This window comes from Cetorhinus maximus, chromosome 30, assembly GCF_964194155.1.
Source record: "Cetorhinus maximus chromosome 30, sCetMax3.hap1.1, whole genome shotgun sequence".
Taxonomy (NCBI): domain Eukaryota; kingdom Metazoa; phylum Chordata; class Chondrichthyes; order Lamniformes; family Cetorhinidae; genus Cetorhinus; species Cetorhinus maximus.
Window position 1 is genome coordinate 4,889,758 of NC_135908.1, and position 121,896 is coordinate 5,011,653.

General features: G+C 44.7%; 1 protein-coding gene across 1 annotated transcript; it reads left to right on the top strand.

Moving 5' to 3' along the window:
- Positions 1-35,586: 35,586 nt before the first annotated feature.
- tmem266 (transmembrane protein 266) lies at positions 35,587-112,645 on the top strand. Its single transcript, XM_078532216.1, has 10 exons — positions 35,587-35,597; positions 42,278-42,466; positions 58,446-58,600; positions 58,709-58,782; positions 60,822-60,878; positions 67,739-67,877; positions 77,915-78,030; positions 88,531-88,723; positions 103,688-103,750; positions 108,429-112,645. Exons 1-10 carry the CDS (start codon positions 35,587-35,589, stop codon positions 109,049-109,051), a joined length of 1,620 nt encoding a protein of 539 aa, XP_078388342.1. The 3' UTR covers positions 109,052-112,645.
- Positions 112,646-121,896: the final 9,251 nt, after the last annotated feature.

A 121,896-nucleotide genomic window follows, 5' to 3' on the forward strand; every position in this document is an offset into this window, starting at 1 on the left:
TATGCAGAAAGAGGGATTTTCAGGATGTATTTCGAACTCAGGAGGGGAAACAGTGGGAAGACCAGGGAAGTAATGGCCACATTAACACCGGTAAAATAAAGATAAAGCAGTTTATCGGAGTGAGTGAGAGAGAGGAAGAGGAGGTTTAGAGGGGAGTGCCGAAGGATTGCCTATCAGATGACAATCTTTCTTCTGTTGGAGTTGAAGCTAGTTTGTCAAAGCAATGGACTGTTTCACAGACTGAACGAAAGGTGCTAATGATATGGCTGCTAAGCATTTTTGCTTGCACTTAGTTGTTGCCAAGCCGTATATGTGATTTTTGTTTTCAACCCCGTGAGATTTCCGCTTGACTGGTCAGTATTTTCAGTCTCCAGCCTCACTGCCTAATCCCACACAGTGTGCAATTTCCTACAACACACATTCATGTTGAGTCTCTGGGTTATTTTTGTCTAATTTCCACTCCACTTCCCTTTTGTTTCTTTTTTCCCTGGCTCCCATCCTGAAAGCTCCAGTCAACAGCTTCAGAGGTGGCCAGAGCAGATGGATAACTTCTCTGAAGTTGGTGCCAAGAGGGGCGCAGTCAATAGGACGCGTGCTCCTTGAGCCAATATTACCTATCCTGAATTAGAAAAGGAGAAACTTGAATAGACATTTGGGCAGAGGTAGAGTGAGGGAAATGGGGAAGGCAAAAAGATCAAGCAGAACATTAAACCAGCAAAATGTTTAATTTGAAAATGTTGTGCTTCGGTTATCATTTAAGTAAATGCTCACGATGAATGTGACAATCATAAAGCCACCCCTTGTGGACAAGTTACTGTAATATTAGTAATAAAAATAGAAAATGCTGGAAATACTCAGCAGGTCAGGCAGCATCTTTGGAGAGAGAATCAAAAATAACGTTTCAGGCCGATGACCTTGGACTAGAAAGGTCATCAACCAAAGGTCACCGACCTGAACCGTTAACTTTGGTTCTCTCGCCACAGATGTCGCCTGACCCGCTGAGCTTTTATTTCAGATTTCCAGCGGCTGCAGTATTTTGTTATTGTAATATTAGCGCTAGTTTCAAAGTCATGCTGAGAACAAGAGAAACTAGCGGGTCTGAGATGAATGTGAGGATTAACTGAAATTGCCTCCAAACTATTTGTGTCTACTAGCTCCTTCGGGAATGGTTTTGCCCAGCCCGCGTTCCTGGCAAGCACTTTGCAAACGTCACTCCTGATGTAAGCTGCCCAATATCCCCACTGAATGACACAGGCTAATTCTGGAGAAGGGATTTTTTTTTTCCCCTCTCATTGCACTTTCTGTCTCAGTAATAATAAGCTGACAATTCAGGTTCTACAGGAGTAGCCAGGAATATCATGTTGCATTAAGTCTTGAAAAAAAAAACACTTCCTGCTCCACGATACAATTGAAGTCTCAGACATTCAGATTGGCAATCACCTAGCCCAGCAAAGCATTCTCGTGCTACATGTTGGAGATATTAATAGTGAACAGCACCATATGGAAACTGTTGAAAAACTATCAACACAACAACTTGTATTTATATAGCACCATTAACTTAGCGAAACATCCCAAGGCTCTTCACAATGTTCTCAGGCAAAATTTAACATTGAACCACATACGGAACAAGTGGCCAAAAGCTTGGTAAGAGAACTAGGTTTTAAGGAATGCCTTAAAGGAGGTAGAAAGGTGGAGAGGTTTAGGACGGGAATTCTGACCTTGAGGCCTATGCAGATGAAGGCATGTGGAATGATGAAAATCCAGGATGCCCAAGAAGCCGGAATTAGAGGAATGGAGAAAACTTGGAGAGTTGTGGGGCTGAAGGAAGTTACAGAGGTGGTTGGGGGGGGTGGGGGGGGAGGGGGGTGAGTCCATGAAGGGATTCGAGTGCAGAATGTGATTTTTTTATCTTTTTTTTTAAATCAGTTACCAATTCATTTTTCCTAGCCCCAAGTAATTGCAGATTACGATGGAATCCTTTCCTGGTCTGTGCAGCTCAGTAACATCTCAGGGAAAGCATTTACTCGCTAAGCTGTCAAGGAAGCTAATAATTTATTTCACACAGAATGTTTGCGTTGTTGGACGTATGGCAGACTCACAATGGTAGATGGATGGAGTGGGACACCTTAACATTGAGTTCCTCTACAATCCAGCAAAGGGGAAGGAGAGTTAAAAGGAGCATTTTATTCCATATACTCAACCATATATATATATATATATATATTTAAAAAATTGCTTGCATAGCTGATCACCCATTCCAATTCAGAGATTGTGTAATTACAAGGGCACTCAGGTGTAGGAAAGGGTGAGCGATGCACGTGCAGGACTGAATTTTGTGAGCCTTTCCACTGAGCCTACTTTCAGCAGAGAGGTGGGTAAAATATGATGGGTGGCTAGCCCACTGCCTTCCCAACCACCCCCGACCCAGCCTCATAATGTGGTAGGCAGGCAGGTGCCGAAATTGGCGGCCAACCTGCTATTTTTAAATAAATAATTAATAGGCAATTGAGTTTGTTGCCAAGCCAACTGACCCAAATATTACACCCCCCCACGCCATAAGATGGTTGGCGTGGGCAGGTAGGCAGGAATGAGAAGGCCATATTTTAAAACAACTTTGTAAGAAAGGTGGGAAGGAAGGTGGAGTATATCATTCAGGGGATGCCCTGTGCGTATTGGGGGAACCCCCCTCCCCAAGATGTTACTCCCCCTTTGTTCCTCCCCATCTGAAATCCAAAACCCACCCCACTCGCCCTGCCCAATCCCCCACCCCCCCACCCACCCTCCCCCCCCCACCCACCCCTACCCACCCCATCCCATCCAAAATCCAGGACATGCCTGGGTCCGGACACCATGGCTGTCTTCTGTCTTCGTCCCAGGACCTGCCTGCAGTCCCAGCAGTGCCCACTACTCAGTTCTGGCGCTGCTGGGACAGCTAGAGCTGCGTGCCAAACTGATTGGCCGGCAGCTCTCAAGGGCGGGACTTCCTCTCACTGTTTAGCCTACCAGCAGTGCTTTATCGCTGCGGTTGGTTGACACCCAACTTCTGTAACTGGGGTGGCGAGCAATATGCCCTCACCCCACCATGAAATTCAGCCCATAGACTGAAAAGATTTGGAAAAAAAAACACTTGCATTTATATAGCACTTTTCATGGCCCAAGGACATCCAAAAGCACTTTACAGCCAATGAAATAGTTTTGAACGACAACGATGAAGAGGGAAATGCGGTAGCCAATTTGCGCACAGCAAGCTCCTACAAACATCAATCTGTTTTTAGCTGTTGATTGAGGGATAAATATTGGCCCAGGACATGGGGAAAACTTGCCCGCTCTTCTTCAAAATAGTGCTGTGGCTTTTACATCCAATGAAAGGGCAGACAGCGTCTCAGTTTAATGTCCCATTGGAAAGGTGGCACCTACAACAGTGCTGCACTCCCTCAGGAGAGTCAGCTTAAAGCCTCTGGTGGACATTTTGAACCCACAATCTTCTGATTCAGAGGCAAGAGTGCTATAAACTGAGCCATGACTGACAAGACTTGTACTTGGTGACAATTTTTTTTCACTGGTTCTAAGGTAGTGTTCTCCTTATGTGAAACCCATAAAATATGGAAGATTAAATTGATTTGATTTTTAAAAATTCCTTTAATTAATACTACTGCCACTGCAATTAGTGTCACTAAAAGGTTCTGCCTAAATAAACTTGTTGAGATTCAAGACTTTAAATCATAACTTTCCTACATTCTTTCCAAAGATTTTTAATCATTTTAAATGCTGTAGAGTTTACTCAAACACATCTAAATAAATAAAACGCAGAGCTATACGCATTAAGAATATACCTAGACTATAATTTGTTTAAAAATGACAATATTTCAAAGTCCAAAGTTTGACTTGGTGCTAATGTTTATATTTGTTCAATAAATGAGTGAGTTGTTTTCCCCCTGTTTTCAGTTACGCAGTGACACAGAAATTTATTTTAGCCAAAAAAATCAGGTGAAAGCAATCTCCAACCAATTTCCACCATTAGTTATTTTCGGTTACCCCCCATTACTAGCAGTGATTTCCAGAATCCCCAGATATAGTTTATTCCTCTTTTTTTGTAAGCATCACTTTGGTCCTTCATTTCTTTTAACTGTGTGGAACAGCAGCAATCCGCACAAAGTCATTGTGATTCCAATCCACCATAACAGCTCATGAGCTTCTCTGAAGAGCAATTTCCCAAGAAAAGCTGATGAGAGAAAATGGGAAGCAGTGGTGGTCACAGACGCTTGTGCTGAAGAAGAATATTGCAGCGCTTTTGCAAAAAATGTCCACATCAAAGGGGAATGCCATTGCACCACAGCCTACCCGAAGTAGTGTGTGCAGCCACTTGGCCACCCCCAGGTTCACCGCTGCCTCTCAGGGAGAGTTTGGCCACAGCAGAGGCCAGACCCCCAAGAGAGCCGGTGGCCAGGGCCAGGGCCAAGCCACCTCTCCACATCCTTTGTACCCTTTGATCGTTCTGTAATAACGCCACCATTATATGGAGGAGGAGACCTCATCAAATTCCCAGATTTTAAATTTGAGGAACTGAAATTTGATGAAATCAGCAAATGACTAGGATCTTCAGAAAGGAAGGGGCTGCCTACTCTTCGTTCATGTTCCCTGGGACTGTAAAGTCGTAATTTAAGAAATTCCATTGGATGAAAAAAATACTTCACACCCAGAATGGAGATGGTTGGCTAATTTCCCTGTCAGTCACACGTAGAGTCTACCCTGTAAGTAACTGCAATTGATTTTATGCACATAATTTGTATTGCGTGACTATCCTCCACGCATTGCATTTTTCTAGAGAAATCATCCAGCTTTAATGGGGAGACTTTGCTGTGGTTTCCATCATGAGTTCTCAATGCTGTAGTTTGTAGAGACTCTTTTTAAGTAGGCTCTGTAAATAAACTTTTTTGCTCCAAGCCAAAAGTCCCATCCCACCTCTCCAACTCATTGGCTGAAACAGTGGTGTCATCAGGCGCTCTGGTGACCTGCCTGGCCAATCCCAACTGACTTTATTTGCATAAGTCAAAGTGAAGGCCAATGACATTGCAGCAGCCACTTCCTAGTTTTAAAGTCTTAATGTTCCTTCTGATTCAGAGAGAAGAGTGCCACCCACTGAGTTGACACAGGAAAGTAATCTGAGCAGATTATGGTTCAGGCAGTGAGGACTAAACTTGATCCCAATGTATTACTTTTTAAAATGCAATGCTGTTAAGTAAACATTGGGTGACCCTTCATCAACGACCCAGGTCATCGACCTGATACATGAGCGCTGTTTCTGCTCTCTTTCCACAGATGCTGGGTGAACTGCTGTCCAGCATTTTCTCACTTTATTTCAGATTTCCAGCATCCAAAGTGCTTGACTTTTGCATTAAGTAACTCTTACTTACATTGGACATTATGCTGCCTTTTATCTTTAAGCATATACTTCGCATAAACTGCACCGCGCCCCCCCCGCCCCCAATTTTTGGGGAATAATGGGAAGGTGGCGGAAGGATTCCCGGGCTGATTCACCGCATCATGAATGTGCCTTGTGTGGCTAACAAGTCCTGGCAGTGGGACCTGAACCCAGAGCTTCTGGCCCTGAAGTAGGGACACCGCCACTGTGTCACAAGACCTCCCATTATGCTGCCTTAAAATGAAAAGAGCCAAAGAGGGGTGACAGACACCAGAGCAGGATTGGGAGTTAGGAGAGATAATGAGAGGCATGGTCAAAGAGATGGATTCCAGGAGATCTCCTGACATTGGGGAGCAATGCAACAAAGAGAGAAGGATTTAGGTAAGGAGCTCCGGAATGGAGGGTCATGACAGCTGGAAGTTCTACCATTGGTGGAGCAGAGTGGCATGGTGAAAGACTTGAATCAAAGGAGCAAGATAGTATGTGGTGGGACTAAACCCTTGAAGAGAAGTGTGAATGTGGGCAAGGGTTTTGAAGTAAAGAGTGAGACAGATACAGGGAAAAATAACTGCGTTACAGACTTGATGGGCTGAATGGCCTGATAGCGTATTGTAACATTATTCTCTAATGAACTGTAGAATTCATACAGTTAAAGAAGGTCCCATACGAGATAAAAAATCTGTAACTAAAGAATCATTTTCCTGAAAATTCACTTTGTTAATTCCACTCACAGAATGCATAAAGAAAATGTATGTTTGAAGCTCTTCTGATCTCCGTGGGAGAAATTTGACTATTGATTATTTTAAACTGTAGCCACATCATTTAATAAGAACCACTAACTGCTATAAATACATTTGGATTATGCGAATTAATGGCCAATAGGTATGTTGGATAGTACCGAATGCTCCTATGGGATTAACCATCAGGATATTTGACTTGCAGTAATGAGCATTAAATAAAATTGAAATCAGGTCCAATAAGATCATTTTTCCTCAAGCACAAAGCATCACTGGCAAGGCCAGCATTTATTCTCCATATTTAGTTTCGTTAAAAACCTGGTGATACAACTGGGTGGTCGCCTACGCCATTTCAGAGGGTAGTTAAGGATCAAGCATATTGGTGTGGGACTGGAGTCACATGTAGAGTGAGGACAGCAGATTTCCTTCCCTAAAGGACATTTAAGGAACCAGTTGGGTGTTCATGGCAATCTGACGGCTTCACTTTTACTGATAGAAGATTTTTTTTTGAAAGTGAATTCAAAATTCTCAAACTGGCCACAGTGGGATTTGAGCTCATGGAACCTGGCATTCAAGGGGAAGGAATGGGGTGGGCAGGAGAGGCCAATGGTGGGTGATGAGCCAGGCAAGACTGGGGGAATTGGAGTTCCTGTCAATCTCATCAGGCCCTCTGGTTATTAGTATACTCTCATGGTATACTGTCCCAGCAACATAACGAGCACACCACTATACCCCCAATGACTTGTCATTGGAGCACAGGGTGAAGGCAGCTGAAGGCTCTGTCACCACTGGTGGTAAGGAGAGGCTAGACAGCAGGTCCATGCTGGAGAACCTGGGTTACAAGGCGGGAGAAGATTACAATAGATTTGAATCCAAATCCTGTTGCACACCAAGCTGCCTTTCAACACATTATCTTACAAATTGTTCCCAAATCAGATGTGATGTCCTCCAGGGTGAAATACACATTTTGGTACTTATTCTCCGTCTCGGCACATACACGGAGAATGGTGTTTTTTGGGGGGCGCTGCAAGAGTGTTTTGATATCTTGGGAGGAGGGAAAGCGCCTTCAGGGAAGAAAATCGACAAAACCCAAAGAAAACCATTGTCAGGTAAGTGGAGCATTGAGCCAGCAAATCAGTGACTTCAGGTAGTTTCAGTTGCCGCTCTGTACCCTGTTTATGAAGCTCTTTGCACTCTGCTGTCACAGCTATTAACAAGTAACAACTATTCCCAATTAAATGAGAGCCACTTAGGTTCAATGTACTTATCAGAACGAGAAGTGATACATCATGAGTGATTGTCATCTGTGGGGATTGGTACTAAATAATCAGGCTATAGCAGGGGGTCGAGGAACGAAAGGCTAACATAAAGGCTGCAAGCCAAATAGAAGTGACTGGAATCTTCGTCCTGTATGTCCCCGTGTGTCAATGAATGTTTATTTAACCCCCATCTCAGCATTCGAAGATTATTCCATTAGTCCCGGAGTCATGGTGCCCTCTCCCCTACTTGCTTGGGGACAACAATTGCTCCCCCACCACCCCCTATCAAGTTATCTTCCTTCAACTGGCCATTATTCATGTGTGAGCCTCCTCAGTGAATATCAGTGAGCTGGTCAACTGCAGAAAGCATCACATGATCGCCCTCCAGCAGTAGTGTGCGCAATCTTCCAGGGGCAAGTACCCAGGCTATGAGTGATGCTGGAGCCTGGTACAAAAGCCTCACCTTAACGAAGATCCACCAGTTGAGGAAGAGGAGAGAACAGTCGTTTGGTAGTACAGAACTTGAGTATTGCTGAAAAAAAATAGATGTTTTTTGTTGAAGCTTTTCATCTGGCACTTGTCAGGACAAATGGCAAGAAAATACCAATGTCAGGGGAACAGCACATTTATATTGTTTGAGAAGAGAGTGCTGATTGGTTGGCAAGTGGACTCTGATTGGTAGAGGCATTGCCATGGAGAATGCACCAGTTAATGACAGTTAACTGCTGAGCATTGTTTGAAATTTAAACCAGGTAGCTTGAGTTTGACTGGTCTGGACATTGGCCTGGGGGATGAATCAATGAATGTCTGTCACTTATTTTGTTTAGCTGAAACAGGCACAATGTGTGTACAGGTTCTTTCCGTCTGTAAAGAACAGGGCCCTGTGTATTAATATATGTAGCTTCCAGTACACGCAAATGAGCCACACTGCAAGCCCAACTGAAATCTTAAATTGGTTGCCAGCGTAATTCTTAGTACATAGAGGATTATTTAACAAATGTTGTCCGATAGCAGAATCACATCGAATGTTGGACACTGTATTTGAGTTTTACAAGCACGGGCTGGTTGGGTATGGTCTGTACCTTGCCTGTTGTGAACAGCGGAAGGGTCATGCTGTTTAATATAATCCACTGGTCTTTGGGATGTACAGCCTACATTCCCAGCATCACACTGGCACTGAAGTTGATATACCACATGACTCATTTGTGAGATAGACAGAACGTCTTTTTGGCTTGACGGCAGCATCCTGTTAGTAGTGAATACCACTCGCGTAGCTCCTGCAGGGAGGCAGCGTGAAACAGCTAGCTCCATCTGCTGCTCAAATTTTTGACAGACCTTGCCCTCCCAGGGTAATCCAAGGTAGACTGGGCACTTTTCAGGGCCGGAAGCGATGTCCTTAGGCCCAATCGTGAGTTTGTGTGATATGCGGCGCAAAATGATCTGATCAGGGTAGCCATCTCCTGCAGGATGCCTCTGATGCGCCCTATTTCGGCATCAAGCTTGCATAGTGAGCAAATGGCTCGGGCCTTATTTACAAAGCTTCCGATCCAATCAGAGTCCCCTTGCCAACCAATCAGCACTCTCTTCTCATACAATGTTCCCCTGACATTGGTATTTTCTTGGGAATTGTCCTGATGAGTGCCAGATGAAAAACTTCGACAAAACATGTCTCTTTTTTTCAGTAATGCTCAAGAGGAGAGAACTTGCGTTTACACAGCTTGTCTCACAGTCTCTCAGAAAGTACTTCCCAGCATTAAGTATAGCGACTGCTGTACTGTAGGGAAAGGCAGCAGCTAATTGATATGCACCCCAAGGTCCCACATGCAGCAATGAATTGTATCACCATATATTCTGTATTTCTGTTGCTTCCCTTGATATTGGTATTTTCTTGCGATTGTCCTGATGGGTGCAAGATGAAAAGCTCCTACAAAATGTCTTTTTTCAGCAATGCTTATGCTCTGTATTACCAAACGACTATTTATTCTGTATTTGGTGATGTTGGTTGAGATATAAATATTAACCAGAGACACTGAGACAGCTTCCCCTGTTCTTCATCAAAAAAAAATCATTGGATCTTTTATTGGATCACTTAAGGAGACAGATTAAAGGGAGAGATGGTGGTGTAGTGGTAATGTCAGTGGCATAATAATCTAGAAATGCAGGCTAATGTTTTGGGGGCATGGGTTCAAATCCCACCATAACAGCTGGTGAAATTTAAATTCAGTTAACAAATCTGGAATACAAAGCTAGCCTCAGCTATCATTGATTGTTGTGAAAATCTATCTGATTCTCTCATGCCCTTCAGGGAAGGAAATCTGCTGGCCTACATGTGACTCCAGACTCACATGAATGTGGTTGACTCTTAACTGCCCTCTGAAATTGCCTAGCAAGCCATTCAGCTTAAAGGCAGATGCCCACATCCCATGAAAGAATAAATGGGAAAAGAAAACAGTCATGTTTTAGTGATGCATCTGAAAGATGGCACCTCTGACAGTGCAGTATTCCCTCAGTGCTTCAAGCCCACATTATGTGCCCAAGTCAATGGGACTTAAACGCACAACCTTCTGGCTCAGCAGTGACTTTTTCTTTATTCATTCACGGGATGTGGGTTTCGCTAGCTGGGCCAGCATTTATTGCCCATTCCTAGTTGCCCTTGCTCAGGGGCATTTAAGAGTCAACCACATTGCTGTGGGTCTGGAGTCATATGTAGAGCCAGACCAGGTAAGGACAGCAGATTTCCTTCCCTAAAGGACATTGGTGAACCGGATGGGTTTTTACAACAATCAACAATGGTTTCATGGTCATCATTAGACTTTTAATTCCAGATTTTTATTGAATTCCAATTTCATCAACATAAGAATTACATGTGGTTCCTCTGGCCTATCCCTCTGGTGACACTGAGCCATGCAAAATGGAAAGATCTAGGTTGATCCCCAAATCTGTGCTGAATTAGGAGACCTCAACCATTGAGGGTGGCAGGAAATTTTGGATGAGATATTGAACTGACATCTCTTCCGCTCTCTGGGGTGGGTGTGAAAGATCGCACAACACTATTTTGAAGAAAGGCAGGGGAGTTCTCTCCGATGTCCTGCCCAAGACTTTCCTTCTTATTTTTAACAAGAATAAAGTCTAACGGAATAAACTCACCACTTTTCTTCACTTATAGGAGTGAGAAGTCGAAAGCGATGAGATGAGACTCCGATATACCCTGCTGGAGGTTTAAGACGCTACTGCTGAGGCTGCAACTCTCCACATGGCGAACAATCAGTAAGTGTGACCAATAATCATCTTGACCTTGATAACATGTGGCTGCACATCTTCCTCCAGAATGCTGAGTAATTATCAGAAAGTCATTAACTTCCATTACCTTGTGCACAGGTTCCCGAAGGAGTAATTGGCAATTGGGTTACCTGCACAGGATAGCTCTAACCTCATCATTTTCGATTGAGCAAGGTGTCCAAATGAGATTGATTGATTGAGGGCAATTGAATTCAGCAAAGCGAAGGGGTGGCACTGGCAGTGTTGCCCCAATCAGCTCTGAATTGGACCAGTTTAAATGTCCATCAGTGCCTATTAGATGCCAAAAAGCACTTTTAGTTTCAGGCTGGGTGTAACTACTGGCTCACTTATAAAATGTTCGGGTGGTCAATAGTTGGAGAGGGACTAAATGATAGGTTATAAAAGAAAGCATTGCATTGAAATATTATCCATTGCTCATGGTGAGTCAGATGATATAACAACAACTTGTATTTATATAGTGCTTCCAATGTAGTAAAACACCTCCAAGGTGCTTCACAGGGACACTTCATTGACGCCGAGCCACATAAGGAGATATTAGGGCTGGTGACAAAAAGCTTGGTTCAAGAGTTAGGTCTTAAGGAACATCTTAAAGGAGGAGAGACTTAGAAGGAAGGAGATGTTTAGTGAGGGAATTGCAGAGTTTTAAAAATCCTTTCATGGTGGTGTTCCCGTGTGCCTGCTGCCCTTGTCCTTCTAGGTGGTAGAGGTCACAGATTTGGAAGGTGCTGTCGAAGAAGCCTTAGCAAGCTGCTGCAGGGCACCTTAAAGACAGTGATGGAGTGAGTGAATGTGGAAGCTGTCCAGAGGGTAGGTCCTAGGAGGCTGAAGGCACAGCCACTGATGGTGGAGCAATGAAAATGAGGGATGCCCAAGGTGCCAAAATTGGAGAATACTTGTTCATAACAATTGCTATACATTTGATGTACAAATGTATTATATAATGGGGAAGAAAGTTGTTATAGAGATTTCCTAACAGCCTAAATGGATCTTCTTAAGGAAAATCACCTGTTGCTGAGATTGATCTGTAGTTTAGCTAGCCCTTTCCTTTAAAGGCACAAAGTGTACTGCCTCAGGTCAATTGGAAGTTGTTGCTGAGATTGTCTCACAATTGGTTTATCAATCCTGGAATACTAATGTTGGGGGTGAGGGTGAGGGTGGGAGAGGAGGCCAGGTTATTGAGGCCCTCAGAAACTACCAGAAGTAGTTTTTTAAAAAATCACTGAAATAAATTCTGTCATAAACTGTTGCTGTTTTGTAAATCTGGTATTTTAGCTAACCACGTTTAAATGTGACCTGCACTCTGGGTGTATCACACTTTCAAGTGTGAGGTGAGATGGACATCTAACACGTTTAGGTGTGACCTGCACTCTGGGTGTATCACACTTTCAAGTGTGAGGTGAGATGGATGTCTATTAAACAGCAGAAACTGTGCAGCACCATTGTTGGTGTGAAGCCTCCATAGACATGAGCAATATTTTAGCCTTATCTCCGACCTGTGCTTGCAATTTCTGCCCTTGTATGAACAGGTAACCTACTGCGCATATGCCATCTTGAGCATCCTCAAGAATATGAAAGATAAAGCAATGGTCGATGAAACTTACCATGGACAATTGCAAAGTACTTTCCTATAACAGCAAGGTTCTCAATGACTGAGTCTCACTGCAACCCAATATTATGTTTGCCAGATGTCATTAAGACCAGTAGCTGAAGAAACTGACCAGTATGGCCTTCATGAAACTTGGCAAGTTGTTTTTAAAAAAGAGAAAAAACTTAAAACATTCATTTGGTTGTACACAACTTGAGTATTGCTGAAAAAAGAGACATGCTCTCTAAGCTTGCAAACAGGAGGAGCATGTCCACAAAATGCACCTTTTTCAACTAAACAAAAGCTTGGGAGATAGCCATTCCCTGGTTCATTCCCCATGGCAATGCCTAGACCAATCAGAGTTGACCTGCTTGGTTTGAATTTGGACAAAAACTTGGCAGTTAACTGTTCCTTGCTGCATTCTCCACGGCAACACCTCTACCAATCAGAGTCCACTTGCCAACCAATCAATGCTGTCTTCTCATGCAGTATAAATTGTTGTTCCCTTTATTGTCAGTTAAAAAAAAACTTACATTTATGCAGCGCTTTTCATAACCTCAGGAGATCCCAGAGCATTTTGTAGGCTTGTGAAGTGTAATCACTGCTGTAAAAAAGGAAAACATAGGAGCTAATTTGCGCACAGCAAATTCCCACAAACAGCAATGCGATGATGACCAGATAATCTGTTTTAGTGATGTTGATTGAAGAATAATTATTGGCCACGACACTAGGGGTAACTCCCCTGCTCTTGTTCGAAATAGTGGCCATGGGATCTTTTACACCCACCCGAGAGGGCAGACGAAGCCTCGGTTTAACGTCTCACCTGAAAGATGGTACCACCGACAGTGCAGCACTTCTTCAATACTGCACTGGGAGTGTCAGCCTGGATTATGCGCCGAAGTCTCTGTGGAGTGTGACTCAAGCCCTCCACCTTCTGACTTGGAGGTGAACTTGCTACCCACTGTACCCGGCTGACACCTACTTTTGGATTGAAGCTGGATAAGCGAGGTCTGAATGTTGACACTACTAAGATAGGTCTTAGAATGATTAAATGTATCCCACGATTACAGTTCGAAAAAACGAGCCATTCTGTCTGTGATAGTTAACTTTGAGAAACCAGGATCAGATTCCACCTCAAACATCTCTTCTAATGAGAAGCAACCCAGTTCCACTAGTTTATCTCAGTAACTGAGACTTTTTAATCCTGGAATATCATGGTGACAATTTGGTTATAGCCCTGGGAATAAATTTTAACCAGCAGATGGGAATGCCAAGCGATTGGGTAAATTGCTGGTTTTACACCAACGGAGAGTAAAAGCTGGATGTGAAATTGGACTGGCATTCAATTCTGTCAGTTTACTGACAGTAGGTTAGGTTGTAATCAACCTCCCTTTCGCACGCCTCCCTGTCCCCTGCTATCTCTGTGTCCAACCCAACCCCGTTAGCCATTCTTCCCCACTGGATGCACAGATTCACACTTGCTACTTACAGCAGTCAGGTAGAAAATACCTGTTTGAAGAAAAGTGCAGAATCCCTATCTAGCCGTGTAATTAAAGGGGGGGAGTTTTCTGTAACGTAGGAGAATGTTCACTTTTTAATCGCAATTAAGAAAACCACAACAGGAAAGCCTGGGGACCAAGGGATTCTTAAGAATGCACTTTCATGAGGAGGGGAATCCCTGCAGTGGATGGATAAGCTGAGGCAATGCATAGAATTGTAAAATTGTACCATTTGGCCCATCATTCCTCTACTAGCCCTTTGGTAGAACTGTCCAAATAGTACCACTCCTCTTTCCCCATTTGGCCTTGGAAATCTCTCCTTTTCAAATATTTATGCAATTCTTTTTTGAAAGTCATATTGAATCTGCTTCCATCACTGTCACTGCAAAGAAAATTTTTTTAAAAAGCTTTCCTCATGTTCCTTTTGGCTGTTTTGCAAATTATCTTAAATCTTTGTGCTCTGGTTGCCGACCCTCTTGCCAGTCAAAACAATTTCACCCCACGTGCCCTTTCAATGCCCCTCATGATTTTGAACACCTCTATTAATCTTCCTTTGCTGCTCTGGGCTTGTATCTCAGCCATGGATTTCTTGTCCTGAAGTAATTGGATAGCGTTTGGGACATTGTTTACTTTGCGGTAAATTTGTACCCAGGAGAGTTTTGCCTGCTGTGCAGTAATTGTACACCCTAGCAACAGTCCTTCCTACAGTAACCGTGTGTCCCAGAGAGATTGCTTACCTTGGATGGATTCCCTGGCCTGTGATAGTCTTTGAGCAGATGATAAGAAGGCCATGGAGTGTTTATGCCATCCTATTAGCTCAGCTGGTAGTGTGTGTTGTCATATGCCTCAGGCTGTTCTTCAGAGCAGATGGCCAGATGGAGTCACTGGAGTATGGAGTGGGCAGGTGTTGATGTGCTCATCAGGATACCCAGTTCCAGCCTGATGTACACCACTAATGAGGGCAATGATTATGTTGGATGGATGCTACTGTGTTCCCTGACTCCAGGCAAAGTGCTGCACGTCATAAATGTACACATCAAAGTTGTGTTCAAGACATTCCTGCATTCACAATCTGACATTTCTGCAATACACCATTCTTCTATTCTGCACTACCCCATCCCTGTACTACACCATCCCTGCATTACACCATTCCTGTATTACACCATCCCTGTATTACACCATCCCTGCATTACACCATTCCTGTATTACACCATCCCTGCATTACACCATCACTGCATTACACCATTCCTGTATTACACCATCCCTGTATTACACCATCCCTGCATTACACCATCCCTGTATTACACCATCCCTGCATTACACCATTCCTGTATTACACTATCCCTGTATTACTCCATCCCTGTACTACACCATCCCTGCATTACACCATCCCTGCAGTACACCATCCCTGCAGTACACCATCCCTGCATTACGCCATCCCTGCATTACACCATCCCTGCAGTACACCATCCCTGCAGTACACCATCCCTGCAGTACACCATCCCTGTAGTGCATCATTCCTGCAGTACACCATTACACCATTCCTGCAGTACTGCAATCCTGCATTACACCATCCCTGCATTCCTGAATTGTACCAACCTTGCATTTTAATATTTCTCCATTACTCCATTCCAACAGTGACTGTATTACAAAGGCACTGCGTGAGCAGTACAGTGCTTCGGGACATGACAGGCACTATATAAATGCAAGTTCTTTCTTCTTGGCTGATTCTTATTAAACTGGCACGTTTGGATGAATATGATGGTGGCCTACGATAGTGACATTTCTCAACTTTATTGAGCCTAGCACCACTTTGCCACACACAACTACTGGGGAAGTGAAATCAGACAAGGACAATAACCCAAAAACCAGGCAGAATTGTGTTTGCTGTCCATTATCTGACATGCCTGATATTCAGTTATATTGAAGTCAGTGTGTTGTATAACAGGCAAAGGATGTGTTACCACCTATAGTGATTCCGCCAACATCTGCTGAGCTCTTGGGGGACCTTATAGCAACAACACTATGAATGGGTGTGATCAATGTAGGAGGGATGGATCATCAGCAGACTAACTACCTTGCATTTCTTAATGACTTGTTCAAAGTACACAGAACGCTGATAGTAAGCCACCTCAGCTGCCTTAGTACTGCCCTCTCGGACTCCCTCTTTAGATCAGGAGGCCTGTCCATTTTATTCTCCACCTTTACAAAGCCCCTCAAAACTCAAATATTGCAGATGTTGGAAACCTGACGCAAAAATGGAAAATTCTGGAAAACTCAGCAGGTCTGGCAGCATCTGTGAAGAGAGAAACAGAGTTAACTTTTCAAGTCCTATGTGACTCTTCTTCAGTTGTTCCAAGCTTTCCCTCCTATCCCCTAAGGTTGCTTTTCAGCTGGCTCTGATTCCAATATGAAGCCCTTATTGGCATCATTCTCCAGCAAAGACCCCAGTGCAAACTCAAGTTTTTATTGGCCTTGCCAAAGGGAGTCCTTGTGAAAAAGAGACGGATGAATGGAAGAAGGAAAAAGGGCTTTTTTCTTTAGCCCTGTGAAGTTGGAGTCACAATGACTGGATAAATCGAATCCCACCTGGAATTCTTTTCATGCAAGGTCCCATATGCCTCCCAGGAATCGCCTCCCAGTTCCACAGGCCATCCCAAATTGGAAATGTATCGGTCCTTCCTTTATGGCCACCGGGTAAAAAGCCTGTAACTCCCTCCCCAACTGTAATGCAGAGGCACCTTCACCACCTGGGACTGTAGCGGTTTAAGAAGGTGGCTCCCTTCGACCTCCTCACGGGTAACCGTCAATAAATGCCAGCCTTGCCAGCAACTCCCCATTTTCCAAAGATGAATTTTTAAGAAGGTGCAGAGGTCCACACACAGAGCCCTTCAATCTTGAAGGTTTCAGGAAATTACTTTGGGCAGCGACTTTCTGGTTCTGTACAGCAATTAATTCTGCTCTTCCCTGAAATATGCAGTGAAAGAAGGCAGCAGCCGATCCCAGTTCCACACCTGTCTCCCAGCCAAGCTTCCTCCTGACTGCCAGGATCCTTGATCACATCCTTTGCTTTTGCCAAACTAAAGCCATGATGAGCACTGAAAGATCCCACGGGACCAAATTACTGACCCCATGTGAGATTTACCCATCCCTCTGCCTCTCCATCCCTACTTTTAACTTGGTCTAGCAAAAACTGGAAATGATTGAATCAAAATCTCAAATAAGCACAGGCCCAAGAGAAGTCACTGACAAGTACCAGCCTGAGCTGAAGAGACCTCAAGACTTTTTTCCCCCCCAAATCTTTCCCTAGAAATTCACAACTGCTTTCGGAGACTGTCTTACCCTATCCAAAAGCTCCATGTACTTCACCCAACAAGTTGTCTTGGATTTCAGTAATCTCTTTTTCCTACAATGGTGGTAGCCATTTTGTACCAGTGAATCGCACAATCAACAATGATCAAGGAATTTGGGCTTTTTTTTTTGCGGTTATTTGGTTACAGGTGGACTGTTGGCCAAGACGCAAGTAGACAACCTCTGCTGTTCTGCAAAAGTGCGACGTGATCTTTAACATCTACCCGGACTGACCGATACAATCTCAGCTCAGCATCGAAGGTCAATGCCTCCCACAGTGCAGCATTCCCTCAGCAATGCGTTGGAATGTTGGCCTAAATTACAAGGGTCATTTTCTGCATGTGCGCCATCTGCAACTTTATAGAGGGTTTGGATCTACTGTGCTACATTACAGAGTGTCCATCCATAGCCAAAATAAGCAACTGATCAGATTATTTTATGCCACTTATGTAGAAAAAACTATATTAAGGTTATTAAGCGGTTGTTCTGATTAGACTCTTTTGGCTTTTACTAAACCCTGAGGCTTTAATCACTTTGCTTGTTCATATGAAAACAAACTGGGCCATCTGTTAGCACTAACCAAAGACCACGTAGGAAGCAGCCAGGACTGCATCCTGCTCACAATTTGATCTCGGCCATTAAAAGGAAGCAGTACAGCGTCCGATGGTTTTCTGTTTGCTCCACAACCCTCTGTGGTCGAGCTGTTGTGCAACATGCTCCCTCCACCAGCGTCCCACTGAAAGGACTGAGCACCACCCGGGGGTGGTGGGGGGTGTGTGTGGGATGGTGTTAGGGGGCTCCCACTCTTAAGTATTGGGCGCCATGGCTGACTTGAACTTTTCACTTTCGAATGTAGCCCACCCAAAAAACCCGACAGAAATCAATGTTCAGGTTGTGTAGCACTTGCTATCCCTGAAGTTTGAAGGCGCAACCTGTGCTGTGGAATTGATCCATGGGTGCCTGCTTCCCCACGGTATCTCACCCAATGAAGCATGTATTGACCTTAACAATATGGTGTTGGTGGGTTAGTTAAGCAAAGGAGCCAATTCTGCCCTTGACTGAGGTCCACACGAAACAACTTTCCACTAGGAGGTCACCGATGGTTCAATTGTAGGGGAGGCTGGCCTGTAAATGGGAGACTGTGGTGTAGTGGTAATATTGCTGGTCTAGTAATCCAGTGGGTCATAGTAATGCTCTGGAGGCATCTGTTCAAATCCCACCACAGCAGCTGCTGGAATTTAAATTCACTTTATTCAAAAAATCTAGAATTGAAAGCTCGACTCAGTGGTGGTAACTGTGTCTATCGTTATTTGTTGTAAAAAAAATCCGATTCAATAATGCCCTTTAAGGGAAAGAAATCCGCTTATATGTGACTCCATAATTAACCAGCAACGCGGTCAATTTTTAACTGCCCTCTGAAATAGCCTAGCAAGCTACTCAGTTCAAGGGCAATTAGGGATGGGCAACAAATGCTGGCCTTGCCAGTGACACCCACATCCCACGAAAGAATTTTTAAAATGCCACATACTCCTTAAACTAAGACCAACTGACTCAGCGCAGAACAGTGGCCGAACCTGGTCTGTATACCTCAGACCTACAGTAGCTGGGCCTTCAATATCATTGGCATGCCATTTCATGCAAAGCATGTCACAGGGTTCTCTGGTGGTAGTGATTAATAAAGAACACCTCAATCTTACCAGCTATTACGTTTCCCCTGAATCGTTTTGAACTTCTCTCATCCATAACTGTAATGTCTCCAGTATTTATAAAGCAAGCTTTTGCCTCTCCGAAACCAATATTGTCCAACCCCTCCAAATGACTATTTACTTCCCTGAGGGAGGTCTTGTGGTGCAGTGGGTAGTGTCCCTATTGCTGAGCTAGAAGCACTAAGTTCAAGTCCGGCTTCTGGAATTGATGGCCAAGTTGCCAAGCAGTTTGATCTTTCAACTTGTAAATGCTTATGGTAGGTAGTAAGAGCAGGAGAGATTCCTGGTTAATCAGAACCACGTGGTAGCTACAGTGCAACAGCCTCCCCACATTAAAAGACTCAAGTACTGTTACCACTGACTGTACTCTGTAACAAGCTTCAAAGCATTGCAAGAGAGACTTCCCTGAGGGATCCTGAAGAATAAAGCTTAACTTTTCATTAATCTACACTTTCACTAACATCTATATTTATTTCAAAACACAATAAGGGTGAAGAATACGCAAAACAAGGGGAGGTCAATCTCACTTGCCTTCTCACTAAATCCTTCAGCCTTTCATCTCTGGTGAAAAGCATCTAATTGGTTCTTCAACTCAGTTGCACCATCTTAAGATAAGAATATAAAAAATAGGGGCTGGAGTAGGCCATTTGGCCCTGCAAGCCTGCTGTACCATTCAATGAGATTGCTGTCTTAACTCTACTTTCCTGCCTGCACACCCCCACACCCTATCCTTGACTTTCTTGTCAGTCAAAAATCTGTCTAATTTAGCCTTGAATATATTTAATGACCCAGCCTCCACAGCTCACTGGGGAAGAGAATTCTAAAGATTAACAAGCCTCTGAGAAAAGGGACTCCCCCTCATCTCTGTCTTAAATGGGAGACCCTTTATTGTGAAACTGTGTCTGCTGTGCATTCTCTCAGCAATTACCTTTCAACCCCCTCAGAATATTCTATGTTTCAATAAGATCACCTCTCATTCTTCTAAACCACAATGAAAATACCCCAGCTTGCTGTTTTAATGACCTTCCCCATGAAGTTATCCAACAATTCCACTGAGCTATAGGGTCCTGACTTCCCGGATGCTTTACTTGTGTCTCCTGGTATGAGAAGCTTTCGCCATTGTGAACAATTTGCCCTTCAGAATCCTGATAACTTAACAGGTTTCTTTACACAGCGCCTGACTTGAAAGGGTGCAGAGGAGATTTGCCAGGATGTCTCCAGGAATGGGGGTGATTTTAGCTACAAGGTTGGGTTGGAGAAGCTGGGGTTGTTCTCCTTGGAGCAAAGGAGATTGAGGGGAGACCTGATAGAGGTGGACAAGATTATGTCAGGTTTGGATCAGGTAGACAAAGAGACGCTGTTCCCCTAGTTGATACAAGGACTGGGGGACACAGATTTAAGGTTTTGGGCAAGAGACACAGGGGAGATTGCGAAGAATTTTTTTTTACACACTGAGTGGCAGTGACCTGGAACTCGTTGCCCACGAAGGTGATGGTAGCGGAAATGATTAATGATTTCAAAAGGAAATTGGATGGGTACTTGAGGGAAATAAACTTGCTGGGCTACAGGGATAGGGCAGAGAACTGCAACTGATTGGATTGCCCTACAGAAAGCTAGCATGGACTTGATGGGCCTATCAGCCTCCTCCTGTGCCATTATGATGTTATGACTTCAGGGTGTCTCAAAATGCTTTACAGCCACTGTCGTACTTTCCTGAATTGTCGTTGCTGTTGTAAAGTAGGGAATGCGGCACCCAAATTGCACACAGTAAGATCCCACAACAACGATGTGATTATGACCAGTTTTAGTGATTAATTGAGAGATAAATATTGGTCAGAACACCATGAGATCTTCCTTACCTGTCTTTGAAATGGCGCCACGGGGTCTTTTATATATCAACCTGAGAGGACAGACGGGAACTCGGTTTAACATCGCATCTGAACCGGCACCTCAGGCAGTGTAGCACTCCCTCAATACTGCACCGGAGGGGGGGGGGGGGGGGGGGGGGGGTTGTCAACCCAGATTTTTCTGTTCAAGTCTCCAGAATGGGACTTGAACCCCAAGCCTTTCTGACTTATGGGCAGGAGGGCTACCCACTGAGTCACGGCTGTCTCACAGGCTCCTCTTTCCATGACGAGAGAAAGCCCAGTTTCCTTTCTAATCCTGCTCAAACGCTACCCAAAACGAAAGCTTTGAAAAACAATTGTCTCAGTTCTTAGTTGAAACCTCCTTCATGTCATGAACGCAACACGATGGTAAGTGTCTGTTAATGGAGAAAGAAAAATCATCATCCAGAGCCAAAGCAAGTGACAAGGACCAGGAATTTACATAATTGTGAATATAACGATGAATTAATTATGCTGACAGTTCTTTCCCTTTGTGTGTATTTGTGAAATTTTTCTGTCACCAGTGGGTGATGTTGTAATTGGTATTCGTTTAAGGAACGATCCCGCATAAATAGGCTTTTTGTTCTTTTTTTATATTCATTCACGGGATGTAGGTGTCGCTGGCTGGGCCAGCATTTATTGCCCATCCCTAATTGCCCTTGAGAAGGTGGTGGTGAGCTGCCTTCTTGAACCACTGCAGTCCATGCGGTGTAGGTACACCCACAGTGCTGTTAGGGAGGGAGTTCCAGGCCATTGACCCAGCGACAGTGAAGGAACGGCCGATACATTTCCAAGTCAGGATGGGACATCCATCCATCCCTCAAACTGAAACACTACAGAGTTACTGGTGGTGCAGTTCAATTGTCTTTGTTCATGATGAGAAACCAAGGTGATGGGTCAAGACCTATGATGCAAGTGATTGCTGAAGCTAAAAATAGACACAGTAACCTAGAAATCCGATCGCGTCCACAAACAGGCACTGCCTCGCCGCATTTAGAAGCCGATAAGTCAAGAACTACTTGTCACCTAACTTCAACTTGAAAACCTGTGGGGTTTTGGAAGAAAAAAAGACGAGTGGAGTGGGGCTGGTGGAGGAGGGGCTGGGTCAGACTGGCACATCACACCAGAGAATGGTTCCACGTCACTTTATTCCATATCATTGGCATCTCCACCTCACCTTCCCCCGCCCCGACCTTTCTGGGGAAATCAGACATTCCACCCATCCCCAGGTGAGGCAGTACGTCATAAGGATGGGCGTGTTTGCTGACTCATGGCTGGAATGGGGGTGGGGGTGGGGGTGGGGTAGGGTGGGAAGTGGGAGGGGCAAGTCACATGATGAAAACTCCAGCAATACATACAGTTGCCAACCCTACTGCCAAGACAGCAGTGTAGCCTTCTGCCTACTCTGGTGTTTTTCCTCCTTGGTGCACCCCCTCCTTTACCCCTCTCATCTCTCCTCTCAAATCCTCATTGTCTACCGCACCCACAATACTTACTCCACATCTCTCACTGAGATGTCTCTGTCCTTTCCTGTGGATTGAGCAATGACTCATCACCTTCAGCTACCCTTCCCTCCGAAACCATTGAGCTCCCCAAACCTTTCCCTCCATGTAAACGCTCCTACCGACCCTTCGACCTTGCCAACTCCCCTGGCCTTGCTAATCCTATGGACCCTACCACAGACAAGCCATCAAGGACCACCCACCTGCTCTGAACCCCTTTCAAACCCAATTCCGTCTATGCCTGTCCCTGAGGAAGAAAATAAAAATCTTTCCCTCACCCCTAAATTGCTTACTGTCTGTCTAAATCCCAACTGTCTAGCCTTTCGCACTTATACCACTCTGCCATAACTACCTTTGATGTGAAAGGAATGCAGGATGTAAAGATTCTTAGGGGACTTGACAGGGTAGAAGCTGAGAGGTTGTTTCCCCTTGTAGGAGAGTCTAGGACCAGAGGGCATAATCTCAGAGTAAGGGGGCGCACATTTAAAACAGAGATGAGGAGGAGTTCATTCTCTGAGAGGGTAGTAAATTGATGAAATTCTTTACCGCAGAGGGCTGTAGAGGCTGGGTCGTTGAGTACATTCAAGGCTGAGATAGACAGACTTTTAATCAGTGAGGGAATCAAGGGTTTGCGGAAAAATCAGGAAAGTGGAATTAAGGTTTATCAGATCAGCCATGATCTCATTGAATGGGATTCGATGGGCTGAATGGCCTACTTCTGCTCCTACGTCTTATGGTCGTATGGACATTGTGTGTCATTCAGTTGGGCTCCTCGATTAGGTGAACATCACATCCGGAAGATACCAAGATGTCCCCATGAGCTATCGTGTAGCTGGTGCCAAACTGATGCTATCTGGTGCTTGCTTGCATCTCCACAACAGGCTTTGCTTCCGTTGGACCTTAATGGGAGGCAGAGGTTTATCAGTTTTTGGGCACACACCGTGCGTGATGGCACAGATAGAACGCCAACGTCAAGCTCCAGACTCCACAGTCACAGCTTTTCCTCTCACTGTAGTCTTATTATGAAGTCTGATAGGGTTCAGCAGTTACACTTTCACAGCTGCTGCAAGTGTTTTAAGACACTTAATGCTAATCAGTTTTCTCACACACACACACAAAAATAAATTCTAATTTAGCTGATTTTACTAGATGAGTCATTCTGGCTATTTACAAGACACCAACACAAGTGAGTATTGAACAATATCACAATATTAATGATATGTGTTAAAGAACAGACAGTGAATGATGTAAGTTTTCAAATTGGGAATCCCAGATGCTAGCGAGTCCACAGGTGATCCCAGTAGTGCTGCAAGATCTTGTTCCTAGATTTCTCCACTTCTTGACTTACTGGCATGTCAGTCTCTGAGGCTCCACAATAATGAAGCAAACATTTTCTTCAATGAAAGCCTTTCGTCTTTCACAGGTTGGGGCAAATGATTCTCCCTGAGGTGTGTCAAAGTAAGGGGGGGTTGCTGCTGGATGTGCCTCAGTAATTGCAGGGGAATCCCTGGCAGTGTTTCAATTTTGTAAGGGTTTTCCCCACACAGAATAGGGGCCCCAACTAAAAGGGGTCTGCAAACCATTGATGTGCCCCTCCTCCAGATACCATGCCCTAAGAGTGCATTGGTGACCATGGACTTCCATTGGATTGGCCCATGATTATGCTTGGCAAAGTACTGCAGTGGTTTGCCGTTGCCTTCTGTAGTATGGCTAACCAGGAAACTGCCCCACTCTCACCATCTAACATATTGGAAGGATTTACAGGCTGATAATCAGCCTGTTTAGTTATGTTATAGTTCTATAGTCATTGAGTCCTGAAGTGGTACTTGAACCTGGTGCTTTTGGCCTAGAGGTAGGGACACTACCACTGCACCACAAGGCCACTGCATTCATTCATTTGAGTGGTTAATTCATTTTGCAAGCACTATGCATTTAAGCCATTCCTTAGTGGGTAGCACTCTTGCCTCTGAGTCACAGGGTTCTGCATTCAATTCTCACTCCAGGCTTTAAAAATTGGGGCTAGCGCTCTGGTGCACCACTGAGGGAGTGCTGCACTGCCAGAGGTGCTGTCCTTCAGAGGAGCTTTAAAACCTAGGTCCCATTTGCTGGTTTGGTGGATGTAAATGATCCCTTGGCACTATCTTGCAGAGGAGTTATCCCTGGTGTCCTGCCCAATTTTTAATCCCTTAATCAACATCTTTAAAAAACAGGTTATTTAGCCATTATCACATATCTATTTGTGAGGGTTTACCGTGTGAAAATTGCCTCAATTCCATATTGGGACTCCCTTTTCTACCAGATATTCATAAATATTATTTATATTTTTATTTAAAAATATTCATTTTTATTTCAGATTCTCTATAGATTATCTAACATTGAGGAGTGCTTCTGTAAATACAAAATGTCACTATGGTACCAATAATACCAGCCAGAGAAAGAATCAAAGAAAGAACTGGCATTTATATAGCGCCTTTCATGACCTCAAGATACTCCAAAGTGCTTTACAGCCAATGACATACTTTAGAAGTACAGTCACTGTTGTAATATAGGAAACGCGATTGCCAATTTGCACACAGCAAGCTCCCACAAGCAAGTAAATGACTGGCTAATCATGTTTTACTGGTGCTGTTAAAACTCGGCCAGGGCACTGGAGAGAATGTCCCCACTCTTCTTCAGTGCCAAGCCATCCTTATGTCCACCTGAGAAGGCAGATGGGGCTTCAGTTTAATACCTTCAAGGCCAGCAGCCCCCAACAGTGCAACATTCTCCCAGTACTGCACTGCAGTGTCAGCCTAGGTTTATGAGCTCAAGGCTGTGGAGGGAGACTCGAAACCATGGCCTTTGACTCAGGAGGCAAGGCTGCTCCGAACTGAGCGGCAGTTAATGCTGGTAGGAAGGCAGTCAATTTAATTAGCAAATATCTACTTGTACATTCCATTATCGATTGCTGGTGAGCCACTGACCAAAGTAGTGCATTCCAACCACATCAAAGAAACCTAGATTTAAAATTTCAGCACCTCTCCCTTGAGAGAGACTTAAACACAGAACAAAATACTGTTAAACTGGAGTGCTGGGCCATTTGTTACTGGCAGATCTCCTGTGGTATTGCTGACGGTATAACGGATGAAATGCTGTTTTAGAACGGCGGAAGAGTTGCGCCATATGATGTTCTATGTATTATTTGACTGCCGATGAGAAATCTGTCAGAGAACGTCGGCCTTGGTGAGCACTCTTGCCTCTGAACCAGAAGCAGTGCAAGAAACACAGTTTGCTCATTCACAATCACACGCCTGAGAAGGAGGCCATTCAGCCCATCGTGTCTGTCCTGTCCCTTTGAAAAAAACTATCCAATTGCCCCACTCCCCCATTTCTTTCCCAATTGCCCTGCAGTAAACCCCTCCATGTCTATATATGCAATATATATTTTGAAAGTTCCTATTGAATCTGCATCCATCATCCCTTCAGGCAGCGCATTCCAGATCACAACAACTTGCTGCATCAAACAAAATTATCCTTACCCCACCCCCATCCGGTTTTTTTGCCAATTACCTTAAATCTGGTATCCTCTGGTTACCACCTTCCTGCGGTTTCCCTTCATTTACTGTATTAAAACCATTGGAGTTTAGAAGATTGAGAGGTGATCTTATTGAAACATATAAAATCCTGAGAGGACTTGACAGGGTGGATGCTGAGAGGGTGTTTCCCCTCGTGGGAGAGACTAGAACTAAGGGGCACAGTTTAAAAATAAGGGGTTTCCCATTTAAGACGGGGATGAGGAGAAATTTTTTCTCTCAGAGGGTCGTGAATCTTTGGAACTCTCCTCCCCATAGAGCAGCGGAGGCTGGGTCATTGAATATTTTTACTTTAGAGGTAGAAGCTATTAAAATGATTGGCAATCAAGGCAGACTCGGTTTGCATGTAAAATAATCCACGTGAAATAATCTGGGGACAGTGACTGTTGGATTCTAGTGGTTGGATTTATGGACCCAGGTTGCTTGTTTCAGGTTGGCCGAGTTTGTACCATAGACAGAGTAGATCAGCAGATGGTTCTTAGGTAGAATACATCCTACTTATTTACAAAGGAACTCAGCGGCTACACTTGTATGCTTACAACTCAAACCCTATCTCTACATTACAGACTCTAACTATAGACAACTGACTACTGAGGTAGCCCGCGCTACTCTGCTATTGGATACTAAGATCATGTGATCTTCCATTATCACATTCTTCTTAAAGGTATATTACACATCAGATTACCACATCCCTCTCCCTTTACTCAGAAATATATTTTACAGTTACAAGTACAATTTTTCTCAAAATATCAAATTATTTACACAGATAAGTAATTTACAAATTCAGTCTATCTGGGGGTTTCTTTTGGCGTGTAGAATGTCTCAACTCTACAGCTTCAGATGCTTTGTCAGGAACCTGCTTTTCTGAAGTTGTCTGAACATCAGGTTCTTCGGTGGGCACCTGCAAATCTGTTTCCTCAAGTCTTGCAGATACAGCCGACCCTTCAGATATATCTGTACGTGGTTGAGTTCTGTCAACAGGAGACGTTGACTCAGTCGTGAACACTGGTGGTATCATTTCTTGGTATTTTGTTTTTCTCCTCCTGATACGATCTGCACGTCTCCGTATAACTTGGCCTTCCACTTTCACATGGTAAGAAAGAAGTCCACTCACTGCACTTATTTCACCTGATAACCACTTGGGTCCTTCACCAAAATTCTTCACAGTTACCGTCGCTCCTACGGTAAACTTTCTGTCATGACTATGCCAGCCATGTCCAGTTTTCTGACTTCCCTGGCTCCTTTCCATCTTCCCCCTTAAATTTGGCATCATTAAGCTCAATCTCGTCCTGAGATGATGTTTCATCAACAACTCCATGACGCCTGTTGTTGTGTGAGGGGTGGTCCTCACAAGTTAATGGGTTAGCTTGGTCGCTGTGGAATCTCCAGTTAATTTCTTCATGCCAGTCTTGAACGTTTGAACCGCTCTCTTGGCCAGTCCATTTGAGGAAGGGTGGTACGGTGAAGTTTTTACGAGTGATACCGTTGAGGCTGATAAACGGTTGAAACTCAGCACAAGTAAATGCCGTGCCATTATCTGATACGACCACTTCTGGTAGTCCGTTGATGGTGAAACTTTGACGCAGCTTGTCAATTGTAGCAGAAGATGTCGGTGACCTCACCTCACATATGCCCATCCATTTTAAGTGGGCAACAACCATAAGAAAAAACATTGTTCCCATAAAAGGTCCCACATAGTCAATGTGTAACCGCACCCATGGCCTTCCTGGCCACTCCCATGGGTGTAACGGAACTGTTGGAGGTAACTTTTGCACTTGCTGACACTGCATATAACTCCTCACTAAGCTCTCTATTTCTCCATCCACCCATCCCAGGCCACTATAGCTGTGAGCTATAAGTCTTCATTTGAGAAATTCCTGGATGTGCACTATGTAGTTCAGTTAACAATGGCTTTCGTCCTTTTGGAGAAACAATCACTCTAGCTCCCCACAATAAGATACCCTCCTGGTTGGTTATTTCATATCTTCTGTGAAAATACAGTTTCATTTTGTTGGATTCCTGCTCTTGTGACCAGCAGTGAAGAACTTGTTCATGTACTTTGGATAAGAATGGGTCTCGACTTGTCCAATCTCTGATCTGTCTAGCACATTCTGGTGATGAATCTAAGACATTCAATAATAAAATGAGTTCTTGAGAAACTGGAACATCCTCATCATTGCAAGGGCAAACGACTAAATGCATCAGTGTTTGCAATCTGATTTCCAGGCCTGTGGATGAAAGTATACTCATATGCTGCCAGGATCAACACCCATCTTTGTATTCGTACTAAGGCTATGGGTGATATACCTTGTCCTCGCTGAACAATCCTAGCAATGGTTTGCAGTCCGAAATGATAATAAAATGATGGCCGTGTATGTACTGGTGAAATTTCTTAACACCAAAGATAATTGGCAGGCCTTCTTTTTCCATCTGTGAGTATCCCTTTTCTGCTGCATTGAGCGTTCTTAATAAAAATCCTGCAGGCCGTTCCGAGCCATCTCGATTCGATGGGAGAGCACTGCTCCCACTCCATAGGGAGATGAGTCACATGTCAGCACCAACTCTTTTCCCTGGTAGAAATGTACTAATAGGGTGGATGAGTGCAATAATTGTTTCACCTTTGTGAAAGCTTCTTCCTGTGGTGTTTGCCAAGACCAACATTGGTATTTCTTGTTCTGATGAAGAGTCATACGGACTCAAAACATTAACTGTCTTCCTCTCCGCAGATTCTGTCAGACCTGCTGAGTTTTTCCAGCTATTTTTGTTTTTGTTTCAGATTTCCAGCATCCGCAGTATTTTTTTGCTTTTATTATATTGGTGTTTCTTGAGTAGGTAATACAGGGGTGGCAGACCTGTCGACAGATTAGTAAGAAGTGCCCATAGTAATTGATTTGGGGTTACTGTACAATATGGAAGAATGATTGGAGCTCGGAGGTGTTCTTTGGCGCTAGTGCCTCTCTAATGACTCTCATTTTTTCCTCAACCAGGTGGAGGCCCTGCGAATCTACCCTGTGACCTAAATAGATTAACTCCCTCGCTTGGAACGTGCACTTTTCTTTTTTTTTTAAATGCACTCCAACCTGCGGGAAATGTTTTAAAACTCCTTCTAAGTTCGCCAAATGCTGCTTTTCAGCGAGTCCTGTCACCTAAATAAACTACGACATGAGGTAATCCCTGCAGTAAACTTTCCATTGTTCTCTGCAATATGGCGCGAGCTGAGGAGACACCGAAAAGCAAACGGGTATATTGGGTACAACCCTTTGTGTGCATTAATTGTGACAAGTTTCCGGGAGGCCTTCTCTAAACCTAATTGTTGATGAGCATGACTCATATCCAGCTTCGTGTAGGTGGTTCCACCTGCCAGCTTATCAAACAGGTCTTCAATTTTTGGGATAGGGTGTCCAACTTAGCCACTTTATTAACTGTCAATTTGTAGTCTCCACAAATTCAAACGCTTTGGTCAGGTTTAAGGGTGGGGACAATTGGTCCTGCCCATTCTGAGAGCTGCACAGGTTGTATAACTCCCAGTTTCTCTAAATCTGTCCAGTTCAGCATCAACCTTATCCTGCAGTGCATAAGGTACTGGTCTTGCCTTCATGAATCGGAGGGTTGCCCCTGGATCCACATGGATTTTAGCTAGCAGCCCCTGGATCTTCCCGAGTCCGCTCTTGAAGACTGAGGTGTATTTTTGTAGTAGCTCAGGTAGCCCACTGACTCTCAGCTGGAAGATTTCAGCCCATTCCAATTTAATTTCCTTCAGCCAGTTTCGTCCAAGGAGACTTGGCCCCTGGCCTGCTACCACCATCAAGGGTAGTTTTACCGATTGGCTTCCATACTGTACAGTAACCTTGCTTATGCCTTTGACTTTGATGTCTTCTCCCGTGTAAGTTATCAAATTGGCATCTGTTTCTTCCAAATTTAATTTACATTCCCCATAATTCAAATATTTGAAAGTATGTTCACCAATTACCATAGTGGAAGCTCCTGTGTCCGCCTCCATTCTAATAGGTCTATCGTTCACTCTCACTGTTACATAGATTGGTTCTGTTCTTCCCACCTTCAAATTATACAACAAATAAATATCTGAATCTGTTACTTCAGGCTGTTCTACGTTGTGGATCTCACAGGGTTTTTTCTTTTGATTGAAGGTTGCCTGATTCTATCCTTGCAATGTCTCATTGGCGTCATTTTCGATGACAGTAAAAGCATTCCATTTTTTAAACTTACATTCATTACAAGGTTGTCTGCTTCCACCTCTGTTACCATTATTCCATGCTTTTGCTGCTATGTCATTTCTTTTTATTTGACTGCTAGTGGTGGCTGCTTCCCACTTCTCAGCTGGGCCTCGCATTTTCACACCCTTTTTGGCTGGGGCTTCCCACCTAATGTGGAGGACGGCGCCATTTTGTGCTCCCTGTATGGTTTCCAAATCCCTTAATGTGCTTTCCATGGCCAGTGCTCTCTCTAGCGCCTTCTTAAAATCCATTTTGTTTCGGACAGTAATCTCTTCTGAATCGAATCTTCATTTACACCTCGCACCAACCAATCTCTAGGCATATCATTTATAGATGTACCAAACTCGCAATTTTCTGTTAACTGTTTCAGAATTGCCACATAACACACAACTGTCTCCCCCGGGGCTCTATTTCTTGATTTAAATTTGAACCGTTGCATCTTTACCGAGGGCTTTGGCTGGTAATGACTCTTTACGAGCTTCACTAAGCCATCAAAACATTTCAAATCTGGGGCACTGGGTGCCGTCAAACTTCAAATCAATCCATAGGTCTTACTCCCACACGTGGATAAGAGGATCGCTCACCTCTTCTCCTCCCCCACAATGCCAATCGCTTGGAAAAAGAACGCGTTCAATATAATGAGTCCAATCGTCCGTGGCTGGGTCAAAAGGATAAATTCTTCCAAATTGCGGCATGCTCTGAGGGGATTGCTTTGACAAATTAGGATGGAAATTCTACTTACAATTACCGTGCGAGGTATGGCCCGATTTCGTTACCCTTGATTTCCTTCATTAACTTGTTTTATTCTCGAAGCCAGCTTATTGTATCTTCGCTTTTTCCTCACTTTTTCTCGTCCTTCCTTTCTTTTTCTTGCTTTTTCCTCGTCGCCAGTTTGTTGGTTCCTAGTCACCAGTTTGGTTGGACTTACATACCCAGGTTGCATGCTTGTTTCAGGATGGCCAAGTTGGTACCATAGACAAAGTAGATCAGCAAATGGTTCTCAGGTAGAACACATTCTGTTTATTTACGAAGGAACTCAGCGGCTACACTTGTGTGCTTACAACTCAAACCCTGTCTCTACATTACAGAATCTAACTATAGACAACTGACTACCGAGGTAGCCCACGCTACTCTGCTATTGGATACTAAGATCATGTGATCTTCCATTATTACATTCTTCTTAAAGGTATATTACACATCAGATTACCACCGTGTAATGTTACCGTAAACCAGTGGCCCAAACTAATGCTTTGAAGGTATGGGTTCAAATCCTACCCCATAGCACCTGGGGGAATTTAAATTCAATTAATTAATAAATCTGGAATAAAGTGCTAGTCTCATTAACAGTGATCATAAAACTACCAGATTATCATAAAAACCCATCTGGTTCACTAATGTCCTTCATGGAGGAAATCTGCCACCCTTACCCAGTCTGGCCTACATGTGACTCCAAATCCACAGCAATGTGGTTGGCTCTTAGCTGTCCTCTGAAGTGGCCTAGCGAGATTTTCAGTTGTACCAAACCGCTACAGAGTAAAGCGCTGTGAGTACCACAGGCTCACCACCTTCTCAAGGGCAGTTTGGAGTTGGCAATATATGCTGGCCTAGCCAGTGAGGCTCAGATCCCAAGAACAAATGTAAAAAAAAACTGCAATCAGGTGTGACAGGACACACACTCTTCCCACAGGCCTCATACTGAGGTACAACCGGAGCAGGTTTTCAAAATTATTTTGGTAAAGAATATATTTATGGTGAATTTTGAATAATTGAATATTTTTCACAAAATCCCCTCACTTCCTCCTGCAGTCTCACCATGCCTAAACTAGAAACTTGGTGTCAATTTAGAGCTACTTCTCTCTAGATCATTTCACCCTTATTGTTGCCCTAAGATACAAGACTAGGGCTTCTTAATAATAGAAAAACAGAAGGAAAGACCTTGTGCTTACATAACGTTCTTCATGACCTCAACCATTCTTGAGCTCCCGAAATATAGTTACTGTTGTAGTACTGTCACTTTGCGCACAGCAAGCTCCCACAAATTGCTGGGCAATAATGGCCAGATAACCTGTCTTGCTGATCTGACCCTGAGCAAGGGATAAATATTGACCAGAGAGCACCAGAGAGAACTCACCTACCGCTCTTCCAATGAGTGCCGTGGGATATTTTACCTCTTCCTGTGAACGCAGACATGCCATTAGTTTAACATTTCATCCGAATATTAGCACCTCCAATAGTGCAGTGCTCCCTCAGTACTGCACTGGAATGTCAGTTTAATTAATATGCGTTTGATGATAATCTTTATGGTGGTCAACATCAGTGTCAAGCAGCCCTTGATCAGAACGTAGAATGTTCTCCTCGACCCTAACCATAATCTCAAAAGAGCATCAATGGGGCATTTCCACCTCCCTCGTTGGACGTTGTTGTGGATTTTGGGGAACGGGCAGGTTTAGTTATGAAGGAAGTTCCAAATTTGGGTCACTTCTCACTGCACCAGAGACTGTTAGAAGGGTTGAAGGTTTGAGGTTTTTAATCATCATTCTGAGGGGGAAAAACAGCTGCTTCCACTGGTTGGAGAATAAGGGAGGGCTGGTTTTGGGGTTATCAAATGGACAAATTCTTTCATCCCGAGAACATGGGATCCTTAAACATGAATGATTATTGAATCAGGGACAATTACATCATTTGAAAGCGAATTGGGTGAGTCCCTGAATACGAACATGAAAAGAAACGGAGAGAAGTGGAGAGAAATGGGGATTAGAATAGACATCCCCAGTTCAAATCTCACGCCAGCCCACATCTGATAGACTAAATGGCCCCCTTATGGGCAGTAATTTCCACAGGTCTGTGAAAGTACTGCTTTAGCCCCAAGTCAGGGGCAATGCTCGGCTACAGGTTCCTAATCCGTTGGACCCATGCCGGGACTGCCAAAAACAACTCACTTATAGTCTTTGGCAAGAGGAGTCTTTCAAATCCTGATTTGAACCCAGGTCCCACCACCCTATCTGATTAGAGGACAGATCTGTAAGATGAATTTCAAAGTGACAGAGGGAAAGATCAATTTTAAGGGGAATTTCATCCTAATTAATATGATTGTATTGATTATGGAAAGAATGGGTCATGTAATACTGACTTTCTGCCTTGAGGTGAAGCTAATGACTTTATCAATATTAGGCTCGGAAGTATTTATATTGCATGCTTGTGACCTCTAGTGGTAGGATAAAGCTATTGATGAATTCCCTCCATTCCTTAGGACACCATAGTAATTGATCTACCCATACCCTTGTGTGCTATTGTAGCACAGTCATTAACCCGTTCAGAGCAAAGTACCTGCATTCATATAGCACCTTTAATAACCCTCAGGATGTCACAAAGGGCCTTACAGCTAATGACATACTTTTTGAAATGCAGCCATTGCTCTGGAGATCTTGTGGTGCAGTGGGTAGTGTCCCTACCTCTTAAACCAGAAGCCCTGGGTTCAAATCCCACTCCAGGACTTGATGGTTATGGAAGGTATGTTTGTAATGTGGCCAAACAGGTTGATTATCAGCCTGTAAATCCTTTGAATGTGGTAAGAGTGAAAGAGTTCCCTGGTCAGCCAGACTGCAGTATTTTGCCAAGCATAATCATAGACCAATCCAATAGGAAGTCCATGGTTTCCAAGAACCTATAGTACCTGAAAGAGGAGTCATTGTCCTGAAGTAGGAAATTCAGTAGCCAATTTGTGCACAGCAAGCTCCCACAAACAGTGATGAGATAATGATCTAATTTAGGGATATTGGTTGAGGGGAAAATATTGGCCAGGACACTGGGGAGATCTCCCTTGCTTGTCTTTGAAATAGTGGAATCTTTTACATCATCTGAGAGAACAGACTCTTAGCCAGAAGGTTATAGTTCAAGACCCATTCCAGAGGCTTTGAACACATATTAAGGCTGACGCTCCAATGCAGTACTGAGGGAGTGCTGCACTGTTGGAGGTGCTGTTTGTCAGGTGAGATGGTGAGGCCCTGTCTGCCTCTTAGTTGGCCTATAAAAGATCCTGCGACACTATTCGAAGAAGCGCACTAGGAGTTTCACCCTCCCCAGTGTGCTAGCCAATGTTTATTCCTCTACCAACATCACTAAAATAGATGATGTGGTCATTATCACATTGCTGCTGTGGGAGCTTGCTGTGTGCAAGTTGACTGCCGTGTTTCACCCATTATAATAGTGATTACACTTCAAAAATTCATTGAGTGTAAAGTGGTTTCAGACATCCTGAGGGTTGTGAAAGGTGCTATAGAAATGCAAGTCTTTTTTTTCCTTAATTTCCTTCATGTGGCGGTGACCAGGAAGAACCGGCCCAGTCAGCAGATGAGTTTGCAATCGTAACTCTATACAGTGAAGTTGAAAACTACCTTGCCCCTGATTTGTAGTTGCTGATACGAAAAGACCTCAGTATTCTGATATTGATTTAGCCACCACCCCCCTCCCCCACCCCTACCCCCATCCCCCACCCACCCCCACCGCCAATTGGAAAACAGCACTGAGAACAGCTCTCTCCAAACCTCTGTGCACCTTGAAATCCAAACTGGGCAAAGCAGCACGTTAGCGACACGAGTGTGAGTGAAGGCCAGATGCCTGGGGCTTCAACAGGTGAACCTGTGGCTCACGGGCCCTTCACAATAAGTCTGATGAACTGAAACCTCCTTCAGGTGCCTGCTCAGAGGGGAAGGGAGAGGATTTGTATTTATATATAGCCTTTTGCAACAACAGAGCATCCCAGAACGTTTCACAGCCAGTAAAGTACTGCTTATTTGAAGTGTAGTCACCGTTGTGATACAGAGAAACCAGCTAATGTGTGCACAGCAGGATCCCACAAACAACATTGAGATATATATTTAACATAATATATATGTTGGTATTCAGCGAGACCCGTGTGTCCTTGAACAGAATCACTAAAAGTCAACATGTGGGTACAGTAAGTAATTTGGAAAAGCAAATGACATGTTAGCCTTTATTGTGAAGGGCTTGGAGTACAAGAATATAGAAGCCTTACTGCAATTATATAGGGCCTTGGTGAGACCACACCTGGAATAACGTGTACAATTTTGGTCTCCTAACCTAAGGAAGGATTTTCTTGCCTTAGGGGGGAGTGAAGACTGATTCCTGGGATCAGGGGATTTTCCTAGGAGGAGAGATTAAGTAGACTAGGCCTATAAACCCCTGGGTTTAGAAGAATGAGAGGTGATCTCATTGAAAACATAACAGGGGAGGGGTTTGACAGGGTAAATGCTGGGATGATATTTCCCTTGGCAGGGGGAACAGTGGGAGTTGGGGGAATCACAGTTTCAGGATAAGAGGTTGGTCATTTAGGACTGAGGTGAGGAGAAATTGGGTTGTGAATCTTTGGAACTCTCTACACCCACCACGATTGAGCCTTACATTTCCACGCTAGGGAGCTGAGGATGCTCAGCCGCTGAGTACATTCAAGACAGGGATCGATAGATTTTCGGACACCAAGAGAATCAAGGAGAGTGGGAATTGTGCGGGAAGATGGAGGTGAGGTAGGAGATCAGCCTCAATCTTATTGAGTGACAGGGCAAACTTGAAGGGCCAAATGACTCCTGCTGCTATTTCTTTATGTTCTGAGATACAGAAGCAGGCAATCCGTGTTTGTCTTTTAGTGATGTTTGTTAGTGATATTGGTCCAAATTCTGGGCCCATTGCCGGAACAGGCATCCCAGAGACTGGGAACAGTCCCATCACTGAACAGGAGGTGAGGCCTGCACAGCAAGGGACATTCAGAGCTACAGATGGTGCGATATGGCCCTGGTTTGGAACATTTGTCGCTAACTTTGTGAGGTTGCCTTAGCCAAATGAAATGTTCAATGATTGCTAAATTTAAACCTTCAGGATCCCAGCCACAGACTTTAGTATTTGTGCTGCGTTCAGGAGCTGAGGAACTTCAGCTGCTCCACAATAATAACAAACTGCATTCACATAGCGCTTTTAACAGAGTAAAACATCCCAAGGTGCTCCACAAGGAGTGATCATCAAACAAAATTTGATACGTGCGCTACATAAGAAGATATTAGGATAGCTGAGCTGAAAGCTTTGTCAAGTCGGCAGGTTTTAAGGAGCATCTTAAAAGAGGAGAGAGGGTGATTTGGGGCCCAGGCAGCTGAAGGCATGGCTGCCAACAGTGGAGCGATGAAAATCGGGAATGTTCAAGACAACAGAATTGGAGGAGCGCAGAGGTCCCGGAGGGTCACGGGGCTGGAGGAGGTTACAGAGATGCAGATGCAGGAGGTTGGGGGAGGGGGCGGCACAGAAGGAACTGAAAACCAGGAGGAGCATTTTAAATCTGTTAATGTTACTGGACTGGGAGTCAGTGTAGGTCAGGGAGCACAAGGGTGATGGGTGAATGGGACTTGGTGCAAGTTAGGATACAGGCAACAGAGTTTTCGATGAACTGAAGATTCTGAAAAGGGTGAAAGACGGGAGACCAGCCAGGAGAACATTGACGTAGTCAATTCTGGAGGGAACAAAATCATGGCTAACAGATCTGCTGCTTGATAGATGAGCCATAGAAGAAGGGTGACGAGTCTTCCCTAAAGGTTCAGTGAGTTTGCATTGTGATTGTGAGTTGGGGCACACAGGTTCGACCTCCAGTCTGTGCTGAGGTTATTGACCTTTACTGGGGTAATAACAAACTTAGAGGCTTTCCCATGTCTAGTGATGCATGAGGCAGACAAAGCATGTGCTTGCATCTGTTTCCATAGCTAGTTTTTCCTGGACCAGGTCACTACCCTGTCAACAGAGGCTTTAACTTAAGAGATGCCACTCTATATCAAGTATGGCTGACCAGGAGACTCTTCTGTTCTTACTGCCTACCATTGGCATATTGGAAGGATTTACAGGTTGATAATCAATTTGGCCACATTATGAACACGCTTTCTGTGGCCATCAAGTCCTAGAGTGGGACTCAAATCCAGAGCTTCTGGCTCAGAGGCAGGGACACTAGCCACTGCACCACAAGACCTCCAGCGTAATAATAGGCTTGCTAAATTGTCCTCAGTGCCCTCCCTTTAAAGAGTTGCAAATTAACCCATGCTCCTGTTCCCACTATTGGAAATTTCACTCACTTTCTCAATCATTCTCACTTTCTATATCACTGTTGTGCTTTATCTCATTTACACTGCACAACACTCACTCATTCTCTCTCTTTCCCCCTCTCTCACTTACACTCACTCATTCTCTCTCTTTCCCCCTCTCTCACTTACATTCTCTCATTCTCCCTCTTGCCCCCTCTCTCACTTAGACACTCTCATTCTCCGTCTTGCCCCCTCTCTCATTTAGACTCTCTTGTTCTCTCTCTTGCCTCCCACTCTCGCTTACACTCTCTCATTGTCTCTTGTCCCCTCTCTCACTGACACACTGTCTCCCACTCTTTCTCTCTCACCTTTCCGCTACAGTTAGGGCTAAGAGAACTTGTGTCCTTTGGAGACAATGACCAACTTACCTATTCTTTTCATTATTTCCAAATAGACCCTGGAGCACATTATTCTGGAGTTTCTGGCATGCTTCCAGGAGCCAGGTCCAGAGAGTGTTTCAACAGCAAGAACAAATCAACTGTTTGAATAATAATTAGCCAAACAATTTCTAATTTATAAGCCATAATGAGAGAAATTAGAGACACTCAGTATGCCATGCGAGGATTGCTGATAATAAGACAGTCTAGTGGAGAGCCTCACCGCTATAAAAACCACTTTGGGGCTTTGTTGCAGGCTCAGTTTGGAAATGTGCCGCCCAATGTGATGCTGAGCCATGAAGATCCTGGGGAGTCCCAAGTGTGATTCCCATTCTGGCCAAGTTAGTTGGTCTCATTCAAGATGGCAGCAATGCTCCAGTTGACTTCACTGAGCTATGAAGGGGCTAAATCACTGCGTATGGTGCTGTAATGGTTCTGTTGTTTGGTTAATAAACCAGAAATTGAGAGTTCAAACCCAACCAAGGCATTTTGAGAGTTTGAATTTGGTTTAAAAACAAATCTATAAATAAAAGGCTAGTATAATAAACCATGAAGTTAAAAACTCGCCAATTTTTTTTTAAAGAAGGAAACCTGCTGTCCCTATCGACTCCACACCCACAACAATCGGGTTGACACTTAGCTGCCTGCTGAAGTGGTCTATCAGGTTGCTAAAAGGAGACCCCATCACTGCCTTCTCAAGGAAACACAGGGTGGGCAATAAGTGCCAGCGGATACCACCCCCTGAGAATGAATATTTTTTTTTTTAAATCAGTCAGGGAGTCAGTATTTCAGCTTTTTAATCAGTGGATGTTGGATGAGTTGATTCATAGGCACTTGGTCACTGTTTGAGCTCATGCTTGAGGATTAGGAACAGGAGGAGGCCATTTGGCCCCACGATCCTTTTCCACCATTCAATGAGATCTTGGTTGATCTGTGGACTAACTTCATCGACCCACCTTGTTTCTGTGATCCCTGGTCTAACAAAAAGCTATCAATCTAGGATTTAAAGTGATTAGTTGAGCCAGCATCCACAGCTTTTTGCGGGAGAGAAGTTCCACACTCCTTTATGTGAAGAAGTGTTTCCTAACTTCTCTCCTGGAGGGCCACGCTCTGAGGCTGCGTTCCCTTGTCCTACACACTCTCACCAGTGGAAATCGGTGGAGCTTCACTCCTGGGAGAGAGGGTGAGATGGGGAGGGGCACATTTTTGAAAAGAAAACCTCAACTTTATTCCTCTCAGTTAAAGGAAGCTGAGTTGAGTCCATCAAGAAAGGTGCAAATATCTTCCGCGTCCTGCAAGATAAGATCCTGTGTAAGTAAACCCAATGGTTCAGAAGCAGCTTTTATATTTGTCCACAGTGCTGCTCGGTAGGGAGTTTGAAGATTCTCACCTAGCAGCGATGATAAAAAGACCGATATATGTCAAAGTCAGGACCGTGTGTGCTTGGAGGTGGAAGTGTTGACTTGCATCTGCTGCCCCTTGTCCTTCTAGATAATGGAGGTTTGTGAGTTCAAGATTTGCTGTTAGTGCAGCCTTAGGGAGGTGGCACAGTGCATCTTGTAAATTTTTAAAAATTCTTTCACGGGATGTGGGCTTCGCTGGCTGGCCCAGCATTTACCGCCCATCCCTAGTTGCCCCTTGAGAAGGTGGTGGTGAGCCCCCTTCTTGAACCGCTGTAGTCCCTGTGGTGTAGGTACATCCACAGTGCTGTTAGAGAGGGAGTTTCAGGATTTTGACCCAGCGACAGTGAAGGAACGGCCGATATATTTTCAAGTCAGGATGGTGAGTGGCTTGGAGGAGAACTTCCGGGTGGTGGTGTTCCCATGTGTCTGCTGCCCTTGTCCTTCTAGATGCTAGTGGTGGGTTTGAAAGGTGCTGTCGAAAGAGCCTTGGTGAGTTGCTGCAGTGCATCCTGTAGATGGTACACACTGCTGCTACTGTGCGTTGGTGGTGGAGGGAGTGAATGATTAAGGTGGTGGATGTTTTGTCTTGAATGGCATTGTGCTACTTGAGCGTTGTTGCAACTGCATCCGCCCAAACACGTGGAGAGCATTGCATCACACTCTGGACTTGAGCCTTTCAGGTGCAGGACCGGCTTTGAGAATGCAGAAGGTGAGCCACTCACCACAGAGTATTCAGCATCTGAAAATGCTTTAGTAGACGTGACATTTATGTGGCTGGTCCATTGCATTTCTTGGCAGCGACAACACTCAGAATGTTGGTGGTGGGGGAGCTGGTGATGGTAATGTATTGAATGCCAGAGACAATCAAGTCAGAAACAGTTAGCACAGGTAATTCAGGGATAGTGAACCTGGGATGATCAGTAGCAGTTAGCACAGGCTAGTTAGGGACAGATAACCCAGGCTATTCAGAGTCAAGCAAACTGGACTAAGCAGAGACAGCACAGATTTAGAAAGGACAGGTTGTCTTTAACAATCTGAATTTTCTGAGTAGTGTGCGTAGATAAAGAGAATACGATGGATTATGTAATATATTGATTTTCAGAAGACATTAATAAGACACAAAATTGGTAATTTAAATTATAACAGCCCCACAGGGAATCTCATTCAACCACATGCTGATTAATTCAACTCTTGAGTCCCATAACTTTCAGACAATTTCTAAATTAAAATATAAACTGTCCACTTTAGGCCACTGAGGTCTGGGCAGTGATGAAGCCACTTGGCCCTTGTACACTGCTTCCAGGCTGGACTCACTGAGAGAACCCAGAATCCCAGCAATAGCGAACCTAAAGGAAGCTATGTCACAAAAGCAGGGTGTGGCCAAGGGGTACTTAGGGGCAAGTGGAACACTCCTAAGGCAGTGGGTTCAAGCCCCACTCCAGAGACTTCAGCACAAAGTCAAGGTTGACACTCCCAGCGAGTGCTGCACTGTTGGAGGTGCTGTCTTTCGGATGGGTTATTAAACCCAGCTCTCTCATAAGATTTCCTGTGACATTATTCTGATGAAGAGCAGGGGCGTTCTCCCTAGTTTCCTTGCAAATATTTATCCCTCAGTGAACATCACTTAACATAGGGTTGTCTGGTTGTTGGGGAACTTGCTATGCACAAATTTGCCTGTCGCATTCCCTGCATTATAACAGTGACTGCATTTCAAAAGTACAGCATTGGCTGTAAACAGCCCTCAGATCGTGAAAGGTGCACTAGAAATGCAAGTCTTGTTTTGTTTCACTCTTTTCTTTCCCTGTAACTTGTTTGGAGTAGGGGAGAGGTGCCAGGGGAGACTCCACCAATCCCCATCACACCCCACCCAACCCCATCCCCATCCCCAACCCCAACCCATTCAAGACCCAGACAGAATTGGAACTTGCCTAATGAAGAGTTGTTGGAGGAGTGGGAATTAGGAATCGTGCTTTGTGATGGTGGAGAGCTGCTGAGCGTACCACGACAGTCAGCTCCCTGCTGGTAGGGCTGGCCTCTAACAGCTGCTGGGTACATCTCGGGTTGAGCCAAACGATTAATTTTATAATTAAATATTTCACTAAGTGTGGAAATGATGTTAAGCAATAAGGGACAAGCAGGAGTGCAGCAGGTTGTAATTGATTTCGTGCTGTCTGCCATCAATTATAACCCACTACACCATTGCAAGTCTGTTGCTGCTATTGAATCAGATCTTCTAAACTTGCTCCCTTTCGGTCACTTGGAGTGGTTAGGCTAGCAATTCTCAAACTTTTACAGCAAGGGACCATTTAACAAATGTTGTTATGTAGAGAGAAGGAAGGAGTTTGTATTTCTAAAGCACCTTTTAAGGCCTCGGTTTGTCCCAAAGCACTTTACAGGCATGCGGACGGAATTGGAGTGACTGTGTAGGAGGAGTCAGGCAGTTTGTGCACAGCAAGCTCCCACAATCAGCAAGCTGTTACTGACCAGATAATCTCCTTTCTCCAGTGATGTTGGTTGAAGGATAAATATTGCCCTCGGCACCAGGGGGCAGTCTCGTGTTCTTCATCAGATAGTGCTGTGGAATCTTTTACGTTGGTCCGAGAGGCAGGCAGGGCCTCATTTTAACATGTCACCTGAAAGGCAAGCCCTCCAACCATGCAGCACTCCCTCAGTAATGCACTGTTGATGCTGGAGAAACAATACAGAATGAGAACCCTGAACATTTTTGTATTAGTGTTTTATTTATTCTTTCATGGGATGTGGGTACCATTGGTGAGGCCAGCATTTGTTGCCCATCCCTAATTGTCCTTGAATTGTGTGGCTTGCTAAGAGTCAACCACATTGCTGAGGGTCTGGAGTCACATGGAGGCCAGACCGGGTAAGGATGGCAGATTTCCCTCCCATTAGCGAGCCAGATGGGTTTTTACAACATTTGACAACAACTTCATGGTCACCATTACTGAGACTAGCTTTAAATTCCAGATTTATTAATTGAATTCAAATTCCATCGGCTACTGTAGTGGGATTTGAGCACACGTCTCTGGAGGATTAGCCTGGGCCTGTCGGATTAGTATCCCCAGTGACATTACCAGCAAGCCACCATCTCCCCGTTGTGTGTGACAGATAGAGAAATGAAAGATGTCAGAAGCCTTTCCTGAGGTGCCTGAGAAGATTTGCGTTGTGTATTGTGTTGTGCTGTGTTTCCCCCCCACATTGAGGCAAAGGCAGCCTCTACCTATAGGCCACAGAGCGCTGGAGGGATTCCGGCCTTGACAAGAATTGTGTTAACATTAATCTCTGTCTTTGGCAGGCTCGGTCAGGAAAGGGGTGTGTCGGACCTGGAGATCATCTCCCAGCAGGTGGAGGACGAGAGCCAGTGCATTGCCCCTGTACAACTGGTCAGCTTCGCCTATCGGGACCTTCCCCTGGCGGCCCTTGACCTCTCATTGGCCGGGTCACAGCTGCTGTCCAACATGGACGAAGATGATCAGAGGGAGAGGTGAGTGGGTTGTCAGAAAATTTCTCTCCTGCTTCTGTATCACCATTGCAAAAGAATGCTGATTGATTTAATATCTTTCTACTAATCCCATTGATTAGATTTCTTCTCTGCTCTGCAGAGGATAGGAGTGAGTTACAGAATTGCAATTCCACATTGATGGAATGAGGGAACTAAATTCACAGTAACTACCCTCAGTCATTGAGCTACCATCAGTTTGAACCATTCCAGATGTTTGTATTAAATCGCTGTTTACATAAGCACCATAGAAAATTGCTGGCCATTTGTGCGATGTCAGCTGTAGCTCAGAGTGCGAGAAGCATTCCTACCCCTAAACCAGAGAGCTGCGGGTTCATTCCCCACTCTGAGAGACTTGTGTGCACACAATCTGTTCAGCAGCACTGTCGGAGTGCTGCACTGTTGAAGGTGCTGTCTCTCAGATGCGATGTTAAATCAAAGTCCCATCTGATCTCTTGGGCGGATGCAAAAAATCCCAAAGCCGCTTCTTTTTGAAGAAGAACAAAATAGATTATTGCATTGCTGTTTGTGGGAGCTTGCTGTGTACAAATGGCTGCCACTTTTAGTGACTACGCTTCAGAAAGTATTTAATTGTCTGTGATGGCTTGGGGACTTCCTGAGGTTGTATAAGCTGCTGTGTAACCAGTAAAACAAGGTTACACCGTTAAATGTCGGTATTCCACTGGATGGCAACCCAGAATTCAGAGTCAAAGTTCTGCTCCCACCCACTTTCTAGAGCAGGGATCAAACCTTACACCTTCTGAATCATGCTACCACTGAACCAAAGGCTAGCTCCACCAAGGAGGAGGTAAGGCAGGTAGGATGATTTATTCAGAGCTTAGTAACAGCTAAGAGAGGACACAACACCAAATAATAATAACATGGATTGATGTCATGGATGGCTACAGCACAGAAGGAAGCCATTCGGCCCATCGTGTCGCACGAACATATGAATTAGGAGGACTAGGCCATTCAGCCCATCGAGCCTGCTCTTCCATTTGATAAGATCGTGGCTGATCTGATTGTGGCCTCTACTTTCCTGTCTACCCCCTATACCCTTTGGCCCCCTTGTCAGTCAAGAATCTATCTAATTCAGCCTTAAAAATATTCAATGACCCAGCTTCCACTGCTCTTTGGGGAAGAGAATTCCACAAACTAACGACCCTCTGAGAGAAAAAAACTCTTCTTATCTCCGTCTTAAATGGGAGACCCCTTATTTTTAAACTCTGTCCCCTAGTTCTAGATCACCCGACAAGGGGAAACACCCTCTCAGCATCCATCCTGTCAAGTCCCCTCAGGACCTTATATGTTTCAATAAGATTATCTCTCAATTCAGAGGCCCAAACTTTCCTCATAAAGCAACCCTTTCATCTCAGGAATCAGTTGAGTGAACCTTTTCTGCACTGCTTCTAATGCAATTATATCCTTTCTTAAATAAGGACACCAAAACTGTACACAGTGTCTGAGCCAGCTTTTTGGAAGAGCTATCCAATTAGTCCTACCACACTGATCTTACCCCATTGCCTTGCAAATTAGCCCTATTAAAGAATATAAGGAAGGCTGTAATGAAGAAAGAGGAAGAGGTTAGGTATGAAAGACTGATTACCTCATGGATTGGGGAGGGGCGGGGAGTGTATGTTGGAAGGGACATATGTTTTTGATTTTAATCAGTAAGCTATTTTTCAGTCTGGTCGCCATCTCCCAGGGTCTAGACTCAGCTCTGAGAAGAATTGATTTGTTCTTTTACTTTCCAGTGCCACTAGCTGACATAGGGCAAAACACTTTTGCTTTTCACTGGCTCTTAACCCCTGCAACCACCTGGCCACACACAGACACAGACACACACACTGATATGCTTCCGAACTCCAAACTGAATCATTGCAGCTCATGAGCACGCCTCCGTACCCAAGCCAAAAAGGAAAGTCTTATAAAAGATTCCTGGCATAGCCATCATCCCCAAAGGACTGAAGATCAACGATGATGAAAGGAATCTTCATATGGCCCAACCTGAAACCTATTTCTCCATTCTGTTCATAACTGGAAAGCATTGGCGGACTGTCGTATCCGAGAGTGAATGTATTACACTTTAGGAGGTCCTGAAGTCACAAAAGGTGCTATAGAAATGCAATCTTTCTGGATGGGTTTTTACAACAACTGATGATAGCATCATGTTACCATTACTAAAGCTAGATTTCAATTCCAAATTTATTAATTAAGTTCCACCCTGGACCTCTAAAAAAAACATATTCATTCATGGGGTGTATCCATTGCCCTTGACAAGGTGATTTCATGAGACATTCATTGCTGTCTGGAGTCACATGTAGATCAGGTAAGGACAGCAGATTTCCCTCCCTAAGGGAGACATTAGTGAACCAGATGGGTTTTTAAACATCAATCAACAATGGCTTCACGGTCATCATGAGACTTTCAATTCCAGATTGTTATTGGATTCAAATTCAACTATCTGCCATGGTGGAACTTGAACCCAGATTTGCCAGAGCATTACCCTGGGTTTCTGGACTACTAGGCCAGTGACATTTGCCATTATGCCACCATCTCTACATCTCACGTAGGTCAATTGCGATCTTATCGAATGGTCGGGTAGGTTTGAAGAGTTGTATGGCCTATTCCTGCTCGTCTTTTTCACGTCCTTAGATGACCCCACCTTAGCTGATAGAAAATAGTTCAGGAGGCAACTCCAGCTGCTGGTGATTAAAATTAAAGTTACAGAGGATAACTTTTATTCTCCGAACAACAGGCACTAAGTCAGCCATTATTCTAAGGCTAATTGTGATTTGATTAATTGCAATTTAAATTGTTGTTGCACTACTACATCTGTGATTAATATTTAACAAGAAGCCATGTACATTGGCAATCAATTTTCCCATCAACAGCAAAGCCCAATGAAGTTTTCTTGCCTCCTGCTAGTTACTTAGAATTGCCTAGAAGTTAATTAATTCAAAGCTACATTGCACCAAAAATTAATGAAATCACATCAATTGATCGTTTTTCACGTTGGATGTGAACACAATAATTTATTGAAGTTCATCCCTTTCCCAAAGGTGTCAGAATGTTAAAGCAGGTCGAACCTTTTGGAAAAGGACCGACTGTACATGTATTAAAAAAAAAAAGATTTTGCATTTATATAACACCCTTCACGTCCACTGGATGTCTTAAAGTTCCTCACAGCCAATTGGGTGCTGACTTTGAAGTGTAACCACCGTTGTAACGTAGGCAAACCTTGCAGACATTTTGGTATACAGCAGGATTCCACAAACAGCAGTGAGATAGATGACCTGATAATCTATTTAGTGAAGTAAACACAGAAAGTGCTGGGAAACATTCAGCGGGCTAGATAGCAGCTGTGGAGTTAACGTTCCAGGACAGTGGCCTTTTGTCAAAACCGGGTGATGTTAAAGATTAACAGATTTTAAGCAAGTGCAGATCCAGGGGAGGGAAAAGAACGAAACGGGTGAGGTAGGTGATGAGGTGGAGGACGCGCGTGATTAGATGGTGCACGGCAAAATGGAGGTGATAATGGGATAGGTACAAGAGCAAAAGAGGTGGAAATGGTTCCAGCAGAATAGCAAAGGTGCTTAAGGATTGGACACCAGGAATAATTCCTGGGCTCTTCATTGGAATAGTGCCAAAGGAAGGATCCTTTATGTCTGGCTGAGAAGGCAGACAGGTTAAGGGCTCATTCAAGAGACAGCACTGCCAGCAGTGCATCACTCTCTCCGTGCTGCATTAGATTTTGTGCTTAAGTCTCTGGAATGGGACTTGAACGTATAACCTACTGCCTGTATGGTGAGACCAATGAGCCACGGCTGAACAGCAACTAAGGATCCAGTAGATCCCATTTTGATGTGCCCTGAGGATGCTAACCAACTCTCTCCACTGGAGGTCGTGACCACCTGCATTCCCACCTCACAATCCTGTTTTCACATGCATGTGCTGGTGAATTGCAGTGCTCCTGTTGCTGGGCAGGAGTGGAAGCATAGTTATGCTATGCAGCCGTGGCTATCCCAGCATTTAATAGCTAAGGTTAGTTAATGCCCAAGGAACTCAGTGTATTATAAGTATAAAGCATAACATGATCAGTATTTTAAAAATAGCACACTCAGCATATGGGATGTAGCAGAATCAGTTTATATAAAATAAAAACAGAAAATGCTGGAAAAGCTCAGCAGGACTGTCAGCATTCCACAGGGACTGTTCCCTCTGTGACACCCTGGTCCACTCCTCCATCACCCCCAACTCCTCATCCCCTTCCCACGGCACCTTCCCATGCAATCGCAGAAGGTGCAACACCTGCCCTTTTACCTCCTCCCTCCCTCACCATCCAAGGGCCCAAACATTCCTTTCAGGTGAAGCAGTGCTTCACTTGCACCTCCTTCAATTTGGTCCACTGCATTCACTGCTCCCAATGTGGTCTCTACATTGAGGAGACTAAACGCAGACTGGGTGACCGCTTTGCTGAACACCTTTGTTCAGTCCGTAAGCATGACCAAGACCTCCCTGTCATTTGCCATTTCAACACTCCACCCTGCTCTCATGCCCACATGTCTGTCCTTGGCCTGCTGCATTGTTCCAGTGAAGCTCAACGCAAACTGGAGGAACAGCACCTCATCTTCCGACTAGGCACTTTACAGCCTTCCGGACTGAACATTGAGTTCAACAACTTCAGATCATGAACGCTGTCCTCCAGCTTTACTCTCTTTTTTAATCCAATTTTTACATTTATTTATTCATTTTTTTGTATCCTTTATCCCCAACACCACAACGCCCCCCCCCCCCCACCAACCGCCCCCTCCCCCGCCGCCATACAGACCATCTGTCACTTGTTTCTGTTTTGCTTTCAGAGCGCTGACCCTTGTTCTGCTATTAACACATTCTGCTATCATACCTTTATGCCACTATCAGCACCTTTAGTCTTTAACGCTACTATTAACACTCTCTTTGTCCTGTGTCCATGACATCTTTGTCAATCTCTCCTAAGCTCCCACCTATCCCTGACCTTGTATTTTTCTCCACCCCCTCTTAAACAGTATAAAATCCATCACATTTCTACTTCTCTGTAGCTCTGAAGCAGAGACACACGGACTCGAAACGTTAATTCTGTTTCTCTCTCCGCAGATGCTGCCAGACCTGCTGAGATTTTCCAGCATTTTCTGTTTTTATTTCAGATTTCTAGCATCCGCAGTATTTTGCATTTATCTCAGTATATATAAGGTATTGCAAAAAGAGAGACATATTTCCAAAGCTTTTCGTCTTGGACTCATTAGGACAAACGCAAGAATGCCAGATTTCCAACAATCACAACAATTTATGCTACAGGAGAAAACACTTGCTGAACAACCCTGAGTGTGCTAATAGCTACACTAACAACCAATTTAAGATAACCAGTTGAACTTGTAACGTGGCTCATTTATACTTGCTGGAAGAGACATACATTGGTAGGGGCCCATTCTCTGCAAATAAAAGGAATATGTTCAAGCCTTGTGCCTTTTTTGGAATTACCTTGAGGCTTGGGGAACATGGCGTTCTCCATAGCAACACCTCGGCAATCAGAGTTGACATGCCAAGCAGTCAGCATCCCTTTACTCCTGTGGTATAAACTGTTGTTATCATTTGAAATTTGGCATTCTTGCATTTGTCCTGATGAGTGTAAGATTAAAAGCTTCAGCAACATGTCTTCCTTTTCAGCAATATTCAAGTTTTGAACTATCAAGTGATGGTGTGCACATATAAAACACACGATCAGTATATTAAACATAGCACAGTGCATCCAATATGTACAACACAGTCAATATGTTATATATAATGCAGTCCACGTATCCAATGAAAAGATACAAAATGAAGGTTAGGGCAGGCCGTCAGTATTCACTCTATTTATTAGGGCAAGCCTCTTCACCATGCAGGCCTATATAATCTTCTGACAGTCTACATTATGCAGTGTTACCTATTATGTCTGCGTATCTCTCTCTATATATATATATATATAGCTTCAGCACATTGCTGTGTGATTACCTTGGGAAATATTGTCAGAGGGTCTGAATATTTATGAAGGTTGAACAGTAATTGACTTTTCTTTACAAATTGGCAAAATGGGAGGTTATAATGGCCACTGGTTGGGGCCTACATCACCATTTTACAGCCTGACTTCGGCTCACTGCTGAACAATAACAGGCTGACTTCAGAAAAATCGATGCATCTGCCTTAGTGGCTTCATTGTTATGCACAGAGCAAAAATGACTTTCAGAGAAGATGATTATCTTTGCTCATAATAATCGAGGCCTTGTTCAAAAGAAATAGAATTGAAAGGAATGGATTGTGCTAAAAGACACAGAGGGAGGGAGCGTCAAGGCAGCGAGCATCTTTGTGAGGACTGAATACACCACACACACACGCAAACAAACATGCATGCACACGGACACACACACATGTACACACACTACCAAGCTCGCTTCCCATGTATTCCCTCTGAGGACCAGGAGCAGGAGGTGCAATTCTGCTTATTTAATTAGTGTGTAGTTCAAGTTCTGGGGGGTGGGGGGGGGCATCCTGCTATCTAACAGGTCACACAGGTCACATGCTCCCATCTACTGCAGGGAAGGCTCAAAAAAGCAGGGAGCTAAGGGACCTCAGCTTAATCCGCCCAATGACTTCTTTCAGAATTTAATTCAATATCTTAAAGAGGAAAAGATCATTTTGATGGGTGTTTTGCTCATGGGTACTTGATTGGCATTTCTCTCTCCAATCCAAGGCTGCAGATTTATTAACCTCGGGCACCTTCAACATTGGAAAATTTGTTGCTTGTTTTACTCCTCCTGATTTTTCACTTTGTCCCCACTTTTCTGAAGCCCCCCAATTCATATTGGCGTTCAGTTTACCAATGCATTATGTGAAACGCGCTCAGTGTATTGAACACAGCTTAGACACATGTATGAAACATTGTCAGTATATTAAATATACCACAGTCAGTATATTTAACTCTCAGCCAATATCATTGAAGTAGTGGTCATAGCCAGATTGCTGTTTGTGGGATCTTGCTGTGCAGAGAATTGGCTGCTGCATTTCCTATGGTGCAACAGCGCTGGAAGGCCATCCCACCATGGGGAACATCACATCAGAGCCCACTCCTATCCTTATCAAACATCCCATGATGTGGAAGCAGTGGCCTTTGTGGTTTTTGTTTTATTTTCCTGAAGCATTCCCCTCCCCTCCCTGGTCAATCCCTATCTAATCCCCATGTCCAGTTTGGCGTTGTCAACAGTATGGGTACGCCACACCTCAACATGGCTGCTGAGGCGGTCAAGGTTTTTGCCTGTCGGTGCTAAATTATGCTGGAATGCACTCCTGTGAGGCACCTGACCAACATCAGGAAGAGACAGCTGGAGTTCCTTGGGCATGTAATAAGGACTTTTGATATAGAAAGCCTGAAGCGGATGGGAAAGATCGATGTTTGAGAGCGAGGGAGCAATGCGAGGTGTTGTTGTTGATAAATAATGCCACGAGCTGATCCCCAGTTATCGGAGCTGAAACAAAGGTCTAGATGGCACTCACGGGGGCAGAGTGAGGATGATGCTGATTGTACGTGAATATCGGAGCCCACTCAGAGTTGCTGCCTCAAATGCAACTTTGAGGCAACTATACGTACACTTATCTAAGATGGTAGTGGTGGTGCATGCATCATAACCTCTACAGCTCAATTGCACTACAGGGCTCCATCTCTCTTCTCCTAGCTCTAGGGCTGACCTGCTGTGTAAACGGGTTTTGACTGGAGCGCCACACACTGATGCTGTAGAGTTGTAATTATGAATGTTTTACACTCTGTGCTAATTGTTGTATGTGTTTGAAAGAGCCGTTAGCTAATTAAACCACAGAAAATCCAAGCTGTTGTGCCTTTCAAATATTTTCCTTTCAGTTGATAATTAATAGCAACGGTGGCATCAGATCGAAATAGAGACACCAACCATCCATTAGCTAAACGACCTGCTCTTTCATTTTTTTTACCACCTCCTTTCCCTTCGGTTTACCCCCCCCACCCCTCCTCTGCTCTTGTCCTGAATATTGCCCTGTGGAATGGGCTGCCCTCCATTGTCTCACCAAACTGCTCCTGGACTGGCTGCTCAAGAATAGAGGCCAAGCCCGATTCTGTTCTCAGCGAGTGGTGAGGCATGGCGACCCTGGTTGATTAGCTCCCCTCTCACCCCCCCCCCAGGAGGCCAACTGCAAGTGTCCGCCTCGGGTCTCAGGTTAGCTGCCACAGCACAGACCATTCGCTGAGTATCCATAGCAGCGCAAAAACCCACCCATTTCCACCTCTGTAACATTGCCCGACTCCTCTCCTGCTTCAGCTCATCAGTCGCTGAAATCCGTGGGCAGGATTTTCCAGGCGGGCGTCCCTTGCGAGATATTTTGGTCAGTGGGCCCACCGATAATTAAGAGGCCTATTAAGGCCATTAATCAATGAATTAAGCTGTAATTATCGCTGCCTGTCCAACATTACGGTTGGCGGGCGGGCGAAGTGGCCAGGCGGCCTTTGGAGTTTTGAGGACCCCTCATCCAGGGGTGGGATGAGGTTTCCGTCATTAAATTTAAAAAATAATAAAAAACATTGGGGCAGAATTTTTCAAATCTACGTGTTAAAGGTGAGTGAGTCTGCTGTGTGGACATTTTTTCCAACATTTTTAAAACTTTATTCATTGGTTTTAAATTCTTCGGCTCCCTGAGGCAGCTCTCTGCCTTCAGGGGGCTTTCATTGCACTCTCCCCCCCCAACCCCACCCCGCACCGACTTCAGCACTCGCCCTCCTCCCGCCCCCCTCACCCCAGCAGCGCTGAGCCTTTGGCGCGCCGTTAATTGGCCAGTCAGCGTGAAATCGCAGTTGGGAGGGGGCCGATTGCGGGCCTTTTCCTGGCTTCTCTCGGGGCCCCCCTGTCGTGCCCACCCGATGACCCGAAACTCCTGCCCCCTGCCTTAGGCTTGACTATTCCAATTTTTAATTTATTTTTTCATGGGATGTGGGCGTCGCTGGCAGGGCCAGCATTTGTTGCCCATCCCTAATTGCCCTTAAATGGAGTGTCTTGCTCGGCCATTTCAGAGGGGCAGGTCAGAGTCAACCAGATTGCTGTGGGTCTGGAGTCACATGTAGACCATGGTAAGGACAGCAGATTTCCTTCCCTAAAGGGCATCAGTGAACCAGATGGGTTTTTACAATAATCGAAGATAACTTCATGGTCACCATTACTGAGACTAGCTTTCAATTCCAGATTTTATTAATTAACTTCCACCAGCTGTCGTGGTGGGATTTGAACCCAGGTCCCCAGAGCATTAGCCTGGGCCTCTGGATTACTAGTCCAGTCAGATGACCACTATGCCACCATCTTCCCAAATGCCAATTCCAATGCTCTCCTGGTTGGCCTCCCATCTTTCACATAAACTTGAGCTCATCCAGAACTCTGCTACCCATACCTGAACTCACAACAAGATCTGTTCATACATCACCCTCGCTGAACAAGCTTAAAGAGGGATGGAGTCCTATGCTGTGAATGAGTTGGAGGGGTTGAAACACATGGGCCAAGTTGACCATCTTGGAGAAGTTGATCTAAATTGGCTCCTGGTTAACCAATACCCCCTCCCTTTCTCTGAAATGTCCTCCAGCTCCTCAACCCCCTGTGATATATGCATTCCTCTAATTCTGGCCTCTGGCTCATCCCCTATTGCCATCACCTCACCATTGGTGGCCATGCCTTTAGCTGCCTGGGCCCTAAGCTCTGGAATTCCCTCCCTAAAACCTCTCCAGCTCTCTACCTCTCTTTCCTCCTTTAAAACCTACCTCTTTTGGCCCAGCTTTTGGGCAACAGTCTTAATATCTCACTATGTGGCTCAGTGTCAAACCTTATTTGATCACACTCCTGTGCAGCGCCTTGGGACGTTTTACTATGCTAAAGGCACTTTATAAATGCAAGTTGTTGTTGATGCTGGGGCCTACTTGTATGGATCATTAATCCATTGAGGGAGTCCTTCTGTTGAACAGTTTTCCCCCTCTCACTCACATTCCGCAAATATCCCTCCACAGAAACAGAAATCTATTGTGTCCTGGAAAGTTTTAGATTATCAACATTAATCCTGTCCCATTCCCTGATATTTATCCAGCTGGTTTAGAAGGGGTTAAATTGTCTTAGTCTCAACTGTTCTGGCCATAGCGTAGATGGGATACCTTGCATCCACATCATCTGCATCCCTCAGCAAGCTGAACTCTTCAATCACAGCTGTGCAAAAACTCAGCCAGAACTAGTTCTGTTCTCCTCACAACTTAAACCCCCCCAAATGATCATTCATCGTTCTTCACTGTACCCTCCCCAATGTTCAGCCCCCTTGTCGAAGGTCCATTGTGTCAGCCATGCCTCAGTGCGGAGCACTCTTACCTCTGGGTCAGAAGGCTGCAAGGTCAAGCCTCAGCCCAGAGACTTGAGCACAAAATCTACACTGACACTCCTGTGCCTGCACTGAGGGAGTGCTGCACTGCTAGAGGTGCTGTCTTCTGGATGGCATGTTAAACTGACGCCCCTTCTGCCCTCTCAGGAGGACCCTGAATGATTTCATGGCATTCTCTCAAATATGTAAGTTCGGCCTGGCGTCCTGGCCAATATTTACCCCTCGACCAACATCACAAAAACAGATTAACTGGTTGTTATCACAGTGCTGTTTGTGGGATCTTGCTGTGCGCAAATTGGATGCAGCATTTCCTCAACTATAACAGAGGCTGCAAAGCACTTTGGGGCATCCTGAAGTTGAGGAAAAAAAGTTATCAAAAGGCAATTTTTTTTCTTTTTTTGCTTCACCCAATGCTGCAGGCAGCGGGATCAGTTTTGGAGCAAGGCCAAAAGGTCTCCCACAGCTGGGGCAGCCACCATTTTGGCGTTCCTGCTTCATCTTCATCGTTCCTGCTGTCATGGCAGAGCACCAAACCCCGTGGCAGCAAGCCCAGGGGGGGAAGGGTCACGATGGCGGAGTGCGTGCCGCGAGAATAATCACCAACACACCTTGGCTGAGTCTCTTCAGCTCCAACCTGGCAGAAGTGCCTCTGGCCCACACTCCAAACGCTTTCAACTAAGAATTGGCCATCGGGGTCCAGGGAACCCTGGTTTGCTCGATAAATGCAGTTGACCCCCCACCTGAAACAACTTGCTCTCAAAGTGTCGCCAGTGCTAACACGGGGGTAAAAGTTACACACCCCATTTCAAGGCTGTTAGTGTCCCGTCAGCACTGAGTGAATATTGATCCCTGTGACCTGACGTAGCCCAACTCAGAATCTATGCCGAGCTACTCGCAATGTTTTTTTTTGCACCTTCTTTCCAGTTCCATAAGACCATAAAGACGTAGGAGCAGAAGTAGGCCAATCGGCCCATCGAGTCTGCTCCTCCATTCAATGAGATCATGGCTGATCTGAAGGTCATGTTTCAGCTTTACACATTTCCATCTAGGCCTCTGGTAAGCAGCAGCTGAAAGAGGCCATTCAGCTCCTAGAGCCCATCCCACCATTTAGTTAGATAAATCTAGCCTGATCTATATCCCAACTCCATCTCCCCATCTTGGTTACACCACCCTTAATACTCTTGCCTATGGATTATATGATAAATGGGTCCTAAGTCAGATGGTGAAGTACGAAACTAGATGCAAATCCTTTCCTTGATAGTTTGCCTATTTACAGAACACAGCATTGCAGTTGAAGAGTCATACGGACTCGAAACGTTAACTGTATTCCTCTCCGCAGACCTGCTGAGTTTTTCCAGGTATTTTTATGTTTGTTTTTGTACAGCATTACATGTGTCTGCCACCTACCTACCAACCCAATATCCCAGCAGTCTCTCTCTATACTCTTTTAAACAAACTAAAAACAAATTAACACAATTAACTAATGAACTGCCCTTTAAAGGGGTGCTGTAACAAAGAAACTTTAAAGGAAACTTAAATTAAAGTAAATGTTCCCAAGGATGATGAATCACTCCAGCCCCTGCAGTGCCCACTGGTCATGCCCGATGGACACCGCATGCTTCCTTTCCAGGGACACTCAGGCGCGAACGTAGCCGTGAAAGATGGGCAGACAGTCGGGCCAAATGACCTCCTCAACCGCCCGCTGCCTGGACCTGTTAAAGGCCCAGCCCAGGAGCAGGCTAACAAAGAGCCTGTCTCACTCCATATCCAAGCGGCTAAAGATCAGGAGCGTGGACTTGACATGCAAACAAAACATGAGGAGCATGATAATGAAATAGGGGCTGCAGACGTGGGTAACCCTTGGGGCAAGCACAGGTTCCTCAAGGCCACAGAAAATACAGGTGACCTGGGAGGCTGTGGACCACCTTTTCATTTCTATTGCACAGGCCTGCTGCACGCAACACCCTCCACGCCAAATCCCATTTGGAGAAGGGGAGGGATCCCAACGTAGAGACCATCCCATCGGCCGCCGCCACCTCTGGATGGCAGGACAGAACAGCCTGTCTTCATACTTTTTTGTTAATCAAAGGGAAAGCTAATTAACAAATTAAATTAAAAAAGTGATAGTCCCATAAAGGGCTAACAGAAACAAAACTCCAAAGGAAACTTATCAAATTAAATCAAAATGTTGTTTTGGGGGCACTCCAGCCCCCTGCAGTGCCCATTGGCAGTGAAAGGCCTTGAGCATGCCAGTGGGCATCAAGTGCTTCCCTCGCCACAAACACTCAGGTGCAAACATAGCTGCGGAAAAGGAGCAGAAGTGTTTCTTTATACTCTTTGGGTTTATGAACATCAGGAGCAGGATTAGGCCACTCAGCCCCTCGAGCCTGCTCCGCCATTCATTAAGGATCATGGCTGATCTGAATGTAACCTCAACCCCACATTCCTTCCTACCCCCAATAACCTTTCACCCCCTTGCTATCTACCTCTGCCTTAAAATACTCAAAGACTCTGCTCCCACTGCCTTTTGAAAGCGAGTTCCAAAGACTCACCACCCTCAGAAAAAATTCTCCCCTCATCTCTGTCTTAAATGGGTGACCCCTTCTTTTTAAAAGGTGGCCCCTAGTTCTAGATTCTCCCACAAGAGGAAATCTCCTTTCCACATCCACCCTGTCAAGACCCTTCAGGATCTTAAAATGTTTCAATCAAGTCGCCTCTTACTCTTCTAAACTCCAACGAATATAAGCCTAACCTGTCCAACCTTTCCTCATAAGACAACCCATCCGTTCCAGGTATTAGTCTAGTAAACCTTCTTTGAACTGCTTCCAATGCAGTTATATCCTTCCCTAAATAAGGAGGCCAATACTGTACACAGTACTCCAGATGTGGTCTCACCAGTGCCCTGTATGACTGAAGTATAACCGCTCTACTTTTGTATTCAATTCCCCTCGCAATAAATAGTAACATTCTATTAGTCTTCCCAATTACTTGCTGTACCTACATACTAGCCTTTTGCAATTCATGCACTAGGACACCCAGATCCCTCTGCACCTCAGAGCTCTGCAATCTCTCACCATTTAGATAATATGCTTCTTTATTCTTCCTGCCGAAATGGACAATTTCACATGTTCCCACATTATACTCCATTTGCCAGATCTTTGCCCACTCACTTAACCTATCTATCTCACTTTATAGCCTCCTTATGTCCTCTTCACAACTTACTTTCCTACCTAACTTTATACCATCAGCAAATTTATCAACCATACCTTCGGTCTCTTCATCCAAATAATTTATATAAATTGTAAAAAGTCGAGGCCCTAGTACTGATCCCTGTGGCACACCACTCGTTACATCTTACCAACCATAAAATGACCCATTCATGGCTACCCTCTGTTTCCTGTTAGCTAGCCAATCTTCTATCCATGCCAATGTTAACCCCTACACCATGAGCTTTTATTTTCCACAATAACCTTTGATGCAGCACCTTATCAAATGCCTTCTGGAAATCCAAGTACAACACATCCACCCGTTCATCCTTATCCACAGCGCATATTACTCCCCCTCCAAAGGAATCCAATAAATTAGTTAAACATGAGTTCCCTTTTACAAAACCACGTTGACTCTGCCTGACTACCCTGAATTTTTCCAAGTGCCCTGCTCTAACGTCTTTAATAATAGCTTCTAACATTTTCCCTATGACAGATGTTAAGCTAACTGGCCTATAGTTTCCTGCTTTCTGTCTCCCTCCCTTTTTGAATAAAGGAGTTTTATTCGTTATTTTTGAATCCAATGGAACATTCCCTGAATCTAGTGAATTTTGGAAAATTAAAACCAATGCATCAACTATCTCACTAGCCACTTCTTTTAAGACCCTAGGATGAAGTCCATCAGGACCCATGGACTTGTCAGCCTGCAACTCCAACAATTTGCTCAGTACCACTTCTCTGGTGATTTTGATTTTCAGGAGTTCTTCCTTCCCTTCCAATTCCTGATTTACATCTATTTCTAGGATGTTACTTGTATCCTCTATATTGAAGACTGACGCAAAATACCAGTTTTATTCATCTGCCATCTCCTTATTTTCTATTATTAATTCCCCAGACTCACTTTGTTAACTCTTTTCTTTTAAATATCTATAGAAACTCTTACTATCCATCTTTATGTTTCTAGCTAGTTCTCTCTCAAACTCTAATTTTTCCCTCCTTATTTAGTCATTTTTCCTGTATTTTATATTCTGTCCAACCTTCTGGCCTGCCACCCATTTTTGTGCAATTATATGCTTTTTCTTTAAGTTTGATACTATCTTTAAGTTTTTTAGTTAACCATGGATGGTGGGTTCTCCTCTTGGAAATTTGCTTTCTTGTTTGAAAGTTTCTATTGTGTTTTCAAATATCCCTTAAAATGTCTGCCACTGCATCTCTATTGACCTATTGCTTAACCTAAATTGCTAGTTCACTTTAGGTAGTTCTGCTTTCATGCCCTCATAATTGCCCTTATTTAGATTTAAAATACTATTCTTAGACCCATTCTTCTCTCCCTCAAACTGAATGTAAAATTCAATCATATTATGATCACTGCTACCTAGGGGTGGCTTCACTCTGTGGTCATTAATTAAGCCTATCTCGTTGCACAATACCAGGTTTAGTATAGCCTGCTCTCTGGTTGGCTCCAGAATGTATCGTTCTAAAAAACTATCCTGAAAACATTCTATGAATTCCTCGTCTAGGCTCCTTTTGCCCATCTGATTTTTCTAGTCTATATGTAGATTAAAATCACTATAATCACTGTACAATGTTTACACAAATTAACTAAAAGGAAAAACTAATTAACAAAATAAACTAAAGTGGCAGCCCCTTAAAGGGGCACTGCAACAAAAGGACAAACCATTAAAGGAAATTATCTAACTAAATCAAAATGGTTTTGTGAGGGCTGATGAAACACTCCAGCCCCCATGATGCCCACTGGTTATGGCAGGCCTCAAGTTTACCAGTGGACACTGCGTGCTCCCTCTCCAACACAGGCAAACACAGCCATGGAAAAGGGGCAGAAGCCTTTCTTTTTACTCTTTTCAGTACACCAATAAAATAAAAGACTTAACAATTAAAAAAGGACCCAATTAAACCCGCCAAATAGCCCCTTAAAAGGGCACTGGGCACTGTCACAAAAATGCAGAATTTTAAATGAACTAAATTAAAATGTGTCATCTTGGGGGCTGAGGAAGCACTCCAGCTCCCCCAGTGCCCACCAGCCGTGGAAAACCTCAAGTGCTCCAGCGGACGCCACGTGTTCCCTCTCCGAAGACACCCAGCCACAAACACAGCCGCGGAAAAGGGGCAGAAATCTTTCTTTACAAGTGCACTAAATACTTAATTAAACAATGCCTTTCACTTGTGTACGTTTTAACAATATAATTTACATACCATTAACAATATATTGTTTGCTGTGCTGTGATTGGATCCCAAAGCACTGGCGTATAGGCTCCCCATTAATCCTGTGCCCCTCTCTACCCTGCCACCCTAAGCTCGAACTGGCTGAAGCCTTGCTGTGGGAGACGGGCAGCAGTTTGGCAGGTGGTCTTACTCAGTGCTGGTCTCAACTGCTTCCTGGTGGCATCAGTGGTCCTGGTCGTCCTCCTCCTGACGCTGGAGCTCCTCATTGACACCAAGTTACTTCAGTGTGAGTACAGTATGAGGTTACCCCTCAACCTTCTCTTCTATAGAGGAAAAGCTGCAGCCTGTTCAGTCGTTCCATGATAGTCACCATCCCTTTTCTCTCTTGTTGAAGTTACCAGTGCATTCCAGTTTGCCGGGATCATTCACTGGATAAGCCTAGTCATCCTCTCCATCTTCTTCACGGAGGTAAGTGTCCTCAAGTTACAAAGCAATCTGCATTGATTGATATGCTTGATGCTGTAAAGTTATTTGCTGACTCTCCTGTAGCACAGCTCATAGTTAGCCAGAAGTTGCACTGATGATGTCTTGTTGAGTGTATGTTCTCCAATTGGACAGATTGGTTTCATCACATGACCTCCTGCTCTTAACCATCCCACCCACTGCTATTGGTCAATGGAAATTTCCAAAAGCTCTAACTTTTCCCCAGCCAATAGCAAGGCAAATTGGCTCCAATACCCAATTGAGAGACTTTTTAAAATTATTCCCATGGGATGTGCCCATCGCTAATTGCCCTGGAACTGAGTGGCCTGTTAACCTGTTCAGTTAGGCCATTTCAGAGGGAAGTCTGTATGGTGGCCAAACCAGGACAGCAGTTTCCCCAAGTGAACCAGAAACAATCAATGATAGTTTCATGGTCACCATTACTAAGACTAGTTTTCAATTCCAGATTTATTAATTGAAGCTGCCATGATGGGATTTGAACCCATTAGCCTGGGCCTCTGGATTATTAGTCCAGTGACATTACCACTACGCCACCATCTCCCCCTCAACTGTTGAGTGTCCCGATGTCCATTTTTATCCCGCGATCTCCAATATTTTTTTGGAACTAGTAAACAGAAGTGTTCAAAGAAAAGTTTAAAAAAAGACATTTTAAATACCCTTATGAATTTTTCTCCCAGATTTTGCTTGAGCAATGTCCTGGAAAGTAACATTTAGCACCTTTTACTATCATGTAAAATCCAGTTGTTCATTCGACAAAAGTATTAACCTGTTCAGTTTCACAAATTTGACCCACAAGAGAGTCCAACAAATACGTAGGAAATGAAAAAAATCTGACATAAAGAACAATTTCTCTCACCTATGTCCAGCTGTGCATCGTCATGTATAGTCAACTAAGGAGCTTAATTCGCTTTTCTCCCTCTTTCAGGGAATAAGCTTCCCACTTGGCTTTAGCTGAGAAAAGGAGTCTCTGCAGAGAATTGTTAGACTTAGTGCCAGTCCCACTTGCCCAGTTGAGTGTAGCTCCAACAACACTCAAGAAACTCAACACCATCCAGGACAAAGCAGCCCACTTGATTGGCACCCCATCCACCACCTTAAACATCCACTTCCCTCCATCACCAATGCACAGTGGCAGCAGTGTGTACCATCTACAAGGTGCACTGCAGCAACTCACCAAGGCTCCTTAGACAGCATCTTCCAAATCCACAACCACTACCGCCCAGAAGGACAAGGGCAGCAGATAGATGGGAACACCATCACCTGGAAGTTCCCCTCCAAGCCACTCACCATCCTGACTTGGAACTATTTTGCTGTTCCTTCATTGTCGCTGGGTCAAAATCCTGGAACTCCCTCCCTAACAGCACTGTGAGTGTACCTACACCACATGGACTGCAGCGGTTCAAGAAGGCAGCTCACCACCACCTTCTCAAGGGCAATTAGAGATGGGCACTAAATGCTGGCCCAACCAGAGATGCCCAGTTCCCAAGAAAGAATTTAAAAAGTCAGATAGCACATTTTCTACATGGTTCCAAATAGGCATGTGCCCCTGCTGCAAAGTTAAATAAACTTTGGGGTAACTTAAAAGCCTCACTTTCTCTGCTGGCTGGGAATTGAAGCACTACACTGAGGCAGGAGGTTAGGGCATATTGGGGCATGGCAGAGGGAGCTCTATTCTGCAGCCAAATCTTACTATACCTGACCAGGAAATGCTTTGGTGTCAACACTATTTGATCTCCATCGTAACCATCGTGTGACATCCCCATTGGGTAGAATTCCATTTTGAGACAACTCTGCAGGATTATTTATTCCTTTGCTGTTAAAACTTGAACATAACTTGGAAATGTCAGAGCTTTAATATCAGGGAACTGCTCAATATCGGAAAGTCCCACCTTATAAACTGATAGACACACAGTGCACATATGATGCGGCACCAAACAGTTGAAGTGTAGGTCCATCTGAAAAGGCTAAATCTCTGTTGGGTTTTCTCTCTCTCTCTCTATCAGACTGTCTTCAGGATCGTGGTGCTTGGCATATGGGACTACATTGAGAACAAAGTAGAGGTAAGCTGTGCGTTTACCTTGGTGCGAGTTGTTGCATGTGTAGCTGTGTCCAAGGTGTTGAGCTTAATAACTAGTTCGACACTTGATCAATGTTCTTATGCCTCAACCTGCCTAGAACCCAATGTTCACTAGATTTTATTTCATCTGTGAGAGGGGAAAGCAGTTCATGAGTCGGCAATCAGAGGGCTCTTCCATACCACCAATACCCTCTTTGCGCAAGTGAATTGCTTCCATTTTCAAGTGTCAGAAACAATTTGGTGCTGGCAATATCCTAATGCTAGTGCCATTAGCGGCACCAAAGAATAGGAACAGGAGTAGGCCATTCAGCCCTTCTGACCCAATATAGCTTATCTGTACCTCAACTCAGTTTTGCTCCACATCCTATTTAAAAACTTTCCACAAGTGTTGGTTCGGTAGGGTGTGCTCCAATCGGACATTCCTATAGCAACAAAGTTGAACAGCTTTTGCTTTCGGGGGGTTCTTGACTGGGATAAGGATGGCAGAATATATCAGGTAAACATCTTTACAGATAACACATGGTCTATCTGATCTCCTAGAGTAGTTACAATCAAGCGAGGGGAGCTGGAGAGGATATTTCTGGAGGTTTTTCTTCCATTATTGGCCCTGGGTTTTTTGCCTCTCCTGGGAGACTGGGTTGAGGTGGGAGGGGGCGGTGATGGTGAATGAATTCTGTAGTCATGATGCTTCCGCCATTGTGCTGTGTGGTGCAAGCTCTAGTGGACAAGCTGATCTCTCCCTGCCCATCAATTTTGTTTGTGTGTGGCTTTCACAAGTGGTACCTCTCCAAGGATCTGGGATTTGACCACTGCTGGCCCTTGGGATTGAAGAAGATCCCAGTCAGATCCATAACGCCCGGGATGGGACTTTACCCAGACGGCACGTATGCAAGCGTCGTGTGCATGTGTGCTTCTCCAATCTTTCACTAGTGCAGCAAGAACAGCAAAATCTAGAAACCAACCCAATTCTGGAACCAATTCCATTGGAAAAGCAGCAAGAAGATTCATCTCCATTGGGCCGAGCAGCCAATAGTGTTTCCATGGAGACGCATGCCTGCTAGCTTGCTGCTGGATTCTAAGAGGGAAGAATACCATGGAGACAGGCAGGGGGAAGAGATGATGATTGCAAGGAAGAAACAACCCTTACACACACGCACACACACATACAGACAGACAGACACACACACACATACAGACACACACACACAGAAATACACACACAGTCAGACATACAGAAATACACACACAGACACACACACACACACACACACAGGCACACACACATACAGACACACACACACACACAGGCACACACACATACAGACAGACACACACACACACAGGCACACACACATACATACATACAGACACACACACACAGAAATACACACACAGTCAGACATACAGAAATACACACACAGACACACACACAGGCACACACAAATACAGACACACACACACACACACACACACAGGCACACACACATACAGACAGACACACACACACACAGGCACACACACATACATACATACAGACACACACACACAGAAATACACACACAGTCAGACATACAGAAATACACACACAGGCACACACACAGGCACACACAAATACAGACACACACACACACACACAGACAGACAGACACACACACACACACAGAAATACACACACAGTGAGACATACAGAAATACACATACAGACACAGGTAGAGACTCGTTATCCATCTGAGTTTGAGTCAAAATCCTATTCCAAATTGGAAAAGGACAACATGCTAACCCAATGTGTTGTCTGTTATCAAAATAAGTCAGTAAGAACCAACAATGTAGACAGACTATGCTAAGCAGCCCTGCTGCAGTAGTAAATTGCATTGTGCTCATTAACAATATGTCCAGAGTTTCAATTCATAGTTAAATGAGACTTGCTTGTTGACCCCAGTTTGAAATGGTGCATGGGAGTAATTATGCACTGCATGATGCTAAACTGAGTAGCTTTGTTTTCCTGTTCATCCTTCACTCCCAAACACACCTCACTGTAAACACAACAGCTTTATCTTAATAGTGGAGAGGAAAGCTGGAAAGGCTGGAGGTCTGATCTCAAAACAAGAAAATCCTGGGATTTTATTTTATTCTTTCATGAGATGTGGGCTTCGCTGGCTGGGCCCAGCATTTATTGCCCATCTCTAATTGCCCTTGAGAAGGTGGTGGTGAGCTGCCACTTTGAGCCGCTGCAGTCCCTGTGGTGTAGGTACACCCACAGTGCTGTTAGGGAGGGAGTTCCAGGATTTTGACCCAGCGACAGTGAAGGAACAGCGATATATTTCCAAGTCAGGATAGTGAGTGGATTGGAGGTGAACTTCCAGGTGGTGGTGTTCCCATGTGTCTGCTGCCCTTGTCCTTCGAGATGGTAGCAGTCACGGGTTTGGAAGTTGCTGTTGAAGGAGCCTTGGTGAGTTGTGATGGCAAGGCAAATCTGTCCGAAACCCAAAGGGAAAGGTTGATGTTTAGTGCGTAAATTATGGGGTTCTCTGGTTGGGGTATTGCAATTACCTTTTTAATTATTCATTCTTGGGAAGTGGGCATCACTGGCAAGGCCAGCATTTATTGCCTTTGAGCAGGTAGTAGTAAGCCACTTACAACTGAGCAGCTTGTTAGGCCACTTCGGGGAGCAGTTAGGAGTCAACCACATTGTTGTTGGTCTGGAGGCATGTGTAGACCAGACCGGGTAAGGACAGCAGATTTCCTCTAAAGGCCATTAGTGAACCGGATGGGGCTTTACGACAATGATTGTTTCGTGGTCACTATTAATGAATGCATCTTATTTCAGATTTTTAAATTTAATTGAATTGAAATTCCCCCAGCTGCTGTGATGGGACTTGAACTCATGTCTCCAGAGCAGTCCGTGTCCCTGGATTACTAGACCAGTAATATTACCAGTAATGTTACCACCCTTCTGTGGGCATGTTAATGGAAGAGCACCTCCTGTTCATTCAACTCTGCATCTTAAAATTTAAAATGAAGAGGTTAACCCCTGCGTTAGAATATAGGAAGGGGAACGTTATACTCGAGCTAAATTAATCCACTCGTATCACCAATAGTATATTCTATGCTTAAGGCTCTTGGTTAAGTGTAGAGTAAGAGAAAATGAGTGAATATTCCCAGTAAAATAGTCAGTGCAGTCTGGAGGAACTGGTCAGCAGGCTGGGGCAGCGAGAGAGGCATCTTGGAATAAAGTATTATTGTTTCTGGTAAACTCCATGCGCTAGACTATTCAGATGGACCTCAAATATGCAGTTAGGAGCCTTTCATTCAGCTAGCCATGGTTTGCCCCTTGTTCCTTTGAACCGCTCACTGGGCGAGGTTTCCCGCCGCCGAGAGGTGTCAGCTGTGGCTCAGTTCATAGCACCCTCGCCTTTGAATCAGAGGGTTGTGGGTTCATGTCCCACTCCCGGAAAACCAAGAACTGTGATTGTACTCAAAAGAGTTGCAATCTGTGACTGTTGATAACTCGAAAGAGTTTCCCGCTGCCGACGCCGTCGCTGCGATCTTCCGGTCCCGTCACTAGTTGACGGACTTCTGGCTGGTGGGGGGGGGGTTCCCGCCCGCGCCAGGGCCGGAAAATCCCAGCCGTTGTCTCGGTTTGGCAGCAGTCATAGAATCAAACAGGCCAGGAGGCCCATTGTCCCTATGCTGGCTTTTTATAAAAGCCAATCGGTGAGTCCCATTCTTTCCCCACAAGCCTGCCGGTTTCTCCTTTTTAAGTATGTATTCAATTGCCTTTTGAAAGTTACAATTGAATCTGCTTCCACCACCCATTCCAACAGTGAATTCTGGATGATAAAAATTCACTGTGTAAAAATATTCTCTTCATCTTCCCCTGAGCTCTTCTGCCAATTATCCTAAATCTGTGTCCTCTGGTTAATGGCCCTCCTGCCAGTTTCTTCCTATCTACCTTACGAAAACTCTTCATGGTTATGAACACCTCCATTAAATCCTCCCTTAACATTTCTTACTCTGAGGAGAATAATCCCAGTTTCTCCATAACTGGATCCATTGAGCCTCTGGTGCCCCCTCCAAGCTCTTGGCATCTTTCCTGAAGTGTGGGATCATTTGAACGTTGTCAAGACAGGATGGATTAAGGAAAGGGCCAAAGCTGTAAAATAAGCCAATTTGAATGCCCTGTCAGAAAAGAAACAAAAAAAAAATGATTACAGAAATTTCAGCAAAATGTAACTCAGAAACGTTGTACATTTTATTTTGCCGGAAGAAGGCAGGAGAGTGGTACTAGATGAATTTGGAGAGCCAGTACAAACACGATGGGCCAAATGGCCTCCTTCTGCACCATAATAATCCCGTGATTCTCCAATTATGAATCATCACAGAATCACACAGTGCAGAAGAGGCCCTTCAGCCCATCGAGTCTGCACTGACACGTGAGAAACACCTGACCTACCTACCTAATCCCATTTACCAGCACTTGGCCCATAGCCTTGAATGTTATGACGTGCCAAGTGCTCATCCAGGCACTTTTTAAAGGATGTGAGGCAACCCGCCTCCACCACCCTCCCAGGCAGCGCATTCCAGACCGTCACCACCCTCTGGGTAAAAAAGTTTTCCCTCACATCCCTCCCTAAACTTCCTTGAACTTATGTCCCCTCATGACTGACCCTTCAACTAAGGAGAACAGCTGCTCCCTATCCACTCAGTCCATGCCCCTCATAATCTTGCACACCTCGATCAGGTCGCCCCTCAGTCTTCTCTGCTCCAATGAAAACAGCCCAAGTCTATCCAACCCCTCCTCATAACTTAAATGTTTCATCCCAGGCAACATCCTGGTGAATCTCCTCTGCACCCCCTCCAGTGCAATCACATCCTTCCTATAATGTGGCGACCAGAACTGCACACAGTACTCCAGCTGTGGCCTCACCAAGGTTCTATACAACTCCAACATGACCTCCCTACTTTTGTAATCTATGCCTCGATTGATAAAAGCAAGTGTCCCATATGCCTTTTTCACCACCCCCACTAACATGCCCCTCTGCCTTCAGAGATCTATGGACAAACACACCAAGGTCCCTTTGTTCCTCAGAACTTGCTAGTATCGTGCTGTCCATTGAATACTTCCTTGTCAAATTACTCCTTCCAAAGTGTATCACCTCACACTTTTCAGGGTTAAATTCCATCTGCCACTTATTTGCCCATTTGCCCATTATTATAGAATCATACAATACAGAAGGAGGCCATCGAATTGCTGCTGTTTTGAACAGCAATCCGGTTGGTCCCACTGCTCCACTCTTACCCCATAGCCTTGCAAATTTTTCCCCTTCAAATGTTTACCAAGTCCATTTTGAAGGCTCCAGTTTAATCTACACTCTCAGGAAGACCTTATTGAATCCTAACCATTCACTGCGTAAAAAGATTTCCTCTCATGTTGATGGTTTGCCAGTAGGGGAAAAACTGTTTTCAAAGGGATTTTTTCTCCTTTGCTCCATGGAATCTCCTCACACAGTGGACCAACCATGTTCCCAACTACAGGACCTCAACTGGCGAGAGAAACGGGCCAGATGACCCTTTGCCTCCGGCTATTTTTTTTAACCTTCCTTGCTTAATACGGCCAGAACTAAGTGGCCAAGATTGGGAGGTGGGAAATTCCAGTCCTTAGTCCACATGCGCCCATGTTATGTTGGAATTCCAGTTCATGCTAAACGTCCCTCTGTTTAGTTCTCAACTCAAACTGTGACTTTGGTAACCAGTACATGTAAAACTGCTACAGATTAGTTTCGCTCGTTGAGAATCTACTTGAAGGCCCAAAGTGCAATTTTGTAAAGGTCGGGGAGAAGATGAGGTCAATGGCGATGCTGTGATTAGATGGTAAGAAACTGTTGGAGGAACAGGGAAGAGGGAAAGTGAGTACTTGCACAATTTAGATGTTCTTGGAAAGAGTTAACGTAGGAACAGCGCAGTAAGGCTTGTTTTAATGAAGTTGAGGAAGCCGTGAAGGAAGAGTGGATAGAACATTTTACTGGGAGAACAGAAGAGCTGAAAATCTAGAGGAGCAGTGACCACAGTTAAATCAACAGGATAGACAACAGGCATTGGAGATTAGCATTGAGGTAGGTTTTGTTTCTTCAGTTACATAGAGATATTGGAGGAGTTGGAACTAGCCTAAGAGGAGATTTGATAGTGGTGTTCAAAATTATGAGGGGTCTGCACAGAGTAGATAGGGAAAAACTGTCCCCACTGTTGGGAGGATCGAGAACCAGAGGGCACAGGTAATTGGCAAAAGAAGCAATGGAGACATGAGGAGAAACTATCTCACACGGCGAATGGTTAGGATCTGGAGTGCACTGCCTGAGAATGTGGTGGAGGCAGGTTCAATCGAGGCATTCAAAAGGGAATTGGATAATTTTCTGAAAAGGAAAAATGTACAGGGTTATGGGGAGAAGGGCTGGGGAATGGCACTCGGTGCTTTGCTCGTTTGGAGAGCTGGCACAGATATGATGGGCCGAGTGGCCTCCTTCTGTAACCATTCTGTGATTCTGTTTCTGAAGATGGGAAGTATGGCTGTGGAACTGTTGCAGAGAACCAGCACGGCATGATGGGCCGAATGGTCTCCTTCTGTGCTGTAACATTGGCCGACAGGCAGGAGCTCCTCATCTTTCTAAGGTTTTTAAATAAGGGAGGGCGAGTGTTAATGAGCCTGGGGACACCAACGGTTTCCAGGAGCATTCGAAGGGGACAGGACAATCAGCAGGAACCGATGCCGGCCTTGGTGCTTGTTCCTCGGGCTTGTTGTGGCTGCTTGATGATGTCTGATCACCATGGGCGTTGTGTGTATTGCAGGTATTTGATGGTGCAGTCATCATCCTATCCTTGGCTCCCATGGTGGCTTCAACTGTAGCGAATGGACCCAGCAGCCCGTGGGATGCCATCAGCCTGATCATTACCCTTCGCATTTGGAAGGTCAAACGCATCATTGATGGTGAGTGTGAAGCATTGACTGTAATGTCGGTGGGTCAGTTGGATTTCATTGTTGATTGACCTTTTTCCCTGTTAACCTTGCGAGGTGGGGGGGGGGAGGGGGGTGGTGGTGGTCTCTGCTACATCACATTAAAAAAAAAAATACCTTGCATTTAGATAGCGCCTTTCACAACCTCGGGCTGTACGTGTATGCCATAAAACAGGTGTTCCTAGACAAAAAAAAAAAGACCCAGGTCTATCTAATTCATCTTTGAATCATCCAGGTAGTCACACGGTCCAGTGATAATGGAGTTATTGACTAATGACAGGGACCAATCTCGATCAGATAATCTACAATGGACCCAAACACGGAGTGTGGAAAATCCCAGCTGTGGGAGTTTTGGGAACCATGAGTCCAAAGGCACCTGTCCCTCCCTCAGCTGCGACGTTTTTATCTTTGTTCTTGGGATGTGGGCATCACTGATAAGGCCGGCATTTATTGCCCATCCCTAATTGCTCCCTGAATGACTTGCTAGGCCATTTCAGAGGGCAGTTAAGTGTCAACCCCACATTGCTGAGGGTCTGGAGTCACATCTAGGCCAGGCCGGGTAAGGATGGCAGATTTCCCTCCCTAAAGTGTACTGGCAAACCAGATGGTTTTTTTACAACAATCTGGTAGTTTCTGATCACTATCAATGCGATCAGCAGTTTAGTCCACATTTACTAGTTCATTGAACTTAAACTGCACTCTTGTCCCCCTAACTAAACACTAACTTCAGCCTCTGAATTACTCGTCCAGTAACATTACCACTGAGTCACAATCACCACATGGCGTGGCTCAAGTTGTTATTTTTCTGAAGAAAATTGATCGAGCATCAGGGGTGATGTCAGGGAACACTGCTTCACAGAGAGGAGTGGAAATCTGGAACTCCAGAACTGCTATTGTGTCTTGGAGCCATGTTTAAAAAATGTCAAAACTGAGATGGTAGATTTTTTTTGCTAAGTTGCAGTACTGAGGGTTACAGAAAGGAGGTGGGTGAATGGAGTTAGGATCAGTCATGATTCAATTGGATGGCAGAGCAGGCATGGGGCGGGGGGGTTGAATGGCCCCCTCCCTTTTCCATGCAATGTCAGGTGAGAACAGGTTCATGTCGAACTGTGACGGTCCCTCTGCGGGAATACATTGGGGCGGATCAGTCAAAACGTCAGTCGCCCCTTTGAAGGGGGGGAGAGGGAGGAGAGGAAGAGAGGGAAGAGAGGGTGCAGGGAGGAGAGGACGGGGAAGGGAGAGGAGAGGAGACGAGAGGAGAGGGGAGGGGAGAGGGGGAGAGGAAGAGAGGGAGGAGAGGGTGCAGCGGGGGGAGGGGAGGAGAGGATGGGGAAGGGAGAGGGGAGGAGTGGGCAGGGAGGGAGGAGGAGGAGAAGGGGAAGAATGTGGGGGTAGAGGGGAAGAGAAGGGGGGAGAGGGTGGGGGAGGAGAAGGGGGGAGAGGGTGGGGTCAAAGGGGGGAGTGAGATAGAGTGTGCGTGGGAGTGGGGGGGAGTGGGGGAGAGGGTGGGGTGGACGGGAGTGGGTGGGAGGGAGTGGATGGTGGTAGGGGGTGGAAGTGAGGAGAGTGGGTGGGGTTGGGGGTGGGGGGGGAAGAGGGTGGGGATCAGGGATTGGGGGGAGAGGGAGGGAGGGGGTGTTGGCGGGGAGGTGGTGGAGGGGTGTGGGTGGTGAGGAGGGAGCGGGGGGGTTGTTGGGTTTTAAGACCAGGAAGGGAGGTACAAAGTGACGGGGGTACCGTCTCAGGGAGGGTTCCCCCAACAATGGGCACAGGGGACGCGAGGTGGGAACCCCCTCCCACTTCCCTTGCTGACAGCAGCCTGCATCGTCGGGCTGCCCTTTCATTGCCCCACCTTCCCCAACTAGACAAAAAAATTACAACGGAGGAGAATTGAGGCCCTCAAGTGGCAGCTAATCATCCACGTTAGGTCCTCAATAGGCCCGAGGGTGGACAGGCTGCCTGACACCTTCCCTGCCTCTCCCCCCACCCACGTGACCCAACTCCCCAAATATGAAGTGTGGGGGGAGGAAGAAAGTGATGCACTGACCAGCCACTTTATTTTATGTGACCCCCCCTCCATCTTCAAATATGCCAAAGGGGGGTGGGGAGGGGGGGAGGTATAAAATTCACCTCATTGTCCTGATTCCCATGTGAGGATTGGTCACTTTGTATTTTAGTGTTGCTGTGCAGCCCCGGAGCTGTCTGTGTCCAAAATGAGTCAACATTTTCGTAAGGAACCTGCAACCAAATTAGCAAATGGAAAAACCCTCTCCTTGGCCTCAGGCAGCAGGCGCAGACCTGGCTGGTTAATACATCTGTCCGGCTGAAATGCTAACGTTAGCCCAATTTCAAGAATATCCTGCGACTGTTGCATTCTGCAAGTTAAGAACGAGCTCCAGGATGAACCAAACATTGAAAGTGCAGTGACAGCAAAGTATGTTGGCCTGAAGTGGGCATCATCCAGTTCCAATTAAGTGGCAGGTTTCCAATGGAAAATCATCCAGTTGTGTGTCTCTGGACTGGATAATCAATTCGACAACAGCACACACACCCACAAATCTTCATTTTACACTCTGTCACAGCCCCTGTGCTAATCGGATTCCTGCACGAAAACATCAACAGTCTACAAGGGGCACTCAATAAATGGTTCGAGGTCGGCGCTATGAACAGTCAGCCGGAGATGCTGCCTCTGGTGGGCGTGTAAGTCCCACAGTGCTGACACCTCACCCAGCAGGCTGCTATTCAAACGTGAGCCTTCACTGTGAGGGATGGCAGGCTGACCAACCACAAAAGGCATCGCCGACAAGCCCCCCTCCTCCGACATACATTTGGCAGCAGCAGTGATGACTACAACAACAACTTAGATTTATCTAGCACCTTTTTTAACGTAACGAACGGTCCCACGGGAGCTTTATAGAACAAAGGATGACGCCGGAACACAGAAGGAGATATTGGGTCAAATGGCCAAAAAGTTTGAGTCAAAGAGGCGTCTTAAAAGAGGAAAGCGATGTAGAGAGGCGGAGAGGCATGGGGAGGGAATTCCAAAGCTCGGGGCCCAGGCAGCTGAAGGCACGGCTACCAACGGTGGATGAAAATCAGGGATTCTCAAGAATTAGAAGAGCGCAGGTATCTCGGAGGCTGAAGGAGGGTACCGAGATAAGGAGGGGCAAGCCCACGGAGGAATTTGCAAACAAGGGTGAGTATTTTAAAATTAAGACGTTGCTTGACCAGGAGCCAATGTAGGTCAGTGAGCACAGGGGCGATAAGGGAAGGGGACTCGCTGCGAGTTATGACGTGGGCAGCAGAGTTTCGGATGACCTGAGGATTACGGAGGGTGGAATGTGAGAAAGCAGCCAGGAGTGTGCTGGAGGTAGCTGAGAGGTTTGCCAGGGCACGAATGAGTGTTTCAGCAGCAGTTGAGCTGAGGTGGGGTGAAGTCAGGTGGTGTTACAGAGGTGGAAGTCGGCGGGCTTACGTACTCGCATAAATATGAGGTTGGGAGCTCAGCTCGGGGTGAACTGTGACACCAAGGGTGCAAGCAGGCTGGTTCAATCTCAGACTGTTGCCAGGCAGAGGGACGGAGTTCATAGCTAGGAAACAGAGTGTGGAGTGCAGACAGAAAATAATAGCTCCAATCTTCTTAATTGGATGAGACAGCAGGAGCCCTGGCTAGGTTTTACCTTTTTAACCCTTCCTCACCCAGTGGAACTGAGACCGACCCAATACTCTGTGCAGCGACTGGCAGCCAGCACAGTTAATTCAGCACAAACCTGGGATCGAACTTTATGATCTGCCTGCTGTCAGTCAGGGCGGAATGAGTAGCACGCCGAGTAAGAAGATTGTGGGTTCAAGTCCCGCTCCAGGCACAAAATCCAGGCTAACACTCTCAGCGCAGTACAGAGGGAGTGCTGCACTGTCGGAGGTGCTGACTTTCAGATAAGGCATTAAACTGAGGTCCCATTTTTGAATGTCAAAGATCCTGTGGCACTCCTTGAACAAGAGCGGATATTCCTGGCCAGTATTTATCCCTCAGTCAACACCACTAAATGGATGATCTAGTCATTATCGCATTGCTGTTTGTGTGGGAGCTTGCTGTGTACAAATTGGTTGCTGTGTTTCCTACAGTGACGACACTACAAAAGTACACTTCATCAGCTCTGAAGCACTTTGGGATGACCTGAGGTTGTGAAAGGTGCTATATAAATGCAAGTCTTTCTTTCATGGCAGCCCTTTTAATTTTTTTAGCTTTCCTGATTGTTGCAAATGCAGGAAGACTGATGGACGAATAAGTTCCTCAGCCAACCTCTTCCCGGACCAAAAATACCCTCCTTTAATTCTTCTGATTGCATTAATGCAGATTATGATGCACTCCAACTGCAGACTGTTTTCCCAAACTGTTCATCAGCGGAACTGATATTTATGAGCACATGCTTGTTAATCAGCATTTGGAGTTGTTCATTAGGAGCAAGTGGAATATCATTAACATTTACTCTGCTGCTTATGAGTCGAGCTTAAGGATTAATCAATTTAGATGACAAATTTAAATTTTTTTTTTTCAAAGTGTGATTTAAAATTGAACAGTCAACCTTTAAGGAGAAGCACTTTGTGCTGAGGGGTACTGTGGGCGCAAATATTTCATAGAGAGCCATCTCTTCACATGCCAGGGATTCATGGATACCTTTTGTTACTGTACACTGGAGCATAGGAACTGGAGTAGGCCATTCAGGTCCTCAAATCTGCCCTAACGTTCAGTTAGATCATGGCTGACCTGTATCTTATCTCCATCTACCCATGTTAGTTCCCCAACCCTTAATACCATTCCCTGACCTATCAACCTTACTGTCAATATACCCCTAGCCGTAAGGGATTTTTGGGGAGGAGAGAGAGTTCCCTATTTGCAAAGCAGTGCTTCCTGACATCACCCCTGAATGGCCTGGCTAAGCCCCCTTGGTCTACACTTCCCACACCAGAGGAAATAGTTTCTCTCTATCTACCCTGATATTTACCCACCCTGATGTCTACTGAACTAGATTTTGTGTTCAAGTCTCTGGACTGGGACTTGAACCCATAACCTACTGATTTAGAAATGAGTGTGTTTACTTTGCTACTCAATGGAAAGCTGCGACCCGAGAATTATCCTCCGGCTGCTGTAGCCGCTGCGTGTCCACGTACCTTTGCTCAGCAGACTGAATAAATCCAAGACAATGTAACAGATGAAGACCCATTGGAAATGCATTGCTGTGAATGACATGTCAGATTGCACTCTGGCTGGAGCTATCCGCGGTGCTGAATTGTGTAGTGAAATGTATCACACAACTGCTGGAACTGACGTTGACAAATGCAGTTGCCAGTCTTGGTAATTGCAAGACACGTATCAAAAAATATTTTAAAAATACCTTCCTGGGAACCTCTCCCTCCAGCCCAGCCCCTCCCCCTTTGGTAAATTACTCCTCCGTCTGTCTGCCCTCAGTGACACATTCTATAAACAGTAGCGCTTCTGCCTGTACAATGCCCATTGTTGCTGTAAGGGCAGTGCAAGTGTTATAAGAGATGAGCACATCTCTGTACATGAAGGAAGGCTCCTTTTGTTTGGGGATGGGAGCAGGGGAGGGAGGCCGGGGAGAAAAGGGACCAAGGCAGGATGAGTGAGCTCTGGTTCCAATATTTCCTTCACTGCTGATTAAAATTAATTAAAAACCATCAGAACAAATAGCTCTCCTTCAGAAATTTAAACAAAAACTTACATTTATATAGTGCCCTTCATTATCTCAGGCTGTCGCAAAGCTCTTTACAACCAACGAGCACTTTTGAAATGTAATCATTGTTGTAATGTAGAAAACACAGCAGCTAATTTGTGCACAGCAAGCTCCCACAAAACAATGTGATAATGACCAGATTATCTGTGAAAGGAAAATACATTTTAACGTATTTACTCGAAGAGCAGACTTTTGTTGTCCGGTTTATATTTTTGAACTTTCCAAAAAGTGTGTTGAAAAGTGGACTAGCTTGTCTGAAATCAGATAGAAAGATCCCCAATATGCTGATGTCGTGCTAGATAGGCAACATTGCCATGGTGAAAATTAAACTAGAATGTTGAAGGGTAAAAGCCAGAGGTCCCATGATATTGAAACTAGTCCTATTTCTTATTATTACCTGTGGGTCTGTTCCCTGGTTGTAGAAGGTCTCGAATGTTCTGATGAATTCCATACTCTCCAGAACCACCAAGCATGCACAAGACCACTAGTGGGGTCAGACAGTCACATCAACCCACTCCCCCCTCAGGCTGTGTCCATCCTAGACCTACAAATGACCCTGCTGGCCAGGCGCATGAGCAGACCCATTAGAGTACACTCACTGCAAGAAGCAGGTGTGAGTGCCAACTTTGTGATGCCATCTAGAACGGGGTGAGGGGGAGATGGTGTTGGAGGATCTAAAGGGAAACAAAGATGGTTCATCCATCAAGATCTGTTTAGATTGGATAGAAATATTAATTACTGGATGAGAGAACCAGCGTTTAACTGTTTAACACGACAACTGAGGACACACAAGTGCCCAATTCAACTCCCAATATCTTGCAAGTTGATCCTGAGAGTTCTTGTATTCTGGCTCCCTCTGGTGGTGTAGCTCATGGATAACATGCCTGCTGCAAATTTCGCAGGGACTCAAAATAGCAGTTAAACTGCAGGTGTTTCCTTTCCGGTTTTATTCCTTCACGCCACATTCGGTGCTGACAACAAGAAACGCGAACAAGGAAAGGGTGCCTGGCCCACTGAAACCCATTCCTCTAGCCTCCTGCCTGCCAGTACACCATCCATCTAGTTCTAAATGTTCCTAATGATTCATCCTCTACTGCCCCACCAAACAGGTCATTCTGAATATTTTGAGGAAAAACATTATTTCCAATATCTGCTCAAATTTTAAGTCTTCTGGCCCCTGTTACAAGGGTGCAAAATGCCTCTATGCACATCATTCTAATATCACCAGGGATAATTTTCTCTTTTTAATTATTAATAAAGAGTGGTGACCGAAAGCTCAGTTAAAGGCATTTCTTAAAATTCAGTCTCTGGGTGTGGGAGCATCGTTGCCAAGACTAGCATTTTTTTTTTGCCCATCCCTAATTGCCCTTGAGAAGATAGGGGGGGGTGAGCAGCCTTCTTGAGCCACTGCAATCTTTTGGTGTAGGTTTACCCAGGGTGTTGTTAGGGTGGGAGTTCCAGGATTCCAGCAATGATGAAGGAATGTTGACAGAGTTCCAAATCAGGATGGTGCGTGACTTGGACAGGAACTTGGGAGGTGGTGGCGTTCCCATTTGCACTTGCTGATCTTGTCCTTCAAGGTGTCAGAGGTCTGAGGTGTGGTACAAGACCCTCTAATCAACACTTTGATGTGATTATATTTTATGGAGAATGGGGAGACTGAGAGTGAAAAGTGCAGGGGACAAGGCAAGGTGAATGAAGGAGTCGAAGTTTGGTGACTCCAGGTTTGAGTTTCAGAAGTCTGAGGAGTGGGAGGCCGAGGGAGGCGGGGTGATCGTCTGATTTGACTTGAAGTAGGAGATGATGCAGGGAGTCAGCCATGGCTCAGTTGCTGGAAGTCTTGCCTCTGAATCCCAATGTTCCGGGTTCAAGTCCCATTCTAGGACTTCAGCATAAAAATCAAGGTTGACATTGGTGTGCAGTAATGAGGGAGCATTGAACTCTCAGAGGTGCTGTCTCTCAAGTGAGATGTTAAACCGAGGTGCTGTCTACCTGCTTGGGTGCCTGTAAAAGGGCCCATGGCACTATTTTGAAGAAGAGGAGGTGACTTATCCCTGGTGTCCACAAGCAATATTTATCCCTCAATCAACATCACAAAAACACAATAATCTGGGAATTATCACATTGCTGTTTGTGGGAGCTTGCTGTGCGCAAATTGGCCACCGCGTTTCCTACATTACAACAGCGACCACATTTCAAAGACACTGTGCCGCCTACCAACCCATGATGGCTGCCGATACCTGTCTGCACGCGCGCACTTGGCCGCGCATTGGGCGGGATCCTGCGTTGTCATTGGCCGGAGACACGGTGCCGACTGGAAGCCGTTCACTCCGTTTCTGAGCCCCGCGGTGGGCAGGCAGACAGGGGCGCGTCCTTCCCACAGTTTCCGGGAATCAGGATGGGGAGGGAGGGGGGGAGGCTTCTGATCCACCCAGTGACGGTCACAATTCTGTCTGCAGCCCCATGGGTTTGGCCCAGCAGGGCAGGCAGATGATGGAATGCAGGCTTCATTACACACCACCCCTTCCACTCCACTGAGATATGCTGCTACAACAAGATGGTTTATTGGGAGAAAAGTGTCTTCCCAAAAGGATGGTGGGGGGGGAAATGGCAAGAAAAATGTTAAGGAATCAAATGGGGTCAAGAAAACTATGGGACCCCTGAAAGATTCTGCTGCCGGCACTGTAATATTTGCAATTCCAGGGCTACTGATCACTCATACATGCTCCATGCTGTGCATTGCCTCCTATAAAGATGGTGGTCATGCATGCATCCTGCTGCACACTGCCCCCTATAAAGATGGCGGCCATGCATGCTCTATGCTGCACACTGCCCCCTATAAAGATGGCAGCCATGCGCATGCACAGCATTGGCACCAAACACACAATCCTTCAAAAGAATACTACATTGGTTGTAAAGTACTTTTGAGATGTCCAGTGGTCATGAAAATGCTATATAAATGCAAGTCTCTTTTTCTTCTCAACCTATTGTTCAGTGAGAATGCAGAGAGGAGGTGAAATATGTTGTATGGTGTATTCAAAACAGAGAGTGAAAAAGGAGGGTTCTAAGAACTAGTAATAGTGTCAACAAAATGGAGAAAGTTTAGAAAGTCTGTGATTATAGAACGTTCGGAGATGAGAGGCATCAACGATTAGCTGGCAAAATATACTCAGATACTCTCCTGAACAGCCCTTGGGTGCAAGTGAGTTTACAGCAGGCACAGAATGAGCTCTCTCCTGATTTGATGTATTGAATTGAGAAATATCCTGTGGAATATTATTCACTGTTTACTTCTCTAACTCAATCTTTCACTCAATCTTAAAGCTGCAGAACTCTGTCCCTCTTCCTCTTCCCCACAATCTTCAATCCATTAGGACCCAAGTTTGGTATTAACTCGTTTTGGGTTTGCACCTCAGTGGTTTCCTACACCATGCGCCTTGACAGAGGTTTGATGGGTGTAGTGGCCGAGTGGTTGTGGCCCTGGACTGACAATCCCAGAGGTTTAGAATTTAAATCCTACCGATCACAGACTGGTGGCAAGTTGGGAAATTGAATTTGCGGCTGGCACCAAAGAAAATGATCGTAAGAGGTGCCAGGTAAATACCCAACTGGTTCCCCTTCAGGGAAGGGGAATCTCCCACAAATACATGGTCTGGTCTATACTCAACTAGACATAGTTGACCCTTGTGGCAACTAGGGTTATGGAAAAATGAGGCCCTATCAGTGTCGCCTGCACCCTAAGATCAACGATAAAATGTTATAGCACAAAAGGAGGCTATTCAGCCCATCGTGCCTGTGCTGGGCCTTTGAAATATCTGTCCAATTAGTCCCACTCCCCCTAGCCCGATAGTTTATTTTCTCTTCAAGTATTTATTCAGTTCACTTCTGAAAGTTACCATTAAATCTGCTTCTGCCAGCCTTTTTAGGCAGCACATTACAAATCACAACTCTGAAGGTAAAAATGTTTTCTAATCTCCCTCCCTGATTCTTTTAATCGCCTTAAATCTGTGTCCTCCAGTTAGGAAACCTGCTGCCACTGGGAAACGGTTTCTCCTTATCTACCCCATCAAAACCCTTCCTAATTCTGAGCACCTTTATTATATCTTCTCTGCTCTCAGGAAAATGATCCCAGTGTGCAACAAGTAGAACAAAAAGAAAAAAGGCAGCTCACCCTTGTGGAGGTCCTGCAATCGGTGTTGCTCCTCAGTCTGCGGACTGGCTCTGATAATAAGCTTGTGGCTCTCACTCTTTCAGCTTACGTCCTGCCAGTCAAGGTGGAGATGGAGATGGTCGTCCAACAGTACGAGAAGGCCAAACAGGTCCGAGAGGAACAGCTTGAGCGACTCACACAGATTTGCCAGGAACAAGCTGTGAGTATGTTTGCAAAATGAACCAGCACTTTATAGAGTATCTTTCACAACCCAGGATATCCCAAAGTGCTTTAGCCAATTATGTACTTGTAGAAGTGGGATTACTATTGCAGTGTAGGAGTCAATTTGTGCACAGAAAGCTCCCACAAACAATGAGATCGTAACCAGTGATGTTGGTTGAGGCATAACCATTGGCCAGGACACCCGGGAGAACTCCACAGCTTTTCTTCGAAATGGTCACATGGTCTTTTATATCCGCCCGAGGGGGCCAATGGGGCCTTGGTTTTAAGTCTCATCTAAAAGGTGCCACCTGCAACAGTGCAGCACTCCCTCTGCGCTGCAGCGGGATGGTCAGTCTGGAGCTGCATCCTGTAATCCCTGAAGTGAGTCTTGACCCTACAATCCTTCTGACTCAGAGGTGAGAGTGCTACCCATTGAGCCGCAGCTGACACCCACATGTACAACACAGGTCAGGGTTTACCAAACTACGGGTCACAGGATGAGATTTTGGGGTCACACAGTCCGATGGCCACTGTAGAGCTCGGACTGATTTCTGAAGGCTGCAAGGCCCCTTTAAATCCTTGTGTTTTATTCTCTTGGCGGGCGTGGCCTAATGGGCCTACTCTCTGAGGCCCAATCACTGCTACAATAAAAGCCTGTGGAAAAAGTAGGAGTTTGTACTGTTATTGTAGTAACACTAACTTTTCATCAACTGCCCCAATGCTCAGCTCCTGTTACCCCAGCGCCCCAGTCAAGAGCTAAGTTCCCGTCCCCCCACAACTCAACAACTGAAGCCTCCCCCCTCTCCCCAGAGGGCTCCACAGCTCTTGCGCCCCCCCGAGAATTTTCACTCGGTGGGCGGAGAGTGTCAATCGAGGTCCGAGGTATTAAAAATGGGGTGACATCAGGTAAAAGTTTGGGAAGCACTGATACAGATTGTAGGAGAGAAGCGACGGCCAAGAGAAGGGAGGTTTGACATTGTGGGAGAGGCTGAGATGGACTCCGGGTTTTGGATTAAATACTGTGATGTCCCAAGGAGGGGGATGAATAATCTCTTTAGGGTGAGGACTTGGAGCTCTTTGCCCTGATTTGGCAGAGTGGGTAGGCAGTAATGTAAAGTGACAGCCTGCTGGTAAGGCAGCCCACCTGATATCCTGTTTGCTATTCAGAGGATGCGGAGAGTATGTGGGTCTCGTGCCTGTTAAATGTGCAACCCTGTCACAACCTGTTCCACCACACAATCCCGATGGAATAGGATTCTTCACTTCACATCATCGGCCGATCTTTTAGTTTCCTGGTAATTGGTCCCAAACTTTGAAATGCAAAATAAAGTTTGCAAAGTCCACGGGCCTCACTGCTGAATGTTACCAACAAAAACTTTCACACAATTAAAGAGTATAAGATCCTCTTCATCTTCAGTTCTCTGCCCATTGACTGGTCTGACCCACAGCACCATGACCCCCACCAGGGGTAGGGCAAGGGGGCAGGTCCCAATCCACCCCAGCCAGAACGGGGATCGAACCCCGTGATGTTGGCACCAATCTGATTCACACCAACCGCCCCGCCCTCACCAATCTGATCCACACCAACCACCCCGCCCTCACCAATCTGATCCACACCAACCACCCCGCCCCCACCAATCTGATCCACACCAACCACCCCCCCCTCACCAATCTGATCCACACCAACCACCCCCCCCTCACCAATCTGATCCACACCAACCACCCCGCCCCCACCAATCTGATCCACACCAACCACCCCCCCCTCACCAATCTGATCCACACCAACCACCCCCCCCTCACCAATCTGATCCACACCAACCACCCCGCCCCCACCAATCTGATCCACACCAACCACCCCACCCTCACCAATCTGATCCACACCAACCACCCCGCCCTCACCAATCTGATCCACACCAACCACCCCGCCCTCACCAATCTGATCCACACCAACCACCCCACCCCCACCAATCTGATCCACACCAACCACCACCCCCTCACCAATCTGATCCACACCAACCACCACCCTCTCACCAATCTGATCCACACCAACCACCCCGCCCTCACCAATCTGATCCACACCAACCACCCCACCCCCACCAATCTGATCCACACCAACCACCCCGCCCCCACCAATCTGATCCACACCAACCACCCCGCCCTCACCAATCTGATCCACACCAACCACCCCGCCCTCACCAATCTGATCCACACCAACCACCCCCCCCTCACCAATCTGATCCACACCAACCACCCCGCCCCCACCAATCTGATCCACACCAACCACCCCGCCCTCACCAATCTGATCCACACCAACCACCACCCCCTCACCAATCTTTTCCACACCAACCACCACCCCCTCACCAATCTGATCCACACCAACCACCCCGCCCCCACCAATCTGATCCACACCAACCACCCCGCCCTCACCAATCTGATCCACACCAACCACCCCACCCTCACCAATCTGATCCACACCAACCATCCCGCCCTCACCAATCTGATCCACACCAACCACCCCGCCCCCACCAATCTGATCCACACCAACCACCCCACCCTCACCAATCTGATCCACACCAACCACCCCGCCCTCACCAATCTGATCCACACCAACCACCCCGCCCTCACCAATCTGATCCACACCAACCACCCCGCCCACACCAATCTGATCCACACCAACCACCCCGCCCCCACCAATCTGATCCACACCAACCACCCCCCCCTCACCAATCTGATCCACACCAACCACCCCACCCCCTCACCAATCTGATCCACACCAACCACCCCCCCCTCACCAATCTGATCCACACCAACCACCCCGCCCTCACCAATCTGATCCACACCAACCACCCCGCCCCCACCAATCTGATCCACACCAACCACCCCCCCCTCACCAATCTGATGCACACCAACCACCCCGCCCTCACCAATCTGATCCACACCAACCACCCCACCCACACCAATCTGATCCACACCAACCACCCCCCCCTCACCAATCTGATCCACACCAACCACCACCCCCTCACCAATCTGATCCACACCAACCACCACCCCCTCACCAATCTGATCCACACCAACCACCCCGCCCTCACCAATCTGATCCACACCAACCACCCCACCCCCACCAATCTGATTCACACCAACCACCCCACCCCCACCAATCTGATTCACACCAACCACCCCACCCCCACCAATCTGATCCACACCAACCACCCCACCCCCACCAATCTGATCCACACCAACCACCCCGCCCCCACCAATCTGATCCACACCAACCACCCCGCCCCCACCAATCTGATCCACACCAACCACCCCGCCCTCACCAATCTGATCCACACCAACCACCCCTCCCCCACCAATCTGATCCACACCAACCACCCCCCCCTCACCAATCTGATGCACACCAACCACCCCGCCCCCACCAATCTGATCCACACCAACCACCCCGCCCCCACCAATCTGATCCACACCAACCACCCCACCCCCACCAATCTGATGCATAGCAGTCATTCCCCCCTCCCCTCCCCCACCCGCCTGCCAAGGAATCCGTTGTGACATTGTACACTTTTCCATGCACGCTGTATCCTGGGACTTTGGATAATGATGGTGGAAGCTCCAATTTCCTTCCCACCACCTGGCTGACCAGGAAATTCTCCCACTCTTACCACCTACCATTGGCGTGTGTTGGAAGGGTTTACAGGCTGATACTGAACCTGTTAATGAACACACCTTCCTCAACCATCAGGTCCTGGAGTGGCACTTGAACATGGAGTTTCTGGCTCAGAGACAGGACCCAATATGCCACAAGACCTGCACTGCAAAAAAAAAATACCAAATGAATAATTTATGATTGTGCACCAGTTAACATTAACTTGATGTAACTGGTGACTTTATGGGGGTACCACATACTCGTATCACACTGGTGAGATCACGTTGCGGGAGCTTGCTGTGCACAAATTGGCTGCCACCTTCCCTACATTACAGTGGTGACTACGCTTCACAAAGCGCCTACAAAGCCCTGACGATGTGAAAGGCGCTTTATAAATGCAGGTTTTCTTTCTGTGGTGATATTGAACAGAATTAAAACAGGGAGCAAGTGGCATCTAGTAACTTGAGAAATGTACTTAACTTAGATTTCTAAGGCTACCCATTCATTATAAGTAAATTGTTAATTGGGAGGTCAGTATTTAAATATTGCTACTTTCCTGGGATGAATAAATAAGGATGGTGTGGAGATAGACTTTAATTGGAATTTTACCACAGTTCTCCAGTCACTCATAAATCCATGAGAAATGTTAAGGTTAAGGATTTTTAATTAAAAATAAATATTAAGACATAAATCTTATCAGCAAAATTGATCAGAACAGGCAGATCCTGGAGAAGGAGAGGGAGCAGAAGGGAAATATTTCAAATATCTGCGTCTCTCTGTCGTTACACTAATATCTTGGACCAGCTCAGACCAGCTCACCTCTGTCCGAGCCCCTTCACCCCTCTCCCTGCTTTTTAATGATAGAGATGGTTAATGAAGCCAAGGGCCTTTAGATCCGAAGAATTTCAATTCACTTGAATTCTAACTGTCTCCCACCCAGCATCCATTCTGAATGCGCCCGTAGTCTCTAAAAGAAAGACTTGCATTTATATAGCACCCCAAAGCGCTTCCCATCCAATTAAAGTACATGTGAAATGGGGTCACCGTCACAGGAAACGTGGCAGCCAATCTGCGCCCAGGAAGTCCTGAGGAACAGCAATGTGATAATGACCAGATAACCTGTTTTAGTGATGTGGGTTAAGGAATATGTATTGGTCCAGGACACTGGGGAGAGAACTCCCACGCTCTTCTTCAGAATAGCGTCATTGGATCTTTCACATCCACTTGAGGGGGCAGGCAGGGCCTTGGTTTAACGTCTCATCATAAGACGGCACCTGCGGCAGTGCTGCACCCACTCGGTACTGCAGTGGCATATCAGCCCAGGTTACTTGCTGAAATCCTGCAGTGAGACTCCATCTCTCCATCAGCCTCATGCTTAAACCTGGTCCATTACAGTCCGTACAGTGGAAGTAAAGAGGAGTTTGGGCCGACGGGCACTCCCTATAATAAAAAGGAAACAGGAACTAAAGATCAGAAAATGAAAGGGAAGTACAGCACTTGAAAAAGGGAGAAAAAAGGGGATAAGATTAAAGGCTGATTTTTTTTTGAGGTGCTTAAAGATTAAAGGATGTGATAGGATAGATAGAGAGAGAGAAATTATTTGCTCTGGTGGGGACATTCAGAACAAGGGCACGACACTCAGAGGGTGGTGAATCTTTGGAATTCCCTAACCCGGAGGGTTGTGGAGGCTTAGTCAGCGAGTATGTTCAAAGCAGAGGTTGACAGATTTTCAATATAAAATAAAAACAGAAATGCTGGAAAAACTCAGCAGGTCTGACAGCATCTGTGAAGAGAGGGACAGAGTTAACGTTTCGAGTCCGTATGACTCTTCTTCACAGAGTTAACTCTGTTTCTCTCTCCACCAGATGTTGTCAGACCTGAGTTTCTCCAGCATTTTCTGTTTTGATTTCAGATTCCCAGCATCCGCACACAGTGTTTTGCTTTTATTTTATTATATTGATAGGTTTTTAAGATGGTGAAGACATCGAGGGATATGGGGGTAGTGCAGGTAAATGGCGCTCAGATAGAAAATCAGCCATGATTCAATTGAATGGCGAGGCAGGCTCGAAGGGCTGAATGGCCTACTCCTGCTCTATTTCCTAAATTCTTATCACCTTAAAATGAGAGACAGGCTGTTCAGGGGTGACTTCTTCACACAAAGGGGTAAATGGAAATCTGGAACTCTCTCCCTCAAGAAGCTGTTAAGACTGGAGGATCAAATGAAAATTTCAGAACTGAGATTGGTAACATTTTTGCTCAGTAAAAGTATGAAATGGGGGTTGGTTAACTTAGATGGCGAGGGCGCGGTGCAGAATAACACCAACAGCTCTGCACCAACAGGTTCAAGTCCTGTACAGGTTGAGGTAGTTCTTGCCTCACACTGGAATCGTGATATAAGCCTTCGATTTACGAGGCTACTCCATGAACAGAAAGGGTTACACAATAAGAAGGTGGATGGCATTGGGATACAGATCAGCCATGATCCGACTGAGAGGTGGAACAGGCTGAAGGAGGAGTGGTTCCTACATTGAACCTGCTGAAATGTTGAACAATGAGAAATCGAAACAAATTGAATGGATGGGTGGATTGAACTCCCATTTCTGGATTAACAACTCAAGCGTTTTAAACATGGGAAATATCTCAGAGCCCTTTCGACCGGAGCGTCAAGAAAGATGGTCAGAATTTCAGGAAGGTCACAGCGGTGAAATTGGGTCATGTAGTGTCTGTATATTTCGACGCTATGTGGTCACAGGAACAAGAAAAAATTAGGTCCAAGGCGCTCTCACACATAGTTCCAACGGGAAGTATGTAGGATGTCATCTTGGTAAAGGACAAACAAAAGGTATCCTCTGTTCACACCTAAAGTAGGTGTTGGCACAGTTACATATGCCCAGACATCCCCCACGACCCCATCACTCACCTGGACTAAGGCTCCTTCAATACCACCATCTCCATTAAGCTGAGGTTGGGGGTCCGGGGCTCCTCACACCTCACCCTTTGAGCGAGGGCTGTTAACACTGCGAGGGTGGGGTGCCCAGGAACAGGTGCTCCTGAATTTAAACACCCGCACCTCTTCTAGAATTGACTGAGTTCTGAAGACATCATACTGAACTCAAAACATTAACTCTGTTCCTCTCACCGCAAATAGGTGCCAGACCTGCTGAGTTTTTCCAGCACTTTCTGGTCAATTTTAAATGTGACTGCATTCATTTAAGGTGAACTTACTGCGTCCTCTGTGTTATCAAACTCAAAGAAAAAGCCTGTGGTGTGGTTAGAGGCAGAAACTTGACATGAGGGATTTTTGAGCTGCTCATTAATGTGGGCGTGGGTCCCTTGGAAAACTCAGCAAAGCAATTAGTGACTCGACACAGCTATGAAAACACACTTGGACAATGTTACTGCCTTAACACGTATGGTTTCTTGCTCTGAGCCAACAGCCAATAAGAGTACATGCAGAGACACTTAGGAACAGGTCCAACATTCTAGCTCCTTACTGAATCCAGTGACATACTTGACATTGATTGCAACCTAATTTACACTCATCTGTGCTCCCCACGTCACCTCTCATGTCTCTGAAAACCTCAAAAGGTTGGCACACTTCAACACGCAGATTGTATTTGGAATTCGCCAGCACGTGGAGTACTTGAGAGTGGCACAGGTACACTTAAGGACAAATTAGATTGGTCCATGAGGAAGCAAAGAGTAAAAGGATATGTCGATAGGGCGGTGATGAGGTAGGGCGAGATTAGCTCGGGGGAAGCAGAAACACTAAGGGAATGGTTTGTTTCTGGGCAAAGCAGGATTTAGTGAGCAGAAGCCCATCAGGTTTGGGTTTCAGCAGCCCTTGAACCATTGGAGAAGGGGGAAGACTAAGGAAAGTGAGGCGTCTCATTGTTTCGAGCACTTGGAATAGAATGAGTGAGGGCAGGAGTCCATGCGGATCCCATCCAATGATAACACGGCGAGGGTTAAGGGAAGGCTTAATGGAGGCGTTCAAAATTATGAAGGGTTTTGATAGGGTAAATAAGGACAAACTATTTCCATAGCAGGAGGGTGGGTGACCAGAGGACAGAAATTTAGGATAATTGATAAAGGAATCAGGGAAGGTGAGGAGAATTTTTTCATGCAGTGTGTTACATGGGAAATGGTGAAGTGGTAATGTCACTGGACTAGTCATCCAGAGACCCAGCTAATGCTCTGGCAACATGGGTTCAAATCCCACCATGGCACATAGTGGAAATTAAATTCAGTTAATAAATCTGGAATGGTATCATTGATTGTTGTAAAAAACCTGTCTGGTTCACTAATGCCCTTTAGGGAAGGAAATCTGCTGTCCTTCCCTGGTCTGGCCTACATGTGACCTCCAGATCGACAGCAATGTGATTGACTCCTAAACTGCCCTCTGGAATGGTCGAGCAAGCCCACTCAGCTCAAGGGCAATTAGGGATGGGCAACAAATGCTGACCTTGCCGGCGACGCCCACATCCTATGAAGCAATAAAAAAAACAACTCTTGTCTGGAATGCAGCCGAAAGAAGCGTTTTCAATAGTAATATCCCAAAGGGAATTCAGTATATTAGATTTGAAAAAAAGGAAGGTTCTGGGCTCTGAGGAAAGAGCAGGAAGGTGTCTGTGACAAACTGGACAGCTGTTTCAAAGAGCCAGCACAGACACAGTGGGCTGAATAGCCTCCTCCTGTGCTGTAAGATTCCTCTCAGGATGCAAGTGACGCTGACAAGGCCTCATTTGTTGCCCTGAGTGCATTATGAGCAGTGTGAGACTGGAGTCACAAGTGGATCAGACCAGCAGGGTGTAGGATGTCATTGTAGGAGAGTGCTGGACAACTAACAGCTACTGTCCTTCCCTGAAGAGGTTTAGTGAACCAGTTGGGTATGTAAGACAATCTGCCACCTCTTCTGGTCATTTTATCTCGTGCCAGAATACATTTTTTTTTTTACATGGGATGTGGGCGTCGCTGGCTAGGCCAGCATCTATTGCCCTTGTTCAGAGGGCATTTAAGAGTCAACCATATTTCTTACACTAACAAACCCTAAGGAGACAGTAAACCAGATAAACTATTTGACAAAGGAAAAGTAACTTATAAAAGCTAATTTTAAAAATCAGGAAGTAAATCCATGATGAAAGCAATATTATACTGGAGGCTGAGATATATACAGTAGGCTTCCACTGTTAAACTGGCTTCAGCCATTGTCAGGCCAGTGACTGTCAGTTTTGCACCATTCCCACACGGTGTCCTCAATAGGTCAGACAGTGAATAGAAAGAGGCCACAGTGAAAAGACCACATGGTTAAAATTCAGATGTACTGAAGATTACTCAAAATTAAGCTGTTCGCTAATAAGATAGGAACTCGTAAAAAAGAAGTTTAGGAATCTTACCAGAGAGATCTTCGTGCAGAGTTACCAACACATGGGTTTGGACTTCTGGAGACAAGAAAGGAAAGAATATGCATTTATATAACAACTTTCCTGACCTTAGAGTGTCCTAAAGCCCTTTACAGCCAATTGAACACTCTTTGAAGTGCAGTCACTGATGTAATGTAGGAAACATGGCAGCCAATTTACACACAGCAAACTCCCACAAGGAGCAATGACCAGATAACCTGTTTTTAATAATGTTGGTTGAGGAATAGGAAAGGGACTGGCTTAATATTGATGAAAAATCTTTAAAAACAGCTAGGAAGATTGTAAAGTCCATTATGAAAATATTAATCCCACTGATCATTTTGACCATGAATTTGCTCCTTCATCAGCTTGGTGTAAGTTAATGCACTACAATTATCTGACAGCAGAGGGCAGTGAGCTCACACTAACTGATTACCATTGAGCTCTTACCTAGACAATGCCTCTAACCTCAATAGCAGTCTGTGCTTTTTGAGTTGTACACAACTTGCACACCCTGTCACATCCTGATGCAGTATAGAATTTGATTTCTGATTGTGTTGGGCACGTAGGCACTCAGAAATTCATCTCTATAGCCCCAGACTCAAGGACAATTGCCTTGCCCAAACCCCACCCCTGGAACTTAACCAACTAAAACCACACTGCTCCGCCCAATGTTCTGGGCCAATATTTGCCCTTCAAGCAACGTCACTAAAAAAAAAGACTATCTGATTATTTTCACATTGTTGTTTGTGGGATCTTGCTGTATGCAAATTGGCTGCTATTGTTCCCTACGTTACAATTCTGACACTTCAGAAGTACTTCCAAAGCTGTGAAGTGCTTTGGAATGTCCTGAAGGGCGCTATATAAATGCAGGTGTTCATTTTCTTTCTAATCCACTACTGCCTCAGACAGGTTTCACCCCCTCTCCTCCCCCGCCCCCCGTGTGCTCGTCACAGCCATTCCACTGCAATGTCACAGGACCATCTTTCAGCCATCGTTTTTGGAACTCTCTTCCCAAGCCACTTCACCAGCCAATTCTCTCCCTGTAGGGGCAATTGTTTAATTGTTCTGTGTTCGATTATGAGAGTCTGGTAACTGATCTATGTTCACTGTGCTTGATTGGTTGAGCCTGGGTGTGGACTCAGAACAAAGTAAACAGACACCACAGAAGCTACTAGAAGCTGAGCTGTAAGTATGAGTGCAAATACTTTGTGATTGCAGAGATATTTTAAAACTATTATTAATAAACCTGTTGCACATTTAGAAACTAGTGTCAGAACTGCATTGCTCTGAGGCAAATAAAATTTATAAAACATACAACACTCACGACCTACAAAAATCTCCAAAACATATATCCAGTGAGGGGCTTCTGCATAAGCGCAAGTTTTTCTGTAATAACAGCAAGTTCCCCTCATGGTAACGTGTCTCTGCTTTTGTATCTGATGTATAGTTTGAGATCAGGCAGCTGAGGGCCCACCTTGCCCAGCAGGATCTGGACCTCGCTGCCGAAAGGGAGGCCGCTATGGAGATGCACCACGTCTGGAACAAGCAGAGCAGCAAGTTTCAAGTGGTCGATGGTTCAGCGACTGGAGTGTCCGATGACGAGAGCCCCGACAGCATCATTGATCCCCGCCAAACACCAAGTAAGGAACCCGGCACATATTTGTTCTCACAATTCCTGCGCTAGGTGAAAAGGACGCATTACTGAACCAAGCACTTACCCAGGATCCCATCAAGGTGGAAAAGTGGGGGTGGAGCAAAGAGATGAGCTAAAGCTGGACACAGTGAGGCTTTTCCCTTGCCTGCAATCCTTAGGTTTTTCAAACCTCAGCTTGGATTTTGGAAGCCTGAAGATTGCAATCAGAAGGGAAGACTGAGAGGTTTAAAGTTTGCTTGTTTCATATCTTCACGCACACTTTCCCCCCCCACCCCTTTTGGGGAATAATGGGGAAATGTTGAAAAGATTAACAGGCTGATTGTCATCGGATGAACCGTGTCACAAACACTCCTTCTGTGGCCAACAAGTCCTGGAGTGGGACTTCAACACAGAGCTTCTGTCTCAGAGGCAAGTGTGCAGCCTACCGAGCCACAGGACTTAGGAGGTGCCCATGATCTACAGCTTACTTGTATTCTATGGATCTCTGAACCTGTCCCGTTCTCTCAAGTTTCAACATTACAGACCATTTGGGATATTGCAATACAACTGTTCGAAATGTTACAGATCATCTAACTGCTGGGGATATTACAGACCATTTCAGCACCAGGGATAATATAGGCACCACTAGAAATGTCACTAACAAGCTCAAACTAGGAATATTACAATGCTTCTTCTCACTCGAGTTAAAGGGATCCATTCTACTATTATGGGTATTGCAGTCTGTTTCCCACTAGAGACATCAAAATGCATCTCACCATTAGGAATGTTACAGCCCAGTAGGATCATAGAAGCAGGAGTAGGAGCTCTTCAGCCTCTTGAGTCTCTTCCACTATTATTGACCATAGCTGAACAATGACCCCCATTACCTGCCTTTCTTCCATGTTCCTTCATACCTTTACCCTACAGAATGCTATCTGTCTCAGGCTTGAAGGTTTCAATTGACTGTGGATGCATTCACAGCTTTATGAAGGAGGGAACTGCAGATTTACCCAGCCTTTTGTGAAAAAAAGTGTTTCCTGATTTCACTCCTAAATTGCGATGATCTGATTTTACTGTTTCCTTGTTATGGATTCCTTCACTAAGGAAACAGTGTCCCTGCATTGAATCCTTTTACTATTCAAGAGACTTCCAGAAGGCCACTCCACAAACCTCAGAAACACAAGGGAATAGAAGTCGCGTTTCTGCAACCCGTCCTCATAATTTAATCGTTAAAGCCTGGTATCATTCTCCTGAATCTATGCAGTAACCCCTCCAATGTCAGTATATCTTTCCTGATGCTTATTGTCCAAAACTGAACCACTGCTCCAGATGAGATTTGACTAAGGCCTTGTCCAACTGAAACATCACTTTTGTACTCCAACATCCTTAAGGTTAAGGTCAACATTCCATTAGTCTTTTCGATTATCCTTTGTGTCTGGTTGTGCTACTAGTAAGTTGTGCACATGGACATCCAAATTGTCCTACTCCCCCACAGCTCAACCTCACACCATTAAGGAAATACTCCCATCAATTGTTTGCAGATTCAAAGGCGATGACTTCACACCTCCCATGCCAAACTCCATCTACCAATCACTCAGCTTGTGCCTCTTTGTAACTTCCTGCTCTCATCCACCCAACCCACTGTGCCTGCTACAAAACTGGACACCTAACTCTCCACCCCATCATCCAAGACATTAAAACTCATGATGAAAAGCTGAGGACCCACCACAAAGCCGTGGTATACATCACATGTTACATGTCACCAATCAGAGAATATCTCATCCATCCCTACAATGAGAGGTGGGATAAAGGGAATGTCCCCTGAATGGTGGCATATACTTCCTACCCAAGGTCACAAGGTCACCCCAATTCAATTCATGCACCTTCATCCTTGCCAACAATTTCCTGTGCAGAATCTCAAAGGTCTTCTGAAAGTCCACATGGGAAGACATCCATAAATGTCATCTAATCCACCATGCTAGAAATCTCATGTACCTCAAAATCCTCCATCATCTCATTCGTTATTCATGAACTCTTGAAATGTACATTTTTACAAAATATCCGAACTCTTAAATTACAGACCAAACCGTGCTCCGAGTTTAATTAGAATGACAGTGAGTCACACCAGCAGAGGGCTGAACTGTAATATAAAGGGAGACAAACAACATTCAGAAATGCAGGTTTTGAGTGTGTGTGATCAGAGCTTTTACTGAACCGGGTTAAAACTATTAGTCTGTCATTAAACTCTCTGAAGCTCGAATCTAAAAATTGACACCCAGGACTAGATTTTCTGATGATGGGGTAATCATACAAATGTACATTGGAAGATTGCAGTTCAATTGTCCGCTAAATAAATGGCTAGAACATTGTGGGCAGTGGGTCTGAGCATTTCCATTGTCTATTCAATGACTTTGGAGACCTTACTGTGTTCCAGATACAGCTACTGTTTCAGTGTTAGGAGCACAGTGGGTAGGCATTGAACTCCACTGAAACTGAGAACACAGCTGCAGTTATCCATCTGGGTCAATAAACCTCTTAATTCAGGACCTTGGACAGTGAACAACCATCTGCCTCATGCTGTAGTTACCTTGAATGCCTGACGTCATTGCCAGCCACTGCATATGCCCCACTGCCATGCACGCAGTACATCAGTGACCACTGATAGAAGAAGATGCAGAGAGTGTCACTTTGTATTGCAGTTAAACAGGCAACAGAAGATTGGGAGCAAATCATTTTTGAGCCCTTTTTTCCCTACATTAAGGGCACTTTGTAAATACAAATGATTGTTGTTCTACTCAGAGTGCAATTAACCAGTCTTTATTCCTCACATTCTTAGAGATCTTATCAATTTTCCAACAATGCCCCCAAATTCTTAAATACCCCAACTCCATTTAGTAACCTCACACTTGCATTCCATAAAACATATAACACAGATTGGACTTTTGTGAGAGTTCATCTCATTAGCATGATTCAAGATGTTAATTAAAACTTTGAATAATTTGCTGCCTTCTAATATAAACATATATATGTCAAATATACTAATTATATACTAATATATACTCCCTCACTGTGTATTGCGGGGCATATGCAATGGCTAGCAATGATTTCATGTGGATTTCTCCCTGAAAAACCCAACTGACCAACAGAATCCACAGTATCAGTCACACTAACCCATATACCAACCTACAATGTCGGTCATACTAACCCACAGTATCAGTCACACTAACCCAATCTACTAACCCACAGTAACAGTCATACTAACCCACAGTATCAGTCACACTAACCCAATCTACTAACCCACAGTATCAGTCACACTAACCCAATCTACTAACCCACAGTAACAGTCATACTAACCCACAGTATCAGTCATGCTAACTCATATACTAACCCACAGTATCAGTCATGCTAACTCATATACTAACCCACAGTATCAGTCATACTAACCCATTGCATATGTCATACTAACCCATATGCTAACCCACAGTATATGTCATACTAACCTATATGCTAACCCACAGTATCAGTCACACTAACCCATATACTAACCCACAGTATCAGTCACACTAACCCATACACTAACCCACAGTATCAGTCACACTAACCCACAGTATCAGTCGTATTAACCCATATACCAACCTACAATATCAGTCATACTAACCCATATACTAACCACAGTATCAGTCATACTAACCCACAGTATCAGTTATGCTAACCCATATACTAACCCACAGTATCAGTCATACTGATCCATATCCTAACCCACAGTATCAGTCATGCTAACCCATATCCTAGCCCACAGTATCAGCCATGCTAACCCATATCCTAACCCACAGTATCAGTCATAATGACCCATATACTAACCCACAGTATCAGTCATGCTAACCCATATGCTAACCCATAGTATATGTCACACTAACCCGTATGCTAACCTATTGTATATGTCATACTAACCCATATACTAACGTGTATGTCAGTATAGTCAGGCACCGACATTGAAAGGGAGTGAAGGAGAACAGAAGGTAAATCAAAGATAAAAGCAAAAAACTACAGATGCTGGAAATCCAAAACAAAAACAAAAATAAAAATAGCTGGAAAAACTCAGCAGCTCTGACAACATCTGCGGAGAGGAACACAGTTAACGTTTCGAGTCCGTATGACTCTTCAACAGAACTAAGGAAAAATAGAAAAGAGGTGAAATATAAGCTGGTTTAGGGGGTGGGGGGGTGGGACAGGTAGAACTGGATAGAGGGCCAGTGATAGGTGGAGATAACCAAAAGATGTCATAGACAAAAGGACAAAGAGGTGTTGATGGTGGTGATATTAGCTAAGAAATGTGCTAATAAGTGACATTAAGGGTAAAAAGCAGGACAAGCAAGGTACAGATAGCCCTAGTGGGGGTGGGGGGAAGGGATCGAAATAGGCTAAAAGGTAGAGATAAAACAATGGATGGAAATACATTTAAAATTAATTTCCAATAATTATCACTGGCCCTCTATCCAGCTCTACTTGTCCCACCCCCCTTAAACCAGCTTATATTTCACTTCTCTTCTATTTTTCCTTAGTTCTGTTGAAGAGTCATATGGACTCGAAATGTTAACTGTGCTCCTCTCCGAAGGTAAATCAAATCTATGCTTAGGATTTAAAAGCTTGGGGATGTAAAGATTGAGGGAGGTGATGTAGTGGTTGTGTTACTGGAGTTGTACTCCAGAGGCCTGCACTATTAATCCTGAGACATGAGTTCAAGTTTCAGCTAGGGAAATTTAAATTCAGTTTGCAAAATCTAGAAGTAAAAAGCTGAGATAAGTAAAAGTAAAAATGAAGCTGAAAGGAAAATCCAACTGGTTCACTGAATGTTCCTTTAGGGAAGGAAACCTGCCATCCCTACCCAGCCTGGCTCCAGTCCAATACCCACAAGGTTGACTGCCCTCTGTCTAGCAAGACACTCATTTGCATCAAACTGCTACCAATAGTTCCAAGAGGTTCCTCCACCATCTTCTCAGGGTAGCTGTCAATGAACAATAAATGGCTTCTGGTAGCCTGTCATTTTAATTCTCCACCTTCCTCTTACGCTGACATATCTGTCCTTGGCCTGCTGCACGGTTTCACTAAAGCTCAATGTAACATTGAGGAACAGCACCTAATCTTCTGATTAGGCACTTTACAGCCTTCCAGACTCAACATTAAGTTCAACAATTTCAGACCATAATCTCTGCTCCAATTTGTTTCCCTTTGTTTGCTGGTTTCACTTCTTTTCTTTCAGACAGCTGCACACCTAAGACCATAAGACATAGGAGCAGAAATTAGGCCATTCGGCCCATCAAGTCTGCTCCACCATTCAATCATGGCTGATAAGTTTCTCAACCCCATTCTCCCACCTTCTCCCCGTAACCTTTGATCCCCTTACCAATCAAGAACCTATCTATCTCGGTCTTAAATACACTCAATGACCTGGCCTCCACAGCCTTCTGCTCTTGGCACATCTTTGTTTCGGTTCCTGCCCCATTAACATTCCCTTTAGCCCTGTAAGACTAACTCTCCTGTTATTCAATCTGTCCTGTCTTCAATAACAAAAGCAGAAAATGCTGGAAAAAGTCAACAGGCCTGGCGGTGTCTGTGGAGAGAGAAACAGAGTTAACGTTTCGAGTCCGTATGACTCTTCTTCTGAGCTAAAGAGAGATAGGAATGTGATGGAATTTATACTGTTTAAGGTGGGGCGGAGTAGGTAAAGCAGAATAGGCAGCGATAGGTGAGGGGCTAAGGAAAGATTGACAAAGATGTCATCGACACAAGACAAAGCTGAGATAAGTAAAAGTAAAAATGAATCTGAAGGTAAAACCCAACTGGTGAAGACCAAAGAAGCTGCTGATAGTGGCATAAAGAAAACAGAATATGTGAATAGCAGAACAAAGGGTCAGCACTCTGTGAAAGGACTATGTGCTCTATCCCCACTTAAACAGTATAAACTCCATCACTTTCTACTTCGCTTTAGCTCTGAAGAAGGGTCAAACGGATTCGAAATGTTAACTCCATTTCTCTCTCCACAGATGCTGTCAGACCTGCTGAGTTTTTCTCAGCATTTTTTTTCTGTTTTTTTTTTTCAGATTTCCAGCATCTGCAGTATTTTATTCTTATCTCCTGCCTTCAGCCATAGCACAGGCTACGTCCCTGTTCCACCAACTCCTTACTCAAAATCTACTGTCTCTCTAACTCCTCCCAGCTCTGATGAAAGGCCACAGACCTGAAACGTTAACTCTGTTTCTCTCTCCACTCAGTATTTCCAGCACGTTGCTTTTTTTTAAAAAATTTTATAACAATAAATGTGACCTTTGCCAGGGATGCCATAACCCAAGAATTCATTTTAAAAAAAACTTTTGCTGCAAATGTCACTTGACCTCAGCACATTGTAGATCGGTATATCGGAGATGAAGGGTTAGAAGGGCAATGATTTATCCCTAAACCCTTCTTTAATCTCAGAGTTCATATAGTGAAGCAAATGCGGTTGATAAATTGGGTGCAATAATCTGAGGATTGTGCTATATTCACAATCCAGTCTGTCTAGAGTTATGTAAAGAACAGTCCTTTTATTCTTGTGCTTTCCATAAATAATGTAGCACCAAAGGATGCATAGCTTAAAGATTCAATCTGGCTTTCCAAAATAAATTCTGTAATTCAGAATAGTTACCAACAACAGCAGTTGACTCGATAAAGGCAACCACAATGGTTTAAAACTCTGTAATATTGGCTCCACTGACTGCCCCCAAAGAAAACCAATTGTACACTCAAAAGAGAAGCCTTTCTTACTGTGCCTAGTGAGATTCTGCAGATGCAGAGAGCCAGGCGGCATGTTAATTATGAATCATGAATGAGAGGAAGATGGAGTCTTTTTACATTGAGCATCTAGTGCAACTCCCGCCTCTCTTGTATATCCACATCCAGTCCCGTGGAGTGGCCCTAGGCTATACCAAGGCATCTCTTTAGAAATCCAACATTAGCAGAGTACACACTTCTGACTGGAGGCATTTAGAAGGAAACGGAGGCCAGAAAAGCTTTTAATGCTTCATGAAACCCAGGAAAACAGTTATGTTCTCTTTGTATGTCAGGTTAGATTGCCATCTCTAGAGTGCAGCTATTTCAGGTACAGAGTGCTTAGTGGTTTGGGTCTTGTACTGAGGGGAAAGTGGTCCACAGAAAACATCTGTTTCTTTCACCTGCTGATTGCAAGCTGTTGTGAAAGAGGGAGGCCCACAACCACAAGGTCCCCGGGCACCAGCTACGAACCCAGATCACGGAGACAGGCTCTGCTCCTGACATCCTACATCAATGTAAGAGTACTTTGCTGGGACAGTAATATTCAGAAGGAAGAATACTTCTGATGTGATTCTCTTTGAAGGAGAAGATTTTCCCCATTGTCACACTGTTGTTCGAGGAAGTGCTAAGTGGAATTTTGTTTTTTTATGAGCGCTGATGAATAAGAAATTATGAATGATTGGTTATTTTGCCCACATCAATGTTTGAGATTTCCTACTTATCCCCAATTATCTTCACACTCCAACCCCAAGATAATGATATCACTTCTGTTTTATTCTACCTTCCTGCAATTGCAATGACCTGGTTTCTTTCCAATTTTATTCCGTCATCTCCAGAAGGACTCATAATGCCCTTTACAGTGTTAAAAGCAGCAGCCCCTTTCCAGTTCCCTGCCTTCTACCCATTCCAAATATATTAGTAGGTGTTTGAAACCCCTTTGAATGTGGACAGGTATCACAGATGAATCATACCTTGCCCTCATTTAGGGCTTATGGACTCTCATCAACAACAACTCACATTTATGCCATGCCTTTAATATAGCAAAACATCCCAGGGTGCTTCTCAGGGTCATCCTGAGGTCACAAAAGGCGTTATATAAATGCAAGTCTTCCTTTCTGAATTGGCCTAGAGTTTTTTTTTTTGCTTTATCCTCACTCAAAAGGTGACATGGATATGGGTGGAATGTGGGAGGATTAATGATTGCAACATGATTGACAAAATGGACAAGGTGCTCCTATTCCCGGTTCATCTATTTCATATGGTGGGGAAGGAAGGTCAGAGATATGGTTAAGCATCAACAATACTGAGGTTTACTCTCTGACTAAATCTCAGAATAAGGGCTCAATCTATTCAGACTGAGGTGAGGAGAAATTTCTTCACTCAGAGAATCTTTGGAATTCTCTACCTAAGAGAACTGTAGATGCTCAGCCGCTGAGTATATTCAAGGCTGAAATGGATAGATTTTTGGACATTAAGGGAATCGAGGGATATGGGGAGCAGGCGGGAAAGTGGAGTTGAGGCAGGAGATCAGCCATGGTGTTATCGAATGGTGGAGTGGACTCAAAAAGCCAAATGGCCTACTCCTGCTCCTATTTCTTATGTGAACCCAATTATGAGTCAAATTATAGGAGCAAAAAAGAGGGTCATAATATTTCTATCTCCAGGCATTCCTCCTCCTCCTTTAGGTACCATGCTCTAAGGGGGCGTTGGCGACCATGGACGTCCATTGGATTGGTCCATGATTATGCTTGACAAAGTACTGCAGTGGTTTATCATTGCGTTCTGCAATATGGCCAACCAGGGAACTCTTCCACTCTTACCGCCGGCTATCAGGTGTATTGGAAGGATTTATAGACTGATAATCGACCTGTTTGGCCATGTTATGATTGCACCTTCCGTGGCCATCAAGTCCTGAAGTGGGACTTGAACCCAGAGCTTTTGGATTAGAGGTAGGGACACTACCGCTGTGCCACAAGATTTAGAGTTCAGTAGAATTTTGTTTCTCTCCTAGGATCTAAGCAAAGGTGGGGGATGGGAGAAACACACAGGGAGTTTTGCTATGAATGAAATGGACATGACAGAAAGTTAGCAGTGGATTTGTGCAGCACTTAAGTAATGAAAAAGGCAAAACAGTAAGGACAAGATACAGCATATAAACAGCATATGGTTGGTGATGGTACATCAGCAGGTTTCAATCAGTCACTCGATCTCTCGGCACAGATCAGGAGAGCAGGGGTTCTCTCAAACCCTATCAGCACACGAGAAAGGTTTGGCGGAGCAGTATCAGCAATCTCTTTCCAGCTCCCTCCGGGGAATTCAGTAATGGGCTGTCTTATCCAGCTGGCTTTTTAAAATGGACAGAAGCTCACAGATGTCAGTTAAATTGCAGTGCTCGCCTCTGAACAGAACATAACCCTGTCTGCTCTGGTCGCCACATTATAAATGGGATATAGAGGCAGTGGAGAGGGTGCTGAGAAAATTTACAAGGAAGGTGCTAGAAATGCATGGGTACAGATATGGGGAAGGGATTGACAGGCTAGGCGTCTCCTCCCTTGTAAAAGGAAGGCCGACGGGTGTCCTAATAGAGGTCTTTAGAATTTTGAAAGGTTTTGGTAGAGTGAATACAGAGAAAATGTTTCCACTTGAGGGGAAGAGCCTAACTAGAGGCCGTCAATATAAGACAGTCACCAAGAAATCCAACAGGGAATTCAGAAGAAACTTCTTTACCCAGAGGGTGGTGAGAATGTGAGACTCACTACCACAGGGGCCAGTTAAAGCACATAGAATGGATGCACTTAAGGAGGAAGTTAGACAAGCAGATGAGGGAGAAGGGGATACAGGGTTACGATGATAGATTTAGATGAAGCAAGATGGGAGGAAGCTTTATTATTGCCAATATGGATTGGTTGGGTTGAACAGCCTGTTTCTGTGCTGGATATCTGATGTAATCCTATATAATCCTACTTGACTATAAAAGTAAGGGAAGAGAGCAAACTGCTTTCAAATTTTCAGACATTTCAATGATTCATTGGTGCCTTAAAGAGGGAGCCTTTCTGACCCCTCTCCTGGCCCCTTTCACACAGCACTGTCTCCTGGTGTGATTGGCAGGAAAATCACCCAATCGTCTCCATTCTGGCTGGTAATATTAGTGTCACTAACTTCAGCCAGAGAAGAGAGAGAGCAAATTCTGGGAATAATATCAACAAAATCTCTTGGGACATCCTCCCTGACTCCCTAAGTCAATCATGCAGCCTCAGGGATAGTGTTGGAATTTAATCATCCCACATGGATGAGCTGAATGTTTCTTCCTCACCCAGCAATATCTTGTGAAACCGTGAATGGATCAGGGCCTGAAGTTCTGCCCTTGTTCAAGGCATATCTTGGCCAGTGCTACTGGAGGGGAAACACAAGTCGCTTCTGTCGTATTGTCACTTTTCTGGAAAATTCTGGAGGGGATAACCTGGGTATATCGACAGCCTCCACCTCACATCAATGAGGCAGGGGCTGGGTTCCACTACGGGTTTAACAAAGGTCCCCGAATATGATGGGAATCAATTAGCATACAGGAGTGGCTGGCTGCTCCTTTGGGAGGTGTGGAGTTTCCGATCAGACCCTTTGGGACCTTTCCGGGGTTTCATTTGCTGTATCGGAGTTTCTGCAGAAATCCAGACCCTGCTCAGGGCAACTGGCATTGCTGATGTGGCCGTACAGGAGTGATGCACCTTACTCACCCCATCCTCTGCTCTCGACAGCCATGGGTTCTGTTCTTTCACGCAGCTGAACTAGAACTTACACCAATCACAGTGGAGCTTACACCATTGGAAGTTTGGCCTTGTTCCCTTTCGAGGGCTGGCACCAAAACCCCCTCTTCCAAGCAGTCTCATCGCAATCATTCAGTGCCTTATGCCAGAATCTCCCAGATTGCACGACTCTTCTCTGATGGATACAGTTGAGATTTGAGATGAAACTTTGGAACAAAGGTCAGATTGCATTTCATTTCTTCTTTCATGGGACGCTGGCAAGGCCAGCACTTGTTGCCCCTCCCCGATTGCCCTTGAACTGAATGCCTAGGCCATTTCAGAGGGCAGTTAAGAGTCAACCACATTGCTGTGGGTCTGGAGTCACATGTAAGGTAAGGATGACAGATTTCCTTCCCTAAAGGGCTTCAGTGAACCAGATGGGTTTTTACAACAACCGATGACAGTTTCATGGTCACCATTACTGAGACTAATTGAATTTATGTCCCCAGAGCATTAGCCAGGGCACTAGATTACTAGTCCAATTACATTACCACAACGCCATCATTTCCCACCGAAGGAACAGGACTGAAACTGCTCCAGATCCGATTCCTTATTCGTGTTTCAGCACTAAACAGGACCTGAGCAAGTTTACAAATGCAATATTGCTACAAAAGGTACAAGACTAAGCTTTTCAGGATAAATTAAACATTGGCCGAATGGGGGAAGCTCACTCTTAATTCAATTAATGTAACATTCATTTCCTAATAGTTTCACTGAATACTGGGTCCCATTAATGCTTTTACTTGCGACATATTGCAGAGCTGTGGATGCTCAGTTGCTGCGTATATTCAAAGCTGAGATCAATAGATTTTTGGGCACTAAAGGAACCAAGGGATATGGGGAGAAAAGTGGAGTTGAGTCCAAACATCAGACAATCCAATAATTACATCATCACTGTTACAAGTACTTCTATTCCAAATTTATTTTGTGAACTGAATTTAAATTATTACAGCATTGGGATTTAACTCACATCGGCCAATCACTAGCTCAGTAACATACTATTATGCCACCATACCCTCCGATCGTATGCTCTTGTTTCTCTCCATTCTCTTGTTCCCCCCACCCCGTGAAATCGACACTCATTGCACCATTTCCAACTCAAACTCATTCTTTCCCAAGGTTTCAAAACTGTGGAACTTCTTGCATCCCTCAGTCTCGATTCCCTTCCTCCTCAGGGTCTACAGGCTTTCAAACCCCATCACAGTGACAAGCCACCCTTGTCTAATGGCTGCTGAAGTGGAGGCGATGCTAGACAGGGTGGTTGGAAAGACGAGGGCTCCATCCACTCTATACTGTCAGCCAGCATTGCGACTAGGGTTACCAACTGTGATTAAATCTATTACTGGAGGCTTCATCACATGACTTGCCCCCCACGCTCCAGCCAATGGTTGGCCAACACATCCACCCTTGTGCCAATTAGAAAGCAAAAAGATTCATTACCCAATTGGATGATGCTTGACTGTCGGCCAAACAGTTATTTTTCCCATTTTCAATATTTTTATATCTCGTAAGGAGAAATGTTCAAAGAAAATGACAAAAATGAAATCTTTTTTCATGTCGTACGAAATAGGAGCTGAAGTAGGCCAATCGACCCCTCGAGCCTGCTCCACCATTCAATAGAATCATGGCTTATCTATTTGTTTCAAATTCCACATTCCCATCTACCCCCAATAACCTTTGATTCCCTTGTCTAACAAGAGTCTATCTACCTCCGCCTTAAAAATATTCAATGACCCCGCCTCCACCACCTTCTGAGGCAGAGTTCCAAAGTTGCACAATCCTCAGGGAAAAAAATTCTCCTCATCTCTGTCCTATAAAGAGCGACCCCTAATTTTAAAACATTGCCCCCTAGTTCTAGACTCACCCACAAGAGGAAACATCCTTTCAACGTCCACCTTGTCAAGGCCGTTCAGGATCTTGTATACTTCAATCAAATCACCCCTCACTCTTCTAAACTCCAGTGGAAACAAGCCCTGTCTGTCCAACCTTTCCTCATAAGACAACTCGCTCATTCCAGGTATCAATCTGATAAACCTCCTGTGAAACGCCTCCAACACATTTACATCCTTCCTTAAATAAGGAGACCAAAACTGCACACAGTATTCCAGATGCGGTCTCACCAATGCCCCACCCCAGTGACTTTTCTCCAGGGTTGCGCACAGCAGTGTCCTGGAGATTGATCCCATCCTGGAGGGTTGGCAACCCTAGCTGCAGCACATCTGTAAAGGAGGCGGAGGCAAAGTTTGTCCATTACCATTGGGTCACTGCTTGTGCCAGTCCTGCTAGGCTGCAGGGTCGCTCTGTCGCCTTTGCAGCAGACGAAACAACTCAGCACCTGGTGGTCTGCAGATACAAACCCTGGGAAGACAGCTCCCCAGCCTCCTTGCTAAATACATTTTTCTGGAGGCAGCAGAAGTGGTTGGTTGTTATCTTTCCAACAGTAGCCAATCAGGATAAGCTTCTTCCCTGCATTGCATCTGAAAACGTGACATATTATGATTGGCACAAGTTCGAAGGAAGCATTTAGCATTACCACTGCCCACAATGTGATATATCTTTACGATGCTATCTATCGCGTGTGCTAAAACAGCAGCCAGAACTTTCCGGCCCCGTTGCAATGGGACTCGCCACGAGAGATTCGGCAGCCCAGCCAAAAGTCCATTGGGTTGCCACAGGACCAGATGATCCCAGAGGTGGGCAGCTTGGGAAAATCCCGCCTCTGCATCCACCAATTGTTTGTCGTGTATCTGCAGATGTGGGTGCAGGGTTTCCAGCTACACCTCTTGTACCAGCTGAGCAGCCTGGCCTCCCTCCAGATGCCACTTTCCTTTCAAACATCCTCGGACACGAGAATTCCCATTGGTGTCAGTGATGTTGCGTGATGGGGAAGTGTTGTTAAAGTCGTGGGTCACACATTGAGGAAAAGATGAGTCTAGTCTTATCCTTAATCCAGGTTTATTAGCAAGACTGGAAAATACAGCCACAGACTCCCAGATCTGAAGAGTCATACGGACTCGAAACATTATCTCTGTCTCTCTCTCTCCACAGATGCTGAGTTTGTACAGCATTTTTTGTTTTTGTTTCAGCCACAGACTCCATTGTTCCTCCCGTGCACCCGGTGTAAACTGGTTTTTATACGCTTGGAATAATTCCCTAATCTTTCCCCAAATGGTGGCAGCTACTCTCAATTACAAACTAAAGCATTCACTCCATTGTCGTGTGATCACAACATTAACAAGAGTTGAGGTGCCATAAACATTGAACCAAAGGCACAAAGGCTCTTGGGAACCAAGTGTCAGTGGGAAAACAGCAAGTAGCAAAAACAGTCAAGAGCTGACTAAGATTTAGCAGAATACATACCTGTACCCCTTTCAACTAACCCACAGCCAATACCCTAAAATTTCCAGAGGACCATTTCATACAGGGAGCCCTTTAGAACAATAATTTCATTTCTGAATGTCAGGAAATGGTGCACAGGAAGTACCCACCTCCAAACGAATATTTAAATTAGGCCACTTCCTAGTCCTCGCCCCTCATCAGAAAGTGGGCAGAGTTCAGGCAGCAAGGAACTCCCAACAAGTTATTACCAAGGTCACTTGGCAATGGAGAATAACATCACATGGAAGGCAGGTGGCAACAGTAGAGCAATGGGTTAATGGTTATGTTAATGAGATGATGATGATGTAACCATGACAACATGAGTCAGATGACCAAGAGGCTCCAGGAGAGCAAGACCCAGAACAGTCTGTGTCCTGGAAAACATGTGCTTACCCTGAGGTCTTTGTAAATCGTTTTTAAATAGTTTCATGAAAAACTATACACTGACTATCTCAAGTCTCTCATAAAATAAGCAAAGCCTCATCAAGGTGTGGTAAGACAACTGAACGTAATAGAAACAGCAAAAGTGGGTGGAATCAACCTCAACAGGAGTCAGTAGGCAGTAGGGGAGAAATATAGAAGCGATGGGGCAGGGCTGGTGGGCAATGTACAACACCTACAGGTGCAACAGTCCATATAAGCAAGACATGCGGTGCATAATAAAGAGCTTGAATTTCTATAGGGCCTTTCACAACCTCAGGATGTCCCGAAGCACTTTGGGACTGCCAATGAAGTACTTTAGAAGTGTTGTCATCGTTGTAATGAATTTGAGCCTCTTACATACTGAGAAGACATGTGAGTTGGTGAGTTCTAGATCGGATGATCAGTTCAATGTTGCACAGCAGTATTACAGGGAAAATGATCCTGACACTGATGGACAGGAGCTGAAAGCAATGTTTACCAGAATAGACCCGATGATATGATTCCCAGTCCTGTTGAAGTGAGAGCCCCACAATGAGCTTCACTTGTCACATTTTATCTTGCAGAAGCAGCCACAAGGGACGATATGAATAATTATATCAGTCAGTACTACAGTGAACCAAGCAGTGGTGAGTACAAAATATCCTCTCCTCCATCCCCACCTCCTTTCCACCACAGTCCCCTCAATGCAACAGAAATACTGACCTGATTTGCCTAATTAAAGGAGGTTTCAACCCTCCCCCCCAACTAACAACATCTTGACCCCTGTTGGTGGAACCAGAAGATGGGTGGCAAAAGTCAAATTTAGAAAAGTCTTCGCCATGTAAAGGATGATCAACAAGTGGAATGGATCTCTGAGAGTGGGCCGTCCAGCCTCTTCTGCAAACCCTAATCATCTGAATGCACCTCATAATCAAGGTCACTCATTTACAATTCAGTGGTCCCAGCTATTAACAGACTGCATCCCCAAAACACTGGTAAAATCTTAGGGTCACATCATAACAAAATCTAGCTCTGACTTATTTAATCATTGTTAACTGGTGGTTTTGTAATACGATTGTCCTATAGGTCTCTGTACCTTTACCGGGTATAATGTCCATTGGTGATTACATATTTAAGTACAATCTTTGGGTTCGTTGACTAACGGTACAAGTTTTTGGATTGAATTAATCACAAATTATCAATATAAATATATATTACTACAGAAATGGAGAGGAATTTCCAGATCTTATTTCCCCATCTTTTGGCCCTGGGTGTTTTCCCATCTGTACTATAAGGGTGTTTGCCAGAGCAAGAGTTAATGTGGGACTGGGGAATTAGTACTGTACTGCCCACATTATGGTGTAGAGAGTCACATGATAGTAGACTGAGTACAATAGTAGTCTGGAAGAAGCCTGTATGGAGACAGCACCCATGCAGGATTGTACCATGGAGATGTATATAGTAATGAGTTGTTAATAAATGCTTGATGCTCAACATTACAAGCCTCCAGACCTCTCAGTGAGACGCCAAACAACCCTTACAACATTTTCCTCTGGGTATTTTTTGGCCTCTCCTAGAAGTGATTGATTTTGGTAGGAAGGACAACATAAAATAAAGGGTACAATTCTAAATGGGTTGCAGGAACAAAGGGACCTGGGTGCATATGTGCACAATTCATTGAAGACAACAGGGCAGGTTGAGAAAATGGATAATAAAAAATGTGGATCCCGGGCTTTGCAAATAAGGGTATAGAGTGCAAAAGCAAAGAGGTTATGATAAACCTGTGTAAAACATTGCGACCTCAACTGGAGTATTGCCTCCTATTCTGGGCACCACGCTTTAAGAAGGATGTGAAGGCATTAGAGAGGGTGCAGAAAAGATTCATGAGAATGGTCCCAGGTATGAGGGACTTCAGTTACCTAGATAGATTGGAGAAGCTACAGCTGTTCTCCTTGGAGAAGAGAAGATTAAGAGATTTGATAGAGGTGTTCAAATTCATGGGGGTGCTGGACAGAGTAGATAAGGAGAAACTGTTCCCATTGGTGGAAGGATCCAGAACCAGAAGGCACAGATTTAATGTGCTTGGCAAAAGAAGCAATGGTGACATTAGGGAGAAAAATTTTTTATTATGGCTTTCAAAAGGGAATTATATCATTATCCGAAGGGAAAAGAAATTACAGGGCTATGAGGAAAAGATGGGGGAGCGAGACGAGCTGAACTGCTCTTGCAGAGACGGCACAGACATGATGGGCTGAATGGCCTCCTCCTGTGCTGTAACCATTCTATGATTCTAAGATTACATGGAGGTTTTGGGGGTAGGTAGGATTGTAGGAAGAGTTTAGTCCTGATGCTGTGGCCATTGTGGTGTGGGGCAGGCTTGATGGATCAGCTGGACTTTTCCTGTCCTTCACGGTCGTGGATTCATTGAACCATAGAATGGTTACAATGCAGGAGGCCAATCAACCCATCTAGCCCATGCCAGCTCTCTACAAGAGCAATTTAGCTGGTACCATTGCCCTGCCCTTTCCCTCTAGCCCTGCAAATCTTTTCCCCTTCAGATGCTTATCAATTCCTTGGTAAAGCCACAGTTGGATCTACCTCGGCCACCCTGGCAGTACATTCCAGGCAGTAACCACTCACTGCATTAAAAAAAAAACTTTTCCTCACGTCACCTTTAGTTCTTTAGCCGATCAATTTAAATCCATGTCCTCTGGTTCTTGACCATTCCACCAATGGGAACAGTTTCTCCCCATCTACTCTGTCTGGACCCTTCATGATTTTGAACACCTCTATCAAATCTTCTCTCAATCTCTCTTCTCTGAGAAAAACAACCCCAACTTCTCCAATCTAGCCACACAACTGGATGTTCATTTTGTGTTTTTGCTGACTTCACTGATGTGCTCCAAAGCTCAGCACCATTGAGTTATCTGATTGATGGAGTTCCATTAACTCCTGGGGAGGAGATAAGTGGGCTTTCTGAATGGATCTAAGATGGCGTGCCTCAGGGGCAAGTCAGCCCTCTGTGACAGACTCAGTGATCCCATATCCAAACCAGGCAGATCCTGAGAATGCCGAGGCTCTGTTGATGGTCAATCAGCCAATCTAGTTGACCGATGGAACCAAAAAGGCTAAACTCTTCATCACGAGTCTGGGACTCATCACACATAACCCTAGATAACCCTGCAGGTCAATGGCCAAGTGGGTGGACAAGTAGCTTACCTTTCTGCCCTGAGAATCTGCATGTTTTAACGGCCTCACCTCCAACAATGCCCTCGATAAAATTGCAAGTCCCAAGACCTTAGAATTACCAACATGCGCCTAAGCGATGCGTGTTCCTATATCAGGAAAGTTTCCACTCGGTACTGGGCAGACATAAATTCTACAGTAGGTCAATGTCTTGGTAAGAAAACTCCTAAAAGGTCATGAAGGAATTGGAAGAGAATCGAAAAGAAAGACTTGCATTTATATAGCGTCTTTCATGGCCTCAAGATGATGCAAATGCTTTACACCCAATGAAGTACTTATGAATGGCAGTCAAGTACTGTTGCAATGTAGGAACTCTGGCAGCCAATTTGCACACAGCAAGCTCCCACAAACAGCAGTGTGATAATAACCAGGTAATCCGTTCTGTTGCTTGAGGGATAAATATTGGCCAAGACAACGGGAAGAAATTCTCTGCTCTTCGTCGAAACAGTGCCACAGGATTTTTTTTACAAGTTCATGAGAGGGAAGGTGGAGCATCTCATCTGAAAGACGGCACCCCCGCCTGTGCAACACTCCCTCAATTTTGCACTCACACATCTCTGGAGGGGAGCTCCAACCCACAAACCTTTGACTCTGAGACAAGAGGATCCCCAACTGAGCCACAGCTGACAAAAACAAAGTAACAATAGTGAAAAAACTTTTTCAATAATAGAATGATGAATTATTTCTCCACTAATTCACAGTAATTCACCATTTTTGCTCCTTTGTGTCCACCAAGAGCCAGTTCATAAATATCTCACGGCTTTAAAAGTGGCTAAAAATGGAACAAAGGCTTCATATCAATGAGCACAAAATATATCCTGTGGTTCATAGAAGTTGGGAACGTAAGGAAGACTGAAATCTAAAGTAAGAAAAGGCCATTCAGCCCTTCAAAGCCCTTACCATCCAGCGTCTGTGACTGATGGTTCATTCGTGGACTCCCAGCACCAGTAACGCATGTTGTTCCCCTAATTTAGAGAACGTTTCTTTCCTCAAAAAAGTATCAAATAGCGTTGTTAACATTTCTCCAGCCCTGAACAGCTATCGATCCAGTACCCCTTTATAACTGTCAGTAACCCAAAACAACTTTCCCTGGAAGGTGTACAATAGGCTGAGGTGACTGATTTCAAGGCTGTAATGTAATCTCTGGATTCAAATGACAGTTATAGACTTTCTGCTCACAGATTCTGACAATGTCTGAATCCCTTGATTGGATTACTGCTATGTAATCACTTCCAAGTATCTATTATTCTAAATATAAATCATCTGAGTTGCTTGATTAGATTACTGCTTTTTCAATCACGTTCAGTATCCATTATTCTATGTTAAAATTATTTGAAACCTTTAGTTAGATACAGCATGTAATCTCCCCAATATTACATGACTCCATCGTAGCCCTCTGAGCTGTGAATCAGAAGGTTATGGATTCAAGTCGCACCTCTTAGACAAGTACAAAAATCCAGGTAGTATTGAGGGGGTGCTGCACTGTCAGAGGAAGGGATGCTCAATTGAGACCTTGGTCTGCTCTCTCAAGTGGACAGAAAAGATCACATGGCACTATTTGGAAGAAAGGCAGGGAGTTCTCCTGGAGTCCAGGTCAATATTTATCCCTCAGTGAACATCACAAAAGTGATTCTCTGCTCATGGGAGCTTGCTGTGCTCAAATTGTCTACCTGGTTTCCCTAGATTACAACAGTGACTAGAATTCAAGAGTCTTTCATTGGGCTTTGGGACATCCTAGGGTCGTGGGAGGCCCTATAGAAATGCAAACCTTTTCTTGCTGATTTCACACCTCAGGAATGTAATAACACTGCAAAACCAAAACTGCTTTGTACCAACGTTAAAGTTGGAGTGTGGAATTCAAAGGCTGAGCTGGTTGCAAAATGAAGCAGAGTGAGACACCCTTCGCCAGGTGGGTTTGTGCTGCTTCATTCCAGAGTTACACTGGGTGCAGAATTCAGGTTGCATTACACCATTACTGCAAGTTTAATGTCAAGTAGAACCGTCTTGATGTACCACAGCAGTTGAATTGTACGTGACCCCTCGGTGATGTTTTTGTGCCAATAACTCTATTTTTCTTAGAGATGGGAATTCCAGAAGGCGCTTCCCATGTCATCACAACAGCTGCCATTGATGTCCACCTTCCCAGTGCGCTCCACAACGCATCATCTGACCTATTAACCGTGGAGGTGCCAGCAAAGCTCGAGCGGGTTAGCAGTTCAGTGAGCGATAATTCGGGGAGTGCCTCCAGATCGATAGACAGTACCACCACACAAGCCCAAAGCCTCAGCAGCCAAACCCTGGGCTCCTCCACAGACTGCAGCACAACCAGGGAGGGCTCCTCAGAAAGCTACCTGCTGGAAAGGCCTGAGGATCAGCAGCACGGCATCACGGGGCCAGTCGTGCACAAGGACACAAGTGTGGTGGTGCAGGAACTCATGTCCACGTTATCGGAGGAGACATGCCTGACTCAGAAGGGTCTGGACCCAGTAAACCTCAAGCTGCCTAGTCCACCTGGGTCCACTAATGCCAGCCCAGAGCTGGGACATAGAGTTAACATTTATAACAAGAAGAACCAGGACAATCTCTGTGTCTATCCAACAACGCCGGTCATCCAGATTCAAGGCAACGATATCACACTTGAAGAAAAGTACAGGTTCCTGGAGCCCACAGAATCATCAGTGAACAGACTACCAGAGTCTTAGTCCTCAATGCCTCAGAGCAGCACTCCCTATTCTTCAAGTGATGGGAGTCCTCCTAAACCTGTGGTCCATCATCGGATAAAATTCAGGAAATGCGGCTTCTGTGGATCCACATCTGGTTGTTGTAGCGAATGTCTTGCCATCAGCACTGTCTCAAACACTGAGTAGGTGCAAAACATTATGATGAACAATTAACTTTTTTTTAAAAAATTTTGAATGTATGTCTTTTCTTTCCTTTGTAATGTTTGTCTTGAAGTGCTGAACATGACATCATTGGAAGAGTTAGCTGGGAGGAGTTGCACTCAACAGACACAGCGAAAGTGACATGATCACTGACAGACCACAAGTCAATGAATGTATTTGTAGTGAAATGAAATAAGCTTGGCTGTACTATTGGATTCAGTGAGTCTAGCAAACCTGTTTCTGCTGATGGTGATGTTACTGGTACTTAAGCCTAAAAATTGAGGCTATGGTGGCATAAGGGTAATGTCACTGAGCTAGTAATTCAGAGGCCCAGACTAATGCTTCAGAAACATAAGTTCAAATCCCATCACAGCAGCCAGGGGAGTTTAAATTCAATTAATGAATGAATCTGGAATGAAAACACTAACGATCATGAAACTACCAGATTGTTGTTAAAAACCCATCTGTTCCTCCAAAGTCCTTCAGGGGAGAAAATCTGCCATCCTTACCTGATCTGGCTCCACAGCAATGTGGTTGATAGTTAACTGCCCCCTGAAATGGCCTAGCGAGCCACTCCATTAGAGGTGACTAGGCACCACCTTCTCAAGGGCAATTAGGGATGGGCAATAAATGCTGGCCTAGCCAACGACGCCCACATCCCACGAATGAAATTAAAAATATGTTGTTTGTGATATCAACAAGATGCTTAACAGGTTCGTGTAACAGTACTCATCTGCTATCTTAACAAGGTATTAACCCACAACGTCCCCATAAAATAGCTAACATGAAAAATCTCACACAAAAGCTTTGAGGTTTAACATTACGATGAGTAATATTTCAGGCCCCACTGTTTAAAACTTGAAGATTTAGAACTGTTACAGATGTTGATGCGAGTTTGAAATTAAAGACTGGAAATGAAGATATCAGCATCAGACAGAGAAAGATAGAAATAAAGGGAGAGATTCTTTTCTTTGATGACAAACAGACCTTATTCTATCCTTCCAGAATGTTTTGCTTTGAGATTTTCAGAATTCGTCTATTTTTCTTGTCTTAAAGCCAGAGGAGGGGGATTGGGGATGATGTGTGGGCAAGAACTGATTGCTAAAGTTCCCTCTGTAAAGTTGATTAGATTTCAGTACCAACAGTTATCAGATCTTAGACTTGGTCAAGCCCAGCAGTGAACAATCTTCCCGCGTTGAAGGAAGATAGCTTTTGGTGGATTTTGAGGTTTCTTCATAAAACCACTTGAAGGGCCCATCCTTCAACGCTCTTTGACATCTTTTGCTTTGATCTGATCTGATTTTAATCAGGTCCAACGATGAGTTCATTGGCTCTCCGCAGGTACCTGAGCAAAAACAGCCTTCCCAGAAAATTTTCCAGGCGTTGTGCCATCCGTGAGATAGTTCTGGCAATAATTAGTTGCTATTTAAATACTGATTCGCAATGTTTTAATCCTCTGATCACAGTAGGGCCAATATATGATCACAAAATTAGACAGATAAAATTGAGTCACAAGAGTACAAAATTCTGATGATTTCCCATAAAATCACGTCTAATTCAATTTTTCCTCACATGAGCTCCTTCATGCCAATTAGGGGTTTGCTGCCTTCAGATTGGGCAGTCCAGTTTTTGTGTGTGGGCTGTCAGGAACCCTCAAACAATGGAAACTGGGCACCAAAGCCAGGATTTTCTGCATCTATGTTTGCTAGCCTGTTGTTTTTCCACTTGTTCCTTTCACAAGGTGTTAAATTATGGGTTGGTGAATGGAGAAGAGGAAGACTTTGGCGCCGAACTTTTTAACAAAAGACCATTCCTTCCCCAGCTTACCTCCTTAGTTATTATGAAATCAACAAGAGCTCAAGATATGATCCTACCCATTGGCCGTCTGCTGCCCCACACTGACACAGAGCCAGACTGGTTATGCGAGTGTGGTGAATGAAGGTGAGTCTATTCTGGATCTCAGGCTGTCCACTTGTGCTTTGGTTTCAGCACCAAATTAAAACACCCACTGACCAGGCGACCACAGAAGGCAGCAGAATTTTAGGAAGCTGTAATTGGGCTGGTAAAAAAAAATAAAATCAGTTAGAATCAAAAGAGCCACATTGGCTCCTTAACTTTGTGTTTGATTTTGATTTCTTCCTCAGGGAAATCAAGCGACAGCACAAAATGGGCAACGTCGCATCCTCTGCCAGTTACATGAAACGCCTGGGTTTTCTCCCAATTGTTGTTTGGTGTCACTGTCCCACTTGCCAAGTTTCTCCTGAGAAAAGGCTTTATATAGGTTGGTAAAAAAGTGAAACATAATTCTTTTCACTGATGTTCTAAGGAAAGAACCCTCTTACACTAGAACATCTTCTTTCACACACCAAGGCTGAACTTGTAAGTTATGCTAACCAGGGATTGTACCTTGTAGAAGCCAGATGTTTGGACCTTGTTATAATACCGATGGAATTTGAATCTTGCTCATGAGTAAATGCATCGCTCAATAAACCAGAGCGGCTAGGGAGGTCCGATACCCCAATCCATGTCGAGTTAATTGATCATAACTGAAATGGGCTCAGCATATCCAGGATAGTGAGGGGAAATTGAGCTGGGGTTCTATGCAGTGACATCTTCTTGGAAAGCGCACAAACGTGGCCAAGGGGTGAGAATGGGGGTTAGACTTGTGCATGATGCCTTCCAAGGTCAAACAGCCCACCAACGCTCATGGTCCGGTGGGGGGGCGGTGTGGATAGGGGGGCTAAATAAGAGAACACGGGGGGGAAAACACATTCATTAAAATAAACTTGAATATTAAAGATAATATTTTAAAATAATTTTAAAATGAACATGGTTGTTCGATGCCTGGCAGCTCTATACTTGAACAGAGGAAAACTTGAGAAGGCGGGTGATGAAAACCACGCCGTCTCCTTAAAAGGAAGTTCAATTACTGGACAGGAACAGAAAGATTGTTTGAATTATGTATACCGTCTGCAGAACACTGAGCTCAATAGTTCTCTGGGGACAATGCTGACCTGATAGGGGGGAGGAAAATACAGTGCATTTAAACACAGGGAAGGGTGGGGAACAAAATGCAAAGGGCTGTTCCCAGCAAGGCTTCTCTATTCTTAACCTGCTGTATTGTTCTCCACTTGTCAGAGAAGAACCATTATCAAGGTGATTTACTTTAAGACACCAGAGGTTAGAGGGTTTAATTGTGGGAACAGTGATGTGACCTGATACCTGAGCCTGCATGTGAACGAAATGCAGTACACCCAGCCCTGCGTTTGTAACATTGAAATGCTTCATTTATAAGGTCCGAATTCTGTAAAAAAAAAGGAAAGGAATTTATATTGCAATGAGCAATTGTGGAAAATATTATTAAATCTCTTTTAAAGAAAACACAATCTTTTTAATTGATTAAAGTGATTTTGTCAATTCTCTTTCTGTTTCTTTCGTTCTCCACTCTCCCAACCTATGTTGAAATAAAGTTCCAGATGACCCCTCCAGTCCCTCACCACGTAGCCGTTCTTCAGCTGAGGGCAGACTAGCATGCACCAGATTATTTGACAATAGGAACATCATAGCCAAGTCTAATCCTATTCTCAATTGATATCCACCCTTCCTGGCCGGATTTAATAACTGGTGATCAATGGTGGAAATTCTGGCTGATTTTCCACCTGTAGTCATGAGTACATGCTATATACAGCACAGAAGTAGGCCATTCAGCCCAACCAGTCTATGCTGTAATCAATCCAATTGCTTCTCCCACAAATGCTGTCCTCTTAGTTAGCTCGATAGCGGCCAAGAATCAAGCATGGGATCTTTTGGTATTAATGACTTAGTACTAGCCTGTACGATACTGTAGTGTCTGGCTACAACCATCACCACTTATATAGTGCTTTTAGCATAGGAAACATCCCAAGGGAATGGAAGGAGACACACAAGCCAAGGATGGAGTTATTAAGTAAGAATACTGGCAAAATTTTGGTCAAAGAGGTGGCTTTTAAGAGAGGGTCTTGAACGAAGATGGAGAGATGGAGAAGCAGACAGGTTTAAGGAGAAAATTCCGGGGAGTGGAACCTAGGTAGCTGAAGGCATAGCCTTCAACAAAGGGAAGGTGATAACACAAAACGTTGGAAATGGGGGAACGAAGGACCTCAGAGGGATGAGGGTGGAATGGGTTGTAGGGCTGGAGGAGGTTATTGGATAGGGAGAGGAGGGGTTTCGGAGGGATTTAAACACAAGGATAAGGATAGGAGGAAAGTGATATGATCAGCCACAAATAGAGGCACAGGCAGCTGCGCAGTCCATTGTTTTCCTCATGTAATGCCAAACCTCTGCTGAGAATGTACAAAACCACTTACAGTTCATGGATTTAATTGAGGGCCACTCAAGGTACTTCACTGGGGAGACTGACAAACATCCATGAGCTTTTGGGTTTGTGATTCATTGAGAAATGAAACAACTACCTCTGGAAATTAATGTTCAATATCATCCAAGATTATCTATTCCTTGGTGCTGTGGCACAAATCTGACATTAATCATTCAACAGTTCATTCAAAACTTTCCATTCAATAATGGCCACTTGTGTTACTAGGAGAGATAGCAAAACATGACCATCATTATGGTCTTATGTCCAACTTTGGCTCAGTGGGTGACACTCTTGCCTCCAAGTGAGAAGGTTCAAGCCTCACACCAGAGGCTTGGACACCTAATCTTAGACACCGAACTTCAGGAAATGCTGCACGAAACATTAACCTAAGGCCCTTTCTGCCCTCTCAAGTCAGACAAAAAAAGATCCTATGTACCCTTTAAAGAGGAAGGAGGTAGAGTTTACCTAGTATTCTGGTCAATATTTATCCTTCAACCAATATTGCCAAAAAATAGGTTATCAGGTTATTTACCTGGCTGCAGTTTGTGGGAGCTCACAAGGCACAAATGTCACTTGCCACCTATCATCCCAAGCCTGAATGTTGTGCTGCATGCAGGCACAGACATGCTTCAGTGGTGAATGGAGCTGAACATTGTGCAATAGCAAATACCCCCACTGCTGACCTAATGTTTGAGGGAAGGTCATTGATGAAGCAGCTGAAGATGGTTGATCCTAGGACACTACCCTGAGGAACTCCTGCAGTGATGTCCTGGAGCTGAGATGACTGACCTCCAACAACCACAACCATGTTCCTTTGTGCTAGGTATGACTCCAGCCAGTGGAGAGTTTTCACCCTGATTCCCATTGTTTTGCTAGGGTTCCTTGATGTCACACTCAGTCAAATACTGCCTTGATGTCAAGGGCAGTCGCACTCACCTCACCCTCTTCAGTTCAGCTCTTTTGTCCCTGTTCGGACCAAGGCGGTGATGAGGTTTATAGCTGAGTGGCCTTGGTGGAACCCAAACTGAGCGTCAGAGAGCAGATTGTTGCTGAGGAAGTGCTGTTTAACAGCACTGACGATGACACCTTCCATCACTTTGCTGATGATTGATGGGCCAGTAATAGACCAGATTAGATTTGTCCTGCTTTTTGTTGACAGGACATACCTAGTTTCCACATTGCTGTGTAGATGCCCATGTTGTAGCTGTACTGGAACAGCATGCCCTTACATAGTTTATGCAATTAAAGGGCAAGTTTCAGTTTGACTGTGATTCCACATAAAACTAATGGGTGAGCAATCAAAGTCAAGGCTCACATGTGCAGGTAGGGCCACTTGATCCAAGGTATTTGTTTTCTACAGAACTCCCTCCGAATGAGTTAGCACCTGCAGGACAAAAAGGGAGAAAACTGAGGGAAGGAATTGAATAGAAAGCAAACCATATCTGACATTCTACAATTACTTCACAGTGATAGGAACTGTAGAATACATAGGAGATTTGAAGAACCCTTTGGGAAGAAGCCAACCAGAGTTCTGTACCCTAAGATAAAAGCAAAAAAACTGCGGATGCTGGAAATCCAAAACAAAAACAAAAATAAAAATACCTGGAAAAACTTAGCAGGTCTGACAGCATCTGCGGAGAGGAGCACAGTTAACGTTGAGTCCATATGACTCTTCAACAGAACTGAGGAAAAATAGGAGAGAGGTGAAATATAAGCTGGTTTAAGGGGGGGTGGGGGGTGAGACAGGTAGAGCTGGATAGAGGGCCAGTGATGGGTGGAGATTGCCAAAAGATGTCATAGACAAAAGGACAAAGAGGTGTTGATGGTGGTGATATTAGCTAAGAAATGTGCTAATAGGCGACATTAAGGGTAGAAAGCAAGGTACAGATAGCCCTAGTGGGGGTGGGGTGGGGGGAAGGGATCAAAATAGGCTAAGAGGTGTTTCCATTCATTGTTTTACCTCTACCTTTTAGCCTATTTCGATCCCTTCCCCCCACCCCACCCCCACTAGGGCTATCTGTACCTTGCTCGCCCTGCTTTCTAGCCTGAATGTCACCTATTAGCACATTTCTTAGATAATATCACCACAGTCAACACCTCTTTGTCCTTTTGTCTGTGACATCTTTAGGTTATCTCCACCTATCATTGGCCCTCTATCCAGCTCTACCTGTCTCACCACCCCGTCCCTCTCCTTAAACCAGCTTATATTTCACCTCACTTCTATTTTTCCTTAGTTTTGTTGAAGAGTCATATGGACTCAAAACGTTAACTGTGTTCCTCTCCGCAGATGCTGTCAGACCTGCTGAGTTTTTCCAGGTATTTTGATTTTTGTTTTTGTTTCAGTGTTCTGTACATATTGCTATTGTTCCAGTAATGGTCTGTAATAGGTTAGTCAAGCTTTCTCCAGCTTAAGCAGTTAAAACACAAGGTAATAGCAGTGCTACATTATGCTACAAAATTAATTTAAAAATTAACATTTAATGGCACCACTCAAAGCATTCATAAGTAGTTGTTATGTTATATGTTGATAGTTCTACACCGGTGAAAGTTGTATAAAAAGCCTGATCATGATTCTTCCATCAATAAGCTTGGAGCACTTAAGCTCAAAGGGGGAAGTGTGATCATCCCACTTAGCAACACAATCCTCAATTCTATACAAATGACTGTATCTATACACTTACTCTTGGATCGCCCCTCTTATTGCATTTCCTGGTTTAATGCTGATCGGAGACAGCAATGCAATAACAACCTGATAATCTCATTGTAGGTGTTGGTCGAGGGATATATATAAGCCAGAACATCCCTGCACTTATTCAAAACAGTGTCACCCAGCTGAGAGGGCAGTCCTCATCTCAAAAATGTCACCTCTGACAGTGCAGCACTCCCTCATTACTGCACTGGGGTGTCAGCCTAGACTTTATGCTTTTGTCTGGAGTAGATCTTGAACCCAACCTGCTGACTCAGAAGCGATGAGGTATTCACTGAACCAGGGCTGGCACCGCCCAAGTTAACAATAGCCACCTGCATTTGTATAGCGCCTTTAATGAAGTAAAACATCCCAAGGTGCTTGAGCATAAACAAACAATACGAGACACAGAGCCACATAAGGAGACATTAGAACAGGTAGGATAGGTTTTAAGGAGTGTCTCAAAAGAGCAGAGAGTAGTAGAGGGAGGGAATTCTAAAGTTGAGGGCCTCGGCAGCTGAAGGCAGGGCCTCCGGTGGTGGAGTGACTAAAATCTGAGAAATCAGAGGCCAGAGCTGGAGGAGTGCAGATATCTTGGAGGGTTGTGAGGCTGTAGGGGGTTACAGAGAGACAGAGGGGGTGAGACCATGGAGGAATTTGAAAAACAAGGATGAGAACTTTAAAACAAAAACAAAAATAGCTGGAAAAACTCAGCAGGTCTGACAGCATCTGCGGAGAGGAAAACAGTTAATGTTTCGAGTCCGTATGACTCTTCAACAGAACTAAGGAAAAATAGAAAAGGGGTGAAATATAAGCTGGTTTAAGGAGGGGGGGGGTGGGTGGGACAGGTAGAGCTGGATAGAGGGCCAGTGATAGGTGGAGATAACCAAAAGATGTCATAGACAAAAGGTCAAAGAGGTGTTGAAGGTGGTGATATTATCTAAGGAATGTGATAATAGGTGACATTAAGGGTAGAAAGCAGGACAAGCAAGGTAAAGATAGCCCTGGTGGGGTGGGGTGGGGGGAAGGGATCGAAATAGGCTAAAAGGTAGAGATAAAACAATGGATGGAAATACATTTAAAAATAATGGAAATAGGTGGGAAAAGAAAAATCTGTATAAATTATTGGAAAAAAGGGGGATCGGAAAGGGGGTGGGGATGGAGGAGAGAGTTCATGATCTAAAATTGTTGAACTCAATATTCAGTCCAGAAGGCTGTAAAGTGCCTAGTCGGAAGATGAGGTGCTGTTCCTCCAGTTTGCGTTGAGCTTCACTGGAACAATGCAGCAGGCATTAGAACTTTAAGATCGAACTGGGATTCAGTGTGAGCACGGAGGTGGTGGCTGAACGGGACTTAGTGCAAGTTAAATTGTGAGCAGCAGAATTCTGGATGATTTCAAGTTTATGGTGATGTTGGAGGGGGTCTGGATGGCACTGAAATACTCAAGTCTAGAGCCAACAAAGGTGCTAGCAGCAATAACTTACATTCCTTAGAGACCCCGACACAAGAGAAGATTTGAAGGCATTTAATAAGGATAAAGGTGACATCAAGGGACATGAAACTTGGGTGGGAGTAACTGGGAGGGATGAGAAGAGAAAGAGGACACCAAGAGCAGTTAACATTTTATTTTAAACAGGACTTTGGAGGAAATGAGGCAAGTGGTAGAATTGTTAAGGGAGAGTTCCAGCGGGCAGGGCCTCACTAATTAAAGGGCTGGTAATTCATGCTAGTTATATGTGAGACAGCGCAGGTCATTTTTTTTTATTTGTCAAGGGATATTGCAGCCTGCTTTGAAAGTTATCTTCCTCCATTTCCCTCTTCCACTTCTTTCCTAAAGGTGAAGGTTTCCATAGTTAACCAGCAACTTTGTAGCACCTCATCCTGCTCATGCGTGTCCCTAGACAGTGAGCTATTCAGCTGTGCATCAGTTGCCTCTCTAAGCTACACACATACACATTTTCCAGCTGGGGTTACTAGCTATATATAATCAGGAGTGGGAGTCTTGGTGAATTTTCTCCTTCACTCTACTCCACAGGAATTGGAGTAATTTGTAGCTCTGATGGAAACAGAAAGAGGCCAATCAGCCCTTCAAGTCTGTTCCACCATTCAATTAAATCACAACTGATCCCGTGTGGCAAATTTATTAGAGTTTTTTTGAGGGCGTAACCAGTAGGGGATAAAGGGGAATGAGTAGATGCAGTATACCTAGATTTCCAAAAAGGATTCGATAAGGTGCCACACAAAAGGTTAATAGGCAAGATAGGGGCTCATGGAGGTGGAGGTAATATTTTAGCATGGATAGAGGATTGATTAGTAGATAGAAAGCAGGGAGTGGGCTTAAACAGGACTTTTTCAAGTTGACAGGCAGTGAATAGTTTCGTGCTATAATGGTCAATGCTTGGGCCTCAGCTATTTATAATCTATCTTAATGACTTTGATACATTACTCTGTCTCTTCACCTAAGTTTGCAGATGATACCAAGCTAGGTGGGAAGGTAAGCCATGGGGAGGACACAGAGAAGCTGCAAAGAGATAGGACAGGTTAAGTGAGTGGGCAACAAGATGGCAGATGGAGTATAAAACAGGGAAGTGTGAAGTTATTCACTTTAGTCTTAAGAATAAAAATGCAGAATATTTTTTTAAAAGGTGTGAAATTATAAGTGTTGATGTTCAAAGAGATTTGGGTGTGCTGGTACATGGAAAGCAGAAAGTTAGCATGCAGTTGCAGCAAGCAATTAGAAAGGCAAATGGCATGTTGGCCTTTATTGCAAGGGGATTGGAGTACAAGAATAAAGAAGTCTTGCTACAATTGCAAAGGGTTTTGGTGAGACCACTTCTGGAATAGTGTGTGCAGTTTTGGTCTCCACATTTAAGAATGGATATACTTGCATTGGAGGTGATACAGCGAAGGTTCACTAGATTGGTCCCTGGGATTAGGGGGTTGCCTTTTGATGAGAGGCTAAGTAAATTGGGTTTATATTCCCTGGAGTTTAGAAGAATGAGAGGCGATCTCATTGAAACATACAAAATTCTGAAGGGGCTTGATAGGGTAGATGCTGAGAGATTGTTTCCACTGGTCAGGGGAATCTAAAACATGGAGGCACAGTTTCAGGTTAAGGGGCTGATGATTTAAAACTGAGGTGAGGAGAAATTACTTCACTCAAATGGTTGTGAATCTTTGGAATTCTCTACCTCAGAGGGTTGTGGATGCTCCATTGTTGAATCCATTTAAGGCTGGGATAGACAGATTTTAGGTCTCTCAAGGAATTAAGGGATATAGGGAGCAGCATGAAAGGAGTTGAAGCCCAAGATCAGCCATGATCATAGTAAATGGCGGAGCAGGACGTGTGGTCTATTCCTGCTCCTATATCTTGTGTTGTGTGTTCTATGTCCCAATTCCATCTATGTCTTGTTTCCAAAATCCTTCATCTCCTTACCTAACAAAAATCTATCAATTTCAGTTTTGAAGTTTTCATTTGACCCCCAACCTCAAGAGCTTTTTGGAGGAGGTAGTTCCAGATTTCCTCTACCCTTTGTGTGAAGAAGTGCTTCCTGACATCACCCCCTGATTGGCCTAGTTCTAATGTTAAGGTTATACCCCCTTGTTCTGGACTTGCCCCACCAGAAGAAATAGTTTCTCTCCATCAACTCCTTCATCTTAAACACCTCCACCAGATGACCCCTTTATCTTTAAGCCAGTGCTTCCCAAATGTCTTCCCGGTGTGACCCCATTTTAATACCTCAGATTTTGTGTAACCCCAGAGTGAAAACTTGTGGGGTACAAGGGTTGTTGAGCAGGGAGGGAGGCTTCAGCTGTTGAGTAGTATGGGGGGGGCGGTGGAGCCTTTAGTTTTTGATTGGGGGTGGGGAACAGGAATTGAGCGCAGGGAGAATTGATGAAAAGGCAGGCTTTCTACAAAAAAAAACATACACCTACCCATTGACAGGCTTTTATTTGAAGCAGCAATTGGGCGGCAGAGATCAGTCCGTTAGGACATGCCCACCAACAAAACTCAAAAGGTTTAAAGAGGCCTTACAGCTGTCAGAATTCAGTCTGAACTTCACAGATGTTGTTGTTGCCTCTCAGCTCGCTACCCAAAATCCCGTCTTGTGACCCCCACAGGGGGTGGTCACGCCCTACAGTTTGGGAACCTTGCTTTATATTCAAGCCTAAGATATGCAACCTAGCCTCATAATTTGACCCATTTAGTCCCAATATCATTCTGGTGAATTCACGCCGCATCCCCTCCAAGGCCAGTATATCTTATCTGAAGTATGATGCCCAGAATTGAACACTGCTCCAAATGGGGTTTAACCAGAGATTTATATATTAGAGCTCTCTTAATGGTACCTCAGCTGAGATTAACTGACTCAACACGCAAACTGGAACCTCAGATCTAAATGGCCGAGTTGTGAACCATTTAATTTGTTTAGCTATGAAGATGTCCAAATTCTACTGTTATATTAACGCAGAGGATGGTGCATTCATAGGACAGTCCCTTTCATTATATATTTTTCTAAACTGCACGATAAATCAGCAAGCCTGGTTAAGGAATTGGCAAAAACATGACCTATATTTTTTTCTGAAGAAAGGAAGAATTGCCACATTCAATTTCACACTGTGGATTTGACTATCTGAGACGTTCTTGCTAAGCTTGGACCTCACAGCTTGAAGCACTGTCAGCACTAACTCATTTATCTCTGTTCCCATTAATACAAACTTTCCATTTCAAGGAATTCCATAACTTCAGGTCTATCGAAATTGGTTTTGCCTCTTAATTGAGTTACTAATTAGGGCAAACAAAGTGAATTGAAGATCTATTTTTAAAACATGTGAAGCTTTCTCCCCCAAGCACTTTTACTCAGTGCTCACTGGTGTCATGAGCATTACTTTCATTCAGACGAATGTAATTTGTAATTGAAACCTTTTCTTGTTTTAACATTCTTTACAGTGAAGGTTTGCAGCAAAATATAATTCCTTCAAACCTTTCAAAATTGAAAGGAATTATGGAAAAGCAATGGGAGTCAATTGAGGCTTTTGATTAACTCTTTCAGCACCAGTCTGCTATATTAGGCCTCAACAATGGCATTCATCATTGTCAGCTTTACATCAACTTACTGAAGTTCAAGGTTTCTATTTAAAAGTGATCTCCTTTCCTCAGCTTCTGTTCTGGTGAAGGTGTATCAGCTCAGCAAGAGGCCTTGTTAGACCTATCCAGGTCACCATCTGACCATCATAGACCTGCTTCTTGGCAGGAATTAGTGGACTGTATAGCTAAGGACAGGGAACCCTGGCTGGGGTTTCCTTCCCTAGCCCAGGGACAAGAGATCAATTGTGACAACCCAACTACTGTCCTAAACGAGAATAATTGACCCAGCCCAGATGGAGAAATTAAATATGGCACTTTCTTTTGTTCAAATGGCTCAGTAGATCTCTAACTTAACCAGCTGAGCTATCAGAGGAAGCTTATTCCTATTCCTTCATACTGTTCAGGCTAGTCATAGGATTGCCAAGAAGGCAGGGTAGCAGATTGGCATTGTCAGAGGTTTATAAATGGGGTGATAGGTATTAAACAATCAAGTTGGCAGCAATGAACATCACCTTGAGTTGGTAGTGATTATCTTC

Bases quoted from the DNA above. Each gene is read 5' to 3' on its own strand.
- tmem266 (XM_078532216.1), top strand. The intron at 58,783-60,821 runs GTAAGTGTCCTC...TCTCTCTATCAG, and splicing joins TCTCCATCTTCTTCACGGAG to ACTGTCTTCAGGATCGTGGT. The intron at 78,031-88,530 runs GTGAGTATGTTT...TCTGATGTATAG, and splicing joins AGATTTGCCAGGAACAAGCT to TTTGAGATCAGGCAGCTGAG.